This window comes from Lepidochelys olivacea (assembly GCF_965140295.1).
Source record: "Lepidochelys olivacea isolate rLepOli2 genome assembly, chromosome: 1".
NCBI classification, from domain to species: Eukaryota; Metazoa; Chordata; order Testudines; family Cheloniidae; genus Lepidochelys; species Lepidochelys olivacea.
In genome coordinates this window covers 68286457-68430635 of record NC_140411.1, presented here as the reverse complement: position 1 = coordinate 68430635, position 144179 = coordinate 68286457, and the positions used below count along the sequence as shown (strand labels likewise).

Sequence of the window (144179 nt, the reverse complement as noted above, 5' to 3'; positions counted from 1 at the left end):
AATCAGCTGTGGTTTGTTGGTTCCCTGCTATCTTTCACCCTAAAAGCATGTCAGTGATGTTCTGTGTAACTAGGACCCAATCCTTTCTCACGTGGATAACCCTTATGTATGCTGTCATGCTCTTAGTTTGTAAAGTGCTTCAAAGTGACAATCATTACATAAAAAGTAAAATATTATTAAAATACCCTCCACCCCATGGTAACCTGATATTCTGAGTGAAACCCTGGCTCGATTGAAGTCAATGGCATAACTTCTGTGTTGAGAAAGTCTGGAGATCATTTGACATCTCTAGTATCCATCTCCCAAACCTCTCTGATTTAAGCATTAATTGTGATTATATATAACTGTTCTATCCTTTATTGTTTTAGAAAATGGTTCCATAACCCCTGTTGTTGACCTTATTCAATGGCCATCCTTACTCAGGCACAGCAACTATTCAGAGTCAGGTGTTCTGCACATCAAAGAGAACACATTTCTGGGCAAATGCAATAAATAAAGGTAATGGTGCAAACCTGTGAGAAAGGTCCTAACATTAGTGTTGAGGAATGCACACAGGAAAACATACCTTTAAAAATCAATACCAGGGTCTCGGCTCTCATCAGACATCTAAGAGAGCAATGCTTTAGAGAAAAAGGACATAACTTGGAGAAGTCAAAGACAGTCCCTTGGCTCTTTCAAGTGGGGGAATAATAAAAAAAAAAACACCTTGTTTTGCAGTAAATTGTTCAAAATCCAAAAGTCTTTTCTGTTTGCAAAGCCAGGTTTACGAACTTACAGAAAATATTCACTGTATTTGGCACTCAGAAGGAGTTGCTGCTCTCTTGAAACATCCCTGGCCTCCTACCACCTTTGCTCTCTACTCAATTTTGTTTTCTTCCTTGGCTTTCTTTCAGATTTTTAAAATTGTCTTTAGGTTTTACAGTCTACCAGAGCTTTATTCCCAAAGCTATTGCACCCTAGAGTTTTGCTGGAATGTCACAGCTGCATCACACATATTCTCCTTTCTGTGGTGTTTCTTTTAAGATTTAGATTTCATGTAGTTCTTTTCAGAAATACTACACAGGTTCTAACATCCAAGCAGGGCCAGCCCTAGGTGAACCAGACAAGGAGCATCTTCAACCCCCCTCCCTCTTATTTGTTAAACTTTTGAATACCTTATTTTTTATTGCTTTTGTAGCCAAATTCACGACTTTGATGCATGATTTGCATGCATGATTTATCCCTGTCATATAAGACAGTAAAATATATAAGACAATAAAATTGTACGCAAAGGTTCATTCTATGAGGTTAGTGAAAAATGAACCCAGATATGGAGCACAGGAAACATTTTATTTCAAACATTCTATCTTCCCTTTTGTCACTAACAACAAAAACAGCACCCCAAGCCCTGCGCCCTGCAAGCGTGGCGTTCCAGGAAGTCATCTGGATCACCTGCCCCTAAATCTGGCCCTGCATCCAAGCCACTAATCACATAGGGGTTGATCCTGCAAAGTGCTCAGCAATTGTGTGAACTTGTACTGTACAGTGGGAAGTGCTAACAGGAAGAGCGCCCAGCATATTGCAGAACCCATAAACACCAAGCCCTTAACAAAATTGACAGGAAACCTGCAAATTAATGAAGATGAGAAAAAGAATGACTGTTTTCAAGTCCTTTTCTCTTCCATTTCATTGCTCCCATCCACAGCCCTGCCGTCTGTGTACCTTCCCTTTGTTTTCCAAATCTATTTCATATGTGCTTATCTTAAACCATATATGAGATCATATGGCCCCCATTCCTATACTAACTAAGTGCCTTACAATCTTTAATGTATTCACCCTTAACACTCATGTGAGATAGGACAGTGTTATTATACCCACTATACAGATGAAGAACTGAGGTGCAGATTCACTGTTACTTAGACACCATTTGGGTGCCACTGGCCTTCACAAAACCACTGTTTAGCTCCTACCTAAGACTACAAGTGTCTAAGTCCCTAAGCACCTAAATTCCTGACAAAACAGCCCGTAGGTGCCTACGTTTCCACCAGTGGGCATTCACAAAAATACTGAGGTGCTAATGCTGCCAAGGCATTCTGTGTCTTAGTTCATGGCTAAGCCCCAGGTAGTATTCTCAAATTAGGCATTTCCCCACCTATCATGCCTGTGGGGCCTGATCCAGTATGCATGCTCTAACCCACACAAAAGACAGGTAGGCTGAGCAAGCACATGTCCAGAATACTCAACAGCCCAGAGATTAGGGCACTCACCTGGGAGTCAGGTCAGAATCCCCCCTCTGCCTAACTTGAACCCTGGTTTCAACTTCCAGCTAAGTGGTCTAACCACCCGACTGTTGGGTACATTGGGTAATATTCTCTCCTGGTGGAACTGTTCTACTTTGAATAAATAAATATTCACTGAAACAGGGAGTTGAACCTTGCTCTTCCGTGTCCCTGCAGTGTCCCCTAACCACAGACTGTTGGCTATAGGAGAGTGTACCTGCCTATCTGATGTTGTTTTTTGTAAGAAGAGGTTTATGGCTGTGACTTCCAGCCAGAGACAGGTGTCTCCCTTCAGCCTGTCAGTCATGTTCCTAAGTCCCTTTATGGATCTGAGCCCTAAGCACTGCCCTTTGTCTCTGCATTTCACCCCTGGGTATTTTAGGCAGCTCCCTCCTCAGCTTGCTGGCTTCTAGAAATCTTTCTTAGGCCCTCTAACTCTCTTTAGGCAATGTGTGGGTGGTCTGGGCACCTAAATCAGATCTGTAAATACCTCTAGGTGTCAGGGTGCCTAGGAGCTAGGTATTACAATGCCTAAGCCCCCTTTTTGTATCTAGCGCTGAATGACTTGACCAAGGTTGCACAGAACTTGAACCCAGGCCATCCAAGTTCTAGGTTAGTAACCTAACTACTGGATTGCATACAGGAACTATAAAATACGACCACTTACCTTTTAAAGGCTAGCCCTACTTAAGAGTCCCAAACAGTCATAACCTCCCTCTTGGCCTCCATGTTAGTGTCCCATGCTTATGGCTGCAGATCTGTCACAGCAGGAAAAAAGTAATGGATAGTGATTTTCCCATTTGTCCATGACTTATTTTAGTGTCGATGACTTATTTTAGTGCACTCCGCAATGGCAGCTCCTGTGTCTCCAGTCCACTGCAGATGTGGTGACCAGGCATACAAGGTTTCAGCACCATGACAGTTTGGCCTAGCCACCCCACTGCCTTACCCATGCCAGAGTCACCTCACACGCACACCTCCCATCTGCTCTGGGTCAAGATTAGGTTTACGGTGCTGGGGCAAAGTGTACTGTTGTGATTGGTCAGTGCTTCCTCATTTGTCATGGCATTTTTAAATAAAAAATCACAGCACAGTCACTAAACCCATGACTCTTACTAAATTCACCATGACTGTGCTGTGATTTTTGATTAAAAAAATGCCTTGAGAAATCTGCAAGCCCTACCCCAGGCCCACTCACTTCATTTCCCTCTGGAAGAACAGATTAACCTCACAGAATGTCCTGAATCTCAAAATCTGGGCTCTGATGAACCCAGGAGAACAGCAAGTTCTGGAACTAAGCATCCTCCACTGAGAAAGTATTGTTGCTAGCTAGCCGCAAGCTGCTCATAGATTCCAAAGCTTGAAGGGACAATTCGGATAATCTAATCCAACCTCCTGTACAACAGCGGCCATAGAACTTTCCCAAAATAATTTCAAGAGTATATCTTTTTAGGAAAAAAATCCAGTCTTGATTTAAAAATTGTAGGTGATGGAGAATCTACCATGATACTTAGTAAATTATTCCAACAAATAAATCCTTTATTAATAGAGTCCTGTATCAGCCATTCCATTCTCTTGCCTGGGATTGATGTCAAAATGACAGGTTTATAATAATCTGGGTCATCCCATTTCCCCTTTTAAAAAATTGGCACATTAGCTTTCTTCCAGCCTTCTTCAACTTCCGCAGTGCTTCAAGTCAATTCGAAGTCAACATTAATGGTGCAGAGAACTCCTGGGCCATCACATTTAAAACTTTTGGATGCAGGTTATCTGGGCCCGCCGATTTAAAAATGTCTACCTTCAGTAGCTTCTATTTAACATCCTCCAGAGATACTACAGGAATGGAGAGAGTGTTATCACCATATGATGAGACTATCATCGGTTTTTCCCCAAATACAGAACATAAATATTTATTTAACACTTCCTTTTTTGCATTGTTATTAATAATTCTACCCTTTCCACCTAGTAATGGACCAATACCATTGTTAGGATTCCTTTTGTTCCTAATACATTTAAAAGACTCCTTCTTATTGTCCTTAATTCTGCTGGCCATAGAGACCACCTTGTGTCCTTCAGCTTATCAATTGCCTACAGTTTCATGAGCTATCTTGAGTCCCTTGGATACTTGTACCTGCTCTAGCCCTATATTTTTTCAAGCAGACATGACCCAATTAACACCTTTAAACTTCACCTGAAAATTGACTGAAAGTCAATGCAGATCATGTAACAGATATGTAATGTGCTGTCTACCTGAAATACTACTGAAAAGTGGACCACCTTACTTGCATCTTGTTGCCGCTGAGGAGATCCTTCCCAGCCTCCTGGCACTGTCCTTCACTTAGCTCTGAAACTTGAATTCTGGATTTCTTTCTTCATTTGCTATATCACCATTGGTTGTTGGTTCCCCTTCAACCTGCTCTTCTTCTACCCATCTCTTTGTCATTATGCTTTTCATCCTTATTCTCTTCCCTGCACTACCACCTTCCCCCTCAATTTCTCTCTTTACCTACCAAACCTTTACTTCAATAATCCCTTCTCTTTCTCCACTTCAACCCCAAATGCCCCCCCCAAACAAACTACTGCACTCAAATAAATTTGAAATAAAAGAACATGAAATGAGCACAATTTGTGCCTGCCATCACTCTGACTGCTTCATATGCATGTTGGATCACTTTCACTCACACTTCTTTGATTTGTTGACTTTTTAGATTGTACACATACATGTTTGTACAATCCTAGCACAATGGGATCTTGATCCTGCCAAAAGAACTTCAGGGGGGTTCTATGCAGTTCTCTTTGTGGGTTCATGATCTTGGACACTACTGCAATAAACAAAATAAATTATAATAAAACTAACTATCCTGGCTACCTAGCAGTTTGGGAGCCAACTAGACCACAAAGCTGAGAATTTTAAAATAAGTGGTGTACATATTTTCCCCTGTCCCACAGTTAATATTGCTAATATAATGTCCACAGTTTTGGTTTTTTCCCCCCAACCTTCTATCATTATCTCATTCTTATCTGGGTTGAGCTTCAGCCAACTAGCAAAGAAAGATTAAGTGAATTATCCTTGACAGATAAAACAGAATAAGAGAATACTCACCTCTACCATAGGGTCAATTTCTGAGGTTTTTACTCAATCTTTACTCATTGAAATTTATGAGTTTAATTTCTGAGTTATGCATAGGCAGGGATTAAGTTAAAACTGAATACTGACAGCTGGATTAAGTACATGGCGATTGGGGAAGTATATTTGACATGTCTTCTTAGTTCCAAGCAGTAACATTAGTTACATTTTAAAAGTATAATTCTTAATTGTAAAGTGGGCTAATTTCAAGGAACATGATGTGAGGTAAGGGTATAGGGGACAGCAAGTATTGGTGGAAGGCTTATGAAATAAATTAGTTTCTAAGAGGGATCTATACTTGATGAGGGAGCACTACTGTAATATCTTCTATGTCCATCCCCTTCCCTTGATATTTAAGTCTGTTATAATACAGTAATTCCTGCTTCACCAATTATGCTCTTGGAAGGTGAACATGCTCTTCTGAAAAGTTCATTGTTTTTCTTACTGCTGTTAATGCACAGCTAAATAGGCAATAGTAATGTTATCTAAATTTTATTCAGTAGCTTAATACTTGAACAGACCTTATGCCTTAATAAGGCTGCACAAAAAGGTTTCAGGAAAGCTGAATCTGTGCTAGTTCAGGGCCTGATCCTACTCCTGTTGAATTCTAAAGAAGTTTAGCCATTGACATCAATAGTAACAGGCCTTGGGCCTAAATGGGACTAACACATTCTTTTAGCCAGTACATCTTAACTGGTCCACAATAACCTGTTGGGATTGAAAAAGTTCAAGCCAAAGGCTGTTGATTTCCCTAGAGCCAATCAAAATGATAGATACACTGGTGCAAGATCACAGCTGACTGGGTTCAGTCCTTTCTTCACTAGCTACAGATGGCATGTAATTTAGGGATGCACATTTGGTGAAATTTACCAGTTTCTCTAGAGATGGCACATATGGGTTTGCATTTAAAAGACAATTGCACCACAAAAAGCATTTTAAGCAAGAGTTGTAAGCATTGCCAGTAAAACGTTGTCCAAAAAAAAAAGCAGAATATATCCACATAAGAGAAGGGTAAGAGCTTGTGTTATGCTTTACAGCACTCCATGTGGCCTTTTAACTTTACAAAAAGGACAGAAAATAACTATAAAATCAATGTATACAGCACTTGCCAAACCTCCGAAATTAGATATGAGAGTCTGTCTTCACAGTTTATGGCTTTCCGGCATTTAACGTCTTTTTTCCAACTTCATATATCACAGCCAGAATCTTAAATCTCCAAAGAGCACAGAAGTGCGGTTAGAAGAATTAGTAGCTGGATTGAATTCTTTGCTTGCTTTAGAAGATAGGTGTTGCTGGAAGAAAGCATGCAATGAGATTATTTGATTAAAATCTATCATTAATTCAGAGAGGGTTTTTTCACTAGTTATTAAAGATGGTTATAGTTATCAGCTATGCAGATTTCCAGCTGGATGCACGTGTAAAATAAAAAAGGAATTAATTGTATGAAATTGCCTTATTGGTAAAGCAGATGTCAGGGTGAAATAGCAATATTGACCTAAACTAGCAATAAACAGGCAATCACATTCTCAATGACTACACAGCACTAAAGTTTCCTGGCAAAACAAGTATCTGATTTCCATTTTTCTATTAAAGCATAGTTATGTACATTTCTTGTAGAGAAGGTGCCATCACCAATTTTTTATTCAGCAATGTAGTCTGGTAAATCTCTTTTCTTCACTATAACAGCACATATGGAAGGGAAATATAATTAAGAGGTGAGGCTTGGACATGAGGCTTTTCAGATTGATTGCATAAAGTTCCATGTTACTCACCCCTCCCCTCCTTCTGATGTAAATAGTTGGATTGCAGCTAGATGCAAATTGTGACATTAAAAAAACAAAATTTAGTTTTTCTGGCTGCTTATGAATGGCGTCAGCTGAAAAATTGCTAGGGATTGAACTGCTTTTGTTTGTGAAGTAGAAAGCTGGGCAACTGGTGCTGTTCTAGAAAGTTGTAGAATACAAAACTGGTTCTACAAAGCAAAGGACAAATTGATATTAGTACTGAAATATTTATAACACCATTATGCATCTGTAGTGAAGAACTAGGGGTAAGCCATTCCATATTCTACAGTATATGTTCAAATCAGAACCAGCAGCTGTCATACATCTTCCTCCACTGTCCTATATATATTTTTACCTAGAGCGTTTCTATTTTAAGCTATTATACTGTGAACTTGTAGCAACTTTAGAGTACTCTATTAGACAAGTTCACATGACTCCTATACTTTCCCACATAAATTTAAAGTGTAAATACAGCTTTTATGTTGTAAGAAGAGTTTATATGGGCCCAGGGGCTTCAGTAAATATTGTTTATGACTTTACCTTTTCAGTTAAGTATTGAGTCAAAGCAGGTGTTAAGGCTACATTATGTGGCTGGAAAAGATCTTGGAAAAGATATAAAACTGAGGTCAGGATCACCTCCAGTCATTAGAGATGCCATGACTAAGGTGATAGATTTAATGTTCTGAGCAACCTCCGATGTCAGTATTTCTCCTACAGTTTCACTTTTTTGGGGAAGGGAATCACTTTAAAAAAAAGTGCTGTTGAAGAAGAATGGTGTCTGTACTCCACCCCAGAGATCTCTGTCTTAGTGTAGACATAAATTAGCCCTAGATATATAGGCCATATGTTCAGCTGGTGTGAATTGGATAGCTCCATTTTCTTTAATGGAAATGAATCAATTCACACGAGCTGAAGATCTGGCCTATAGCCTCTAAAACAATTTTGGACACTTCTAGCTCAAAGGGTTTGTATGGGCCAGGTCTATCATACCCAGGAGTGGCAATCAATTACAGAAAATAGGAGCATGTTTTTTTGGGTGGCTAGGTAGTGAATAAACACTGCTGGGTCATTTCTTTAGCTCAGGTTTTCTTTCTGGGACTCAGAGGAGTCAGGCAATAAGGCCACAGGGTTTCTCATAGATGAGAGGATAATTATTTTCTGTTAGAATTCTTGTTCTTGTGAGTGAGCAGAAGGGTTATACCTGGGAAAGGGGTTCTATTTCTTTCTCCAGATACGGTAGTAGATTGAAAATCAAATTACCACAGGGCAGGTCACTAAAAACACAGGAATTTCCATATGGGACCAGATCAGTGAGCCATCTAGTCTGGATATTTCACAGGTGTCACAGAACTAGTAGAGCTCCTTCTCTGGCAGGAAACTGTTTGGAGCCCACCTCAGTAGGCCCATGTGGCCTTTAAACCTCCCAAGTCTAAACAGAGTCCAGGCATGGCCCCGGCTTGGGGTCTCTGCTCCAGATTCTCAAAGGCATTTAGGAACCTTACTCCCAGTGCTTTCAACCTTTGAGGATCTGGGCCTCCAAGCATATTCTTTGAGGTGCAGATCCTCTGTCTAGTGCCCCTTTCTGAGAGCTGCTTATCCCCCAGGACTAGTGCTGACCCCTCAGACTTTCCCATAGTTTAAGCACACCCTTTGGCAGAATTCAGAGGTACTCAGGATTTACAATTTAAATTTTCAGGGGCACGTGATAGGGAAAGCAAATGTACACAGAGATAGACTTTGCACAGGATCCTAACCATTAATCTTTATTTAGGACAAGAGACATTCAGATCTAGACAAAATAATAAGCATACTTATATGTATTTCCCTGCCTCAGGTTCCTCACCACTTGGGAGAGTCCTGAAGACTTGGGAGGAGTCCTCTGTGGTGTCCAGATCCTTCTCAAAATCATGGAGTCTTTCTGCCTCTCTAGGTATGTTATCTTTCCTTTGCTCTTGCTGGTAACACAGTTACACAGGACACCCTTGCTTCAAAAGCATGCTCCTCCCTCCTGCCCAAAGCTTCCTGTCTATCTCTTTGTGTCCCTCGAGTTTATATGTCCCACACTTGGATTCTTCGTTCTGCTCCTAGAGATTTTCCATTTCCCCCGCACTGCAGAGAACTAGCTTTTCCCATGTTCAGCTAGCCATCTATCCCAATGTGTTACCTCCTGTATAGGCGACCAGTTAAAGTCTAACAACCAGCAATTGGGTTACAGCCCTGGCTGACTCCATATCCACAGAGGCACTTCATGATACAACAATTTCATAATAACTTCATAATATCAACCAGAACTCATAAATTGAACAAATGCACAAGAAACAGTACTGTAGGCTGGGAATGTGCTGCTTTACTCAGCTCCATAATAAACAGAGTGATGGGGAACCCTCACTAAACAGGAAAATAATGGAGAGATGAAGCTTAGCACCAATCCATAATACTCTGAATAACCCAGCTAACCCCTTGATGAGCATTTTACTACGGATTCCCCAAATCATCACAACAGGATATAATAAAACCCCCCTTGATGGAAAATTATGCAGTAATATACTTTCAGGGGAAATGTTCTTACTAACCTCAGGTAAATGAGGGCTATTTTAATAAATGTCCTGAATCATAAGGGTTGATACCCTTATAAGTATTTCTTTTAGCTTTGCAACATTGGATATTCTTTTTAAGGTTTAATCCTTTTTTGTTGTACTAAGCTGTAAGCCTCAATAATATCTTGTGGCTGTGAGCTTCACAGGTTGATTATTTGTTGTGTAAGGCTGTCTTTCCATTCACTATTATTATTCTGTGTTGCCAGAAGAAAACACTTTGTGTTATGAACTAAGGGCCAGATTGTTACAATTATACAGACATTGCTTTGCTCAGCATTGCAGGATATAAGGGGCCAGATTCATAAGCGTATTTAGGTGCCTACTCTTGCAGTTAGGCACCTAGTGGCATTTTTGAAAATTCCAGTTGATATCAGTGGGAGGTAGGTGCTTTAGAAAATACTACTTGAAGCATATCGTCATTATTAGGCACCTAGATACCTTTAAAAATCTGGGCCAAAAGAAAGAAAAAAGGTAGTATTCTACTTGACTTAAAGAGTTGACAGTCGAAAAAAGACAAAGCAGACAAAGAGGCGGAGAGTGGGGGAAAGGAGAACAATGGGACTACTTGCAGAGCAGGAAACTATTTAGCATGAGTAGGGCTGCTGGTTTGTCCCGAAGGAAAAAGAGTCACAGATACCATGATGTTTCTTTTAGAGTTTCTGTTTGTCTGTGACCTTTTTTCCTGTCCATGATTTTCCCAGAGGCTGTGTCACCAGTCTGGCGTGGAGGAAGGGACAGTGACCCTGCCCTGCACTCACCCCGCAGCAGCGGCTCCTGTCCCATGGGGCTGGGCCTGAATCCCCGCTCTGGGCATTGAGTCTGATGCACTGCCACTCAGGTTTCACTCCCTTGCCTCCCTGGCATGAGGGGGGCAGCGAGGGTGGGTGTGTGATGAATTCTGATCAGCATTGCAACCCTGCACAGCAGGGCACAACACCCGGAGCAGGGTGAGCCTAGCCCAGCCTGAGGTAAAAGAGCTGCCGCCTGCAGTAAGTGCAGGGTGGGCTTGCTCTTCAACCCTCCCCCCACTCCTGCGGCTGTCCTTCCTCCCAGACAGAATTAGGGTTGTGGGATGTGGATGGAGGGTGCTGCTGGGGTGGTTGGTAGCCCTTAGTGAGGAGGAGAGCTTTTTAAATAAAAAATAAGGGAGCAGTCATGGTAAGTGCGGTAACTCATGACTTTTACTACAGTTGCTGTGATGGCTATGTGATTTTTGAGACAATCTGGTCTACGGTATTTTAGGGGAGTCTAGTCTTTCTTAGAGTACACTGCCAACACACTCAACGCTGTTCCTGTGTTGTTCCCTTTCTGTTTTGAACCACAGTCCAATCTGATTGCACTCAGGCAATCTGATTAATAAATAAAGGATTATTATACACGGTATATTATTTCACTTGCACTTATGCTACCTCTTTTCATGTCATCAGCAGGGTGAGTCTTCTTAGTTTGATTTTTTTTTTATTAAAATCAATATCCACCTCTAGGTGTTATCTGGCAATTATAGAGCCTTACATCTGTACCTGCTAAATTGATTGAAATGATCAGTGAAAACAGAATAGCAAAACATGTGAAAGATCATGCAATGGAATCTAATCACCATGGTTTCTGTGTTATATTGCAGACTGCGTTGGCACTGCAAGCTATTGCTTTAAGAGTAGGGGTGGAGAGGTTGCTGGTCCTGCTTGCAGGCTTGGGGGCTCTGTGGGAAAGTATGCAAACAGGTCCAGTTATGGAAATAGCCAACTTAAAAAAGGGGAAATGAGGTGTGGTCTCCTGCCTTAGGGAGCAGCCTGTTTTCAGATTCTTGTGTGTAATCATTCTGAATTCTACAAAATAAAGTCGTGGTACACTGCAAGAGTATTTATGTTTTTATCCAACTTCTCTGTGTGTGTGGCATGAACTTAACTTTACATCATTCACCATTGTAACGTAAACCTCTGCTCAATATGTAGTTGCAATAAAAAAAAACTAACTAACTATTTGGTTGCATAAACAATGGTGAATGACGTAAAGATTATAATACCTTTAAGTAAGTCAATGGTCTGGCCTCATCTAGAATACTGCTCACCCCCTCTCAAAAAAGATATTGCAGAACTAGAGGGGGCTGAGAGACGGGACACAAAAAAGTCTCATATGAAGCAAGGTTGAAATGATTAGGATTGTTTGCTTAGAAAGGAGATAAATAAGAGGAGACATGAAAAAGTATAGAAAATAATAAATGATCTTGGAAAGGTAGATCAGGAACTTCTGTTCTCCCTGCCTCATAATCCAGGAACAAGGAAACATTCAATGAAAATTTAAAAACAACTAAAAAAATACTGGTTTTACACAATGTGTGATTAAACTGTGGAACTCAATGCCACAGGAAGTAATTGAAGTCAAGAGTTTAAGATTAAAAAGGTTGTATGGATATTAAGAATATGCAAAGTTTTCATAATTAGTGATAACAGAAATTCTGGAAGGGATAGTAAATCTCAGGCTTCAAGGATGAAGCCAGTCTCTAACTATTAGAGATAAGATTGAGACCTAATGTGAGGATCCTACATCTGCCTACTGTGTGGTTCTTATACCTCCCTTTGAAGCAGTGGTGTTGGTCACTCTCTAAGTGAAAGGATATGTGACTACATGTACCTTGGGTCTGACCCAGTATGGCAGTGTCTATGTTTTCATGTCCTAATTTTAGGTGAAGCCTGGTGCAATTGCTATTATTAAGATTGCCCAAAATTTCCTTTTTCAGTTGCTTATAACTTTGCCACTTGGGCTGAAATTTTCCATGCCTCAGGATGACTTGTTTTGGAAAATTTCAGCCCAAATGGTTCAGCCATTTGTGAGAGTGAGGCTAGGGAAATATTCATTGTTTTGCCCATGTTAAGAATTTCTGATGATCTTTTCTTTTAGATGCTCTCATGCGACATGCATTGGAGCAGGGATTTATAATTCAGCAATGGGATGGGCTGTATGCCAGGAATGTGCCTTTTGCCATCCCTGTGAAAATCTGGCCAAATCTGGCCAATTTACAAGTCTTTGAAAAATCACAATTCAGTAGAACAGTCTTAGCTTTTAGCAGCTTATTTCCCCAAAGATTCTGTCTACACTGGGCATGCTCCAGCCCAGAGCTGAGCAGAACTTTCCTTTTGATTTCAGCTCTGGCTGCTGTAGGACATTCTGGGTCCAGGAGCCTGACTGTCTCTCTTGTGCCCTCAATGATCTCCCCCTCCATGCAGGGCCCAACCAGCATGGAGGGGAAAGCTGCCTAATTCGAATGCAAAGTGGATGCATGCCAGCCCTGCTGAGGAGGAGGGGGTAAGAGGAATACAAGAAGCCTGGGGCTAATGGGGAAAGGGAAACGTATTGGAAATTGGAGCGGGAGGGAGACAGGGGCTGGCTGGGCAAAGACACTTGTTCAAGGAGCCAGGGAGAAATCATGATATTGGACAAGGAGCCCAGGGAGGGAGATTTGGACTGGGAACCAGTGGGGATGGGGAATGTGGGTGGGGGTGGAGGGTCATCTGGAGGCCAGAGTGTGCGGGAGTGACAGATTGGATTAGGAACTGGGAGGTGTGAAACTCAGACTGTCTGGGCCAAGAGACTGGGACTGGAAGTGGGGGATGAGACTGGGAGTCCAGAGACATGAGACTAGGAGTTGCTGGGCAAGGAGACTGGGAAATCAATGGGCATGGGGCACCTAAATAGGGTTGTGGATTGGTCCTCTGTTCCCCATCTGTTTCCCTATCACCCCCTTACCTCACAGGGGTGTTCTGAAGATAAATTCTTTAATGTTTGTGAAGCACTCAGATACTGTAGTGATGAGCGTCCTGAAATACGAGGAAATTAATAGTTCTGTCTTCAGAGCAGGGTTTGAATAGTGTGCAGTAAATGAGGCCTAGGGACACCTGCTGAATGAGGAGAAAACAAAATATCAACTCCATACTGTGGACTTAGAATGATGCAAGGATCCTGTGGGAAAAAATAGTGAGGGATCATGAAAATTTAAGGCTATACCATAATGCATATACACAAGGGGGCAGAAATTCTGGTATTATCTAGTGTTTACTTTGCAACCTTCAAAATATTCTTTTAATATCATTTTGTGTGTAATATAAAGTATATACTTTTGATCCAATATCTAATATGATTTTGAATTGTATTTCCACCACAGGGGGTATAAACCAGTTTGCATTTTATGTCCTTTCCTTTCATGCTATGATGTGGCAAAAATGATGTGACATCTGAACCACAGCCATTGCCAATATCTGTCACCCAATGCATGGGGGTGCCTTTCTTCTTTTCAATGCTTATCCCTAGGTGCAGAACAAAACATCCAGCAAATACAAACCTTATGGTTGCTGTTTCTGAACTGCTTATATTTAAAGCAAGGCTTTCATATGTGTGGAATTACAATGCTAAAAACAAGTCATACCTTGTTTGCTCATCGCTTTTCCTTTTGCTTTTATGGCTAGCTTATGTGTCTGATATTCTAGACCTTGTTTATTTTGCAACTCTGTTGCATCTTTCACAGCTGTCTCCGTGGAAACCACAGTCTTAATTGCACACTTTAAGGTTAAGTCTGTTTCTGTTAAAAGCTGCATCTGTGTGGGCTCATTAGTGTGCAGGATGTGCAATGAATCAGTGCACCACCAAACTGGCAGTCTTCAACTAGTAGCCTTAACTTTGCTCTATAGGCTGCCCTGGCTTCACTTTTCTGTTGACATTAGTTGTGAAAAACAGGAACAATCAACTACAAATTTTGCAGTGGTGGAATAAAGAGAGGTTTACCTTATCTCTCAGACTGAACTGTTCAACTTATGACAGCACATAGTGATTAAATTTTTATTTACAGATCCACATTGTGTAGAAGTAAAAACTTTGAAATAATAAGATAGGACAGAAAGGGACCTCCTGGGTCACCCAGCGCCACCCTCTGCTATCACAGAGAACCCTGTCAGATAATCCTGTTCATAATCTTATCCTTTTAAAACCAGTTAGATTTCTTGCTCCCACAAATGCAGTGTCTTGGCTGGAAACATGGCTCTGTACAGGAGTTTTCTGCACACATGTACACACTGCCATGGTTAAATTATTACAAATACAATTTTTGCACACTCTAAAAGAAAAATAAATAGTGATTGAATAGAAATTCTTGCAACGTTTAGGGCCAGATCCTGCTTCCAGAGGCAGAGGTTCTGCTGAATAGGGAGCAGAAGCATGAAGTCAGAAGACAGTATATAGGCAAACATCTTTAAGAACCAGAGATCAGTATTATGGAGGCTTCATGGTTAGGTTGTGGATCCACTCCTCTGTAGATCTACTGGCCATTATCCCCAGCAGAACAGGTGCATTACAGTTTTTGAGGCCATTCCAGCTCAGATGTTGGAGAAGTGAGATTCATAGATTCCAAGGCCAGAAGGAACCATTCTGATAATCTAATGTGATCTCCTGTATAACACAGGCCATAGAACTTCCCCACAGTAATTCCTAGAGAAAAGCATCCAATCTTGATTTAATAATAGTCAGCAATGGAGAATCCACCATGACCCTTGGTAAATTGTTCCAATGGTTAATTACTCTTGCCATTAAAAATTTATGCCTTATTTCCAGTCTGAACTTGTCTGGCTTCAACTTCCATCCATTGGCTCGTGTTACACCTTTCTCTGCTACACTGAAAAGCCCATTATTAAATATTTGTTCCCCATACATTATTTATATATATCCAAGTACGGATACAGCTGTTCTGCAGCCTCGAGAGAAAGCTCCTTCCTTTCTTATTTCTGGGTGGATCCTAAACCAAGTAATTGGTTGAACCCAGTTATTTTGGGCTGTGCATGGGGTTAGTGAGTGTTCATTGTTCTCCTTTGGAACCTGCTGCATTATGCGGAGAAAACTTTAGATGAGTATTACGTGACATCTTCTTTCTCATTAAAGAAAGACATGGACAAGAGTCACCACACTACATCCCCAATGGAGTTGAGGATGTCTGAGCTTGGTCTAGTGTAATGCAGATAGCTACACATCATCAAAAAATGAGATAACCATAGTTCAGTACATTTAAAGATTGTCAGTACATCACATGAAATATGGCAGCACAAAAGCCAAGATGGCTTTATTCAAACATTCTGTATGAGCTTCGTGGGAGAGTAGGTGACTCAGCTGATTAACAACGGTATAATTAGCCTTTCCCTTGTAGAAGCTGCTACGCCAAATTTGGCTCAAATTGGGAGTGACCTAAAGTTGTTACTATCTACAGGCTACATGGTGACCCATCTAAATTTAACTGATGGTTTTAATCGGGTTCTTCTGGACCTGTGAGCATAGCATAAAAACCGTGATCACAGTTGGAACTATGGAGCAGACACAGTTCCAGCTGAGAGGCCAAGCACTGAACTGGCATGGACACTGAACTTCCTTTTCACCTCCTAAAATGGACCCTCTAGGATGGGTTTGGGGAATACTGGCTGAGCTGTGAGGGGCAAGACCTGGTGCCATGGCTCTTTAAAGATAAGACTCTGACAGCTTTACTCTGGTTGAGTAATACCATGCTCCACAAGGAATGCCACAGGATAAAGTACTACACAACACGAGTAAAATAAATAGGGTTTTTCAGTCTCAAAAGCTGTTTGTCTGGCAAGACACAGAAAAACAGTTTTTGCCTCCCATGGTAAAACTTGCAGGTCTTTACCAGTGGCTCTGTGCTAGGTACCCTGCAACTCTTTCTAATTCCCTTTCAGCACAGCTCCAAAGACACCATGTTGTCAGGACGTCTTGAAATGGAGGCTGCTCCTGGGACCCTATAAAAGAGATGGGATTTCACTGCACTGCAAGGGGCCACAGGAAGGCTGAAACAGCATGGTGTTGAACTACCTCTTCAGCAGTGTTGCTGATGGCTGTTTGGAGGAGGGGACAAGAGACAACTCTGGCCCATCTAGACTCTGTGTGGTCTGAGGCAGGGAACTAGGAGGGAATGGTCTGCAGAGGCAATGTGGGAGGGATGATATTCACAGGTAGAAGGGTCCTTCACCATGGATATGTAGGTGAACAATCTCCCCCACAGTATTAAATGGCATTAGCCCCAAATGCTTTACTCATGCCCTCACAAGCTACAATATGCTCCTGGAGAATACAACAGTAGTTTTTTTGAATGTGAACTTTTAAAAGCACTAAAATGGAGCAAATAAGCAAACCGTATGCAGGCGTTTAAATATTTTTCTTGACATCTGAGTATTTACACACACTTTGTACAACCTTAACCTGTGGAAGACAACAAGTATTCAAACAATGAAATAATGTAAAAAAATGGTCCTATAAAAAAGCACACGCAATGCAAACTAATCCCCAAGGATTAATATTTCAATACTGATGCATTTGTGTTGTATAAGAAAATATAATTAGAGAATAGTTATTAAGAGACTAAAAGAAATTCCATGTGGAACCTTTGTTAGAAACAAAATGACTTCAGGAAAAATATAATCTAGCTTCCTGAATATATTCACACAGGAACATGGGAATTTCTGGATCAGATTAGGGGTCTGTCTACATAGATACCTTGTCTCTGACATGTTTAGGATCAGATGCTTCAGCAAAAGTTGCAATAAACCCCAAAGTAGAGAATTCTGGCATAACCTGCCCATAAGGGAAGTTTCTTCCTAACTCCCATCATTTAGAAGCAGTCTGCACCCTGAGGTAGGAGAATTTCATAGATTTTAAGGACAGATGGTATGACTGTGATCTAATCTGCACTCCTGCATAGCACAGGCCTCAAAATTCCTGTCTCTCTCCCATAAATATGCTTTCCTGACTGTTAATGTGATCCTGGGGTGGATAAATGGGGAATCTTGAGTAGGAGTAGAAAGATTATTTTAGCTCTGTAGTTGGCACTGGTGTGAAGGCCTTTGGAATACTGTGTCCAGTTCAGGTTTCACAATTCAAGAAGGATGTTGATAAACTGGAGACGGTTCAGAGAAGAGTCACGAGATTGATTCAAAGATTATTAAACGTGCCTTATAATGATAGACAGTGGTGCTGGAACATTTTTAATAGTGCGGGCCCTGAAAGCCAGCCCCCTTACCTCTATTCACTCTCTTCCCCTAGAGCTGAGGCTGGGACCAAAGCATCCCTGTGCATGTGCCGGCAGCCAGTACCCCGGGCATGGTGCGGCAGCTGGGACCCCAGGCATGGTAAGAGTAATTGACCACTGGAACAATTTACCAAGGGTTGTGGTGGATTCTCCATCACAGACAATTTTTATATCAAGATTGGATGTTTTTTAAAAAGATATGCTCTAAGAATTATTTTGGGGGAGTTCTATGTTACACAGGTCAGACAAGATGATCACAATGGTCTCCTTGGAATCTATGAATCTGTGTAAAAGAAGTCTCAGATTGGGCACTCAGACATTAAGCCATCCAAATCATTAGCTATTTTTGAAAATCTTTGTGATGCCTCTGTCACAAAGCCTTACAATCTAAAGGACCAATCCTGCAATAGGATCTGCCTGGGTGGGTCTTCCCATGGGCATGGAGTGCAGTCATGAATCCAACTGGAGGATCAGAGTCAAAGAGCCTGATTCAGTTCTCATTGAAGCCTGTGATAAAATTCTATTTACTTCAATGAAAGCAGGGCTAGGCTCCCAAACCATCAGGTGAAATAATATAAAGATATATCACACACCCGCTAGCTAGCTGGAGGTTCAGATTAAAAATGGTTGTAAATTTGGTGGTTGTAACTGATTTACTGTTTTGTTTGCAGTGAATTTTTTTCTATGGTGGATTATCACAGGAAGGAAGGGTGCAATTCACCCCAATGCAGATGGGTCATATAGCTCATATGCAGTATTTAAGCTACATCTGAAGTGGTCCATCGGATCATGTATGGGTCCCTTTCAGTGGGATGAATTTCACGCTGTGTGAGGTTGTTGAGCCTTGTAGGAGGTATATTCTGTGTCCAGTCCCCAGTCTGGAGGTGGCTTAGTAAGTTGCAAGGAAGAAAAGCTTTATCCTATGGGGATGAGGAAGTGGACATTTTATTTCATGATGGTTATTCTGCTTCCTGCCACAGCCAAATCAAGAAAACCTTCCTGTTAAGAGCAAAATACAAGATTAAAAAAAATCCAGCAAAAAATCTGAAAGGCTGAGGACAAGTTGCTGAAGGTTCTTTGTGACTTATGCCTAGAGAAAAAAGAAATTAGATGCAAATGAAGCAAACAGACTGTAGTTGTTATCCTCCTAAGAACTTGAACCCATTGCTGAGGTTCTAGATGGGAGCTTAACTGTGCAACTGAATAGGACCTTCTTCATAATTAATATAAAAACATATTTGTGAAAAGGTCCTTTCTCTTTCTCTTTTTTGAAAGAAATAACTTATTCTATGGAAAAAAGTCTGTCATCCTAGAGCATTTCTTTCAATGTAGTGCTAGCGCATCTTCTTGACAGTGTATTAAAGTTTCAAACAGGACTCATGCGGATTAGTATAAATATCTTATTTTGCCCTACCACCAGATTTCTGTTGAAACAGAACAAATCACTATATTCATTCATCATCATTTGGCTGTGAGGTTGCAGGATGCCAAAAATAGTAAACACTTGTGGAATCTACAGTAATTGAGAGCAACAGTAAATTACATTTTAAGTGCTCATCAAGGTGAGAATGAGGCACTTCAATGCCTCGTCCTACATCCTTGTTAGGAATTTTGCCAAACTAGAAGAACATGCAGGTTCATAGAAGATGCCAACTCTAACCTTTCGTTGTAACCTTTGAAGTTCAGATAAGACAAAATGTTGTTTTTAACTGTGGTTTGCTAGACGTACCATCATAGTGTGATCTGCTTATTTGACAGCATCTCTTCCCCATCAGCCCTCCCTTTCTACTCCCCTGCCCCCATTCACACACAAGTCAAGGAGCTGAAAAAGTTTGTCTTGCCATTAACAAGATGCAAACAGTTCTGTATCATACAATAGTTGCATTGCAAACAATACAATCTATGTTATTACATGATTACTATATTTTATATCTGCCTTGCAAAAATTGCCATTAACATTTATCATTGTAGGTACAAAAATCTACTCGTTTTCCCTTTGACATGATAACTGATGATGAAAAAAAGCTAATAATATTTTACTCACCCATCACAACAATAGCAAAATTGCATACCTAGAATGAGCAAGGAAATAAAATTTCACAATGCTCCATATTTTATTATATTATTTCCATCACCATGGTATCTGCAAACACCTTTCATCCCAAAATATAGAGACAATTGTAAGCAGAGTCAGGATGAGCTCCACCCTGACATCAGGTGGTGAGGTGTGGCAAGTTGTGGAAAAGAACTTCAGGGGCCGATCTCATTTGCATAGGCACACCCACCCCGCCTAGAATGAGGCCATAGCTGCCCAAATGGTCACTTTGGCTACTGTGGGATCCCCAGTGACTCTGTTATTGGGGCAGGAAGAATAAATTGTTATTACCCTGATTATGGGAATCAAGGACAGGTGGAACTGCACCTGGCCTTTTGTTATGATGGAGGGACTCACCATCACCTAAATAGCACTCGCTAGGCAAGGGACATGGGTTCCAAAATTCTGTGAAGAGAGAGAGGCTGGGACAGGTATTAATACTTGGTGGTATGGGCCCCCTGGTGAGGCCCATTTCCTTCTTTCTCCACTGTGGAATATCAGAGCTAATTTTGATTCCATTAGGAATCTAGTTACAGGCTGCTGACCGGAATTCAATTGGGGCCAATGGTGTACCAGCACTGAGGCTCCCCTACTACAAGCTGAAATCACAAAAGAGCTAAACTTACTAAGAGATGAAATCACTGAGTGTTGTGTTAAGTAGTGGGGGAGCCTGAAGATATATGGTGGAGCAGTTTGTGGGACGGCTGGTAGAGCAGAGCATTGCAGTTTGCAGGATGGCGAGCAGGGCAGCTTGTGGAGCAGAGCAGTTTGTCGGATGCCTAGAGCAGCTCATGGGGTGGCTGGCAGAGTGGAGCTCCATGGAGAGGTGGGGCTATCAGCTTCGGACCACGTAAGGTTGGGAGGTAAAACTCTGCAGATAAACTTTTAAACTCTGGGGCTGCCCTGACCAGGGACAGAGACTTTTGGGTCGTTGGACTTTTGGGACTTTGGGTTGCTGGACTCAAGAACCAAAGGGAAAGGACACGCCCCAATTTGCTTGGGGTGGGGTTTTTGCTCATGGGTTGTGTTATGAATCCTGTTGGTTTTGTTTCCCCAACATAATGCCACATTGTTTCTCTCTGTTATTAAAAGGCTTTTTGCTACACTCAGACTATGTGCTTGCGAGAGGGGAAGTATTGCCTCTTGGAGGCGCCCAGCAGGGATGGTATATATTTGTCCCAGGTCACTGGGTGGGGGCTCGAGCCGGTTTTGCATTGTGTTATTGGAATGGAACCCTAGATCCTGAACCCGGCCCTTGTTGCTGCCAACTCTGACAGGCAGAAGGGTTACACAATGTTTCACCGTCCCAGTATGTATGCCACAAGATATAATACACCATACAATAGTTTCAGACAGAGGCTTTGTCTATACTAGAACATTCTGTATCTCGTTTTCCAGCGCAGCACAAGTATAAAAATGGTGACAGTACTTGGGTACATAAGGGTCAAGCATTTTCATCATTGCTTCATGACCCTGTGCTGAAAATATCTGACCCCTATCTACACTAGCACTTACACTGTTATTAGCACCAGTGCAACTGTACCATTGCTGGAAAAGAGCCTTGTTATATTTTTTTTACTGCAGATGTATGGGGAATATAGCAAAAAATAATTTAATTTTCCAAACTGAAATTTGGTAAAATAACAGAGTTAAAACCCATCATCTCACAGGAAGTGCCCTGCAGTCGTTAACGATACTATGTATTTAGTAGCTCAGTTTTACAACTCATCCAAACCCAGTACTTTTGACAACACGTTATCTCTCTTTCCCCTATCACTAGGCTGGCCTTTGGTTAACTGGCCTTTGGTTTACTTAGAAGGAAGAGTACAGTATCATCTGGTAAATAAGCAAGCTCATTTACTAGACCAATTTGTGTTTTCCTTGGAGGTCTCTCTTCCAAGAGTTCATAGAATCATGGAAAGTAAGACTGGAAGGGACCTTGAGAAGTTATCAAGACCAGGCCCCTGCACTGTGGTAGGACCAAATAAACCTAGACCATTCCTGACAGGTGTTTGTCCAACTTGTTTTTAAAAATTTTCAACGATGAGAATTCTACAACTTCCCTTGGAATTCCAGAGCTTTATTACCATTATGGTTAGAAAGCTTTTCTTAATATCTAACCTAATCTCCCTGGTTATACATTAAGCCCTTTACTTCTTTTCCTACCTCTGACAGTTACCTCTCAGTCTTCTTTTCTCAAGACTAAACATGCCCAGGTGTTTTAACCTTTCCTCATAGGACAGGTTTTTAAAACTGTTTTTTATCCTTTTTGTTGCTTTTCTCTGGAGTCTCACCTAAAATGTGGCACCCAACTTTGGACACAATAGTGGTGAATAGAGCAGGACAATTACCTCCTGTGTTTTACATATGACAGTCTCCTGGTAATTCACCCCAGAATGATATTAGCCTTTGTCACAGCTGCATCACATTGTTGACTCAGATCCTTTTCAGCAGTATGACTGTCTAATCAGTTATACCTCATTTTGTATTGGTGCAATTGATTTTCCTTCCTAAACGAAGTACTTTGCACCTGTCTTTATTGAATTGAATTTGTTGCATACAGACCAATTTTCAATTTATCAAGGTCATATTGAATTCTAATCCTGTCCTCTGAAGTGCTTGCAATCCTTCCCAGCTTGCTTGCATCTGCACATTTTATAAGCATACTCTCCATTCCATTATCCAAATCATTAATGAAAATGTTGATTAGTACCAGACCCATGACTGACCCCTGGAAGACCCCACTAGATACACCAGTGTGACAGCGAACCCTGGGTATCTACTCTTTGAGTACAGTCTTTCAACCAGTTGTGTGCCCACCTTATAGTAATTTCATCTAGACCACATTTCTCCAGTTTGCTTGACTAGGCCCACCTCTGCTTAATTTACTAGATCTGCCACAAAAACATGCTGTGGTAATACAGCTGTAGTAAAATGACCATTCTATCTAATGAAATGTGAGGACATATCAAGGGTGTCAGGACACCAAGGCCGTGCATAGTTTCTAAACGTTTGATACCGAGCATCAAAGAAGATACAGTAGCTTAAAACTTGTATTTCACATACCTTTGGAAAATGGCAGGGAAGTTATTGACAAAGGTCTAGATCCACAAAGGCACTTAGGAGTCAAGTTGTCTAGTTCAGGCATGTTTTTGCCTGGTTTGTGGATTGTGCTGGAGTTTAGGTGGGAGATAGGCATGCAGACGCCTACAGTGAGGCAGCAGCGTGCATGACGAGGGGCAGAAAGTTAGTCCCTAATGAACTCTTCCAGTGAAAATTTAGTCAGCAAGTGAGTTTTGGCACTTATAGGGTTAGGCAGTGGATGAGCAGGGATTTTGTGGATTGCGATATTGACTAAAACTGGGACTTGGGCACCTAAACATGGGCTTTGGATGCCTGCATCCCTTTGTGGACCTGGGCCAAAGTAACTTGTGATTAACTGAAATACATAATGTGAAAAATGAATTGGCACGGAGCAATGCTGGTTTAAATCAAGATTTTAGGTTTGGTTAAGATAAGCACCTATTATTTGAATGCTTATCCAGATGATAAAGGAACTTCTTGAATTTTCAAAAACTTAGCAAGACATACCATAATAAAAGTTTTTCTAATGTTATTTCAACATTTCCTTGTTTAATGGAACTAGCCAGAAACAGAAATGGCAGCAGCACGTGAAAATGAAAAAAACGTTTCAGTAGCCACCTTTGTGGTAAAATAGTATCATGCCTCAGCTTCAAACTTATACCTTTGAATCAGATTATAGTTATTCCGAATTTGTTGGCTCATCTTTAATCCACTTATTTTCCCATAATTTTTTCCCTGGTGGTTTTTAAAAAATTCATTTTAACATTCCACTAGAGAACATTCAATATAGTTTGCTAATGATAGCCCTTTTTCCTTTTGCATGGACCTTGAGAGAGAGAGAAAGGACCATATATCTCTACTATTATTTTAAAGTACTTAAAAAGAACTTGGCTAAGTCCTTCTGTCTTCTCCAAAATAATTGCACCGTCACACTCATTCATATTTCGCTATAACTGTCAGGTGCTGGTTTTGATATGTAGCACAAAGCAGAAATCAAGCATAATCAAGTGCTTATTGTAGCTTTTTCTGTACAACACAATTATAAATGATTTTGAGTATCATCTGAGGAAAGGTCAATTCATTATCTTAAATCAGGACTAGAGGTTGCGGTGATACAGAAAGCATTTATCTTAAATTCCATTAAAACAATATTCTTTCTGCCAGATGATTTGACTTTGAAAAATCCATAGTTTAAATGACTATCTGAATCACATAACAAGACTCAATTACACCAGGTGGTATTGACTGATGTATTTAATAATGCAATAAAGATGCCATCCCTGACAGAATTTGTTAGTTTGAAAATAGGGCAAAATGCCATTTTACTACAAAGTTGGCTAATGAAAAAATATTGCTTATAAAGTGATGACACCTGTCAAGCAAATTTACAGTATGCAATATTTATAAGCTCTCATATATTTCAACGGAGTCTGGTGGCATGGGCATCAGACAATACGTTTATGGTCTCTGTGCAGAATAAACAAGCTAAAAAGGTGCAATAGGTGAAGTTCAGACTGCTAAACAGTCCACAGTAATCAATGAATGAAAAACTTCAGGGTTGGAAAATAGCTCCTAGCTTCCTAAACTGAGTTTGGTATTCCTTGAGCTTATACAGGCAATGCCACAATTTTACTGCCACCTGGATGTTTCACAGGCCCCACAATTCAAACAGATTCTGCTTGTGGGGGATTAGAGGTTGTGAGTTGGATTCAGTGAATCCAAATCCCAGAAGTTTGGCAGAGGACTCTGTTGGTTCCTGGGATGCCAGCATTAATGGCTGAGGGCCAGCTTCTAATCTCAGATGCATGGCACGCGTTGGACTCCTATCTCGATTAAGCCACGTCTGCGGCTAGCACAAGTAATGCACAGCAGTAGCTTTTATGAAACACTCGGTGATACCACTGCTGTGCATCTGAGATTCAAATCTGATCCTGAAGGTATAAAGATGCATTTCTCTAAATGCAAGAGCTTTAATCATTTTGAAGGAGATGGGGGAAAAAATGTCTGCCTTTACTTCATTTTACTCTTAACCCTCCGCACGCCTTACCCCCAAATGGGAATCTGGTGATTCAAAAAATATAGCACAGTAGAGAGAAAAGAGCAAGTTAGGCTGACATGTAAAGAAATCAAATTAGTAGTACAGGCATCACAGGAAGATTATTTCCCTCACCCTCTAACTTTCTCAGATATATGTTGGCCATAAATGATTTCATAAACTCACAAGTATTTATTCTTTAAGTAATTCTGCAGTGTTGTAAAACAACATGCAAACTGCAGGCTAGAGAGAAATAAGAGTGTCAGCATAGCAAAACTCGATTAGAAAGTTTGATTTGATTATCTGTACCCTTGTTTGCATCACACTGCTGTTTTACTCAGTAGTACCTGCCTAGAATATTTTCATTGCAGCCTGAGCAGGGAAGCTGGGGCTCCTGACAGCATACTAGGCAGCAGGAAGCATGATATTTTATGCTGGAACTTTCCAGCATACTAATTGCTGCTTTGGAAATTATACTCGCTTGATCTTGTCTATCGGTTCAAATGGAAGATATCCAGAAAGATGTGGTTGATTTTTTGAGGTAAAAAAACCCAGGGGTTTGAGGAACTGAAAGGTACTGTACAAGAAGATTGATGCAATGTCTTAATGAACTGGCCTTGAACTACAGGAATTTGATGGTGAATCCAGCCAGAGTAGGGAGACTGAGAATCAATCAGTTTCTGATGGTTGTAAAAGTCACAATAAAACAGAAGATGGTTGTATATTTATTGTCAGAGACCTACACACAAGACTCTCTTCTGCAGTAATAATTAAAAAAAAGTCAACTAAAGAGGTTAGCTTGAAAAGCAAGGAACAAAAACGCCTGACCTTTTTGTTCTGAGAAGAAAGCCCATTAGTTGAATGATTGATTTTGTGCTTAACTTCTTTTTTTCTTCTCAGCATTTATTTTTCCTCTTGTTCTCTTTCTTTATGTTACATGCAATACCACAAAGCATTTAGTAGCCATTGGATACGTGTGTCCCGTCCCCCCCCTCCCCCGTGCTCCTCCCCCACAAAAAGTAGGATACTAAATTAAAAGCTCTTGTATTGGATTTCATTGTTGCTGAGCAACTTTAACCTTCAGGTCTAATGGGTTAGTCATGAGAAATCACACAGCATTTTTTTTAAGGAAAAAGAGGATCTGTGCAAATGGTGTGCCTTCTTTTTATCCTATCATTTCATTTTCTTTCACCCGCGTTCACTAAAAAGAATTAAAAGGTGCAGCAAAATTAAGCCTCCTGCTTCAAAATACATTAAAGGAGGATTCTGTTTCCATTCACTGTTGGTTTCACTTTGAGTGGACTGAGCCTACATTGTGCACACTAGGTTCATATATAATGTAGATGAGATCGGTAAGGCCAGAAATCTTAATTTATTCATTGTACTAGAATAATGCCAGCCACCTCCTGTTTTCATTATACCAGTCGAATGCCAGCCATTTCCTGTTTTCATTAGACCATTGTAATGCTAGCCTCCTACTGTTCTCATTAGTGCAGGACTGTGAAATGGCAGCCACCTCATGTTTTCATTATAACAGAACTATATGGTGCCAGCTGCTACTTGTCTTACTCTGCGGAATAGCATTTGACCACGGAATGTATTGTTTCCATGAGATGGGGCACAGACAAGTCGAGGCCTTAGAAATTCCTGTTGAGATACTGGAAACTCAGTGCAGTAGGACTAAGTTGATGCTACAATGATGAAAGGAAAAGCACCTAAAATGCATCCGATGAAGTGAGATGTAGCTCACAAAAGCTTATGCTCAAATAAATGGGTTAGTCTCTAAGGTGCCACAAGTCCTCCTTTTCTTTTTGCGAATACAGACTAACACGGCTGCTACTCTGAAACCTGAAATATATAAGCACTCGGAAAAGTGGTAAACACTCATGGAGTACAGGTAAATTCTAGTAAACGTATTAGAACTCTCTTTTTTTTGCCCCATAATCTATCTCAGCCTCTGAGGGTAAGCAGAAGTTCTGGTGTTATGGTTAAGGTATAGGACTGAGCCTCTGTAGATCTACGCCCAGCTCCATCGCAGATTTCCTGTGTGAGCAACGGGAAGCAACAGCCTCTCTGTGCCTCAATTCTCCATCTATGAAATGGAGATAGCAACACTTCCTCTCTCCCACCCTTTGTCTACATTTCTTCTGTAAGCTTGTGAAGGCGGGGACTGTCATTTACTGTGTTTGTACAGTGCCTAACACAATGGTCTTGGTTGGGTGCTACTGTAATACTACTAGTAGAACTAATAAGGGACTTACTCACACAAGTAGGCCTGTAGAAGGCAATAGGAGATGTACATTTTGTAATACTAGATGCTGCAATTATATCTAACCTCTGTAGTTACCTTCTTGTTATGGGATTTTTGTGCTAGGCACTAGAGTCAAAAAGTAGAATGTTCAAGGTAATTGAAGTGTGATGCATTAAGTGGGAAAATAAGTGGGTATTAATAAGTATTTTACCTAAGCACTTAGCCTGCTGGTGATATTAGTTAGTGGTAATAACAGATATCAAACCAAAGTATAATTACTTTTCACGTTGGACGATTTCAGTGTAATTATTATAAAATGTCATTACAATGAAACTAGTAGCGTGAGGAGAGGGTTGCAGGCTCGGGCCCTAATATAACAAGGAGCTGGGTTTGGGGCATGAGGCAGACCATGAAGCAGACCAAGACCATATATTGGTGTGTATATTCCTGGTATCTTGGCCTACTGTGAAATACTCAACAAAAGGACCTGAAAAAGTGCCATAGTGGAAACCTGCACCTGGGCAAAGTTATCAGTTCTAAACAATGACTTCGGTTTTCATTATTCATGTGGTTCTATCTTGTCATGTGTTATCTGCTGTATGTTTTAATGATTTATGGTTTTAATGTTGGTTGTGAGGCGCCAAAGAAGGCTACACAGACAGACCCCTTAAAAATAAAATTCACTTGCTATTACAAATAGTGGCACTTAGCATCATTGCTTGGGAGGAAAAGAACTCTTTCGAAGAATTTTTGTTCTGCTTTCTATGGAAAAGCACTGGTTTCATGGGGGAAAAAAACCCCACTTTTGTTATCCTCAGCTTGCTGTGTTATTAACATTACTAAATAATTGATAGATGTATACCAGTTTTATTCAATTGATTAAAAGCTCATGAAAAACTTAACCTGTTAGTGTTCCCTGGGAAACAAAGACCTACCCATCTGTTAAAGGATTCTGTAAAATCTGTAACGAGTTATCTTTAAAATGACAGCTGTCACCCCAGGGTTTGAGTCTTGAAGCAGGAGTAAAAATACAATGAAGCAAATATGCACTGTTAACCAAAACCAAAGCAACAAAAACCCTCCGAACTTTTTATTATTGTGATCACCTTACAGTGCGCTGAGGAATCCCTCGTAACGTACCCGTGATCTACAGTGTTTAGACAGGGTCCAAGTCAATAAGGAAATAGTTGCGCTGGAGTGATGTTACCGCTTGATAAAACAATGAGTATCTGCATATATCTTCACACTTGTCTGACACATTCTTCAAAATGAATAAGATTTCACAGGGCTGGTGACATGTGATAGCGTCACATGAAAATTACTTCTTCTGAATTGCAGAAGCCAAAGAAAGCTGAGAATGGGGGCATGAACACTTTCTTTTTTTTTTTTTTTTGGTACATAGGTTGTGCCTTTATTCCCCTTCTCCTCTCTCCCCCACCCCTTTTACCTCAGTTGTGGGAGCCTTTGATAAGGGCAGCCGATTTCTAACTTCCTTTCTGGTGCCATTTCATCTCCCCATTCTGGTATGTTATCTGAAGTAGGGCAGGTGGAGTCATAACATTATTTGTGAAATAAAATGCAAATTCTGCTATGCAAATGGACCATTAAGAAGTAAATTAGATTGAACAGCAGTGGTAAATCAGCAATTATATTGTTTTTTATATAGCAAGATTCCAGCACAAATAAAACCCAACAAGTTTGCAACACATGTTGTGGATGGTAATGCGAGTCACCACTGGAACAGCAACCCTAAGGCTAATGATGTGCTTTACTAAATCTGGTAAACATTTTACTGCCACTTTGATGCAGTCTTTAAAGCAGTGAATGCTGAGCAAAGTGCTTTTAGTCTGCTGGTAATACAGTGTATTAATTACTGTTTATAATAACTTCCACTTTTACATAACTGTTGCATATGTGCATGTTATGCCAACTAAAATCCTCAGTGTGGACTACTGATTATGATTAATATTTATATTGTAGTTAAATTGTGCCTGCTTTTCGCAAAAGAAGCCTGTCATGCTGGATTATTTTTTTAAACACCTCCCCAAACCCAGGCAAACAAACAAACAGGTGGCTTTTCAAATACAAGCCAATGTGAATTTTAACTGACTGCTGCATTCAGAAACTGTGTCTGCGGCACAAAACAATATGCACACGTCCAAAGGTTGGTCTTTCTTTGGTCTACCTCTGTAAGCTTAGAAATGCAGCCTAGTACTTACTGGTATTCCTTAAAAATAATTAGGATGGATTAAACAACGAAACATGAATGAGGACGGCTGTAAAACACTTCAGAAGGATCTGTGAGTTAGTTTCAAGATTTAGTTGCAGCCTCTGGTGGCTCCTTGCTGCCTAGATTTGTCATTGCCTGTAAATGCTTGGATTTCATCCAGGCAAGCGGTGATGTGAACAGCACCTTAGACTAAAAGAATCACCAGTTATCAGCAGAGCTGTCTCAGCTTTACATTCCTGATCCCACATTAAGCTTGGCAAGGCTCCAGCAAAGCTCTTCAAGCATGAGAGCCTAATTCAGATGTCCTCTAGCCTTCCTGCCTTACCTCTAACTGCAATGGTATGGCATGTCCCTGGCATTTCACTTCCTCTGCAGAGGTGTTAAGGAACTGCCACCATCAACCACTTCCAAACCACTTGCTTTATCACCACCATCACCACACATACCAATCCCAAAGATTTTTAGCCTTTTAGTGGTTTTAAAATTTACCAGTTTCGTAGATGTTGCTTTTAAGCTTAAGGGTCAAAGAATGGGTCTTTTAAGAAAGGTGTTTCAGCTGGAAACTAAAATGATATATAAAATCTTTAGCACAATATTGTAGATCTTTTGTTTGTTTTATATACAGTAAGTGAAAGCTTAAATGTTTTTCAGAAGCTTATCTTGTGGCCAAAGTTAAAGATTTATTAACACTTGTTTATCTGTCTTCTAAACACCTAATAAAACAGTTTGGTAAAAAAATAATACAAGTTATTCAAATAATTTCACATTTGGACTATTCTTGTTCTATACATTTCTATTCTTTTCTTGATGTACTACAATGAATCCTTATCAAATGATATGGGGCTTGATTCTCAACACCCTTGCAGCTTGTGCCAAGTGGGCGCTAAATGCTACCAAATCAGAATAGTAGTGGTTTACACACACTGTGAACTTGGCTGGCACAAGATATTAGGCAATAGAGAATCAGTCCTGTTGGGGAAGTCTATTTTTAAGGCCAAAAACTCAAGACACCCCTCAAAATGCAACACAAGGAAAATTAACAAGGGTTACTTTTGGGGGGTAATGATTCACAAATATAAGTGGACTTTGAGTGAAAAGGGCCTTTGAAAACCCATGGTTAAAGCAGATTAAAGGGGTATAATACACATACAGCATTATGATACTGGAATATAAAAGTGAAGAATTGCAAAATAGTAAGATTAAGAGCTTTGTTAGTTGTGCCATGATAATTTATAATAGACAATGAATGAGTTTAGACGAGGTCACTCTTAGGTCAATGCCCTTCTGGCATGATTGTGGTTTTGTCAATTCTTCTCCCTTGACATAGATTTGTTGATTTGCTTAAAATGATGTTATTGCTGACAGGACAAAGGTGATGTGCTGGAAGATTTTAGGTAAAAAGTACACAATCCTGTAATGACAAGAAGTCACAGGAGCAGGGTGACACAGGAACAGAATGACATGGAAATTGTATAAACAGCAAAAGTTGTGTAAATTGAATCTTGTGCATGAGTATTGTACGGGTCACATAAAACAAATGCATAATATACTAAACACTAATTGGAAAAAGGTTAATTAATATGTAATGTGGAAATGAATAAATACCCCCAAGTGAATAAGACCAAATCAGAGAAACCCTGGACCACAAACTGAAGGAACGGGTCTGAAGGATTAGACCAGAGATCAGAGGCAGCGATGACCATCATGACATACAGGAGAACTTCTCTGTGCCTGGGATTATGGTAACTTGTGCCCCATACTAACTTATTTGTTTATCATCTGTTATAAACATATGTTCAGGTACTGTAAGAGACAATACTTCTGTCTCAAACTGTATAAATAAAGGCAAAAATTGATTAAGCCTAAATGGGTGGACTTGTGACTCAGTTTCCCACCTTATACTCCCAACAGTCCCATGGTAAATATTTATTTACATCATTTTAGACTCAAATAGGACTTCAGAGATACTGTAATTTATCACTGTTCATTATTTAACTATGAACTATACTACATTGAGTAGTTATAAAATATATTAACTACACAAACTATACAAAACATGCACACCAAACAGTTTTGCCAACAAGCGTTTTAGGCTCCTAAAGATGGACAAGGGTTCTCTGCCCCCAAAAGCTTACTCCTGGAGTAAATTTATAATGGATATGATGATAAATCTTCTGTTTTATGCAATATAAGTATTTTATATGTATACTTTGTTTTACATTTTTAAGTACAAATTTATAATAAAAGAGAGAAACACTATGGGACTGCTAAGGAGCAGCTGGAGAGCAAATGAGTATGTGATGTAGAAGTTATCTTCTGTGAAACTGTTTCCTTATACTATATAAACATTAAATGTAAACTTACACTGAAAACCATTGTTACAAATAATAGTGGCTACTGGCAACTATGCTGAGGTGTGGTAATAGCAGGAGTGGGCAAAAGGTCTTTTTACATGAGGCCCAAAAGGTGTGACATTTTTTTTTTGGATGCAGATCTCAGCCTAGTGATCTATGTCTTTGTCACTTTCAGACTGGACTGCTGCAAAGAATTCTACATGTGACTATTTCTTAAGACCACTTAGGACTTGTCTACATGATGCATTAGTCCACAAAAAAAGGTTATAAATTCTAGTGTGTTGGCATATCATGCACTAACTTGCCCCTGTGGATCCTGCTGATGTGCAATAAAAGTTCCCTAGTGGGCTAATGTAGTTCCATTTTAAACAGGACTATGCTAAGACACATTATGGGTATGTGCCACTAGGGTCCACATAGGCCAGCGAGGACGCAACATGCTAGTGCGCCCTAGAATTTACACCCTAATGGGACCTGTAGATAAGCCTTTAGAAACCGCAGCTAGCACAGCATGTGACTGGATTTGTTAAGGAATGGTTCTTCTTGAAAGCATGTTAAAAACGTGCTTCATCCACACTGGCTTCCAGTTCGTTTCCAGGTGCAAATTGTGCTGCTGGTTTTAACCTAAAAAGCTCGAATGTCTTGGATAAGTCACAGATTCCCTCTCTCCTTGCGATACAGTGGCAGCAGAGGCACTTAGTTGATAGTCTCCTTGTTAAATAGTGCGGGTCCTTGGCTGCTCCCTTTCTCCACAGGTTAGCCAGAGCCCAAATTTGTTGACTGCCAGGCCATGCTCTAAGATCTACCTGTGGTTCCTGTCCTTATCAGGGAACACAGAAAAGTCTTTGGGGACATATTACATTTTTGTGTGAATAAAAAACCACCCCAATCATATCTGCTCAACAATACCTGTAGAAAAGATACATGCCTATCAACAGTACTTTTATTTTGAAACTAAAATAGACTCCACAGATTGATTCCAGTATCTATTAAGAAAGAAAGAAAACACTGTCTCCTAACCATTAAGGGAAATGTTTCTCTTAAACTTGAATTTAACATATTGTGAGCGGGGTCATATTAGTAATAATAAAAAATGAACAAAGGGCGATTTTGTCCTCCCTATGTATCCCTCTGACACCACAAGCATCCTGGAAAACGTGACTCAAAAGGCTTAAAGATGGCTCATTAACTTCCTGATCCATTTCTGTGTGCACTACTGATACTAAGCTGACCTTTTACAGTTCAGGCTACACATGTACTGCATAGGGCCATCTCCCCATTACTGTCAGTGAAATTCTGCCTGTAGGGACATATAACTAAGTGAAGAAATATACTTTCAGCTGCTTTCTTGTCTCAGACATATAAGGGTTGAGAACAGGATATTTGTCCCATGAGTGAACACTGTAAAGCAGCTATATGTGATTGGCCTAGTGGAGATCTAAGAATCTTTATGCAACAGACTGGCCACTTTGCAAATGAGAAATCAATGACACTGTATTCTGGGGTAAAGGGAAGCTGGGATGGTTTATTCCTGTTTGTTCTACCAATACTATGTATCCAGCCAAGCTCTGAATTATGCAGAGTTCATGACAGCAAACCAGCACGTCAAACAAGGACTTCAGGAGCATAAGGTACATTCTGGCAGGATTCTGCATAGACAGGGCTTGCTGGATTTTGGAATGCAGCCTTTGGGAAGACAAACAAGAAAACAATAGGCGTTTTCTGTGTGCAGGGTAGTCAGCTAATTAGATGCAGGATGGTTTTGTTTATGCATAATAGAGCTACAGAAGATATGGGATGAATAGCCTCTTGCCTGCAGGACTGTAAAGGTCAGCCTCTGGTAATACAGAACCGAAAAGGACAAAAGATCATGTTAGACTAACCATGAGCTAGAAGCTGGGTATTTACAAATATCTCCCTAATACCTGCAGTATCCTGAATGATCTAAATATGAATCTGTCAAAAGCAAAAACTATTCTCTTGTTGGTTGAAAATTTGTGGAAGTAACTTCCCCACAGCTCCACATAAATCAACCTATTATCATTATGCCACATGGGTAACCACAGAAGACTTCAAATTAGAGCACTTTAAAAAAGCCCTTTGGAACATCATTTGGTGAATTCATCTTGATGTAAAAACTGAACAAGTTACAGGCTAGTTAAGATTGTATATTTTGTTAACTACTCAAGCAGCCAGACTTAATACTTAGTCACATTTTTCCCCATTGTTTTGTCAAGTTGCTTACAGCAGAATAGGAATAGAGATTACTTACCTCCGATACCCAGGACATTGAGAAAGATTTAAAAAAAACAACCACCAAAAACCCTACATCGTTTGGATTATTTTTCCACTTGTACACTTGAGCAGTGATTTGATCTTTCTTCTTAGGCTGACAGCCTTTGAGAACTGAGACCCTCATTTATAATACTTCTAGTGAGTTCACTTCAGTATAGTAAAGTCCTATTACTGAAGCTCTATACTGTTGTAATAATAGCCTGTAGGGCTTCATCACATCAGCTGCTTAAAAGATAACCGTACCCAGCTTGATGAAAAGTCTTCACCACTTTCCTGTTGAGAGAAAACAGTTACACATTTCTAATAAATGAAGCAGGAACTGTCATTTTTTTGGCAAACTGTTAACTAGCTGTAACAGCCGCATTGCCACAAGTTGCTTTTCCAAAGTAATTACCATCAGGCTCCCTGTGGTATGCAGTGTTTAACACATTTCTTTTCTGTTAATGAATGCAAGAGCAGGCAACACCACTATTAGTAATTGCTTTTTATTCGTAGTCCTCATTTTCCAGATAGGTCACATTAAACACAGCCATTAAACAATAGCGGTTGAGATAATCCATACAATGTATGCTGCTTTTGTTTTTGTAGTGTTGTTCACCAATCACTTGGTGCAGCTCTTAGCCATATGGGGAGACAAGGGTTGATAAATGTGAATTGCCAACCTGTGGAACAATGGGGCCAGAGAAGTCAAGACCTTAATCAGGTTTCATTCAATTACACTTCAAATCAACAAATCTTGATAGCCAAAACTCCCATTTGAATTAATGCACTGATAAATGCTGCCTGATGTCAAAAGAATGTAATTAGACAATAATGAGTGGGCGTATAATATGCCAGACTTCAGACTACTTGTTGACCTCAGCATTTCTACTCCATTAGGCAACAAACAGCTGGAAAGCTAGTTTGAATAAAGCATTGAGCTCCATCACTAGCATCTGCATGACTTTTTAATGGTCATATTTCTAAATGGACAATCTCCTGTGTGCTCTAATGGCAAATCACATTTCAAGAGAAGTTCTCTTCTGTAGGACAGGCCTAGAAAAAAGTAAATTTTCTAACTGATTTTGAATTCAGTTGTTTATGATTTGGTTGGTCAACATTTTCTGAAATCATAGGAAATATTACTCTATTATTTGCTTTGGTTAATATACAAGTGGCATAGACATCCATTCCTCTCCACTCATATTTCACACATCTTTATTAGTTGCTTAATGGATTTCCCCTTGTAACAATAATTATTTTTACAATTGTCTGGTGGAAGTTTTCATTTAGTATTAAAAGTCACTTTTAAAATCTGCCTTATGTATGTAAAAAAGGCAAGAAATAATCCATGGGCTTTAGTTTTAATTGCTGGGTTGTTTCCAGTTGTTTGCAAGGAGGTTGAAGGATAAACAGTTATATTTTACTTCTCCCATGTGTGGTATCTCCTTCACTTAATCACACAGATGCTAACTTAACCCTCAAAACCTCCCCCCACGTAAACTTTATCAGTTGATCATGATGTCTCAACAGCAGTGACAGGTGACTCCTAAATTATGACGCAGATATCATATTCTGGGACAGCCTCATTGGAAGCAATATGCCAAAGATCTGCAACACAAGGCAGTTGTTGGACAAATTATATAAAAGCAAGATTTGCTAAACTCAGCTCTAAAGCTGTGAGTCATGAATTCCGAATTACCTCAGACTGGTAAATAAATAATAACTACTAAATACAGATAATGTGTTAAACAGCTCAAGCTAGTAAATCACTAGTGACAGAGAGCCTTAAGGTAAATTTCTTTTACACTGGCACAGCCCTTTCTCAGAATGTTGTGTTTTTATGTCTTCAGACACATACAGTGAATTGTACAATTGGTTTCTGAATGTTAAAATTGTTTATAAAATACAGAAGCCTCCATCACTTGACTGCATTTACATACTGATTTAGGTTTATCTGAATCATGGATCTCACTGGCTGAACTAAAAGCTTGGTGCTCATAAACTAAAGTGATGAGCACCATGGAAATAAGGATAAAAGACAGACAAAACAAAAAGGGATCCTCTCTGGAATTTTAGCTATCAAGCAAAATCAACTTTCAATCTCTTGGCAAAATAATACTGTAGTACACAGACAACAACATATTTTAGATACACAAATTGTCCAAAATATGGAGAGTAGCTTGATAAAACATGTACAATATCCTTTGTTTACATATGATTGTAGACTTTCTGTACAATGGAAGCTGAGAGCAAACTTTTGTAATGGCTGCTTTTCAAGAACCAAAGACAATTCATTGTAGGTCTGACTAGATGAGAACACCTTTATCACGGAATACACAACATCACAGCCAGATGTTGGTCAACTCTGTTTCTTGAACTGATGAATATTATTTAAGTACGGCCTTGTGGGATCTGAAATGGCCAACCTGAATTAAATTCACTCTTTTAAATACATTTAAAAATATGACAGTTTAAATTTAGTGTAATACAGATCAACAATTTTTTATCACTGTGTTTCATGGTGCTATGTCATAGAGAGTATTTAAAATACCTAGAGGAAAATTTTAGTCTAAACTTTTCCTCTGCTGCTTCTTGTGCTAGTTTCATTTTAAGCGAATATTTAAATGTGTATTTTTTCAGCTTTTCATCTAGAAGCAATTTTGAAGTTTGCCAAACTCTCTAAAGGGTTGACGTTAAAAGGGGGGAGGGGGAGGAGAGGGAGGGAGAGAGAAAGAGAGAGAGAGAGAGAGATTCTCTTGTAAATTATTCCAAGGCGGTAACAAAGCAACTTAAAATAATAGTTAAAAAAACAAATAAAAAATAAGCAGCCTGCACCCAGAACCTTTGTAAACCATAGCACTTTCCAAGAAACCAGAAAAAACAGCGCTTTACCACACAGGCTCTGACACATTTTTATACTCGAGGAACTTAACAGTAGCATAAAACATTAAATATTAGGATCAGTTGTGATTTCAACCAAGAATGTGTTACCTAACAGACTGTCTGCATATGTGCTTGGAAAAAAACAAGGAGGTTTCAGGTGTTGGTTCAAGTGTAATTTTTGTTATTAAACATAGGTTTGCAATAGAAGGATTTGCACATAACCATGACTGATAGTTGTATTTGTAGGCCGTTCAGTTAGCTCCATCAGCTCACTCAAACACATTCTGAACAGATTATGTACTGAAGTACTTTGTAGACCATACATTAAACAAGAGACTTTGCTCTGAGGCCCTGCTTCCCACACTCCATGGGGAAAAGGAAGCAGGAGAAAACAAAACTCATAGAGTTCGACAGCTACTGAGGCAACACTTGCCATTTACAATATAAGCCCAAATATTTTTGCAACACAACTATATATTAATTTAATAAAATACACAATATAGCTCTTATACACTCAACAATTTGGCTCATATGCACTGAATCTGCAATAAATCAATAAAAATATGTCATTTGATGTAAACACATTGAATCTTCTTACATTTGCACATTTAAATGGTCATGTGATTTGTGTAGATGCCTACGACATTTTCACTTTCCTGAGCTATTTTAGTGTCCACAAATTAATAAAAACGTGTTAATAATGTTATTTTGTTTCACGTATTACCCTTCAAAGGTAACTATTTTTGCGAACTTGTATTATACCTCAGGTTTGTTTCTAACTTAGTGCTAACTATTTATATTTTTGTTGGACACTAAAATGCTAAATAGGCATTAAAACCTTTTTTTTTTTTCCTTTTTATCAAGTGAATTAGCTTATGTGTGTGCAGGACAAAATGGACTATATCATTTTACATTTAACTTTAATATGATATGAATTGTGTTACTAATGACCAGGATATGTTTTGTTGAATAATGATGTGGAATGATTTTTGTTTTTTGTGTTTTTGTTTCATTTTTGTGGCAGATAATTTTATACAGAAATGTTTACCACAAATGAATGTTAATGTTTGGTGTAGCTTGGACTACTACAAAATCTTTTTTAGGACTTTCAGTAGAAGCCTGTGGTGACTGCTGGAAATCCACCACAGATCAGAATGATTCAACCCTGCTTTTCATGGGGTTTATAGGTAAACAGTAAAGTCAGCATCAACTATTGAGGACAGTCTTAAAATATCAGACGTAGTTCTATTCCTCCTTTCTCATACCTTCCTATCAGATTGTCAAAATGGCACTGTCTTTCCTTCTTTCTCTTGGTTCTTAATGTACTTCACACTGTCCTAATGAAAGTTTGGTCAAAATGAAACCAGTATTTTATGTGAAAAAGAAAGAGCAGTGAAAAGAACATACTTGTGGGCACTTCAGACGTTCACTAAAAGCCTTAAAGCAGCATTGGTCTTCCTTCATCCCTGTAAAACTGTTATAACCAGGGGCGATCTTTTTTTTTCCAGATAAGCAGAAGAGGCAAGTAAGTGCCAGCCTACACTTTTTTTTTCACTTCCTCACAGCTACAGGGTCACTTCCACGACAGTCCTGTAAAAGCTTGTCAATTTCTCTCACAACTTCCTCTGCATCCACTGACTCTCTCCCTAGATCCCGATTTGAACGGTCTAACTGCTCCAAAACAGAGTCCATCTCACTTGAGTCTCGGCTCACTCGGGAATGTACATCTGCAAAGACCCTAGCCATCTGATCTGATGCAATGAATGGAGTGTCTCTTGACTGTTTACTAGGTGATAGATACTGACTGTCAGTTGACAAGTACTGGCTGCTTGATTCAGCCAAGGCTCCTGATTTCACTTCACAACCATCCAGTGGTCCTTTTGTTGAGGTGCAAGGCTCAATGCATGTCTTGGTTGGGCTGCTCGATGCTGAGGGAACCTCCTGAAGAAGAGGACTCAGGGCACGTTTGGCTTTTAAATAAGGTTTAACATTGGCAATGAGAATAGTGTGCTCTCGCTTGTCTTTCCCGAATGTACAAAAAGTCTTTTTCCCGGTGGGATTCACAGTTTCGTAAGTCTCAGTCTCAACGTTAGCTTCAACTGTGGGTACAAAGAGATTTGTGCGATAATCTGCATTTTCAGCCTGATTGTTTGTAGGGAACTGTGGCATCCAACACCTGTCAGAATGACCGAGCACTCTGCATTCATCTGTGCAATTAACACACTCTTCTTGTTCTGTAAAGCAAATGAGAAAAACAACAACTCATGTTATTAGGGGTTCCTTTAAACTAATACAGAAGCTATGATCAGCTCTCAGTTGGCTTTCCTGACCTCTGATTTCTTAATTATGGAAAAAAAGGAATAATTAAAACATTTCAGGAGGACTGCATAAACTAACCGTTTGAGACAATATATTTACTTAACTCTGTTCTCTCAATATTAAAGCATTCACATAGCCCAAAGGAAATAAAAAGGGGTCGTTAGAGAATCATTCTCAGTAGAATTGAGCTTCATCTGTAAACTAATATGCTGTAGAAATCTGTTAGTCTTTGTTCTGTAGAACTCATCCTAGAAAAATAGTGAACAGTACTTAAGGAACTCAAAAGGCATTATCAGGATTAATTTTTCAAATCAAATAACTGAGCAAAGACTGGCTCTATGGAAATACAAACACTTCATAGAATTAAGCCAGCTGAGTTTTCATTTTTGTCACCTCCATTTTGTTTGTAATTGCTATGCTGGGTGACAGTCATGAAATAAAAAGATTTTCTTAAAAAGCCAACTTTTCCTGCTGAGAATAGAGAACTGGAATTTTCCATCTGTATGGTTCAGTATAAGCTTGTCAAAAATGCATACCGCTATTTTATTAGACATGAGAATGGATCATGTAATCAGTTTCCTCCTTTTTTGTTTTGGTGAAAGTATGTGAAAATGGATTTACTCAATACATACAATTTGGAAGAATGATAAGCCTTGACATACTATTTGAATTGATAATGCTTTCAGTCAGGATTTTTATATTTCTATTTTATGAAAGAGATAATGGAAAAAAGCTAAATAAAGCATTTTTGTTCACTGCATTTTTAAAGACTAAATGTGGAAATTTCTGGTCCTACAATTCAGTTCAAAGGCATACATAAGAACTTTGAGCTAGATTAACGGAGGGACTAACATGTTACCACACGTTTCAGAGTAACAGCCGTGTTAGTCTGTATTCGCAAAAAGAAAAGGAGTACTTGTGGCACTTTAGAGACTAACCAATTTATTTGAGCATAAGCTTTCGTGAGCTACAGCTCACTGCATTGGATGAAGTGAGCTGTAGCTCATGAAAGCTTATGCTCAAATAAATTGGTTAGTCTCTAAGGTGCCACAAGTACTCCTTTTCATGTTACCACACCTAACTTTTAGGCACCTTACTGCTCAGAGGAATCCACAACCCCAAGTTAGGCACCTAGGCTCCCTGTACAGTGCATAGGTAAAAGAGAAATAGGTGCTGGTTGTGGTCCCCTTATATCTTTCAGCCCACTGGTTACAGCACTTAACCAGATTGTGAGAGACCCACATTCAATTTTCCTCACTGTCTGATGCAAATAAGGAACTTGGGTCTTCCCTGTCTCAGGAGATTACCTTAACCATTGTGCTATGATGTATTCTGGGGCAGGTTTCTTTCAGTCTCTCCTGTTGAGCTGTGTATAATTGCTTAAATGCACACTGGGAGAGACAGTGAGAGAGGATGACACTACAGTCCAGTGGTTAGGGCACTCACCTAGGAGGTAGGAGACCCAGTCCCTGTTCTCCAATGCCTAGTTAATTATACAAAGCAGCACAGCTTCAACAGGACAGATCGAGAGAAGCCTACCTCAGACTACACCCTAACACAGTAATTAGGGCACTCTATTGGAAGGGGGAAGAACTACATTGAAATCCCTTCTCCACATAAGGCAGAATGAAGAACTGAATTGGATCTACTACATCCCAGCTGAGTGTTCTAACCAGTGGGCAAAAAGTTAAAAGGGCACCACCAGCAGCTGTTTTGTGTGGGTTTAGGTGTTCGCTGAGAATGCCCACTAGATTGGATTCCACAGGCAAGATAAGCAGGGGAACACCTAGTTTGAGCATCCTGCTGGGGCTTCAGCATGAGATAGGTGCCTAGAATGCGACAGCTGTGTGCATGCTCCCTGGCAGAAATGTAGGTGCCCTAGGGGACTGTAATGATGGAAATTCAGGCACCTACAGAGGTGGGCGGCAGGTGAGCGGTGGTTTTGAGTATCTCAATGGCAAGTAAATGTCAGACTTAGGCCCTAAATCAGGCCCCCAAGCTATGGCCAGCATGCAGTCCAACTGGCACACAGCTACGGCCCAACTGTGTGCTAAATGCTGCCAGGCCCGCATGGCCAGATCCGGGTTCCCTGCTGCCAGGCGCAGTGGGGTTGGGGTCCAGGCTGCCTCCGTGCTGCCCAGTACCCCGCCCAGGGCTCTGCTCCTGGCCCCACTCTGTGGAGAGGTCTACGGGTCTGTAGGGGAAGGCTCGGGGCGGGGGAGCACTGTAGTTCTCAACCTGCAGCCCAGGTAACACATTGTGGGCCGCATGAAAAATAGGTTGAGTACCACAGCCCTAAGTCCTCTGGAGAACCTATCCCTCTCTGCTTAAAAAAATGTGTTTTGGCTGGTCATCTTGAGCCAAACCAATTATTTCTGGACTGTCATTCTTCAGCCCGAATTTCACTGTGTGAATGACTCCAGCTTTATGTTAGGAGGCTAGAAAATTTCAGAAATACCCTTTGGATCCCTTATTAAGGGATTCTTGATTGTAAGGGGAACTACTCAAGTTGTAGTGGGGGAGGTTTAGGTTGGATAGTAGGAAAAACTTTTTCACTAGGAGGGTGGTGAAACACTGGAATGCGTTACCTAGGGAGGTGGTGGAATCTCCTTCCTTAGAAGATTTAAAGGTCAGGCTTGACAAAGCCCTGGCTGGGATGATTTCGTTGGGGATTGGTCCTGCTTTGAGCAGGGGGTTGGACTAGATGACCTCCTGCGGTCCCTTCCAACCCTGACAGTCTATGATTCTATGATTCTACTGCCCATATTCTCAGTACTCTCCAACCAATACTGAGAAAGTAAATCTCAGATGTCTTGAGTTCTGGGTTTTCTTAACACTGTTCCTCAGTTGCTAAAAATTTCCACCCGCTAAAGTACCAGACAGGCCTCCAAATCATTACGTTTTTTTTAAGAATTTGGTAGCCATAAAAATTTTTAGATCTGGAATTCCAGCTGAACTAAAAAGATTGAGATTCTGATATATGTATGCGCCCATACACACACACACACACAAAAGGTCTTGAGCCTGAAAAATGCTGAGCACCCGTAACGTTCACTGACTTGACGTCAAAATATAGTACAGGTGAACTGCACCTATCAGGATCAGACAATAACTATTTAATAATCTTAGAACACAACCTCTATGTATTAAATACACAAACTACACAGAGCCACACACAGATAAAAACACAGAGAGGCAGAATCAAATACTGTAAAACAGCATTAATCATTTACACTTAAAAAAAAAATCAGCCATATGACTGAAGCTTGAGCTAAGTTTAATTAATGCTGTGCTACATCACTTTATAGTGAGGTAATTTAATTCATGGTGAGAGAGTTAACCTAGATATATTATTAATAATCATTTACAGAATACTGCGAATTCATGCAGTGCTCTACACATGTTCCTGACCCCAAAGAGCTTAAAATCTAAGACTGACAAAAGAAGCAAATATGAGACAGAGTAAATTGCTATGGGGGAAGAGAGTGTGGAGAAATTCTTAAGGAATAGAATATAGCAGGAAAGATTTATGGAAGAAATTAGTAGAGGATCTCTGGAGAACAAGAAGTTGGACACTCTTCTTAGTGTATGGGAAATGGGGTAAAGTAAAGATGGTGAGAAGCAGGGAGTTTAAGAAGAAAATGAAGAGAGCGTACCAAGAAAGGGCTGGGAAGAGCTTAAAGACTGGGGTTGAAGTTTGTGATGCCTGTTTTTACTCTGTATTAATGAGATGACACTAGTGCCCGTACACACATAAAATACGTAGTGACAATTGCCTGGTGATAAAAATGCAGAGCCACACAGATAAATTACATTTCTCTTACACCTGCATTTCACCAATTAGTCTATCTCTGTCAGAACTGCTTGAAAATTCCAACCCCCAAAGCAGCTTCAAAAGAACCAAATGAAAAATAAATGGCTGACCAAAAAAAGTGAAAAAATCTCAAAACAAACCAAACAAAAAAACCTCAAACCAAACAAAATAAAACTTCCATCAACCTGCTAGAGCACTGTTTCTCAAACTGGGGTCCCTGGACCCCTGGGGGTCAGCGAGAGTTCTCCAGGTGGTCCACTGGCCCCACTGATCAACTCCTTCCCCTCAAATCCTCCCCCTCCCTCTCAGCACCTCCTGCACGCTGGGGAACAACTGTTCCCCGGCATGCAGGAGGCACTGGGAGGGAGGGGAAGGAGTTGATCAGTGGGGGCAGTGGCTCCAGACAGGATTCCGCCCCCTCCCCTGACTTCACTCCATCCCCGCTCTTCCCTCTCTTTCCCAGCACCTTCTGCACACCGCTGAACAGCTGTTCCTAGGCGTACAGGAGACACTGGGAGGGAGGAGATGAAATCAGAGAGGGAGGAGGAGGAGTTGATCCGTGGGGCTGGCGGCCCCGGACATAATTTCACCCCCTCCCGCAGCGTGCCCCATCTCTGTTCCTTCCCAGCACCTCCTGCATGCCGCTGAACAGCTATTCAGCGGCACGCAGGAGGTGCTGCGAGGGAGCGGGAGGAATTGAGGGAGAGAGGGGGAGGAGAAGCAGGGACGGGATGCGCTCAGGGGTGGGGAAGAAGTGGGGCAGGGGTGGAGTGAGGGCGGGAAGAGGTGAAGCGGGTGTGAGGCATTGGGGGAAGGGGTGGAATGGGGAGCAGGGCCTGGGGCTGAGCGGGGGTCATGGGGTCCGCAAAAAAAATTAAATCAAAATGGGGGCCTCGGGTTGCTAAAGTCTGAGAATCGCTGTGCTAAAGAATATTCTTTTATTTTTCATCCCAAACAATGGCATATGTCTCTCCAAATGATGCCAGTCAGGTTTAGGACAAACAATTTTCCATCTTGGACCAGTAACAGATAGAGTGATATGTGTGAATAATCAATTTTTTTGGTTTTCTGGCCAAATTGGAAAAAAAAACGTGTTTCGAGTTGAAACAAAAGCTATTTGGTATTCCAGGTGAAACAAAAAACTGAAAACAAAATAAAAAAATCATTTTGGGTTGAATTAAATGTTTTGTTCAAAGTCAAAGAAAAATCTGGGATGTGGGAAACCTGCTTCAAATCCTTACTCTGTCCAATCTGGGTAGGGATTTGAAGTTGTTAGACTCTCCCTTCACCAATTACAGGTGAGTGCTCCAAACACCAGGCTATTGGATATTCTAGAGTTGGGCTCTCTCATTCTCGTCTATTAACACTGTTTTATTTTGTTTAAAAAAATAAATATTCATTAGAGGAGGAAGTGAAACCCAAGCATCCGACACCCCCATCACAGCTGAGTCCCCTAACCACAAGGCTAGAGTCATTCTAACTCTCTTTCTGGCTTTATAGGCACAGCACTATGAAAAGTAGAATAGCTCTCTTTTTAAAATCTATCTAAAACATTTCTAAACTTTTCTTTTTAAATATGTGGAATACACAGAGGCATGACAGTGTTGTATAAAGGTTTTTATGGCCAACTTAAGGGATTTCCTGCATAAGTCATTCATTTTCTGACTTCTCAGAGTTTCACACTGCAATCTTAATATTCTTTTAATGTAGTTTCTCATCTTAAAACAGCCTGGCAAATTCCATATAAAAATTGCCATCGTATGCAATATTTGCTAGGCAGCTAGGGCAGAATGCTCTATACCACACAATCAAAGTTGCAGGATTTCTCTCCACTTTCCTATGTACCTTCAATCATTCTATCAAAGCAGGTAGGCCCTATGTCCCTTCTTACACACTTTCACAGCTCTCTCTCTGAACTTTCTTAACTTTTCACGGACAGTAAACAAAAATTCAGGGCCCGTGACCTGTCCACGACTTGTACTATATACCCTTGACTAAATCTTGGTGGGGGTGGCAGCCCAGGGGCACCGTAGGTGGTGATGTGGGGGCGGCCTGGGATCCCCGCTGGTGCTGGGGGGAGTGGCCTGGGACCCCCGCTGATGTGGGGGGTGGACGGTGGCACGCAGCCTGGGACCCCTACTGGTGCCGGGGGGGTGCAGTTGGCAGGGCTGGCAGGCTCTTTACCTGGCTCCGTGCCTCCCCGGAAGCAGCGACATCCCCCTCCCTCAGCTCCTAGGTGGAGATGTGGCCAGGCACTTCTATGCGCTGCCTTCACCCAGAGTGCCGGCTCCACATCTCCCATAGGCTGGGAACCATGGCCAATGTGAGCTGTGGGGGCAGTACCTGCAGGTGGAGGTAGTGTGCAGAGCCCCTTGGCCACGCCTCCACTTAGGAGCTGAGGCAGGGGGATGTTGCCGCTCCCTGGGAGCCCCTCCAGGTAAGCACCTCCCAGAGCCCTCACCCCATACCGCACCCCAAATCCCAGCCCTGAGCCCCTTCCCACACTCAAACTCCTGCTGCTGCTGGGAGGCGTGGTGGCCCAAGATTGCCCCAGCAGCGGTTGGTGAGGCTGGCCCTGGGGCTGCCCCAGCTGCTTGGGCAGCCCTGGGGTCAGCTGCACCAGGCACTGGAGAAGTCACAGAGGTCACAGAAAGTCATGGAATCCATGACTTCCGTGATCTCCATGACAACCTCACAGCCTTACCTATACTTAACATTCCATATGTGTTCCAATCTAAACAATATTTTCAGTCTTATATTTTTTTTGGTCTTTTAACTCTTGGGCTGAAATCTGGCTGTTTTGTTCTGTCTAATGATTACTTTTTTAAAAAAAGTAATAACGTTTCAGCCATTTTTGAGAATGGAAATGGAAATTTTCATATATGAAAGTTGTATTTTTTTCTCTTTGCCTCCCATTCTCAAAAATGGCTGAACCAGTTTTACTTATTTTTTTAAAAACAGTAGTCCTTGGACTGAGAACAAACCATTCAAAGATAAAAAACCAAATATATAATAAGACTGAAAATAAAATGAAGCACTTATGCAATGTTAACTATAGGTCTCACTATACACTCTGTCTGTAACTAAAACCCTGCAAATTCGCAGATATCCACTTTATATCTGCAGATATTCGCATCTGCAGATGTGAACCATTTTTGCTGATTGGTGATGGATGGATGCGGATCCAAATTTTATAGCTAAGGCCCTACAAATTTTGTATCCATACAGGGCTCTATCTGTAACGTATAGAAAAAAAACCTATGGTTGAGATTTTCAAAGCCAACTAGTGGACTTTACAAAACTCCCGTTAACTTCAATATGACTTATGTGGCTAAGTTCCCTAGTCAGCTTTGAAATTGTCAACCTTTATGAAATATATGTATGTGCATACATATAAGTGTTTACATACATATGTGTGTAACTATTACACACTATTTGTCCCTCATCAGTAAGTACACAAAGAAAAATCTATGATCCATTAGACTTGGCAATCCCTTTAAATAAAATGAATACTTATCTTTATATATCATATTTATCTTTTCCCTCTAGTTTCCTGAATTGGCTAAAGCTGTTTTTATACTTGCATTCATATTTGCAGTATTGACTAGCCTTCCATTTCTGTTCCCTGGACATCCTAGCACTGACTGAATTAAATATGAAGCAAAAAAAGGAGAGAACAGTTTTGTGAGGAAAAAAATACAAGTTGACCTTGAAGGGAAAACCACCAGCAGTACATGAGCTTTTGCCTTGCTGAAAATCTGTACCTTTTTACTTCACTCTTTTATGTCGCATCATAGGAAGCAGATTTGGACTATTGATTATCATACATTATAAGCTGCTCACCCTCACCATTAGCCTGTAATTTTGACTGCTGCTGCTAGAAGACAGTGAAGAAAATCGAACAGCCACTTTTGTACCAGCAGCAGAAACTATAAACACAAAGTGAACTATCACCACCAAGGGCCAAATTAGTATTTATGAGAAAACAGAATCAATTTAAAGGTAAAAATAAATATATAAAATAGGTTATATGCAGCATTGTACAGCAAGATGCACTGGAAGGGTGATATGCACTGTTGGTCTTTATCTCTACTTGTCTACCTCTTGTTGAAAATAAACCCTTAACAGTCCAAGTGTGTACAATAAACAGCAGCAGCCTGGAGACTTTCCTCAGTCTCTGGAGCTTTAAGGGTAAACAATCAGAAGTGCTTTATGCACTTCAGGGAGAACAAATCCTAAAATAGACCTGCTAAATTATCAACCATAGAAAGAAAAGGAAACAAGCTACCTGGCAAATGATAGTAACCTAGATTGGAAATCTGTAGCAGAAAGAGCTAAGATAGCCCAGGATGAAGTCATGCTGGCAAAATGTAGACTGTACAATGCAAGATATATATTTGATCAAAATATGCTACATCTACAACAAAAAATAATGCAAAAAATGGTCATTTGAGCTAATCTTAAAATGAAAGATGCATTTCTGTGGTTCTTGCTCTAATTCCTTACTCTTTCCTCACAGTCCTCATAAAACAGAATAAAATAAAAATGGTGCCACATTTCTTTTTACAGCACAAATACACTGCATTACCATGATAACTAATTAGTGGGTTCATATTGCTGACTTCTTTCATATGGCTAAAAAAATGGGAAATCATAATTTGACTCATTAACTCTTAAGTGTCTTCTTAATTATCACAAGGTTAATTTAATAGAATTAAAGTTTTTTGCTTCTAACAATGTATAGCTAACCTAACTTCACAAATACTACTTCACTTTAATTGGCTCTTAGATGTTTATTTTAAATTACTTTAAAAATAAAAGACCAAACATAAAAAACAACTGCCAAGAAGCATCTTATATGATATGTTTATAATTTCCAGGTCACTGCAGTTTGTGTCAAATTACTGTACATAATGTAATAGTATATGTTCATGTTTCTGTGTTTATGTGTGTAAGCTGACTTCACTTATATATAAGAAATTATATAAAATCAAACAAAACCAAACCACAATTCCCTAAACTCACACCTGAGTGAGGCAAACGTGATTTGGCCCATTATGCCTTATATTGGCTGACTTGGTAAATGATAGCTCATGTGCATTCTTTGCATAAAATTTCATTCTCGTGGCATTTAGCATGTGTAGCTACCCATCACCATATAGGCATGTAACAGGACTATAAAAAAACACAGAAAAATAGATCTGTAACACTACAGATTACATTTACATATTGGATAAGTAAAGAAAGAACACTTACTTTGTAACATTTGTGGGCAGTGAATTAAAATGTCAATAATTTTGTTATGCATATGTTGTTACAGTCTTGATGGATACTAGCATATGCTCATCAGTTTTACATATTTATATGCTTTATTCTTTTTCCTCTTCTTTCAAATAACAGCTGATCTCCTGGACACCTGGAGGGAAAACTTGGCACCACCAAAATCAATGAAAGTTTTGCCATTGACTTTCATAGAGCCAAGATTTCACCCCTGTTTCCTATCCTTTCTGGATACTGCCACATTCTAATCTACCTGTTTTACCTTGTTCACCTTTATAAATGCTAAAGGTAAAAAAAAAGATCCAATCCTACAAATCCTTAGTGGTATGCACAGTCCAGCTGAAGTCAATGATACTGCTCTTGTGAGCAGGGCTATTCAAATGAGAAAGGGTTTACAGGACTGGGCCCAAAGTTTATATCTACCTGTTCTTCAAGCATGTGGCTTTAGATAATGCTATTACAGTCCACCTCTTGCTTGTGAAATGTTCTCTTTTCTACTTCATTACACAGTAAACAATGTGTTTTCTGAGCTTTATTACCTATTAAGGGGGGAAAGATTTGCCTTTGGGTGCATGCACAAAGTTCACATGGACTTTCCTAGAAGCTGAACACTCTTGTTGCATACAAAATTATGCAAAGTGAAAAATCAGCATTTACTTTAGACCAATGGAATGCACTAACTTTTATACACTATTTTAACATTTTGACATACATATTAAATATTGAATGCCTATATTTATGTACACATATGTATAAATAGCTGAACACTTAACTGTACATATTTTCCCAAAAGAGATATCAATAACTCTCTCTTAACAACAATAGCTAGTAATTCCTGTAATTGGATTAGAAAACCTTCTAGAATTAATATGAAATTGTGTCTCACTTTTGATTTGAGGGAGACAATTACCTTTACTCAAAAATGTTGTAACCTGAAAGAACTATTTATCAGTAGGCATTTATTAGTGACAAAAATAATGGTTTCTCTGACATGCCCTAACACTAGGATTATATGACACTTCTGATGAGAACCATCAACTAAAGTACTACTTCTGAGGTTGGATTCCTGTTTAATTACAATTGCTTTTGACATAAATAAGCAGAGGTAAACAAACAGTTCTCTGCACATGCTTGCATTTATTAAACAGAGCTGTTTGCAATCTGCATATTTATATTGGCTTGTCTGTTTAAAGGCTTCCTTCAGTTAGGCAAAGCAATTTGCTTAGATTAGAAAGATGACTGACAGTAGAACCAAAATGGATTCCCATCTTTTTAAACCTCTTAACTCTTGTGGGCTTTTCTTCTGATATTACAACTATCAACACCTGAGGATTGTTACCTTTATACAGAGTTTCCCTCTGGTTTTCCTGGAAACAAGGTAAGGATATTTCTAACATTGATACTGCATAAAATGTTAGAAAGGCAATTAAAAGGTGGTGGGCCAGTAGATTTAGTCCTAGTTCATCACTGCTGTGTTAGTCCATAAACATTTCAAAAATATTGCAGGGCTGAGAGGATGATTACATACAGTACATTAAAGTATGCTTTGAAATCTGTGAAAGAGTTAGTGTCAGTCTTACATATTTTTAGAGGCAGTGCAAATATAAGAAAATGTACTTGTTACCTGAAAATTTTCCTTCCTCACAGCGGGCTGGTCCACAGATCCCAACAATGGGTCTTTGGCCTCTGCCTAGCTGTTCTGGAGGCAAACCAGATCTGTGAGTCACAGACAGAGATAGGCTCCACTTCCCCAAAGCCCACAAATGTGAACACTTCCTCAGCAGAAAAAATACTGTCTAAACCAGAGGGGGGTAAAACATGTGGTCCTGGCACCACTAGTGGCCCTTGAGAATCTAAACTGTGTTCCCTGATGGTGACGGCGTTAATAAGAATATTTATACTTGACTGAATTGATAATGTGTTCCCGGAGACATATCCTGTAATTTGTCAGTTGAAGAGCTTAAATCAGGCCTCCCACTCTGCAGTGAGGGGCAAGGGGATCAGTTTCTCATTTAGCTCCAGGAACAGCTCTGATAGCTCACCACCTGCTGCATCAGAGGGAAGGGAAGAGAGAGTCTTTCTGGATGCTCCATGGTACCTGCTTCCCTACCAGGGTTTGGGAGCCCCAAGTGAGCAGGATAGGAGGTCAAGTGGTTCTGACTGAGCCTAGGGAAGTGTTTAGAAAAGGACATATCCCCTTCTTCACACAGGACAGCTCAAGAAAAGGGAAAAAAGAAATAGAAAACGAGCAACCAGTTTTGGCTCCCTAGTTCTCTGCCTCTGAACCAACCCTGAGAGGGGCTGGAGTCTGCTTTAATTTGCTCACCAATGGACCAAATGCCAGCTGTGGATAGACAGCACAGCATACTCTGGCTCTCCCCGATCCCACCACCAAAATACTCCCTTGAGCCAGGGCTGCAGGAAGGAAAATGTAAGAGCCAGCTATTCCAGCTCTATGCTTGCTGAGGAAATCTCCAGCAAGAGACTAGCTGGTGGTTTGCATTGCCCAAACAGTTGGCCTAAACTGATAAACTATTAGCGTTTAAACTGTGACTATAGTGACTCCTTGTTGTAGAGCCCAAGAGCTGTTTCCTGGAAAAGAAGAGAAATATGACTGCAGTAATTAATAGGACGGATCTGTGGATCTGTTAGAAAGGACATTTTCAGACTAACACATTTTTCTATTCTTTGTCAAAGGCAGGTCCGTAGATCATACAATGCGATTTTATCAACATTATTTCAATGAGATGGGATTGCTCTAGTTCAGAAATTTTACTGAATTTGTATAATTATTTACCAATAATTGATAAAATTCAAATTCTCTTTTGTGTTATGTTCATATCTATCTTTAGAAGCCCAGTCAAGATCAAGGCCCCATTGTGCTGGACACCATACAAACAAATAGTAATAGCCAGTCCCTGCTCCAAAGAATTTACAATTTAGTTAGAGAGAAGAGGCAACAAGTGACTATGAGAAATAAAAGCAAAGAATGAGGGAGGATAAACAAAGGTAATGAAAACATGATCAGACTCTTGATCCTTTCTGAACATACCAATTTTTTTTAAATAAATAAACGTTGCTATCCCTTACAAACACATAACCAAGCACCAGTGGTTAGCTTTATATTACCACATGAACTATTGTTCATAAACTATCAATTAGCTTAACATACAGTCTTTACATCTATAGCTAGAAGAGGAGACTTTTGCTTTTTAAGCTGAGATACACCATCTTAAAAGTTTGGGGATGGCAGATATTTTTAAAGGCCATGTCTGACTGCTATGTGGCACTGGTGACATGGTGGCTTTCTGAAGGATTCTCTCTTGTTTATATACCCATTTTAATAGCCCTGCTGTCATTCAGAGTACATCATCACTTCTCTTTGGTTGTGATAGACTGAAGTCAGTAGGGTTCTGTGAGAATGGGTTTGCCTATTGCAGGATCAATACCTTAAAGTTTGTCAGTAGATACTCAATCCTTTATACATGGTAGACTATGATGAGGAGGCGTGGCATCCCTCAGAGATTGACAAGGAGGGATTACAACCCACCCCTTGGGTTGCAGAGCCAGGAGGGTCATGCCTGCCCTGCCGGAAGCTAAGGGGTAGGACAAGAAGCGGAAGTATAAAAGGCAGGTCCTGCAGCTTAGTTGGGCTGGAGCCACTGAGGGAGATAGATATCTGCATTCTGCTTCCTACTGGAGCCCGAAGAGGACTCCATACCAAGGACTTTCCAGAGCTGCCGGTCGACCAAGATGCCGAGGAGCTGCTGGGGATGCTGCTGACCACCTACTGCAGGGAGATGGAGGACACCCATGGAATGAGGTACCCATCAAGGGGAAAGTAGGAAGTAGTCCATCAGAACTAGATGACAGTCTGGTTGGGCTTTGACCTGATACTAGGTCCGCGTGTTGCGGGAAGAGACCCGCTGACCTAGTTGTGGACCATTTCACCACTGTTAGGGCCCTGGGCTGAGACCCCGTCCCCTCATCCCCTGCCACTGGGGCAGCAGCCTCCACACTGTAGACCACGTGGGCTGCATTTGTCTGCAGTCTGCCAAAGTCAGGATGCTTGACTGTTGCTGCTCTGTCCTGACTATAGGTCAGAGCCTCCTACTTGTTTGTTGACCCATCCTGCCAGAGGGCCTGCACTTATAAACTTCATTGCACTTGCCCTGACTGCTGTCCAGAGCCCCTCACTTGGTGGTGCCCCACACTGCCTAAGGGCCTGGGCACCTACACTTGGTGCTGCTTGGCCCAGGTCAGGTGGCCTCAGCTTTAAAGACAGCTAATTCCCCTCTGAGTGAGTGCTGTAACAAGGATGTGACTGTGAGGAGGCATGGCCTCCCTCAGAGATTGATAAAGAGGGTTGGCCATGCACCCTTACATAGACACAAATACAATCTGAATCCAGGACATATATCCTAACTTTGGCCACTTTTGGACCACCATGTTACCAAATGTGAAAAAAATTACCATTTCTCTCACATTTTTGCCATCAAGCACTAATGTTACATTTAAAAACTCTTTGCCTGCCAGGGAAAGATCATGTCTGTTCTCTACTGATAGGGGAAACCAACTGAATATCACTTTCTGTTTCAAAAGGTTAATATTATGCTGTCGTCATACACCTTAATCCTCGTGGGAGGCTGAATGTTTTTCCATTCCTCCTGAAGGCCATCATTGCTACTTCTGCTTGCCAAGATTCAGCTATCAGATCATCACAAACCTCTCCCTCGCTACATAGTAGGCTGAGATCTCCGAGGAAACCTAACTTTGGATATGGATTTAGAGATGTTTTTGTAGGAAGGTGTAGGAAATGCCTCATGTGGGATTTGCCCTAGGTCGGATAACCAGCAGGGGACATTACTGTTTGAGTAATGGCACCATGGACTATGATTTTGCCAATTGCTGACTTTATGTTTTAGTGTATTATTAGTACCTTCAAGTCAGAGATTTCCTGGATGGAGTTCTCACTTATCCCAATTTATGAGGAATCCACATTCTTCTATGATTTTGAGTGTCACAAAAATATCATCCTTGGCTTTCTGCCTGAGTGATGCTCCATTACAAGATAATTCAAGAGAGAATAAATAAAGATGCCCCTTTGTCTGAAAGCTGCCTCTATGACTATGAGAACTTTGGCATAGACTACTGGGAACACAGAGAGATGCAGTTAGATTTTTTCCAGGTTCACAGTCAATAATAATTTTAAAAAATCACTAAGAGATTCTGTTTGAAGATGACTTTTAGAGTCTTCATGTTGAACTTTAATTTCTCCAGATGCCTGATCAAGAGCCTCAAGTTCCAGATTGTGCTGTTGTTTTTTAATACTTTGAGGATCATAATTAAAATAGAATATAGACCTTAAAAATTCTCTGTTGGAGGAACTTTCTCGGTTCCTCTGATTTGCATGTGTTGAAATAAGCAGCTGAGTCACCTTGGTACGCATCACCTTTGAACTTGTATCTTCATCTGTTACAGAGATCTGCTTGAGTACTATGCCATAACAAAATGGCATTCTGTTTTACAGCAAGACTTGTAGTCTCTCTGGGTTTTTTCCCCAAAGATTTTGCCATTACTCGTCCACAGGTTTCCCAAATAACCTCCCTGGATTTGGTTAGAAGCTACTTTGCCTGGCCATTAGCTTCCTACAATCTGAATCATATTCCTTTGAGAAACTGCATTACATACTACAGAACTGGTCAAGAAGCCAAAGGGCATCCACAGGCACAACCAAAATGGAAGTGCAATCGTTCTGAGAGATGTTGTCTACTACTTTATCCTCATGCTTTATTAAGGAGGAGCTACAGTAAGACATTCCACAGTCTAAAAAAACAGCTCAGGCAAAGCAGGTAGATGCTACTTCTGCCCTTAAGACTACTGAGGAAGCCTCATCATTTCTCTTAAAGATAAATCACACAATATGTCTGTCCATGAATTCCTTGGGACAAAATCTCCACTCCATAAATGATAGAGCCTTTCATTTAGGCAGACATGGGTGCAGACATTTAGAAAGATGACCAATCTAGTTGTAGACGTAAACATTATGAACTATCTTGGGCTATTCAGAGAGCCATTTTGGTTTCCTGAAGCCTTTTGCTTTAATTAATACAGAACTTCATATATGATTTCTACTAAACCTTAATTTGCTTTTGTTTTATATTAGACCTCTGCTCTTAGTCTTTCTGTGTGCATGGAAAGAAAAGGTGTGGGGTTTTTTGGCTCAGCTGTCTAAATCGTTTGGATCTTAGAATAAAATATAACAGGGATCCGAAACAACTGATCCCCAAAGGTTGTCTGATGGTTCTAAAAGTGACCAATGGACTTCTGAATAAGACATTGATTTGCTTTATTTTTCTTGTAATGAAAAATGTTGCTTTGACTATTAAGGGGCCAAAATGGATAAGTAGCACCACATGTAACTATACTTGTTGTCCTTCAGTAGGAAAAACCGCATAAGGAGTTAAGGAAGTAAAAAATTGTTCTTAAGAGAAAGAGAACTCTAATTTTTTTTTTCTTTGTGCTACCTGCTACTGTACAGGTACATCACACACCATGCTTCATAGGTTTCAGGCATGTAATTTAGCTAAAATGATACAATGGCAGAGCTTTAAACTTATTTGTTAAGTTCTCAAGTGACTCTGTGCAGATCCAGCTGAAGATGCATACAAAGCAGTTAATTTGCTACCACCAAGGAAAAAAACGTTATAACATGAAAAACATTCCCTCCCTTAGCTCAAAATTATCTAGTGCCTAGGGAGCCCAAGTATTTGTAAAGCTGGTATCATGCATATGCTTCCAGCGTAACTGCTACTCATATACACATGGCATCCATCTCTATGTAAAAATAGACTTAATTGTCCCTAGTATGATTATGTGAAAATCTCTGCTCTGGACATTTAATACAAAATAAATAAGTAAAAGGACAAACGTTATGTTGGAGAATTACTGTTACATTACTGGCAGGGTTTGCAGACAGAATTTGCTCTGCATCATGGCTGTCAACAAAATAGTTTATTTCTACCTTCTAAATAGAAACAGTGGTCTTTTTGTAGTATGATATTTGGTACTTCTCATAGCTGCTTAATCAAATTCAGTGCTGTTTCCATCAGGAAATGCTTGAACTGGAATTTCATTTCCCATTTGTTCTCATTTTTCTTTTTCGATTGCCATTCCTCCCTTCTTCACCCATATCAGCCGTCCTAGAACCTAATTGACTGGCAAGGCAGGAGAGGAGTCATTTTTGAAGCTACGCTCATTAATGGTTTTGGGTGAGCTGCAGCGGTACTCTACAGCTTAGTGTAATATTCAGCTTGCTACTGGCAAAAGAGTGCAATACCTAGGCAAAGCACCTGATCTCAGATTTTTCAGCATTTTGAAAAATTCCAAGCCTATGGCATGTCCAGACCTCTGGTCTGGTAGTTCATGCAGAATAGTGGTCCATTAAAATACTGATGCAATTGCACAAAACTAAAGCAAACACACAAACAAGAGGAATGCCTAATCTGAAATTATCTGAATCTCCGTGCTAATGTTTGCATCAGAGGAAATGGCGACATTAGCAATGATCTTAATTCCAGATGAAAAATGTGTGTATAACTTTAATAAAAATGAATTCTTCTTGCAAAGGAGCACAAAAATCTGTAACATGCTAGAAATTTGACATCCCTCATGAATTATAACAACGAACACTATAACTGCTCAAGGTCTTTATTTTTGTAATGCTTATGATTATCCATTTTCCTCCACAAGTCTACAGGCTCTTAAGTGTTCCTTCTGGTAGAAAAAAAGTCACTCTGTAAAATGACACCTTGCTGGTACATATACCTATTCACAATATGACTTCTATGTCATATTTACTTAGCATACTAGTCAAAACAAGATTTAAGCTATTCTTCCACATAGTTATTTCCATACAAAAATAAAGGTGCATTCCTCCTCCTTGTCTATCTACCTACAGAACTGTGGTAGACACTATCAGAAGTATACAATTTAACTTTTGTTTTCTAAAGAGTAAGTCTTAACCCATGTTTATTTACAGGTTTTTCCATGACCGTCTGCCTCTCTTGGTATTGTATAACCACTAGCTTTGGATCTTGAACTTTGACTTTAAGTAAGCTGGGCTCACCACCAGTAATAGCTGGGCAGGAGGAAGATCTGTTATATGCAGCTTTTCTCTTTTCTAACAGAAAAACAGAGAAGAAAGTTTACTTTACTAGAACAATGTACCTGTAATATTCATTGTGATATATCACTGTTCCCCTGTTGGGTTTGCTAGCAATGCACTCTGAGCCAGAAATTCCTATTTCAAAGCCTCAAGAGGCCTGACCTCTTTCTTTCCATTAGGTCTTTGGCTTCTGAACACTTATTCAAATATCATTTATGTAAATAAATTAGCAGTTTAACTATTTGATTCAATAAGAGTACTTCTTAGGGAGCCAGAGTTGGGGATAAAGAAAGGTTTCAATAAACCTCACTGTAACCTATAAGCCTCTGCCCTTCTGATAAGTTGACATCACATATTTAGCAGCTAATTTCTTAAAACACAATCAAGTGTAAACAGTGACAGCAATCCTGTAGAGTGCACCTGCATTACAAAATGCTCCTATGATATATTACTATGGATACTTTCAGACACTAGAACCTACTGGTCTACATCATGTTCAAGTGAATTCAGTGGCAGCTGGATCTTCCGATCTGCCTCCAACATTTGCAGCCACAGTTCAATGCATCTGCACACCTTCAGGGAGTGTTTCAGAGGCTTACTGACCCTCTGGACAGAGTACTGAAACTAACATCTACAGTATCTTCGGGGCTATGTATTGGCAGCCTGTAGAATGAGAAATTGGAACGAAAATTAAAAAAAGATAAGCACTGAAGTAAAAAGACATAAGAAAAGAAATATGAAAATGGCCAATACACATGAATAAAGAAAAGGTAACTCTTTAACCAATTAACTGTTCTCCAGTAGAAAAAGTGACATTAGGTATTCTGAACTTCAAAATGGAAAACAGAGAAGGGAGAGGAAATTATATATGAAACATAAAATGTCTTCTCTAATATTTAATAGAAATAGGCAATCAAAACTCATTTCGTATAGACTGTTCATATTCAGTCTCTTTTTTTCCAAGAAAATCTGAGCTGTAGCATTTAATAAGTGAAAGTTTTACAAAATCATTTTTTATTTTATTTTTCTTATGGGTAGCATATCTTTTATAAAACAATCAGCAAATGTCATCTTTGAGTATAGTGGACTCTTCAATCCCAAACTACAAATCTAATGAGGACAAAAGTGGAGAATAAAGTATTTCAGACACAGAGGATTATTAACTACAGTATGTGCATTTCTGTTGCTTTGTATTTTCTGATTTTGAAGGGGAAAGCACAGAGTTTTCTAAATGCTTTCAGTGTCACTGCTAGCCAACTCTAGCTCTGATGATAACATGCATCTTTGATGACATGGATGAACACATCTAAAATTCAAGTCTTCCTTCTAGCAAAGCTGTAATCCTGTACAGGAGGTCAAGGAAAATACGCCTATTAAACCCAACCAGTTAGAAGCTGTAAGCAACATTTTCCTATTAGGATTTCTCTCTCTGCTTTGCTATCTGATTTCTACAGGGATATGCACCTGTTTACCATGCTAAATCCTGTTGTTCATATTTTGCTTCTAACACATTTCCTTTGTTCATTTCCTAGTGGTAGACAAACAGAATTGGTGTTACTGGTAGCATTCTCCAAAGACACAGTCAATACAGATGCAGCTAATCCCCTACTGCTTATTATTCAGCAATCAGTGCCTGCCAGTAGGATTTGGGAGTCCCAAAAGACTGTGTTAAAAGGAAAGGGTTAAATTCAGCTTGCTTCTCTGCTCTTGAGACTATTCATCATATTCATGGAACCAATTCCATGGAGGGAGCTAAGGTTGCCAGTTAAGTTAAACTAAGCTAGATGGATAGGAGTCCAAGAGAAGGAGATAACCGTAAGGATCTAAAGAAGCGTTCTTTTAAGGGTGGAAAGCAATTTGAGCAAAGATGTTTCTTTTAATCAGATTTATAGTTTCAGATATGCCTTGTAAAAAGTTCCATTTGGTAGATATCACCTGTAGAGCTACACTACCTAAAAAAATATCATATTAAAAGTAACTTTCTGGGTTACGTAAGTCAAAACATTAAAGTTAACTTATTCACTTTCTCTATTCCTCCCTCCATAACACCCACAAATTAAAATTAAAAAAACAACTATTAACTGACAATTTTTCAGAGATAAATTGAATCACAAAGGCCTACAGAGGGGAACCTGAGATCTTTGAGGATAGATTTAAATAGAGAGTTAAAATCTTTCTAAAATGCCACATGAAGATCTTCAAACACAGTAATGGGCTAGGCGCTGAAATGCCTGACTTGCCAACCTAGCATTTAGAATTTTTTTGGTCTGCCCAATACTTAGGCCCATCCACCAAAATCATGGAAAGAATCAAGTGTTTGGGACAGAGCAAAGAAAGACAATAAACATCTTGGCCGTTTATTGTGTATGCTTTCATGCTCACAAGCCATGCTGGGAGCTCTCTGAGCCAGTCCCTTTGACTTTGTTGTACAGCTACACATGAAGCTTACTTTTGTCTTTCCTCATTTACAGTCTTTAAAAAAGGAAGCAAATTTCTATCTTGACTTCATTGAGAATACTTATATGCTTAAAAGTAAGCATGTGCTTAAGTACTTTACTGAATTGGGGCCTATGCTAATGACGTTTTTATACACAGAAAAGCTGTTGCTGGTGCAGAGCTGAATTTTGCCTATCACAGTTTGGGCAAAGGTGGAATTTTGGGAAGGAGGAAATTTCTGTTTGACAGGTAGACTTAAAATAATGATGGCTGTTAGAAAGGCTGGCAGGGATGGATAGTTTGAATAAGTCCCCGGGAAAGGGACTAGTTTCAGGGGGCAGGTTAGTCAGGTAAAGGTAAAAGATAAAGTCAATTTATCACATCTCTCTGCAATTTATCATATTGAGATCAGCTTCACATATGTATATGTTAAATTCATAAGGATATTAGGGATATATATTATGGGGACAAAGCTGTCATCCTACAAATGGATGAAAAAGATTTAATTATGCTGTTACTATACTGTAATTCTAAAAGCACAAAGCAGCCATATCAAAATTGGGAGTATGGGAATAAAGCTCACAAGACTTGCATGACAGAACATAAGATACAAGGCTTGCTTTGACCCTGTACACCTCCCACGCTGCAATCAAGTGAACTGACAACAAGCCAGAGGTGTTCACTGCTTGAGCAGGTGAAAAAGGTGATTGTAAGAAGTGTGAATATAATTCTGTATCCATAACACATTCATCCCAATGTGCAAGGGCATCTGTTAAAATGCTTTCTCTTAACAAGCAGCTTTAGAGATCCCTATGACAGCAGCTGAAGAATCATAGACAGAGGATAAATTAACAAGGAGCTATGACGTGGCACAATGAAAGTGGAGAACATCTATTGTGAGGAACACAGATCATGAATAAAAGTGGTGATAATTTAGTAGCAAATAAATACTTTGAGGACCAGCTGTTACTCTCTGTTACATGGAGCAAAATCTGCTTTAAGAGTTTCCAAACCTCTGATAGAATTTGCTGTGTTTTTCTTCTGCTTTAAGGGAGGCCTCTTAGTGGAATGTGGGAGCCATGGCTCTGTGGCGTGCAGGTAGGAGCAGAGAAGGTAATGAGCAGAAGAGGGTAATGAGTATGCAGCCCTTTCTCTCTAGCATGCTCCTCTCAAGTGCAAATCTACCTGGGAGTCACCCACCAAAATCACAGAAAGGGTCAAGAGTTCGGGATAGAAAAAATAAAGTTCCCCCGCCCCATTTATTATACATATACTCTTTCAGTGCTCACAAACCAAATTTTGCATTCAGACCCTCATATTCAGCAGGTACTAGTGGTCTTGCTTGCAATTTGATTTGATCACATCACTCCTCCCTTCAAATCTTGACCACGCCTTTGTCAGCTTCTTGCACAAATGCCTCTGCCTTCTTCCTTGCCCCCCTCCCATGACCTCCTTGAACTCATCTGAAAGACCACTACTCTCACATTTAATTCTCTTTTGAAGACCTACATCTAATATACTGTCTACAATTCTTAGTTGACTATATGTATCAATATATATCCCTCTTGCATATATAAATACAAGTAAATAAAGGGTTATTATACATATATAATATACAGGGATATCTATCTATCTATCTATCTGTCCATCCTTGTATTTATTTTCCCAGGCATTCAGGAATGGAAAGTTCTTGCCCAAGCAGCTCACAGTCTCAGGACAGATAGATAGATAGGACTTGCCATAATATATCTCCCTCTTTATTCTTCTTCTTTCCCTAACCTCTGTCAACCTATCTATCTGTCCTGAGACTGTGAGCTGCTTGGGCAAGAACTTTCCATTCTGGAATGCCTGGGAAAGTGCCCAGCACATCATGAGCGTTACCATAAACTAACTAATCAAAATTGGCTAAAATGTTCAAATATGGGTTTCTGAGGTTGGTCAACTAAGTGTGTATTCAAGCACCTAATGAGGATTGAGGTGCCTAAATATAGATATAGATTTGAACCTTTAGATGCAAACATTTGAAGATTTTGGACTTAGATCCTAAATAGTGACTTCCTAGCTCTTCTCATGGCAAGGTGGGAAAATATCCTTTGCAGACAATTCTGCTATCAAATATAAGCAAAACTGCAGAGCCAAACATCCAAATGGATTGTTTTTGTTTCTGTGGCAAATAGAACTCAGCCTATTTTCATAATGAAATCTTATATAAAAGCGTTTTTATTTGTGATATCTGCTACTTCTCACACTCATGTTTTCAGGAACATGGTTTTTAAATTTCTTGGATGACATGCTATAACTTGTCATGCCCAGTTGGGCTGAATCACTCGGCAAGAAATTTGCACATGGTTAATGAAACACCTTGCATCCACCAAGTAGACAGGAAAGAAGAGCTAATTTAAAGAAACTTGCTTATAATCCTATCCCCTCCATGAAGGTAGAGAGTATCACTGATGCTAGAGACTGGCCTATGGGGCCCCTAATGGCATTGTCCAGACATGGAGAACAGCAAACAATCTCCTATCCATACTGGTACAGGGCAAGAAAGCAGCAAGAGCTGACAGAGAATCTAAGACAGTGCTGGCCATAAGAGTCTGAGGTACTTACATCTACTCAGAACATAACTCTATTAAAAAACAGATACCCAACATACTATGGGTCTTATGCAAACAAACCAGAGTATACACATAAGGCCCAATCCTACAATCTTGATTCGAGCAACAGTACCATTGACAATAATGGGAGCTTTGTCTGAATCTGGACTGCAAATTCTGACTCATCATTCTCTAGAATGCAAGACCCACAATCTCTAGACAAGGGGTCGGCAACCTTTCAGAAGTGGTGTACCGAGTCTTCATTTATTCACTTTAATTTAAGGTTTCGCGTGCCAGTAATATATTTTAACGTTTTTTTAGAAGGTCTCTCTATAAGTCTATATATTATATAACTAAACTATTGTCATATGTAAAGTAAACAAAGTTTTCAAAACGTTTAAGAAGCTTCATTTAAAATTAAATTAAAATGCTGATCTTATGCCACCGGCCCGTTCAGCCTGCTGCCAGCCTGGGGTTCTGTTCGCCTACGCTGGCAGCAGGCTGAGCAGGGCCTGGGGCCGGGAGCCGGCTGGCAAGGGGCTGGAAGCAAGAACCCCAGACCGGCAGTGGTCTGAGCAGGGCTGGCGGCCGGGACCCCAGACGGGCAGTGGGCTGAGCGGCTCAGCCTGCTGCCGGTCTGGGGTTCAGTCCGCCGGTTCCTGCCAGCCAGGGTCCCGGCTGCCGGCCCTGCTCAGCCCGCTGCCAGTCTGGGATCCTGCCCCTGCCCACATAGAGTGGGTACCTACCTTCTCCCTGGTTCTAGCTCATTCTCTTCCTCTCTCTCTCTGCATTGAGCTGAGGGTGGGAGTGCACTGAGCACAGGGCTGGGGGTGAAGAAGCAGGCTGGGGGTTGGGGTGTATGGTCTGGCCAGGAGCTAGAATGAGGGAGGGGACTCAGGGTTGGGGTTTAGGTGTGGAGTGCTTACTTGGGCAGCTCCTATTTGGTGCGAGAGGTGCAGATGGGAATGTGGGGAGTGGGGGGGGCGTGCAGGAGCTCCCGTTTGGTGCTCAGGGTGGGGGTGCGAATGTGAGGGGTGCAAGAATCAGGACATAGGGTGTGAGGGGGCTGGGTATGTGTGGGGGGTACTAGAGTCAGGGTTGGGATCATGGGGGGGTGCAGAGATCAGGGCAGGAGGCTAGGGTGTGTGGGAGGTGCAGGGGTCAGGGCAGAGGGCTGGGTGTGTGGGGGGTGCAGGGATCAGGGCAGAGGGCTGGGGGTGTGTAAGGGGGGTGCAGGGGTCAGGGCAGAGGGCTGGGGGTGTGGGCTGGGGTTGTGGGGGTGCTCCCAGCCCCCTGCCCAGAGCGGTTCACAGCAGGGGGCTGGAGGGCATATGCCCTGATTCCACCCCCCGTCCCCACCTCGTCTCCGCCTCCTCCCTAGAGCAGCAAGCGCACTGCAGCTCCGCTTCTCCCCCTCCCTCGCAAGGGTCATCAGCTGATGGGCGGCAGGGAGGGACAGGAGGGGCAGGAACGCAGCACTCTGGGGGAAGAGGAAGGGGAGCTCGCCTGCCCTGCAGCAACAGCCGGCGTGGGGGCGGAGAAGAGCAGGTCGGGGCGGGCAGGATTTTTAATGGCTCGCTGCTGCCTGCTGGAGTCCCGGCCTGGGTTCAGCAGGGGGCTGAGTGGGGCCGGTGACTCAGCAGACAGCAGCATGCCATTAAACATCGGCTTGCGTGCCATCTTTGGCACGCGTGCCAGAGGTTGCAGACCCCTGCTCTAGACCCACTGGTTCATAAACCTTGGCTCTCCAGTAATTTAGGTGCTATTTTTAAAGTATAATTTTAAGTGGCAAAAAGGATTTGTTTTAAAAGGAAAGCACCCTCATGAATGGAGCCCTTTAGGTAAGAATTTCAATGTCGGACAAATGTCAAGGTAAGGCAAACTTTATACTTAACAACCTTAATTATGCCTTTTTTTTACATACACAGAAAAACACCATTCACTAAAAAAGTTATTTATTCAGAGGTCATTCTGAAAAAATAAAGGCAAAAACCCTAACAAAAAAAACATTTACACATGCACACACATTATCCACAGACTAAAACACAGAGGCAGTAAATAGGATGTCTGACATATACCTGCCTTACTTAAGGGCAAAATTAAAAAAAACTAAAAACAACTCCGCCCAAACATTTAGTGGTTACAGAAAACACCCAATCCACCTTTTGAGTAAGTTGCTGCCTTTCCCACTGTTCAATCACAAATCCCTGCAAGATCAGCTTATTGCTTTGATAAAGGGCTGTGGTTAAGCACAGGTGGATTTTTTAATTCTGACATCAAGCAAAAATAAAAGAAAATCCTATGCAATGCAAAGGCTAACAAAGGATGTTTCATTTCCAATAAAAGCTAAACAACAATGCATTTCAGCACAACTTTCCCCCATTTAGCTTTATCAAAAATACCCAGCAAATATTTTTCACCATTTAGCTTTATCAGTAATAAATAATTAAAGCAAACACTTCATGTTAAATTCTGTCATATAAGTAAATATGGGAGTACATCTACCTTGAGAAAATGAATGGGCTGAATTTTCAGAGATACTGAGCAACTACAATTCTCTTAGACCCCCCTCAAAGTTGTAGTTGCACTGCACCTCTCAAGAACTGGCTCAATGGCAGTTTTGCAAGGGTAAAGAGAGCAGGATTTGGCTTCTATTGTCCAGGGCATGTGCACTCCTAGAAAAAATTATACATGAGGAACATGGAAAACAACTACAAAAAAGAAGGCAGTTTCTACTAGGTATAAGCTGCTGATGATGACAAATGCTGTTATTTGTTAAAAATCATTTACTTAGTTGGGGATTGGTCCTGCTTTGAGCAGGGGGCTGGACTAGATGACTTCCTGAGGTCCCTTCCAACCATGATATTCTATGATACTTTGTTTTCTTTTTCATTCCACTGTTTCACAGGCTATTTTCTAACTCAGAAAAAAATGATGTGATATGCTTTTGTTAGATGACATAGGTATAATAACAAAATGATATACTGATTTCTATAGAGGTCACCCTTTTCATTAATTACTAGAAACCCACAATATTCATCAAACATGGCAAAACCTGAACAGTTATTTCTTTAGTTATGTTACTCTGTATGTGATCATCACTTCCACTCTTTTCTTCTTTAATTACAGATTTAATAAATCAAAATTATTTCTAACCACCATCATGTGACATCGTGTGACAGTTAGTTGGTATATATATGTCAATCTGTTTCTCGATCTCTCTCTCACTTTCACGCAAAATGGAAGAATAATGTTTCAAGCCCAATAAGTTTTGGTCAGATGCAGAAATCTCCACAGACAGACAGTGATTTGAGTGAATATCTTTCTTCTCTGAGCTGCTGGAGAATCCTCTCCCGCTGATTTCTACGTCTTGCAGTAAAGCAGATAATGACTAGATAAAGTATTTCATGTACTTTAGCAAAAACTGCCTTTTCAATAAATTTACACTAGGCAGTAACGAGCTATATTGTGTGGCAGTTAATCTGCTCTAAAAAAAGTAGGAAGAAATTCTTCTGCCTGGTTCTCAGGTATTAAGTCCGAACATCTTTTATGTTGACAGTTTAGCTCCAGGCTATAAAACAGAAGAACCTGTTCTACATCTACTGTTTAAAACAAGTGCAGAAAACCTAAACCCCCATCAATCTGCTGCCTTAGTTTTACGACTTATCTGTGGCAAAAATGAATCATAAGAAAGATTTGTCCTGATTCCACAGACAGATCCATCAACATGCTGGTGCTTGTGAACCATACAATTCCTACAGAGATTGGTGGTAGTAGCAGACTTGCAGTATTAAATGTGTTCAAGTGTTGAACTATGGATATTCATGTCTGATACATTTCAGTGAAAGTCTGCAGTAAGAGCATGTCCAGAAAACGTACATGCACACACACAGATACATTTTCATTTCTTTCATACCTCTACCCTCTCTGCATTGCATCCCATCTTTTATAAAGTTCTGTCAGGACTAATGCAAATATAGTAAGGCAGAGTGATTTAACTTTGAATATTATTCAGATGAAATTTTGGTTCAACTCTTCTGGAATATAAAATGCATACAAATCTGCAGTCTCTTTCTTCATCATGTTACTTGTAAGCCCTTTAAGAAATAATACAGTCTTATCAAGTTCTGCGCCATAGCCTTAAAAAATAAACCTAGGAAGATTCATAATCTTACATGTAAAATTCTGATCACAAGAGAAGACAGCTAGCAGATGAAGTATTTGCTCACCTGGCAGAAGCAGATCAACAGACTGAAGTCTACTTGTGATGGTGTGTAGGGTGAGGATAGCAAAGGAAAGCAAAGTCGGGAATGCTTGAAAAATAAAATATTTTTAGTTAACAAGTAGAAAAATAAAATGTTGGGAAAAGGGTCCATTTCAATTCTGAATCCCGCTCCCCAAATGGTCTCTGCTTTTGTATAAAACAACCTTTTTGAATGACCATCTCTAAGAGTAGGGCAGCAGTGTCACAGAAATGCATGAGGCCTCCAGTCAAGGACTAATCCTGTGAAGGATCTACTCAGGAAAAACTCCCATTGAAGTCAATGGGTAAATTATTCTATGTGCAAATGATAATGGGAGTGTCATAGTGGTGATTCAAATAGTTTCAGATAATAGTGTGTTGTCTCTGTATGTATCTTTCAGCACTTCATTTTGGCTATACCGTGGCTCACTATTGACAGTAACTTCAAGGTAACAATGTACTAAAAGTCAAAACCAGAAATTATCTGCTAATGAGAGGAAAAAATGGGACCCACTCTCTTTCAAGTAAAAGTTTTGCCTTTGCTCTAATGTCTGAGGTGTGTCAGGGGATGTCTGAAAGGTGACATTAAAAAATAAATAAAAAGTTTTAGTATAGTTTAATGGCATTTATCCCACAAAGATTGGGAACAACTGTCCAATCTATTGATTATTTAAATATTTGTACAGAAAGTAAAAACAATTAATTATATAAGATAATAGGGGAAAAAACACCTACTCATCCAAAGTACTTGCAGTTTTTTTGACCTGATATCAAATTAATTTAATCTACTTTATGAAATTGCTTGAGGAAACATTCAGCTGTTTTCTGAAAGATTGACTTGGGGATTACTGAAGCTGTATAATTGTTCAAATGATCAGACTCAAAAAGAAACACTTTGTTTTACATTAATCTTACTGAAATGGGCAATGAATTTGAGAAATAGATTGCTGTCTAAAAGTCTTGCCAAAAAAATGTCTAGCTGAGAGCAACTGTAGCTCCTTTTCAATTTTTTTTATTTTGAACAATCTCATTTTCTTACTTTCAATCTTTATTCAACATCTGTTGTTTCCCCCTCCTCTGTAACATAATTATGCAGAATTCCAGTGTAAAACAGGTTGAGTAGGCAGCTTAAACATTTTTTCACACTGTTGCCCTGCAGATCTCTTTCTTTCTTTCTTTCTTTCTTTCTTTCTTTCTTTCTTTCTTTCTTTCTTTCTTTCTTTCTTTCTTTCTTTCTTTCTTCTTGTTTAATTTGTGTATGTTTCTATCCTGCTCTTAAAGTGTGCTCTCACAACATATGGAAGCACCTGAAAGTAATTCTGGGATATGCACATGTTTATAAGGCTACTATTATGGTATTCAGCACATCAAAGAGCAGAGTGAAAGGCATGTTATTTGTTTTGTTGAAGCAAAAGCAATTAATCTATGAGTCATCTTGTTACCACAGTCAAATTGATACTCCAGTGAGTTTTCCAGAGCTTTTAAAGAGATTCTTTATATAGGTTCACAGTCTTTCAGTATTCATAAATGTTCTCTTTTCTCCAACAGGCTTATTTTTGCCTTCCTAAATTTGACATAAAACATGTATATCTTATCACATATATCTTAAAAGTAGTCATGCTTCTCTGATAAATACTTCTCATTTTGTAATACTTCATTTCAGTAAGGAGCACTTGAAATTCAACCTAAAAAAAAGTGGAAAATGTTACACTGACAAGTGTTTGCTCTGTCCAAAAGGTCCTCTGAAACACACAGCTCCTCCATGCAAACAGAGAGTGGTATAACATGCTCCGTTTTCCACGAATTTTCAGAGATCATTTATTAGGATGAATAAGGGGTCCTAATTCCAATGTACAAGTGAAAAATATGTTGTAACAAGTAGGAGCTAACCAAGAAAAACAACAAAATGGTCTAATTAATCTTCACTTTATCCATATTAGAATAAAAGGGTAAAAACAATGCAGAAGCGATTGAAGTCATATTCAAAAGAGGATACTAGATGGAAATTGTTAGGCGGGATCTCATCTTATATATGATGGATCACAAGTGCATAAAACACAGCAGATTCTGGAAAAATGTGTGCTAGAGCAATTCGATACTCCTATCTTCAGGTCTTAGTAAATATCTCACCTCAGATTATCCAGTGAATACTAAATTATTGTAAACAAGATGGATCCAAATAATTCTTAATAATTTAAAATAGAATATTTTATCCACAAGATTATGAATTAATAGTTCATCACGTTTGTGCTCTGAGGACTGAGAAAGGCTTTTTATGTTGGAATATGGTTTATGTTTTAATATTATCACAGTTTGTTATACAGTATTTGTGGACACCTTTGTGTATTCTCTCCATATTTCTTGGCAGGCTGTTATGAAAATGTTGATTTTAATCTTTTTCCGGTTTGCTCTGCAGCGTGCAATTTTTATTCTATGTTGGGTTCCACTGACAGTTTATGTTACAGTGGGAAGAGATACTATCCCCTAGAACAGAATATCATTTGCAAGCCCCTTTCTGTTTTCTCACAAAAGATTACCTTATACTTTTTACTTTTAGTTTTTTAGTGCTGGAGACAAAACTTAATTTCCTAGTATTCCTAGTTAGCTTCTGCTCTTTAAAGAAGGTCATAAAATAGTGTGCAGCTCCTAAGCTTCAGGCTTTTCAGTAAAAGAGAAATCATGATATTCCACTAGGAGAGTCAGATGTAGATGAATAAAAGAATGCTTTTGAACTAAATATGAACAGAAAATATTTCAGAAAGCTTAATATCTTTTCTTTGGGCAAAATTACATTTAGGAGACAGAGTTACAGATTATCAGATTATTCCACTTTTTTTTTTGTTCTCTTGAAAGACGTGTTTTTTTCCCCCAAGCAGAAGGTTAAAAATCATTTTGAAATGAAACACCTCAGATTTTAAATCTCTTTCTGTGATAAGGTAATGAGATGCATGTGATTTTTTTTAAATGGCATCTAGTTCTAGAAGCTGCTCTAATAATGAAAGATGACGTGTATAGTTTTTGTCAATTTGGCTGTAAAGTTAGCCATAAATATGTGCATATTTAACATGGAAATTTCTTTTGTAATGTAAAATTTTACTTTGGAAAAAAATACTATTTCTGTGCAGAGGTTCTTCTGCATATGCTTGAGACAAATCTCTTTACAGTTTTGGTTTTAATTTACTGGAGTTACAAAAAACCCGTTTATTCCAAACCATCCTCGCCTGCTCTCAACAAAGGAATCAAAGCAGAAGAGGCAGTTTAGAAACGGAGAGAAAATGCCACAAAACATTGAAAGAAGCTAAAAGACAACACCCCACATCTGGCACATCCTGCAACTACCTGAGAAGACTGTGAGGAAGATTAGTTTGTACTAACTGCCACATATCAGTGTATTGTTAGTTATTGTGCACTCATGTGTGCACAGAAAATTGGGAATCTTGGAACTGATCCAGCCAGGTTGTAAGTTGCAGCAAGACTTTTGAACCTAACTGTGTGTAAAAAATCACAACAACATTTTCAATACAAATACAAGAAACTATTTTATATGAGATTGCTGCAACTGTGATATTGTTTATAGGAAAGTCTTTCTGCCACATTATTACAGTTTGCTTGGATGAAAATGAAATGCATACTATATTGTAGCACTGCAAATTACACCCTGCTCACTTAGCTTCAAACAACTTTTTTCACCAAACAATACAAATATCTTAGGTTTCAGTGTTTCCTGATGGGAATTCTACAGAACTAAACAGATTTCTATAGGGAATTATGTTGTGATTTAATTTAATTTTTCATGACATTTAGCCCATAACCCACTATGTTGATCTGAAAAAAGATGCAGAATTATATTTTAAATTATTATTATTATTATCAGAATCATGATCAAAGAAAAGAAGAATGATATACAATAGCATTACGGACATATTATCTGTTGCACATTCAAGTACTCTGCAGAGCAGATTATGTCATTTCTTTAAAAAAAAGAAAAGAAAAGACATAATAAGCCATATATATACAATCATTATCTTTGAATATGGCTACAAAAAAAGGAGGGAAATAATTTAAACCTTTTCCTTTCAGTGTTAAAATAAAATGGCACACTCACAGTACACACTGGATTGTGATTAATTACCCTGTCTTCTCAGATTTTATATATGAATTCAGAGGACAGTTATTTCTGAGTTAAAGAAGAAAATTTTACATATAAATTTAATCCAAATATTTGTGGGGTTTTTTCTTTCACTAAAAAATACAGACCTTGTAAGTGCTATTCATGTCTACACATTTTGGCCACATGCACTACAGTGCAACATCACCTTCTGAGTTCTACCAAGATAGGATAGCTGTCAGATGAAAGTACCACACATTCTTTTGCAGGGAAAGAATTTGCTGTTTTTTTTTTTTTAAATGACATCACCGAGTCAATAAGCCTGAAATCAGACCTACCAGCATTTGTGAGTATGCATGCACATTGACATCCTGCTGATCTGTTCCATTCTTGTGAGAAGTTTAAGAAAATCTAAGACAGTGGTTTCCATCCTTTTTTGCTGAAGCCTCTATTTGTTGTGGATTAGCAGATGGCCACTGAACATGCCCCTCACACTATGTCCTCCTGCCACAGATACCACTAACTTTCTTTTCTCTCTCTCCTCTCTCTTTTCCTTTTCTGTCTTCTCTTTCGCTGCTTCCTTCCACCATCTTCCTTTCTTAGGGCTTGTCTACACTTACTGGGGGTTCAACGCAAAGTGATAGATGAACTGGCAGTCTATTTAGTGGGTCTAGTGAAGACCCGCTAATCGACCGCTGATCACTCTTCCGTCGACTCCTGTACTCCACCCGAACAAGAAGCTCAAGGGGAGTTGACGGGAGAGCTCCAGTGGAACTAACGTAGTGTGGACCCCATGGTAAGCAGATCTCAGTACGTCGACTTCAGCTACGTTATTCACATAGCTGAAGTTGCATAACTTAGATCGATCTCCCCCTGTAGTGTAGACAAGGCCTTAGTCTTTACAATATTTCTACATGTTCTGTCTGATTCACACCCTCCCCCCATTCCTAATCTCCTGCTGTCTGGGAAGTCTGAGCCCTCTCCCAATTCCTTCACTCATACAGAGACTTTATGCTGCTGGGCGAGCAGTATTTATTTGTGCAACAGGGGCAAAAAAAAAAAGTTTGACTTGTGGGATGCTGCCTGAGCCTGCAATCTTGTATACACGCGATTGCAATCAGCTATTGCAATCAACTACATTAAGGGTCACAAGGAACAAGCATAGAGAAGGAGGATTCTGGCTTTCAGAGAGCAACCTGCTTCTTTTCCCACAAACACAGCAGCATGTTTGCAATGTGTGCATGTGAATTTGCAAACTATGGCTTTTCCGATCCAAAGTGATTACATTTATCTACTCCTTTATCTTCGGCCCACATAACCAGTCTGGTTCCCAAAAGACGGACAAGCCCCTCACCCCCAAGTAGTAAACACTGCTGTAAAACTGGGGTGCTTGTAGGTTTCAATATCTTGCCTGCCTAAGTAAACAAAAAGAGAGCACCATGCAAAAGGATGGGGTAACATCCGCATATGATTAAAATTATCAAAAAACTGAGCTTGTTTTGTTTTATCGTAGTAGATCAGATACCACGAGCATGAGTGCAGTATAAAGACTAATATATAACAGAGAGATTGAGAGAAAGATCACATTGTCGAGAAGCTGGTATTTGTTTCCATATCAGCATAGGCAGCGGGTATAATAGGCCAAGGCAGTCTAAGCTTCCCCTGGTACAGTGGCTGCCAACCCGCCACCAGATGCCTGGGCCGTTGGGGGCCCATCTGCACTCTGCCTCTTCCTGTCCCTGCTGCACCCCTTCCCTGAGGCACCCACCCAACTCTGCTTGGCTGAGTCCCTCCTCTCCTCCACTCCACGCCCCCTCTCCGGAGGTGCCCGCCGCTCGCCACATCCCTCCTCTCCTCCACCCCCCCATGAGGTCCCTCCTGCCCACTGAATCCCTCCTCTGCTCCATAGCCGCTCTTCCCCCGCAGAGACGTAGTGAGTGGTCGGCAGAGGCCTCGAGGGGGAGGGGGATGGAGAAGAGGAGGGATGTGGTTAGCGTGAGCGACGGGGGTCTTGGGGGAAGGGGTGTGTGGAGAAGAGGAGGGCCAGAGGGAGTGGTGGGCGGTGGGGGCCTTGTGAGAGAGGGGGTGGAGGAGAGGAGGGAAGTGGGGAGTGACGGCGGAGGGGGCTGAGCGGGATAGAGAGCTGTAGGTGAGGAGGGATGTGGTGAGCGGGGTGGGGGGGTGCAAGGATGGACCACGGGTGGGGTCTGGGGCAGAGTGGGGGTGGAGTATAAGTGGAGCCACGGGAGAAAGAGGCAGGACAGGGAGCTAGCCTCCCCCAGGAGAAGCTTCACCCATGACCCATGCATATCAGACTGTTTTTTTGAAAAGTACATTTCAAAAAATCAGAAAATTTTGTAGACTAGGCACAATTTTGGGCCTTGACAGAGTGCTCCCTTTCCTCTAAGCAAATTGTGAACCAGTAAGCCACCAGTGATCACCTGGGGTTGAGAAGAAAATATGAAATGTGTTTCACTTATGAACTAATCCCCATCTTTTTGTTAAATGCATCCACTTCGTCACTGACATATGCTCTTTTCCAATGGACATTAAGAGTAAATGCAATCTCTCAAATGTGAAAACTCCATATTAAAGTTTTTCTCAGTTATTTTTTCCAGTAATTGTAAAATGTGCCCAAGATGATCAGGTTAACTTCTTTTGAAAACAGTGACCTAATCTATTAATATTGCCTGGAAGTTGCCATTTGAGTTAAGTCTTTTAAGAGAAAGACTACATAGGATATCAAAGCTATAAACAAAGGCAAAATAGTGTATACAATTCATGCTAAAAACAGAAAATAAGATTAGAGGTATTGTTTCTGATCAGAGACAGACAAAGGAACAGAACAAGGTTAGCTAAAAGAAAGAGAAACTGGGGACCCAGGATGTGGGGAAAAGTGGGGGAAAGATTGAAAAGACAGATTTTATGTACAATGGGCAGGAAGTGATCAAAAGGTAAAAAGTCAATGATAAAATCAGAGTAAGAAGCAATGTATCATAATTAATGGGTATTAAGAGGCAATCAGAAAAAGAATGAAATGAGAAAGTCCAAAACAGCATGTGATTAGCAGGGATAAAGAACTAAACAAGAAACAAAAGAAGGGTAGTAGTGCAAGAAAAAATATGGAAGAACACTGAGAAAGCTTGAGAGAGAGAGCATTAAAAGTAAAAATGCCAGAGCCTGAGGAGAAATGTAATGTAATGATTGGATCAAAGGTGTGTGGTGGAATCACATGAGTGTTACTAAAAATGATTAAGAGTAGTAATAATGATGAAGAAGATGACGGAGCCTTTAAAAGAAAAAATCAGGAGCCTGAGAACCTTTTCATTCTTTTAATATGGAAACTAAAGCAGTTCACATAAAAGAGCAATTTGAACCACTTGAAAACGCCACTGACATCAGTGCAATCTGACTAAATGTATACTTCCTAATGCATATTTTAGTGCCTATCAACAGTACATAAGGTATTACACAGAAATGCATGCATAATAATAATACAAGCATAAACCATTCAGCTGTATCACAAATAATAATTATCTGGGACACTAAAAGATCATGGCAAAAGCTAATCTAATAAGTCTTCCATTATCCTTTAATACTTTAAATCTGTGCCGTGAGCCAAACAGTTGTCAAAATTGAGTTCTGTTTACAGCGAGCTGAATAACAGTGAAATAAACAGAGATCACTGCTGAGCTCTAATTACAAAAACAAACTGTTCTCTCTGTAATCGAGCTGAAAAGGTTAGCTCCTCTCCCTCTCACCCCACCCCCACCTTACTTTATGCGTGCAATAGGTATAAAGACAGATGAAAGTTGTGCAGACAGGAATTGTAAGAGATGATGTATAATAGAAAGACTCAACAGATATCCCCTATTAGCAGCTGGTTTGCAGGGATGAGGTCACAGAAAACACAGTGGCTATTTTATACCAGATATAGTATTTCAGTATAACTCAGTTAGTGGCATACTCTTCTATCTCCAGAGCAGGGTGGCTGAAGTGATGCCTACCAGCTGTCTTGATCATGAATAGAGACTACATATGCAAACATGCAGTGCAGCCTTCCGCACAGCTCACGATGGAACACTGTAAACTACACTCTCTAGTCTCCATGATCCATACATCCTTGTTCAAAATGATGGCTGCATCTTCTCCATTTAATGCAAATTAGGTGCAGCCTATAGGCCACTTGAAAGTTGACAATGTAGTCCTTGAGGAGGTAAAGTTTGGGTAATCAGGATTTGTACCCTATGCTGTAAGTGTCCAATATTAGAGGGTTCTGCTGGATAGTTGGACAGTTCCTTGTATTCAATATTATCTTATGTTCTGATTTTTTTTTTATTTATGGTTCATGATGAAAGATCACATGGCATTTATTGACCACAATAAAGACAATCAAGTCTAGACACTGAGAAGAGAACTTTGCCATCCCAACCATCCCAACCTTGCCAACATTCTCTGTTATATCACAACCACAGATTAATTCACATCTGGCACCAATCCAAATGTTCACATCTGAAGACAAAATGTCATTGAGTGCATAATAACAGCCATGGCTGCATGCAAACAATTACTACTCTACAGGTATATAATTCATTTCTTCAGAGAAATGTTACTATAATGTAACTAAATTTAACAGTTCCTCAGCAGGTATCACTGGGGTTGAGAATAGCCCACCACAGTCAGACTGTAAAAAACTGTTTTACACAAACCAGTCTCTACTTGTTCACTACCAGAGGCAATTCATTTTGTATCATCACTTAAACTATTCTGCTTATGTGGCATCATAGTTACAATCTATATTTCTCAGCTCTGCACCCCAGGGACCAAAACTATTGAAGTAAAAGTAAAGCAAGTAGTCTGAAAAAAGAGTAGTTCCAATTCATTGTGTGAAGACAACTACAGTCACCTTAGACTTCCAACACTCTTATATTCTTATCTAAGAAGGCCTCTAAATTACTATTCTAAAACACTACCAAACTACGTACACATTTTTTTATTTTATGAATAACTGATACAACACGCATATTCTCATTGTAGAACCAGTGTAAAGGTACTATCTTTGTATAAATAGTACACAGTTATTCATTTAAAGAAAACAAATGTATGCTGCTCAAATCAGGGGGAAAGGACCATTGGAAATCCACACTAAGTGCTACTATGGCCTAGAGTATTGTTTCCGTGAATGGTGAATAAAAATACTCAACATGCAATTAAACTTACTTAATTTCCAGTTCTTACAAATCTACATCAGAAATCCTAAAAATTTAAGGCTCATTTAAAACACACCAAGTGGGCAATTAACAGCTTGTTGAGTATGTCAATCAACTGGAGATGTAGAAGGAATTTAAGCAGATACAAGTACTGCCAGTCCTCATGTTTGAAGCCTTTATTTTTCTTCGACTAAATGAGAAAAACTTCAGTCAGTTTACTTCCCTAACAGAACTAAAAGCTTTCTTAGACCATAGCATTTCTATTTATAATTCTTTGGCATGGCATCGTTTTTAACACCAGGGATGTGAAAAAGTCTTACACTTTGGAAACGGAATGACTACCTTCTTTATCCAGGATAATTGATAAAACATAGATTTAAACTTCACTACTTACTGCCATAAAATTTCTAATATATTTATCTAGATACAGTGTATCTGCACTTACACGAGGTTTGCCAAGTCCGATTTCTGTAAATGTTAGGATCTTAACAACTTGTTCAACAATACTTTAAATCCTTTTCAGTTACTTTTCCACAGTATGCATCCGATGAAGTGAGCTGTAGCTCACGAAAGCTTATGCTCAAATAAATTGGTTAGTCTCTAAGGTGCCACAAGTACTCCTTTTATTTTTGCGAATACAGACTAACACGGCTGTTACTCTGAAACCTTTCAGTTACTTTGTTTGTCTACAGTACAACTCTTGAGCTTTTTACTAGGAAAGGAATCACTTCACAGCACCCATTCATGATTTGAAAAGAGAGCTATTATCCCTGGATATCCTTTTCTATAATTTTCCTCTTTAAGATGGAAGGACATAAAGTCATTTTTCTAAACAGAAATAATAGCTGAAAAGAAGACTACACCTATTCTCCTCAGTTTGCATTAAGAAAGTTTACATTTGTTTGCACAAAAGAAAAGGAGTACTTGTGGCACCTTAGAGACTAACCAATTTATTTGAGCATAAGCTTTTGTGAGCTCACTTCATCAGATGCATAAAAGTGGAAAATGCAGTGAGGATGTTTTTATACACACAGATCATGAAAAAATGGGTGTTTACCACTTCAAAAGGTTTTCTCTCCCCCTACCCCACTCTCCTGCTGGTAATAGCTTATCTAAAGTGATCACTCTCCTTACAATGTGTATGATAATCAAGGTGGGCCATTTCCAGCACAAATCCAGGGTTTAACAAGAACTTCTGGGGGGGGAGGGGTAGGAAAAAACAAGGGGAAATAGGTTACCTTGCATAATAACTTAGCCACTCCCAGTCTCTATTCAAGCCTAAGTTAATTGTATCCAATTTGCTACTCTGAAACCTGTCATTTGTTTGCACAGTTCCTTGTACAACGGGCAATTCATCTGATTAAGACTGCAACACAAACATAAAGTAATTAATAAATAATAGCAACACATTTTCCAAGGTCTTACCTGTAAAAAGTACTTTAAAATTTAAGATATAATCCTACTTCACTGCATACAGACATATTAGTTCAAGATCTGATGTCTCATATCACACACAGGAACAATTTTGATCCTCCTTTAATTCTGGTTTAACAATCAGGAAAATGTGTCTACTGCTTAAACATTAAGGGCCAATTTTTCAGTAGAACAAAACAAAAGCCACTGTTAAAATGTGTCTGCACTCACTGAACACAAACCGAGTAGCTCAGGTAACGGAACAATTTTGCAGGCATACTTATTATGCCCAGCTTAGAAACTATGGCCCTAAATTCAACCATTCGTAGTGGAAACTTGCCACCTCTATACAGGTTGTGAAAAAACAAACGTATTTTCTTCTGCTCCAGCAGTGGTGAAATCACAGTTTATAGAACTGTTCAGTGCAGACAACTGCCTAATCACCCCAGACAGTATATCCCAAACATCTGATCAAAGCACTGATCACTGCAAAATTTGTCAAAAATTAAATTTTAACAAAAAATGTAAACAAAATTTTTGCCATTTTCCCCCATTTCCCAGCCAGTTTACTAAACAGATCTTTATCCCTCCAGGCTAGTGAACAACAGCAAAGAGCAATAAGGCCTACAACTGAAAGCAATTATCAATGCCTCCTTCACCAAAGATAGTTTACCAGCCATTTTGAAGATTGTGATAGCCCACTTTCTCCTTAAGAAACCAACATTTGATATGGACAGTCTTTCCTACTACTACCCTGTCCTCCACCATCTCTTCAAATTTTGCCAGCATGTGGCATATTCCAACATCCCAAATCCCACACACATTCAAGCTTCCCACACAGACCAAGGCTGGACATAGAGATGACTCTGTTCCACTGATGGATGACTTCCCAAAGGGAAAATGACTGATATCAAACCTCAGTGCTTGTAGTATTCAATCTATTTTAAGCAACAGCCATAGTGAGTCTCAAGCTGTTGCTGACCTACCTATGAGACCTAGCCAGAGAGGATGGTGCAGCACTATGATGACTCAATTATTTCTTTCAAATAGTATCCTGAACATGTAATGTGCAGCTGTTCTAACATGAAGTTCCGCAAGTATCAGTACTGTTCCCCCTCCTCTTCAATTTCTGTTGGTGATTCCTTTGAAGGGATAAGACATAAAGGGGCCCCACTGTTGATGGAACCCTGTTTTATATCACCTTCTAAACAGATGCCATCACCAAGCTGTTGTATTACCGACATTAGTACCTGGACGAAAAGCAGCTGGCTTCAACTGAACCAAAGTAAAACTGAAGTGATGATGGTGGAAAAAGAATAGTTTGAGAAGATAATCAGGACAGTAACTTTTCTCACCACCTGAGACATATGCACTATGTTTATTAAGGAAATACAAAGTCTCAGGATCTTACTATATTCATCACCAATCCTGAATAACAGGTAGAAACAATAGTGAGAAATGCCTTCTTTAACTTCCATCTTTAGAACATAACAACATAAGAATGGCCATACTGGGTCAGAACAAACGTCTATCTAGCCCAGTATCCTGTCTTCCGACAGTGCCCAATGCCAGGTATCCCAGAGGGGATGAACAGAACAGGTAATCATCAAGTGATCCATCCCCTGTTGCCCATCTTTCCAGAAAATTATAACCATTTCTTTTGGTCCTGGTTCTGGCCACAGTAATCAATGATTTAGTCACTTCTAGACAGGGACTGATAACTGTGGCCAGATGCAGGAGCAAAAGAAATTTCTCACTATTACTACTGCTATTGTTGGCATTGGAAGTAAATGGGGAGCCAATGGAGAATGTGGACAATGTTGCTTCCACCCTCAATGCCACATAAACACTCCAACTTGTATAGAATGCTGACGCTTGGTTCTTCAGAAGGAAAAACTATCAATAATATATCACATCAGTTTCTGCATTCTCCACTGGCTCCAATTTTACTTACAATGCCAATGCAAGACCCTGGTCATAATATTTAAAGCTTTTAATAGATACAATATATCTGAGACCACTTCTCCATTCATTGGACACTGCGACAGCAGTGTTTTCTATGCCAATATATGTAACAGTATTCCATGTGAAGCTCTCAAGAACAGAGATAAAATGCTCTTAGTTGATAGCTGCCATCTGTGGAAAAACCTACCAAAGACATAAGAAGGGATCAAGACAGAACTTTTCAAAGCACATTGCAATCTTAATAGAACACAATAATCAAAGACCAAAAATTACAAAAACATAAAACAAACCAGAGAAAGCAAAATCAGCCAAACCCGTGAAAGGTGAAGAGCAGACTCAATAATGTGTATCTGAATTGCTATATTTAGAAACACCATAGTATAGATAGACAGACCTGCAGCATATGAACTTTCAAAGCTCATATATACAAGTAAGGCTAATGCAAGGAAAGTTAATGACACATGGGAAAAGGAGATTGTAAAAGATTTATCTGACTTTAATTTGTTTTTAGAAGGCAACAATGAACTTTTATTTTTGTTTCTCCTCATATTCCATCACTGTCCATTTTTATATTATTTTCTCCACAATACCGAAAAATCACTATTTTTGCATTCTAACTCTACACACGAAGTGGAGAGAGCAACTTTGGAACTGATATCAGTTCTGCTGCATAGAACAAATGGCAGGATATCATCTAAGAATTACATGGTTGGCAGTCACTGCAGAGAATAAGTCACGTTAGTTCTCAGCATGCATCAGTGTAGAACTCCAGCTTAGTTACATAGAGTTTCAGGTATCCTTGTCCCCTTTTGAGCTGATCAGTCTGACACTGTAGTGTACCATGGCTTTGAATTCAAACCTGCATTGTTCTTTTCAGATCTGGAAACCCCTGAATATGGGATTGATGGCACTGCTTGATTGAATCAACCAATCTAGTAGAGGGACACTGTCAGGTCAAATATGACACAAATTTTAGGCTTTGTAAAAACTTATTTTAGCTATAGTTATAGGAATAGAAATATTTCAATTTTAAGGTTCTAATAGAATATTTTAAAATAAATATAAATTGCAACCCAAACATTACATTAGTGAATGAGAACCTATAAGTGAAACAGATTAGAAACTGGCCACTCCCTCAGAAAGAAACGGCCATAAAACAACCACCCTAAGATGCCTCTATTGTGCCTTGAGAGACAGACAAATTTGGTCCGGTGGGACAAATTCTGGAGCTGATACTGGATTATTCAATGCCAGCTTAGTCGACTGGGCCTCATGAGCCACCTCTATCAGGAGGTGTGTCTCAGGCTGCCCTATAGAGCGCAGGCAGTACAGGATCTCATTTTTTCTTTCTAAAGAAAAATGTGAGTAACTGAAAAACTATAAACAAAAATTTGCTTCAAAAAAGGCATACGAAGAGAGAGAGAAAAGAAAAAAACCAACAAGGAAAGTATCAAGGACACTATGCAATCCAAGATAAGAAATAGATAAGAAATGAGGGGTGATTGGGGCCACTCCCTGTTTTATACCCTCAGAACCATTCAAGAGGGGGGATGAGTGGTGTGTGGCCCTAATGGATACTGCTTTCCAGAAGGTTGAAGAAGCTCATGGTTCAGGTGCCTTGATTCCACAAATGGGAATATGCAGATGTTACTCAAAGAAAAAACGGTCATTGCCTCACAGAGCAACTACCACATTCCTACCCCCCTCTGACATGCTGAGTAGCGAGGCACTGTGAAGCAGATCTCAAGATGGAGACTTAGATTCTTCCTCTGTGGCCTCTCCATAGCATTGTCCTCCTATGGAGTAGGGGCATGGTGATTTCACTACTTTTGAGCTCTGAGCACCTGTAGGTGTCATGACCCACCCCTGATCTGAACCCTTTACATGCTCTGTCTTTTCCTTCTACTGAGTCCTGCCACCTTCCTTAAGCTAGGAAACAGCAGGCAGTGTGAAACAACATCAGTTTGTGATAGGTGGCAGAGTAACTGGCATGGAGCCCCAAATGGCTCCATACAAGAACCTGTAACAGCAGTGGATGTAAAGTGGGCTGGTAGCTTAAGGTGTTGTGCTCATAAAATGTTATTTTAACACAATGCAGTATGTGAAATCTAGAATGTAAAATATTGAGATTTTATACATTTGGTTATAAAACACTATGTGAAAGAAAAAAATCCAAGTATTTTAAAACAAAATAATGAGATTACAAAACATTATTTACTTCATTTAACAAAAAATGACAAAGGAAACTTTCTTTGAAAAATAAAGGAAGAAGATACTTCAAAAAGATATTTCATAAGTATTTGACTTAGCTCAAATTACAAAGGATGAATATATACAAATAACACAAGTATGTAGGGACAAAATTAGAAAGGCCAAGGCACAAAACAAGATCAAACTAGCTAGAGACATAAAGGGTAACAAGAAAACATTCTACAAATACATGAGAAGCAAGAGGAAGACCAAAGACAGGGTAGGCCTGTTACTCAATGAGGGGGTGAAAGCAATAACAGAAAATGTGGAGATGGCAGAGATGCTTAATGACTTCTTTGTTTCCGTTTTCACCAACAAGGTTGGTGGTGATTGGAAGTCTAACTGAGTGAATGCCAGCAAAAATGAGGTAGGATCAGAGGCTAAAATAGGGAATGAACAAGTTAAAAATTACTTAGATATCTTCAAGTCACCAGGGCCAGATGAAACAGATCCTAGAATACACAAGGAGCTGACTGAAGAGAAATCTGAGCCATTAGCGATTATCTTTGAAAAGTCATGGAAGACGGGATTCCAGAAGACTGGAAAAGGGCAAATATAGTGCCAATCTATAAAAAAGAAAATAAGGACAGCTCAGGGAATTACAGACCAGTCAGCTTAACTTCTGCACCCAGAAAGATACTGGAGCAAATAATTAAGCAATCAATTTGCAAACATCTAGAATATAATGAAGTGATAGGTAACAGTCAGCATGGATTTGTCAAGAACAAATGAGAAAGTTACTCACCTTGCAGTAACTGAAGTTGTTCGAGATGTGTGTCCCTGTGGGTGTTCCACTCCAGGTGACGGTGCATCCCGGCGCCGTTGATCAGAGATCTTCGGTAGCAGTGCCTAGTCGGGACACATGTGCTCAGCTGCTGTCTCGTGGTCTCGTTAGAGTCTGCCCGAGCATGCGTGTCCCATGCCCCCCTCAGTTCCTTCTATACCTTGGAGAAGTCAGAATATTACTCCAAAGTAGAGGGGAAGAGGGCAGGGAGTGGAGTACCCACAGGGACACACATCTCGAAGAACCTCAGTTACTGCAAGGTGAGTAACTTTCTCTTCTTCTTCGAGTGCTGTCCCTGTGGGTGCTCCACTCCAGGTGAATGTGGAGCAGTACCCACTATGGTTGGTGGGATTTTGGAGTTATGGAAGTGAGTACTGTAGACAGTACTATATGGCCCACTATGGTGTCTGCTGTGGTGTCCTTCGTAATAGCATAGTGTTTGGCAAATGTGTGTTCAGATGACCACGTGGCCGCCTTACAGATATCAGGAATGGATACGTTATGGAGGAAGGCAACGGATGTTGACATAGCTTGAGTAGAATGAGTTCTAATGCCTTCAGGCGGTTGAGCATTCTGAATGTGGTAACAGGATCTGATGCAGTCAGAGATACACTTTGAAAGGTGTTGCTTAGAGATAGCCACACCCTTCAATCTCTCAGTAGTAGAGACAAATAGTCATGAGGACTTAGAAAATGATTTAGTCCTATCTAAATAGAAGGCAATTGCTCATCTGATGTCAAGAGTATGCAGAGTCACCTCATGCGGTGTCTCATGAGGTTTGGGATAGAATGTAGGTAAGTATATTGGTTGGTTAAGGTGGAAGGTGGACACCACCTTGGGAGAAATTTAGGATGTGGTCTTATCTTTAGAAAAGGTTGTGTAGGGAGCATAGGCCATGAGGGCGCTTATTTCCCCTACTCTCCTTGCTGATGTTATCGCAACAAAGAAAGCTACCTTCATGGACATGTGAAGAAGAGATGAGGTAGTCAAGGGCTCGAATGGAGGTTTCATAAGACCGCAAAGAATGAGATTGAGATTCCATGCAACTGCTGATGGATAAATCTCAGGGCAGAGATTTTTGTAGGCACATGAGAAAGTGTCTTATGGTGCAGTGGGCAAAGACTGAATAGCCATCGAACGAATCATGGAAGGTGGTGAGCGCCATGAAGTGTACTCTGATGGAGCTGAGAGTCTGTCCTGTTTTAGTTTCAAAAGTTAGTGTAGGATGTTAGGAAGGGTTGCAATATGGGGTGTTAAGTGTTTAGTTGAGCACCACAGGGAGAAGCGCTTCCACTTCTGCAGGTAAGTTTTATGAGTGGAGTCTTTTCTACTATGCAGGAGGACATATCGGACTTGCTTGGAATAGGTTAGTTCATGGGTCTGGAACCATGAAGGAACCACACTGTCGGGTGAAATTTTGGGAACTGAGGGTGGAGAATCCGTTCGTTGTCCTGAGAAAGCAGATCTGGTCTGTTGGGGAGAGTCCGTGGAGGACGGGAGGACATGTGGAACAGGAAAGGATACCATGTCTGTCTTGGCCAAGCTGGGGCAGTGAATATGACCCGGGCCTTGTCATCTCTGATCTTGTGCAGGACCCTGTGTATCGAGGGATCAGTGGAAAGGCACACATAAGAGAGTTGTTCCACAGGATGAGGAACGCGTCTCCTAGGGATGCAGTCCCGAATCCTGCTCTGGAGCAAAACAGGTGGCATTTGTGATTCTGGGCTGAGGCAAAGAGGTCTATTGACGGGGTGCCACAGTGGGAGAAGAGCTGTTGTAGTATCATGGGGTGCAATTCCCATTTGAGTTCTGTGAATAAGTGTCTGCTGAGTGCATCGGCAGTAGTGTTGTGACATCCGGGTAGGTATGAAGCAATAATTTGTATGTGGTATTGTATGCACCAATTCCACAACAGGATGGCCTCCATGCATAGGGAGTGCGATCGTACTCCCCCCTGTCTGTTGATGTAAACCATCCATGCTATATTGTCCATTAGGACCCAGATAGATTTGTTCTTTATGAGGGGAAGAAAGTGAAGCCAGGCTTGTCTCACTGCTCTGAGCCCTAGAAGATTTATGTGTAGACGTGTCTCTGGCGCGGACCAGCAGCCCTGTGCCGTGTGTCCTCCCCAGATGTGCTCCCCAACCGATCAGAGAAGCGTCTGTGGTGAGCATGAGCATGGGGGATTGTTGTTGGAAGGAAATGCCCATGCAGAGGTTCTCTGGTCTCGTCCACCATTGTAGGGAAGCTAGTACATTTGCTGGAGGAGTTAGCAGCTTGCAGAGGCTGTGCCTGCTGGGTTTATAGTTGGGAGTTGAGCCAGCCCTGAAGACATTTCATGTGCAGCCTGGCGTACTTGACTACGAAAGTGGTGGCTGCCATGTGGTCAAGGAGCTGTAGGCAAGTTCTTGCCTGTATTCTGAGACGAACAGAGAGCATGTGTATGAGATGTATGATAGCGAGGAATCTGTTGTGTAGCAGTGAGGCTCTTGTTCGAATTGAGTCTTGGTGAGCCCCAATGAATTTGATCTGCTATGTAGGTGTCAGGGTGGATTTTTGGACATTTATTTGCAGGCCTAAGCTGTGAAGGAGGGAGATGGTGAAATGGGTAGCTTGTAGCATCTCGTCATATGAGTTGCCCTTGATGAGGCAATGTCTAGGTAGGGGAAAAGTATGATCCAATGTCTGCAGAGGTGCGCCACGACTACGCCTAGGGTCTTGGAGAATACTCTCAGTGCTGTGGAGAGTCTAAAAGGTAGTACCCTGTATTGGAAATGGTCGTGTCCGATTGTGAATCGTAGGAATCTTCTGTGGGCTGGATGAATGGATATATGAAAATAGGCATCCTGTAGGTCAAGGGCTGTGAACCAGTCCCCTTGTTCCAACACAGGTATTATTGTGCCCAGTGTGACCATCTTGGATTTCTGTACCCTTACGAATTTGTTCAGTTCGCGTAGGTCTAGAATAGGCCTCCATTCCTTAGTCTTTTTCTGGGTCAGAAAGTAGTGGGAGTAGAACCCTTTTCCTTGATGTTGTGTCGGTACAGGTTCCACTGCACTATCTGTAGAAGATGAGCCAATTCTACGTGAAGCAGGTGCTCATGAGAGGGGTCCCTGAAGAGGGAGGGGGACAGGTAGGAGGGTAGGATATAAAAGGGATAGAGTAACCGGACTGAACTATTTCCAGGACCCAGGGGTCCTGTGTAATCTCCTGCCAGGCATGGTGGAAAACCTGGAGGCGGTGGCCAAATGGGCAAGTAGGCAGTGGAGTCAAGGAGTGGTCATGCAGACCCTTGACCAACACTTTAAAATTGTTGTTTATTTCCTGAAGGTTGGGAGGTAGCTGTTTGCGCTTGGTTTTGTCTGCACCTAGGAGGTCTAGGCCGATTCCTGGGTATATCATATGGTCTGGGCTGACGCCAATGATACTGTTGTGTGTGTGGTAAGGTTGATACCGTTGTCTCCTGGGAAGGGATGGGTAGATGCCCAGGGTCTCTCTAGAGTCTTTCATGGTGTGAAGGACTTTGTCGGTTTTCTTGGAAAAGAATTTGTCTTTATCAAAGGGGAGGTCCTCCACTTTGATCTGCAGGTCTTTGGGGATACCGGATGAAGAGAGCCAGGAAGATCTGCGCATAACCCCTGCAGTTGCAGTAGTGTGGACAGCTATGTCTGCCATGTCTAGAGATGCTTGTAGGGTTGTTCTGGAGACCAATTGGCCCTCGATGAAGACTGACTTAAAGTCTGCTCTCCTGTCCTCTGGGATATGGGAGGTAAATTCAAAGAGTTTATTGTAGTTATCGAAGTCGTAGCTTGCAAGTAGGGCAGAATAGCTGGCAATTCTGAATTGCAGAATGGAGGAGATATAAACCTTGTGGCTCAAGATGTCAAGGCAACTGAGGTCTTCATCTTGTGGGGTGGGTCGGTAGTGCAACTGTTTCATCCTGTGTGTCGCTGCATCCACTACAAGACAATTTGGTTGTGGATGAGAGACTAAGAAGTCTACATCCTTAGCAGGAACATAATATTTACATTCAGCCTTTTTGCAGGTTGGTAAGATAGAGGCTGGGATCTGCCAGAGAGTGTCAGCTGATTCTAGGAGTGCTTCATTTATGGGAAGCACAATCTTTGAGGGTGCAGAGGGCTGAAGGATTTTGAGGAGTCTGTGATCTGTCTCCTGGACCTCCTCTAAAGGGATATCTTGGCTGAGGGCCACCCTCTTGAAAAGTTCCTGGAATTGTTTGAAATCGTCCACATTCTGTGGAGGCAGAGGCATGATGGCATCTGGAGCTGATGGAGAGTTAGGAGTCAGTGAATCAGGGTATGGTCCATAGCCTACCTCTTCAGAGGGGAGTTCAGGCGCTCTAGAAGTAGACGGAGCTGGAAATAGAGGAGCAGAAAGAGCTTGTGGTCTGGTGGAAGAAGCATGAGGGTGAGTGGTAGTAGGAGCTGGCCAAGCGTACCAGTGAGGCCAAGGCATTGAATAAGAAAAGTTAGGTGTCGCCCACAGGGGTGCGAAATAGGGAAACTGCGGCTGGTGGTTGTGAGCCATGACCTGATGTGCAAAAGGTTCCGGTGGTGGAGGAGAGGTAGGTGGGGAGAACTCTGCATGCTGCTGCATATCAGGCTTGCTGTCAGGTCAGGCGGGGAGAGTGGCTGGTCAAAGAGTGAGCACTGCGTGTCCAGGAACGGAGAGTTAGGCTCAGGTGCCACTGAGAGGTTGTCCTGACTTAGGAACTGTTGTTGCTGCTCCCCGGACTCTGATTCCGCAGTGTGCGATCTGTGCTCAGAGGCATGCACAGACTTTTGTCTGGATTTTCCCGGTGCCTCGGGTAGCTTGTAGGCGCCCTGCGGGAGGTCCGCTGCTGCTATCTGAGCGGCAGGCAGGCTCAGTGCCAATGTTCTTTTTGGCACCAGGGCAGAGTGCGCTGTTAGCACCAGGTCTATTTTGGGTGCCGAGGGGACTGGTACCGAGGAGACCGTCCCGGCATGGGAAGTCGGGTCCCTGCCTCTGTGCTCCGCGGGAGCCGTGGCTGAGGTGCTGGGATGGTCAGAGGCTCCTGCCTTCGGCGCTGTCAGCACTGAGGGTAAGGATCTCGCAGGAGACCCTTTACTCTTGTGAAAGTCTCTGAACGGAGACAGTGGGCTTCTTGCCTCTTCACCTGAGAGGGTGAAGCCATGCTCCCAATTGGTTCTGACCTGACCGGGGAGTGTGAGGGAGAGGGTTTGCCATTGCCTGTCTTTAGAGGCGGCTGCAGGGATTTCTGCCTGGGAAGCATTTTTAGCCGCAGGTCCCTGTCATGACGAGCCCTGGTTTTGAGGCTCGTGCAATGGACACACTTGGCAGGAAGCACATTTCTTGAATCCTGAAGCCCCTGGCTCTAGGAATGCTCAGGGAGCGTGTCTCAGCGGGAGACAAACTTGAAGAAGAAAAAAAATGGGGTTTTTTGGTTTTGTTTTCTTTTTAAAAAAACTAAGTAACTAATCTGGAAGAAGGGAAACAACTGGGATGTTACTAACTATTTCTATGTTCTTTGTAATTGTTTCCTCCAGAAACCAGGGAAGAGGATCAGCACTGCCCCGAGTCCTGTCTTCAGCAGAGGATGGAAGGAACTGAGGGGAGTGCAGGGGGCGCGCGCTCAGGCAGACTCTAACGAGACCGCGAGACAGCAGCTGAGCGCATGCATCCTGACCAGGCACTTCTACCGAAGATCTCCAATCAATGGCACTGGGATGCACCATCACCTGGAGTGGAGCACAGGGACAGCACTCGAAGAAGAACCTGTCAAACCAATCTGATAGCTTTCTTTGACAGGATAACAAGCCTTGTGGATGGGGGGGAGAAGTGATAGACGTGATATATCTTGACTTTAGTAAAGCTTTTGATACTATCTTGCATGATCTTCTCATAAACAAACTAGGGACATGCAACCTAGATGGAGTTACTATAAGATGGGTGCATAACTGGTTGGAAAAACGTTCCTAGAGAGTAGTTATCAGTGGTTTAAAGTCATGGTGGAAGGGCATAACGAGTGGGGTCCTGCTGGGATCAGTTCTGGGTCCGGTTCTGTTCAATATCTTCATCAGTGATTTAAATAATGGCATACAGAGTAAACTTACAAAGTTTGCAGATGATACCATGCTGGGAGGTGTTGCAAATGCTTTGGAGGATAGGATTATAATTCAAAATCATCTGGACAAACTGGAGAAATGATCTGAAGTAAATAGGATGTAATTCAATGAGGACAAATGAAAAGTACTCCACTTAGGAAGGAACAATCAGTTGCACACATACAAAATGGGGAATGACTGCCTAGGAAGGAGTACTATGGAAAGGGATCTGGGAGTCATAGTAGACCACAAGCTAAGTATGTGTCGACAGTGTAATATTTTCACAAAAAAAGCAAACATAATTCTGGGGTGTATTAGCAGGAATGTTGTAAGCAAGACATGAGAAGTAATTCTTCCACTCTACTCCGTGCTGATTAGGCCTCAACTGGAGTATTGTGTCCAGTTCTGGGCGCCACATTTCAGGAAAGATGTGGACAAACTGGAGAAAGTCCAGAGAAGAGCAACAAAAATGAGTAAAAGTTTAGAAAACACGATCTATGAGGAAAGATTGAAAAAATTAGGTTTGTTTAGTCTGGAAAAGAGTAGATTGAGAGGAGACATAACAACACTTTTCAAGTATGTAAAAGTTTGTTACAAGGAGGAGGGAGAAAAAAAATTCTTCTTAACCGCTGAGGATAGGACAAGAAGCAATGAGCCTAAATTGCATCAAGGGAGGTTTAGGTTGGACATCAACAGAATCTTCCTAACTGTCAGGATGACTAAGCTCTGGAATAAATTGCCTAGGGAGATTGTGGAATCTCCATCATGGGAAATTTTTAAGAGCAGGTTAGACAAAGATCTGTCAGGGATGGTCTAGATAATACTTAGTCCTGTCATGAATGCAGGGGACTGGACTAGATGACCTCTCAAGATCCCTTCCAGTCCTATGATTCTATTAAATTATATAGGAAACAAGGTGCACATTTTGTGGCAATCTGAATTTCAGTCCAAGTTGGAACTGTAGATGATGTATTTGGAAGTGTATGTGCTGTATCCATCATGGGAAATGCAGCTGTATGTGTGCCAAAGTCACAGAGAGGTGTCTTAGTTTGAGAAAAAATATTAACTGCTGAAAGTTATACTCCAGAGTGGAGATTTGTATAGATAACCCCTGAAATAACTCTGAAATAACCAAGCAGGCCAATGGTGATGTAGTAGGGAAAAAGATGGCACAGCACAAAGAACAGAACTAATTTTTGTATTTAGAACATTTTATAATAAAGGAACTAATAATAATCTTACTCAAAAGTACTTTCACTGAGATGTACCTTTGTCTATACACTAATCAAAAGCAGATATAATCACTAAACATACATATGATAATTTTCCACTCCTGAAGGCAAAGCTCCCAAGAAGGATAAACACAAGCAGGGAATTGGTAGCTTTTATTTAGTACTAACACTGTCAGGATATTCCAGAGAGAACAAAACTAAATATCGGACCTTTCATGAGGCAGAATAGAGACAGACACATCTGCCTGACCCTTTAGGAACAGACATGACAATGGGAGATCCTTTTCATAAAGAAGCGCTGATAAAGTCAGTTGGGTCACAAGGAAGGCTAAAATTGGGAAAATGACACAGTGAATATTATCCAACTCATTTTGGAAAATAGTTTTGCTGCTTTCCTCTTCTGTCCTAATCAGGATTTGAAGATGACATCACACTTCAGATTTCCTCACAGCTTCAACCACCATTGACTGATTTTAGACACACTTTCTAGAATGCCTCTGTGTACATACACTTTTTAATTCACACAGATGTAGACCTTACATGCTAAAATTTTTGAACTAGTGTTGTAGTAGCTGAATCAGTGCTTACACTGCACCTTAATGCCCATTTTTACTATACTTGCTTTCATACCATTATTCTGAATATCAGTGAGCTATTTTAAGTACCAGCTTAGTTCTGCTTAAAGCAGGTTTTAAAATATCTGCATCAGAAAAAAATTAAAGCAGTTTAGCTTAGTTTATTTTGGTGAAACCAGATGCTTACCCACCTGATTGCTTATGAACATACAACAAAAAATGTCTGAAAGATATCGATACAATATGTCTCTTTAAGAAAAACACTGAACAGCCTGCTTTACTACAGTGCCACACAAAAAATGGGCAGGCCCTGGATGATGAGGAATCATATTAGAAACAGGGTTAAAAATCCCATAAATCCAGAGAAAATAAGATTCTAGATATCCTTTCAATAGCTTCACATGACAGTTATTATTATATATCACTTGATATAATTATTTTAACCTGAAACTCCTTTTCTCTTTATTAATTTGATTGATAGTGCTACTTCCTACCCTTGCTGATAATGACAATACTTAGCTCTTATGTTTATTAAAACATAATTTTACAATGTATTTTCTATAAAAATGAACAAATAATTTAATGAATTTTCAAAATACAAGAGATCTGAGGGCAAGTTCAGAAGGGACTGATAAGTTAGTCTCCCTAACAACCACTGATGTAGAAGAGAGTGTAAGAGAGCATAGAGCCCAGAAAAGCCAGGCGAAGCTGTAGAATGTGGTAAATTTAAATAGGATGGAGACTGCTTTAACTTACATCTGCTTCTGAATCCTCTGGGTGTAAGTTATACACATGTGGAATCTTTTATTCATCAGCAGAGTAAATCGAAGTGCATGTAAGGGAGCCTAAGTTAGTGTCATGGGATCTAAATTACACATTACCTCTGAGTACAAACTTTGGCCTTTTTACTTTTTCAGATAAACATGTTTATTTTAGGCCTATGAGAATCTTGTGGAAATTCACATTTTGCACACCCAGTTTTCCTGAAATGTAAACCCATATTTTCCCCAAAGAACAAGTCACTTAAATATATGTGAAACAAAAAAGAAGCCCGCAGTGTGGATATTAAGGATTAGACAAATAAAATAAAAAGCAGGCCAGTACAAGAAGGTGGCCATATTTCATAAAGTAACCAAACTGCCCTTCCAGTAAGAAATCCTCATGACCTGATGGCTGTGCAAGTTGGCCACCACTTGAGAAAACTTAAAAAAAACCCAAATCTACTGTTAACATTTCCAGGTCACGAGGTTTTGACTGGTGTACAACACAGCCAGATTTGTTCTGCAGGAAGTTTTTTGATGTACACCCAGAGGGCTAAACATTTGATAATGAGGTAACTTTGAAGATGGGAATTTATGCAGCATGTTTTTCTTGGGAGTCCTGTTCTATTTGCCAAATGTGCAGCCCCCTAGTGTATTCTTACATATGTGGGCCTTTTTAGAAGGCAGAATGTTCACTGTTAATAATGTTGATGCTGAGCAGTATTTTGTGATTTTAGTGCAAATAATGATAGATGCTGAGCTATGATGAATATAATAGGGCAGGATAGGGCTCAAAGTGTCTTAAATACATATTTATTTAGATTTAATAAGACTGTTTCTGTATGTTTATGAAATGCTGACTGATTCTTAAACACATGTGCCAAGGATTATCAGCTGTTTAAGAATTTAATGAACATACAGAAACTGTCTTAGATTTAATAAGGTTAGATTTAATATTATCGTGAATTATTTCAAACCTACAAATGATACATTAATTACTAAAGATTAACACTATGCAAAATATAGATATCATATACTGAAGTTAATCCCTAAATTAATGTTTGTAATAATTCATTGGTATTTAATTAACATAACTTTTAACAGCTCAAGTGGTCAGATAAACATGATAATTATTTTGACTTTTAGTCTGAGTCCCATATACTCTTTGGCTACTAGTGAACATTTTCTGTCAAATCACTTGAGCAGAGTATTTCACTGCAATCTGGCTTTTTACAGCAAAGCTACAGGTTGACCTCAGATTCTAATTTTAAATATTAAATGCACTATTTTTATAGCTTTTGGCACCAGAGATACAAGCCCAGATGGATTCCAGAGCTAAACAGATGAATATTTAACTATAGCATCAAGAATTAAGGGCCCTATGCTGGTCTCCACTTTTGCAAGTGAAGAATAGCAGAACCTAACTGTGGGAGCATGGAAGTCGGGGATCAGGCTCTGCAATAGGATGCCTCTTCTCCATAACCGTGTAAGGCCCTTCCATGGGTAGGTACGCCACAGGTATCACATTTCTGATGTGGAACAAACAATCACTGTGTCTCCCACCTAATTTAGAAAAGATCTGAGGAATAAATTAATGCTTCCACTTCCAACAACAACTTCTGCCAGACCCCTAAACACACTCCCATGGGAGAGAGGTCAATGGCCAATGTGCAAGTCCATGGTAGCATGACTCTTGAAGAAACTTTGCCTCTATATTTAGGGAACTGGAAGGCAGAGGACCTCCAGGGACACTGGCAAATGCTGGGCAAATCTGCAAATTTTGGAGGCTGAACGTGCTTTCCACTTCTTTAGAAGGGCCAAACCAAGGAAACTCTCTGAGTCTTAACTCTTTCAATTTCCATGTCTCTACAGAGGAATAATCCACCTAGGGGAGAATCTGGGCCTAAGTTTTCAATAGCTTCGTTAGTGGAAAAGTTTAACTTTATTCAACTAAACATTCTTTTAAAGTTGCTCTCTTTCTTAGGTAACTTAAATTTCCTGGATTTCATTAACAATGTGATGGATATTTTTCTCTCCCTTTAAAAATTAATAATAAATTTTGATTAAGATCTGGACAGACTGACAAATAATTTATTTTACTTTCTTGTCCAATTTTTCAGCATGTTTACTTCTCAACTGCTTCCGATAATTTCTACTAAATGTAAATATTAAACAGTTGCATAATCCCCACACAAAAAAATTGTTGCTATGCCTCTTTTACTAATCTGTTTCCCATTTAACAAACAAAATCTCACACAAACAGAGGAGATATCTGGCAGTGAGCAGAGAAAATTTAAAGTTAAATTATGCTAAATCTATTTACAGCAGTACGTAAGGATTATATTGTATTGATCCAAAACAGGAAAAGGTGGGTCTACTCTGCTTACCCTGATTAGTCTCTGCAGCACACAACAAAGTGTACTTACACTATGGTAAGCCTTACTACAACTTAAGTTTAACTGCTCCCAATCTTCAGGATGACGAAATAAATTTCTGCTTTCTTCTTAGTTCTTAACAGAGAAGTAAAAAATACAGCATTCACCAGAAGGCCACACTATGCTGCTTTGTGGGTAGGACAGCCTCTGGTTATTCTTAAGGAATCTAAACGTGTCATGGTTATTTGCCTTTTTCTCTTTGGTATTACATGCTGTATTCCTACTCTAATGCTTCAAAACTAATTTTCTCTTTTCTCTCCTCTCCCTCTCTCTTCTCTGTCTTTACATACATCTGGAAAGCCAAAAAATATCCTAATTTGCATTCGAAGGGATGCAGCTATATAGTAAGTGCTGGTTAGAGTCACAAATTGGACTTAGGTGGTGTTATGTTGAGGATAGCAACACCTAATTCGCAGGCACTCTGACGCCTAGTGCAATTCGCAATCCTGAGTTAGAAACCCAATACATCTGTATTGGTTTAAGTGCCTAAAGTGGCAGTTAGGTGCCTAAATCCCTTTGTGAATGTAGCCCTACATCTTTACTTTGCTAGCAGAAAGATTAGGTGAGAATCTATTATTATAACCCATGGGCCAAATTCTTCAGTTATGTATACTGGTGGAAATCTGGAGTAATTCCAATTACTTTAAAATGGGAAAGTAGCATTTGGCTCCTTATCTTTTCCATTGATGTTAAAGCCATTTCTGGGCTTACATTGGAACTTACATTGTCTTATTTAAAACAGGTTAAATGTCTGTTTTGTACAATTTAAAATAGTAGATATTTAGTGAAGAATCTTGGAGGAGATTTTCAAAGACACAAAGGGCAGCTAGGTGCCTAAATTCCACTGACAGTCAAATTTGTCTTTTTAAATCTTTCCCCTTGTACACACATGTACACAGAAAGAACACATAAGCCAACGTTTTAGTAATCATCGGCAGTTCAGTATAGATAAAATATACCTTCTCAGACAAAAACAAGGTTAAGGTGGAGTTAAGGTTGAGAATATATATCAGTCATTTAGGGCTAAATATATTACAGGGCATTTGTAATTATTTCAGAGATAGACATTATAAACTCAGGAAGTTTTGAGTTAAGGTTAAATTTAAAAGAAATCCAAATATGTTGAGATATGTAAATACACAGTTAAGGCATCCAAACAATATTAATCCTAGCTTATAGTGATATCATGCAATAATCATAGTGCTTCTGGTCTAAGATTAGACACTTCTCATTTTTAAAGACACATAGGAATCCCCACCCCCCATCTTGGTGTCACAATAGGGCAGTACTAAGTCTGTTTGGGAGCATTAACAGTGCATTTCCATATATTAACATTTTTGGATTTCTTTAAAGTTTAACCTTAACTATCACTCTGCTGGGTATAAATTATAATGCCTGTTTTAGCGATAACCGCAACATCCCTGTAATTTATTTTATCCTAAATTACTAATATATACCCTGAACATTAATTTCACCTGAAAATAGGTTTTGTATGGGAATTTTCTTGTTTTTTTTTAATTGAAAATGTTGTACATGAACACTTAATAAAAAGTGTTCTCTTGCTATCATGTGATATTTCTAATAGTTTGAAGATATCTTTTTTATTTTAATTTTTAGGGCCAGATTCATCAATATGCTCTGGATACTTTATTGCACTCTGGAGAACCACAAACCAGTCAGAGCATACTGACTAGTCAACTGAGTTTAGAGAGACTTTGCATCATCACAGCAGTGCAAAATATGGTGTATACCCCAGTTTCCTCCTCCAAAATCTCATTCATTCCTTTATATACCCATGCACCACCACCCTGAATTTTCCCCTCCTTTCTTAACCACCTACATTCCTCTGAATACACAAACACCCATCTTCCCCAAGCCCACCATCCCTTCTACACCCCTACATTCCTCCGAACACATATTCCCTAGTTTGCACCCATACACCTCATCGCCTATCCTCCTTGTTGAGTAGGCCTGATAGTTTTTAAAAAAGAAATATTTATGAGTATGTACAATAGAAGAAACACTATCTTTCATTACTGAAAATGCATCCGTCAATGGAAGCTGAAGAATAAAATCTCTTTCAGAGAACCCAAAAAGAACTGGCTTTTTTCAAAATGGCCACCATCTTCTACTGTTCTCAATGAGGCTATGGCCAGAGGCCTGCCCTCAGTGAGGATGTCCTCTTATAAAATAGCCATTGTCTCTCAAAAGGAAATAAAGCCAACATGCCTTCAGAGAAGATGGTAACCCTCTATGTCTGTCAGGAGGTGACAGGAGACAGTGTTCGTCTTTGCTAAGGGCATCCTCTGGCCTCTATCGCATTGAGAACAATGGGAGATGGTAGCCAACTGAACCCAGTTTTTCCTGGAATTCTCTGAAATAGAACATTATTCTTCGGCCTCTGCTGAAGAAGAAACATTCAGGTATGAAGAATAACACCAAAACATGACAATTATTCCTAAATAAACAATTTTCAAATTAGACTGCACTATTCCAATATTCAGGATTTTAGATCAAGTATTCAAAAGCTAAGACATTCTAAAAGTTAAGGTTGCAACATTAACTCTGCCATGTTGCTTATATAATCTGGTACAATTTTCATTAATAATAAATACAGTAGAACCTCAGAGTTACGAACACCAGAGTTATGAACTGATCAGTCACCCACACACCTCATTTGGAACCTGAAGTACACAATCAGGCAGCAGCAGAGACAAAAAAATAAAATAAGAAAGCAAATACAGTACAGTACTGTATTAAATGTAAATTACTAAAACATTAAGGGAAAGTTTAAAAAAAGATTTGCAAAGGTAAGGAAACTGCTTCTGTGCTTGTTTAATTTAAATTAAGATGGTTAAAAGCATCATTTTTCTTCTTCATAGCAAAGTTTCAAGGCTGTATTAAGTCAATGTTCTGTTGTAAACTTTTGAAAGAACAACCATAATATTTTGTTCAGAGTTACAGACATTTCACAGTTATGAAAAACCTCCATTCCCAAGGTGTTCAGAACTCTGAAGTTCTATTGTAGTAACGTTCTGCACTGAAAAACTGAGAGAGCAAAAAAAAAAAAAAGCAATGTTGCCAATTGATGGTGCCCAAAGCAATTTTAACTTAATGTGGGCTTTGCTCACGTCAACAAAAAAAGTCACAGGGCTAACAGTCAGAATCCTCAACACCAACAGGCCACAGACCCTAGGAATGGAGCAGCAGAAACAACACATGCTTTTACTAGATGTGGGGTTTAGGAACGGTGGATTTGTATAGTGGCCACTTTTTGTGACCACTGACACTGCAGAGACTATCGCAGAGATTTTTCTTCACAGTATGAAAGGTGATGCAGTCCTTCTCCTGCACCTGGCCTGCACAGTTTTAAGATTCTTTTGAACCTTATTTGGGCAGGTGAGGCATCCAAGGATTTGGCCCAATGAGACTGCCAAACTTCAGTTTTTACATAAAAACTGGTTTGAGTTATGCAAGTTCACAATAACCCACAAGGAGGAGGGCTGAAGTTGAATATTCTGTTAAAACACGCAAGTCTTCCTATATTCGGTTTTTCTAAGGTGCCTATTAATGATCTATTTAAAAAACACGACAATTTTAAATCTTTCAACTTATAAAACACTCTCTCTCTTTAGTAGGGTAGAGATACTGTACACTAAGTTTTAGCTAGCAGCAGTTTTTACCCTAGAATTATTAAACTTCACAAACACAGAGGTTAACGGACTGCCCTGGCATAAGAACACACTTGCAAACTGCATTTACTTTTACAATCTGGGAACAGGTATAAGAAATGTACAAATCTGAATTTTTCATACTGCTCCCATAATTCAAAATAAAATGGGATATTTTAAATAATCAACTTTCAGAAACTGTTGATTAATAACATACTATTAAAGAAAAAGTTAACATCTGAAATATTAGGAGTTGTGGGTTATATGTTGCTTGATTGCCTTGATTTCAATGGGACTATTCATGTAAGTAAGGCTAGCAGAATTTGGTCCTAAATTTGTACAACACATTTACAGATTTAAATAAAGATTTTCTGATGTCACAAAAAGAAAAGGAGTACTTGTGGCACCTTAGAGACTAACCAATTTATTTGAGCATAAGCTTTCGTGAGCTACAGCTCACTTCATCGGATGCATCAAAAGCTTATGCTCAAATAAATTGGTTAGTCTCTAAGGTGCCACAAGTACTCCTTTTCTTTTTGCGAATACAAACTAACATGGCTGCTACTCTGAAATCTGATGTCACAGCATAACTTTGTTACATTGGGCATTGTTAGGATACAGATATTCAGGCCTGTCTGTAAAGGCCCATACTTTAAGAATTTAGGTGTATTCTTATCACTTGGCTAGTTAGGGGTATAAAAGAAAGAATCAAAATCACTGTCTGCCGGTGTAAGAGCCTTCTCGTACTGTGACATTCTGAGGCCCTGTGCTTACGCTAAGATCTTTGGCTAAGCAGCAGAGGCAGCCTTAAGCTGGGAAGCGAATGGTCACATCCTCACATTCCAAACTAGTCACATTGAAATAAGGTGCTATTGGGCTGTTAGGAACACAGTCCTGTCCTGATAGTGCCTATCACCTCCAGAGAAAGGGAAGTGCCTAGAAAATGTAAAAGGAAACTTAGTTTGATAGCATCCTGTCTGGCAAGAACTCACGTATCAATAGCTGGGATGTGAAATCCTCACTTCTGTATTGTTTTGTCATGATAGTTCCCACTTTGCTATTGTTTGTCTGTATAATCTCTGTCTAGTTCTGTGATTGTTTCTGTCTGCTGTATAATTAATTTTTCTGGGTGTAAACTAATTAAGGTGGTGGGATATAATTGGTTACATAATCATGTTACAATATGTTAGGATTGGTTAGTTAAATTTCAGGAAAATGGTTACGGTATAGCTAAGCAGAACTCAAATTTTACTATATAATCTGCAGTCAATCAAAAAGTGAGTGGGGTGTCGGGGGGAAATTGGAATCATGTTTTGCTAAAGGGAGAAATGTGAACAGGGATTGGGGATGGGGAAATTGGGATCATGTTTGGCTAAGGGCAGGAATGGGAACAGGGACACAGGTGTAAGGCTCTGTGGTCAGAGCTGGGAAGGGGGATACTAAGGAAGGAAACTGGAATCATGCTTGCTGGAAGTTCCCCACAATAAACATCAAATTGTTTGCACCTTTGGACTTCGGGTATTGTTGCTCTCTGTTCATGCGAGAAGGACCAGGGAAGTAAGTGGGTGAAGGAATAAGCCCCCTAACAGGCATATGCTCCCCTCCATTCTGTGTAGCACAGGGTAGCAGACGGAATTAAATATAGCTTAGCATGCTGCACAGGGGCCGCTATGCAGCTTCTTCTCCTAGTAACACATAGCCACTATCAGCTCCTTTGGAAAACACACACAGCAGAGCTGCAACTTAAGAAAAAAGGGCATGTCACCTTCAGGAAAGGGTAGTAGTCAGGGAACATCTGTTATACATGGAGTGTTCTCAGTATAAAGAACTGTAACATGATGAAATATGCATCAGAAGTTCCTGCTGCTCTCAGGAGCAATAAGTCTCTTTCACAACATATGAAGCCCACTTGGGGCAGGGAAGTTATATAAGTATAGCTGCTGGGATGAAGGGGAAGCGGTAGCAGGACATGGAAGCCAGCTCAGCTGCCATTTTGGATTTGGGGGTATCTGATAAGTGTATGGTGGCAGAGTACATTGAGTACATGTACATACACATTGAGTATATATACATCAGCATCCCTGGGGTTTAGACCCAACTTGTAATTAGTATTAATCAGTTAATGTTGTTACAGCACTGTGTCTAAGCAAAGCCCTCTATAAATGCTAAGTAGTATTATTATATTACATGGATTCTTGCCTCAGAGCACTCAGCAGTCAAGACCTCCTGCCAGTTCTGCACCACAGCCAGCCAAGCCTCATAGCAGAGAGGATGCTCACTGACAAAAAAGCCTTGGGATTATTCAATGCAAATTTTCCCTTTCTGTGCATTTTAATGTAGGAAGGCAGGATATGGCCCATCATCACATTTTATTATGTACATACTCTAATTATGTAATTTAAATAACTGGATACACACACAAACATAGACACATACTTTTAAATAAAATTGAATTCCATACAAGAAACTATAATAAAGGAAGGGAAAGTTATAATATAAGTCCACCAAACCGAGAACTTTCTCAGAAAAAGGGTACAATCCTGTCCCAAGAGTATAGGTTTTATGAAGTCATCATGAATTCATATGTGTACGCCTAAAACTTCTATTAACAAAAGTAAGCACAACAGAATAGCTGTTTACTACAAAGAAAAATGTATAAAACCTAAAACAATAAGAACTATCTCCTTTTTGGTTGCCTTGTTCCAAAGTTGTTGATCTCTCAATGCCCCCACTTTTCTTTCCATTTACAGAAAGAATCTGAAAGAACATTGTTAGCTCAAGATAAAAATTTTGACACAGAAGTGCTTCATCTTACTGAGCACTGTGAGCCTTTTCTCTGCTTTTCTTGCAGTAAAAAAACACAAAGCTCTACTATGTGAAATACTTATGAATTCCAAGACTTCCAAGAACAAATCACCGCACTATGACTTTGTCCCTGACTACAGCTAAGGTGGTTTCAAAATAGGGATTGCAGGAAAAGGTAGAGAGGCTTAAACTAGGGGTGAGGGTGTGAAGGAGTGGCTGGGGGGGGGACATCTGCATTTTTAGCTTTCAGAAATACATGTAGAAATAAGTATTTACAGTAGAGCTCCCAAACCTTACCCTTTACACCCTGAGTTCAAACACAAGACCTGTTGTTAAACAGTGGTGAGCTTGAGGAATATCCTAGGTACTGATGTGCAAACAAGCACACCAAGCAAACAGCATTTGAAATGGAGTAGTAGTTTATCCAGATCAGGTTTCAATCTCTTCCCCTTTAAGAATTCATCAGCATCAGATAGCAAATTAATCTGGTGCTGAAACTTTGTCTACAAAATAAAAATAAAGATATAGAAGGAAAAATATGGAAATCTTTTCACAACTGACCCTTCAAATAGCAGGTCTGGGAGCCAGTCCCACAGGACAAGTCTTCTTTCCCACAGGCAATGGGGAGAAGGTCCCTGGAGGAGAAGAGCAGACTGGCAGGCTTGGAGTAGAATGGGGAAAGTACAGCTGTCTAGCCTGGCCAACCTCCAGTTAAAAAGGAAGGTGAATTGTTGGGAGAAAAAACAAAGTAGCCTGTAAAATGTTGTCTGACAAAGTGGCATAACACAGCAAATGGTGCATATACAGTGCCCTGCTGTCTGATTATCCCCCCTTTATATTGCAAAGACACATTTCTATTTCCATATAGATACATAAGTACTTTTCGGTATGTTTTGAAAGTCAGTCAGAGAGAGTTTCCCCCTAATTTTTTGCCTAAATAGCTTCATTTAGTCTCTCCCATATACTTAAGTACACTGCCAAAACACCAAGATATCCTAGTGGTGAGCCCAGACAAAATGAAACATGTCCTTGGTTGAAAACCTGGTCTGGATGAACCCAACTCCAGTTGAAACGCAGCTTGTGGTAAGAGTAGATAGAGGTATTCTCATGCAAAGTGTGCTGCTCACTGACTCTTCAACTACTGTAACATCTGCCTACATTTATCTGTTTTATATATAATATAAAGGTAGTAAATAGATAGAGACATTAACCTGACCTCTTCTCCCATCAGAGGGTCAACACTTCATATAATTTTTCTGCCCATTTTTAGCATAGTATCCTCTTCCTCATCCCGCTCCCCCTTTTATCCTACTGCTAGAACTCCCAAAAGCTTCAAAGACTTGAGGGGAGCACATTGGTGGAGGGAGGTAGCTTGCGGGAATTCTCTTGTCTTTATGGCAGAAACCCAGCATAAAGGCTTGGACCCAGCTTCTCAGCAGCAGCTGTTATTGTCTCCTGGCCTGACATCACAAAATGCCATCCGAGAACCTACTCTCAATACGGAATTGAGACTGAAAATGCAGAAATTCAATCTAAAAATTAACTGGTAGACTCAAGTTTAAAAACACAACATGCAAACAAAAAGGGGATTTATTATTAAAGGACTTTTAAAGGGATGGGACAAAAAAACAAAAACAAACAAACCCTTCTTCTCGCAATATAATAAACACACTGTACATCCTCCAATATCAGTAAATAAGAGCTGGATGTCAGACGGGCTCAGGCTTAGTTTTGTTCAAAATATAATTTGGGGGTAAGTTCTCCTATCATATAACATACAGAAATAGATACTTCTCAGAATCATACATTTTAGATGTTACGATAATTTGGACTGGCCTCCTGCATAACAAAGGCCACAGAATTTCATCCAATAATTCTTGCATCTAGCCCAACAACTTGTGGCTGAACTTTGCTAAAATATATCTTTTATGCTTATTGGCCTTACAGGAGAGGCTGCTATGAAATATTAGAGGGGCAGCACATTTGCAGAGACGAGTTCAGATCTATATTTTTGGTCAGAAAGTCTTGGTTTTGGCTTGTCCTACCTTTAAAATCCTTGAACAAGTATTTAGTGCTATAAGCATTCAAAATGGACAGCTTAAAAGATTCAACAGGAAAACTTTTTAAGCAAAAGTGGACTTCAGCAAAGCCATTTGAGTGTTATTATTACCAAAAATGCTAGATGATTGTGTCAAAAGCAGTAATACACCAATGGAAAGTTACAATGTTCAGTCTGTTCAGCGCACCTAGTACTTTCATGAGGAGGACGCGGCCAGTGGTACAGCTGATCAGACTCTCAAGCTTAGAAGTGCTGTTTTCTTGACCAATCTACTGATAGGAACATAAGAACGGCCATACTGGGTCAGACCAATGATCTATCTAGCCCAATATCCTGACAGTGGCCAACGACAGATATTTCAGAGGGAATGAACAGAATAGGTAATCATCAAATTATCTATCCCCTGTCTCCCATTCTCAGCTTCTGGCAAACAGAGGCTAGGAACACTTCAGAGCATGGTTTTGCATCCACGCCCATCCTGGCTAGTAGCCATTGCTGAACCTATCCTCCATGAACCTATCTAGTTCTTTTTTGAACCCTGTTATATTCTTGGCCTTCACAACAGACTCTGGTAAAGAGCTCTACAGGTAGACTATAAGTTGTGTGAATAAATACTTCCTTTTGTTTGTTTTAAACCTGCTGCCTATTAATTTAATTTGGTAACCCCTAATTCTTCTGTTATGAGGAGTAAATAACACTTACTTATTTATTTTCTCCACACCAGTCATGATTTTATAGACCTTGATCATATTCCTCCTAAGTCATCTCTTTTCCAAGCTGAAAATTCCCCGTCTTATCTCTCCTCATATGGAAGCTGTTCCATACCCCTAAGCATTTTTGTTGACCTTTTATGTACCTTTTTCAATTCCAATATATCTTTTTTGAGATGGGGCGACCACATCTGCATGCAGTATTCAAGATGTAGACATACCATGGATTTATACACAGGCAATATGGTATTTCCTGTCTTATTATCTAACATGTTGTTAGCTTTTTTAACTGCCGCTGCACATTGAGTGGATGTTGTCAGAGAACTATCCACAATGACTCCAAGATCTCTTTCTTGAGTGGTAACAGCTAATTAAGACACCATCATTTTATATGTATCGTTGGGATTATGTTTTCCAATGTGCATTACTCTGTATTTATCAACACTGAATTTCATCTGCCATTCTGTTGCCCAGTCACCCAGTTTTGTGAGATCCCTTTGTAACCCTTCACAGTCTGCTATGGACTTAACTATCTGGGGTAGTTTTGTATCATCTGCAAATGTTGCCACCTTACTTTTTACCCCTTTTTCCAGATCATTTATGAATATGTTGGACAATACTGGTCCTAGTACTGAGCCTTGGGGGACATCACTATTTGCCGCTCTCCATTCTGAAAACTGTCCCATTCTCCTATCCCTGGTTTCCTATCTTTTAACCAGTTACTGATCCATGAGAGGACCTTCCCTCTTATCCCATAACAGCTTACTTTGCTTAAGAGCCTTTGGTGAGGGACCTTGTCAAAGGCTCTATGAAAATCTAAGTACACTATATCCACTGGATCACCCTTGTCCACATGCTTGTTGACCCCCTAAAAAATTACAGTAGCTTGGTGAGTCATGATTTCTCTTTACAAAACCATGTTGACTTTCCCAATAAATCATGTTCATCGATGTGGCTGATAATTCTGTTCTTTACTATAGTTTCAACCAATTTGCCTCGTACTGAAGTTAGGCTTACCAGCCTGTATTTGCCAGGATTGCCTCTGAAGACTTTTTTCAAAATTGGCATCACATTAGCTATCCTCCAGTCATCTGGTACAGAAGCTGATTTAAACAATAGGTTATCTACTACAGTTAGTAGTGCTGAAATTTCACATTTGAGTTCCTTCAGAATCCTTGGGTGAATACCATCTTGACCTGGTGATTTATTACTGTTTAATTTATCAATTTTTTCCAAAACCCTCCTCTAATGGCACATCAATCCATGACAGTTCCTCAGATTTGTCATCTAAAAAGAATGGCTCAGGTTTGGAAATCTCCCTCACATCCTCAGCTGTGAAGACCTTATCTTCCTTGAGTGATCCTTTAGCATCTCGATCATACTGGGGCCGCAATGGTTGGTTAGCCGTCTTCCCGCTTCTGATGTATTTAATTTTTTTTTTTTGCTGTTATTTTTTGAGTCTTTGTCTAGCTTTTCTTCCAAATTCTTTTTTGGCCTTCCTAATTATATTTTTACACTTCACTTGCCAGCATTTACACTTCTTTCTAATTTCCTCAATGGGATTTAACTTCTACTTTTTAAAGGATGCTTTTTGCCTCTATCTGCTTTTTTTACTTTGTTGTTTAGCCATGTTTGCATTTTTTTGGTCCTCTTAAACTATGTTTTTTAATTTGGGGTATATATTTAAATTGAGCTTCTATTATGGTATCTTTAAAAAGTTTCCATGCAGCTTGCAGGGATTTCAGTTTTGACATTGTACCTTTTAATTTCTGTTTAACTAGCTTCCTCATTTTTGTGTAGCTCCCCCTTCTGAAATTAAATGGTACCGGGGTGGGCTGCTTTGGTGTTTCTCCCTCCCCCTCACAGGGATGTAAAATTTTATTATGCTATGGTCACTATTACCAAGCGGTTCAGCTATATTCACCTCTTGGACAAGATCCTGTGTTCCACTTAAGACAAAATCAAGAATTGCCTCTCCCCTTGTGGGTTCCAAAAAGCAGTCATTTAAAGTGTCAAGAAACTTTATCTCTGTATCCTGCCCTGATGTGACATGTATCCAGTCAATATGGGGATAACTGAAATCCCCCATTATTATTGAGTTTTTTAAATGTTTACAACCTTTCTAATCTCCCTGAGCACTTCACAGTCACTATCACCATCCTGGTCAGGTGGTCGGTAATATATCCCTACTGCTATAGTCTTATTATTCAAGCATGGACTTACTATCCATAGAGATTCTATGGTACAGTTTGGTTCATTTAAGATTTTTACTTCATTTGACTCTATGCCTGCTTTCATATATAGCACCACTCTCCCAACAGTACGACCTATTCTGTCCTTCTAATATATTTTGTACCCTGGTATTACCATGTTACATTGGTTATGCTCATTCCACCAAGTTTCTATTATACCAATACCCTCATTTAGTATGAGGCACACAAGTTCACCCATCTTAATACTTAGACTTCTAGCATTTGTACATAAGCACTTTAAAATATTTTCACTTTTTAGCTGTGTGCCATTATGTGATGTAATTGAATGGGACTCTTTTTCATTTGACTGTTTCTCATCAGATCCTACGCACTGCAGAAAATTAAGAAACCTTTGGAGCTGAGCATAAAAGCCATACATAAATAATAAAAGCCACAGTGGGTTCTGAGTCTTAAACTAAAATCCCTATTGTTAAAATGATACTGCATTACCCAAATATCTCACGGGGTGTTGGTAACTGATTTGGTCAGAGACAGCTGGCTAGATAGGTCGTTTCCTTGATAAAGCAGCTTTGTTGCTAGCATTTCCCATGGCAACTGCTTACATAAAACTACAGATGCACTTGCTTAAATCACAGAAGTCAGAAAAGGAGTGGGAATACCAGGGAATGTATGGTAAGGAACAAATCTGATAGGGATAAAACCTCATTTATTTTGGGCACTACCAAATAGTTTCTATACTCTATAATTCTAGAAACTGATACCTCTAAATCAGAATGAGAAAAGTCCCTGAGACATCAAAAGGTAAGAGACTCTATGTATAAACAAGCTGGCATTGCTCTGGGTCTGGATCACACTGAATCAGATGAAAGTGAAGAATGGGTATTGCGTGCAAGTCCTGACATACAACAGCAAGGTAGTTTCTTACCTGACCATGTTAGGGGTAACCAAGTTGGAGTGGATGATACTCTTGGACATAAAGATTCTTAGGTGGCGTCAGAACAAGTAGTGCAGTCTGACAGCTATTCACATTCTGGGCACAGAGAGAATGTGATAGAAGATGTTCTGTCCGGGGGGGGAAACCTATGGGAGGAAGCAATGTTGAACAAAATATTTCACAGGTTGTGTCAGTTTTGGGGGGACTCCCAACCTGAATCAGTTTCTCAGCAGAGGCAATCACCAAACTGTGAGAAGGAATTTCTCCACAATCTTCTTGTTTGGATATCTCATTAAACTAGTGCACTTGTTTAACAACCCATCATTCCAAATGGCACGAAAAGCATTGGTGATGGCGTCAGAGAGCAGAAAAGAATTGTGCCTGATCTTTCCTCACTGACCATCAAGGGCTGAATTTCAGCCAATTAAATAGATCCCAATGGCTTTTAATTATCCTGGGGACCTCAGGAATTGTGACAAGGCTGTCAATGGGGAGATCAGAAAAATTCTTGGTCAAAAATTCTGATAATCTCATGCTTACTATTGGGGAATCAATGCAGAGTACTGGATTTTAAGAACAAATTATCACACTCTTGCTCAAAGAGTGGAAAAAATCAACAAACAAGCTACAACAGACTTTAAGGGACTTTGTTCTGTGGACAAACTCAAGAGTTCAGAATATTCTTTGAGATGTTAAAACACTGATAATGTTTTTGTTATAAGATTGCTGCAGGTAGCGCTACTACAGTTAAGATGCATATGTATTTCTGTTGTAAGAAGAAAGAAGTATTATATTTCGGGGCTGATGCTTTAGTATCTCTTATTTTTCTTGCGGGTTCATTTTGCCCCTTTTATACTGGGTAGCCGTGTTGTGTAAATTAGGGCAAAACTGTACCCTCTAGCGGAGAAACCTGGTAAACAGATTATAGGGTTTAAGGGAGTCTCTGACATGAATCTTGAAGAATTTCCTTCTAATCTTCCTCTCAGGAGGCTCCTCTGTCCTTTCTTCTCTCTCAAGAATAAAGTTATTGTTAACTAGGCAACAGCATTTATGCAAACTCCTCCTGTGAGATGTGGATGAAAAGCAAACTTTGATATCATATATTTGAAATTATGATACCACACCTTGTGTTACAACAAATACTGAACAAGGCTATTAGATTCAGAGAGACTTGATCTCAAAAGTAATTTTGACAATAAAATAATAAAATAATTTTATGTAGGAAAAAGTAGAAAAACCGCTACCAAAATAGAAATGAAAATAAACCAAAACAGAAATGAAATAGAAATCCTGCAGCATTCTAACCAGGAAAAGGATTTAAGAGTTATTAGAAAAATATCCAACTTTGTGGATAGCTGCAAGAAATGGAAAATAGATTTCTAGGATGCACTAACAGAAGGATGGAATACAAATTATTTTGCTATCGTACTAGCCATTTTCTAGATACCATTTAGAATATGATTTTCAGTTCTGGTCATCTTTTCCAGGAAAAGATATTATTGCCCTTATGCTTAAACCATTGGCATCAAAAAGAATGATTCCAGTATTTAAAAAATACTATTGGAAAAAAAATACTATGAGCTATTTCAGTTGGAGCAGTGAAGAGTTTCAAGGTAACTTAATAGGAACTATTTAAAGCTGTTAAAAGTGTTTAACAAAGGGAATGAGTTCAAACTGTTCTGTCTGGTGAAAGGGTTAAAATAACTCAGGGACACAGCCTAAAAATGAGGCATAAACAAAAAATTCTGGCAAAACCATAAGCATATTGAATAAGTTGCTTAGTAAGAATAGTGACTCAGATAGCATAAATAAGATTAAAAGACAGCTAGACATTTTTATAGAAAGAGAGGACTGAAGTATATAGCAGGATGGCTTCACTGAAATAACTGAATGGAGACATGATTGTTTAGTACACGAGACTTATTGTTCCAGTGACTTTTTTTAAAGCGTGTGGGTTATTTTTTTCCCATTAGAGGCCAATGTCTAGTTTTGATAAAAATTCTCTCATTTGCAGTTTCTCCCATATTTAATAGTACTGAGACCAGCGCAAAACGAAAAGTGCCACCTGTAGACTTCCCCTTCAAAATCAAACTTTCTCAACAGCAGATGTATTTGGGCTTTGCTCTCCACTGTCTCTTTCCTTTGGTGGAAGCCGAAATGTGAGCTGGGTTGCGCAGATCCCCATATCCAGCCAGAAGCTATTTCTATCCTAGACATTTTTTTTCATAAAATTTCCTATTTTGCTAGCACTGTGTGGCTGTACAGGTGGTAGCATCAGTGTAGATCAACCACTGACATTTAACCACCATGTCGTCTAGACCTGCTCTGAGCCAGATTAGATGACACAGTTGTTAACGTAACAGTAACCAGTTCACACGAGTGTTCCTGCTGCTGCTACCATGGCTGGGTCTGGAGCTACACTTCTGATAGGAATGCTTGGAAATTATATACAAAAGTTTGCAGATACAAACTCAGGCCAAGAGTTTCAAAACCCTAACATTAGGTTCCTGAGTCCATTTAAGCATGGTCTAATATTAAAAAGTGCTGAACACGTAATAATTCTAATTGACCTCAGATCAACAAAAGCAACAGCATTTTAAATATACTTAAACAAATACCACCTGTCTTAAATTTTTGTTACAAATTGATGGTTTTCCATCCTTGAGTGCAACCTAGAATGATGACAGAGCCAGCACTTCTGCTACCACTTTGAGCTCTGGTCTAGACAACTGGTTTTTGGCCACTCTTCCATCTCTTTTACCCTGGAAGACAATTTTTCTTTATGGAAAACAAGATCATTTTCTTTCATTATCTTACTTGTCATATGTCTCCTCCCACAAACTGGCCTTTTCATTCAAAAAACAAAACCCATTTTCTGAAGAGAAAGACTATACCGGTGCAGGTAGAATTATTGAGCCCAACACTGCTCGCATTAAAATCAACAGAAAAACAATCATTGATTCAGTAGAACAGAATTGGGCTTTTGGGCTTCTTTCCTGCAATGATCTCTGCATGAATTGAACCTCTGTGTCCATATGAAGTTCAGTGAAGGTTTGAAACCCTAGTCTACATAACTCCACCATCCATTTTGTTCCTGAAGAACTCACAGGAAACAACAAATATCATTACCCTTTTTAATTACATTTGAAACATAGCTCCCTTTGCCGTCTCTATGTTTACATTTAATTTGTTGTGCAAAACCCCCCAAAACAGATTTGCCTAAATGCCTCCTGCTGACATTCAGCAACAGATTGCACTTAATATTCATAGTTCAATTTCTGTATAAAAAGAAACTGAGGAATTAATATGAGCCAATTGCATGAGTAGTTTTTTGATTAATAGGACCCCTCATCCAGATATGATGACAAATGCAAACTTCCGAATAGCTCTTTGCATGATTACAAAAATAAGCAATACGAATGGTTGACTAAATTTGCTTACTAGTCTTCTTGTATTCTGACCTGTATCTGGCTCATGTGTATAACATGTTGCTGCACAAAATGCAATAATACAAACTCTGTCTTTTAACGCTTTCCTAAAAATGCACCTATTTTGTTTAGATTATTAGAACATAACTTTCCTAATTCCACTTTTTTTTTGTCTTTTGGAATTCCATTGTACTTTCAGGTTACCTGTTATGTTGAAGCCTGGAGACCCTGTCCTCTGTTTTCTATACAAAAACTGAGAAACTTAGATCCATGTTCAAACAGTTTCTTTTTTTAAAAAAAAAAAAAAGTCCAGCACTGCATCTTTATACAGATCAATGTCCAATTATAAGCAGAGTCACTGTGGTAAAAGGTCAGGAAAAAAAATAATCTTTCTGGCATTTATTACTTGGAAAACAAGGCCTTGTATGAGGTCAACCCTCCAATACACACAGAATAAATTATACTGCAGCATTATAAATATTGTACACAACAAAAATTATATTGCAATCTCAACATGATCAGAAAAATGAAGTAGAGTGTGTATTTGCTGATGAATGTGCTACAGATCAGACTGTGCTAGAGGCAAAAATCTAGTTCCAATTAATCATCAATTAATAAAAAGCTTATAATGTATTTCTGCTTAATTATAAATATAGCTTCTCATTAAGAATGATTTAATTAATCAATTTTTAAATATCCTTAACATTGTGAATCACTTTCCACACAACAGACTAAAATGACTAACAGATATGTGACAGTAAATTCAAAAGAATTCAGTTGTTCATTTCCTCATTGCTTTTGAGACTACAAACAAAAAACACAAACATACATGATGCTGGAGCATTCAGTTTGGCTGACATTGTTAGGAAATGTCATATTTATTTTGAAATAGAAGATATCATAATTAGTGAAAAGGCATAAAAAAAAAAGAATTGGACACAGACTTGGAGGCAATAAACATGCTTATTTATCAGAATGTATGCTTATAGAGCATTGCCGCTGTCCTAGTATAAATCATTGTAGCAGCTTAACAGACACTTATCTGCGTCTTTCTTAGGGTGTGAATGAAATGATTATACTGAAAATCGTATGATGCCATTATTTGACACTTTGCTTCTTATATTGCGATGAATAGTGAAGTCAACGTTACAAATAGGAAAATATAGCCTTGAACTGAAAATTTCTTCTGATCCAGTTTTTTTTCCCCCCTGATATCCAAGATCTTTTCTTAAACCTCACTCCAAACTATGTAAAGAATGGAAATGACTAGATGTTATTTTGTCTGTTGTTGTAATCATATCTAATTTCAATTTTCAAGGCATGCCTAGGCAGAAAGACTGTACACTATACATTTATGGAAATGTCCATGAAAACAAAATATATGCTAATAGTTTGGAAAAATACTAATTTTTAATGATTTTTAAAATTTTCTTTGGAATAAAAAAAGAAAGGCTATTGTAGTTTCATGTTTATACTTAAAGATATTGAACATTCTTTGCTCTGGGCCAAGATTTACTGTTTTATCTGATAGTAGTATCAATTCCACCATGATAAACTCCAACTGTAGCACTAATAGGTTTATAATGATTGCTTAAGCTTTACACTTTGTAGGTATTGGAAGCTTCACTCACCTTGCTCAAGTGGCTGGCTTTTAGTTGAAGTAGTTTTCATCTTCAGTGCCTCCCTAACAGACATGTCACAGCAGGAGCCTTTGTTAGTGTCTTGGTCACTGTCAGCCTGATCACTGTCCCCATGCCCGCTGTCCCTCAAGCTGGCTCTTTCTGGGTCCTTGAACGTGGAGCTACTGAAATACATATTTAAAAAAAAAAAGAGAGAGTTGTATTTACTTGTTCCAATTTGAATTGTACTCTCTGGCAAAGCAATTTTGACAAGAATGCAAATGGGGAAGCCGAGAAAGTTATTTAATAGGCCTTACCTTTGAACAAACTGCTGCCTGCTGCCCATGTAATTGGGCTCTGCGGGAAAATTGTCTGTCTGTGAAAGAGAAGGAAAAAAATACGTATAGTTGTACACTGGACAAATCTCCTGCAGAGCAACAAGATTTCCTAGAGGAGAAATAATTAATAATTCAAAAAAATCCCTTAATCTTCAGATTTGTACATTTTAATTAAATTGGAAAATGCTGGCATGTAATTATGTACTCAGAACAATTAAATGATTCCGGTCCACAAATTACCTGCTAAAGTAAACAATGAGGCTATAATAAGTGGTATTCTCTGTCAGTAACCTGACAGATGACACTGTTTATGTTTTTTCATTAGTTAGATATTAAGACTGATGGTTATTAAAGAGGAAAGAAAAAATTACCCAATTTTTGCATATTACAAAAGTGAATTATTCAATAATGCTCACTTTTAACATAGTTACATCATCTTCTGGGATTCTGATGCCCTTATTGCTGAATACAATTTCATTTAAACTAGTACATTACTTCTGAATTGCAAAAAATATAATTTAAGAATCTTTCTGTTAGTGGTTTATGGGTCTTTTCTTTTAAATATTACTGGAACCAAATGCAAGCAGTATGCATATGTTTGATTTTGTCTCTCTAGTTAATTCTCATCAGTATTAATAGCTGTTTCTGAAAAATAGGGGTTGCATGCACACAATAACATTAAATGATTGTTGTTGCCAAACATTCTTTTAAAAGAAGATATTTTATAAAGTCTATGACTAGTGTATTTTTAGCAGTATGAGCTAAGTAACTGTAGAACAGGAGTATTTAGAGCATCCAGACTGACATGGAGTTCTGCCAAAGGGAACTGAATTCCCCTTGTATCATCAACTAGAGTTCTTTGGGAGAAAGAGACTGTATCTTTCATAAAACACCATATACTATACATTCATACACATCACTTCTTCTTGCAGCTGACTTAGCGACAAAGCTTCTACTGTTTTCTGAAACACTTCATATCACGCCATTATGCTCTGCAGCAATGAGTTCAGGAACAGCATCTAGCGCATAAGTATCAGTAACACAGGGAGCACTCAATTAACGAAGCAGAAGGCCCAAGGTAAGGTTTAATGTTGCAGGACAAGTGTTTACATAAATGACTAGTCGCTTAAATATTTGTTTTCCCTATTCGCTCCCAACTTAATTTCTTAGGTTTGTTTGTTGTTATGTGCAACTGATGAAGATCCACTGTAATAAGAATGATTTGCTGCTGTTTGTAGGTTGTATGGGAAGTTTGGGAGAATGTGACCCTACATCTTAAATCTACTATTCTATGTTGGTTGCTGCGACCAACTATCAAACATCTATCATTCTCCCAGTATATGCAAAATAAACTTAGCTATATAACTTGTGGTGTGTTTTTTTAAACTACAGATTATTTGGGGGAAAAACTACATGCTCTCACCCACTAGTTAACGCAGAGTATTTATACTCTGGGTTTTTTCCCCCTTACTGCTTATTAACTCTTTGGCACAGACAGTTGGTACAGTATTACCAGGCATTTTGTATTAACATTTGAAGCAGTTTCAAATTTCAGATTTGGAATGCACCATACTGTGTATGTTGATTTTAAAATAATCTGATTTTGCACATGTGAGAGTTTACTTTTAAGATGTGTAGCAATGCAAATCATATGTCTGACAATAGAATCAGACTTTTACTCCTCTTTTTTCAAAATAAAATGTTTTAGATTCATGGCTCCAATTTATGGTTCTAGCCTCAAATCTTCACAGTGCTTTTCAAATATAGGGGTTTATATATGCATATAGCAACTGATTTTATTCAGATGTTAGAAGGTAAAATGGATTTCTGCTGTGGGAAATATCATATTCTTAGGTATAACTTAAGAAAACGTAGTCTAGAGAAGAGGAACTTTGGAGTTATGGGTTCTAATCCCAGCTCTTTCATTAGCTTTTTGTGTGACCTTAAGCAAGCCTCTTAGGAGCAGATTTTCAGAAGTGCTCAGTTCTCACTATTGAGGTTAGATTTTGAAAAGTGCTCACAGTAGGAGCTGTAGGGAGCTAAGCACTTTTGAAAACCCAGCCACTTAATTTAGATGCATAAACAGAAGCCGTTTGGTGCTTGGCCCTTTTGAAAACATGATCCTTAATATCTACTATCAAAAAAAGCCTCTGTTAGCTTTTTATTTATATTAAGCTTGCTAGTTAACATGTAGGCTGTAATGTACATATAGCAATAAATATTACAGTTTTTAAAATAGGCATTTAAAGGAATTAAAATAACAATTCTGAAATGGGAGAAGGAAGATAAACTGTTAGAATATTTAAATACCTCATAACATATCCCCAAAACAACCTCTGCTCCCATATGCCTGTTCAATCTCAGCCTATAGACCAGAAATGCTCTTATACTCATGCACCCTACACTATATACATTCTGAAAACAGCCTACCACTGCTCACAAATCACCGCTCATCCCACCCAGCATACTGTTTATAGCCAATAGAACCAACCACAGACTATTTTCTAGATCCCATTCGTCTCAACTATTATTAGCCAGAGACGCTAACCTCTTGTTCTTATCTATACTAATTAGACATTTGCCTTTTCCTAATCTCAACTATCTATTATGTTCAAGAGACCACCCAGAATCAACACTGTTCCCGTCTATCGTTCCACTATGAGGCAAAAAGCTAGTTACCTCATCCAGTATATTTATAGCTCAATATAATTTCCCTTTTTATCTTCCTAAAGTCAAAGATGCTATCTTACAGATACAGTCCACATATTAAATTTAGCTCAATCCACCTTACATCTATTGTCCATGCCTCATAATACTCTGTTCAAACTTTCTATCTAGATTCTTGGAACGGCACCAATCATCACACCATCTTATCACAGACCATACATATCCTCCCAAGGAATAATAACCAAATCACAACAGGCGATTTCTGCAAACTTCTCACCCTCCTTCTTCCGAGGCACTCAGGGTTATGATATTTTAAAAAAAACCCACAATTAATTTCCTTTCCTTCACCAAGGCTTGCACAATACTTACTTATATAAAGGAAGAGAGATAGAGTAGGTCTAGAATATATTACACTTTCATTTGTAATCCATGGGCCAGTGCCAATGGTATACCTGGGGAAAGGGTGTAGATGGCTTTTCTCCATCTTTCCCTTCCAATCCTGGGATCATCTGAAGGTATTTGATCACTGGTGCAAGACAAAACAAGCCATGTTACACTGTTTTGTACTTGCCCCATAGCAGTATTGCCAGTATTCTTGGAGCAATGTGCGTTCTGGCCACACACTCTTCAGTCTCCAATCCCAAGGGGATAGGAACATGGTGCATACAGTAGAATATACCAGATTTGTATGACCTAGTGATTTGCCTACTCCAGGGGAAACCCAGTTGACTGAGTGAGCTAGCTGTCTGCTTTCTGCTGCCAGAGAAGCACAGAGGAGCTGGGAGGGAAGAGTGGCGAAAGGATCTATAACTAACAGTTATAAAACGTCTAATGTTGTAGGTGTTATCGTGTAAAGCACAACCCTGCTAGATGCATGACAGTTTGGTATTTGGCAGCAGAGTTAAAGTTGTTTTTTGAATATTAGATGTGATGTTTTATAAATGAACATCTATTCAAGAAGCTGTATGGAGTGAGTACTTGATTATTTACTTTCCATTTCCATTATTTTAATTTTTTGTATAAATTAACATTCTTTGGAATACATACATTTGAATTTAAATGTTAAAGTGAATTTTAGCTGAAAATACTTTTTCTATGCCACGTTACAAGGGATAAGAAAAACAGGGTTCATAATGGAACCCTAACTGCAATCTTAACTATGGAGCTGCTACCATCAAAGTAAAGGTTAATGACCTGTAACTCAATAATAATTTGACTAATTTTCTTCATATTATACTTAGCAGAAAAACAAACAGTTGGGTGCCATCCTACAATAAGTCCATTGTTACAAAAGAACACACACAATTACTAGATAATCTATGTATAGTTGCAGAACTAAGTATAAAATCCTACTCCTTCAACTCCAGAAACATAGACTTTTACCACTTCTTGGAAACTCCCTACCAATGATGAGCTACAGCAGGGCACGCTTAGCTAGAGGGCAAAATCCTTACATACACTATCCTTACATACACTGTAACCATTATAATAAATACTAAACATTAAGCTTTGAGGCTGAGATTTTCAAAGGCACTTAAGGGAGTCAGGTTCCCAACTCACATTGATTTAAATGATTTGGGTGCCTAACTCACATCGGTTGCATTGACAATCCCAGCCTAAATGAGCAGACATTAAAAAAATTAAAAAATGTAACACTGATGAAAGCTGATATGAAAGATTTTCACCAAACTTCATCTTAAATATTTTCAGCAGACTTATTAGTCATACCACTTTATACCACACCGCTGCAGTTCTAAGCAATGTATGGCTTTTGAAAAACCTACCACCAGCAAAAAGCATTTTGTTGCACTCTGACTGTCCAAAACCTTTCTATGTTATTAGCTGCAGATCTTATTAGTGGCATACTGTATGCCCATATTCCTTGCTAACTTTTGAACTCATTTACATGGAACACACTCATTTATACAGTATAGGATAAGACCTCAAGTGCCACTGGTATCACACAACCAGAGTAACACAGTCAAACTTTAAGAATCAGTGACATTACAACAGCAGAGAATTCAATCTTTTGTGTTTGGAGGAGAAGGAAGATAAAAGGGCAGGCAAACTACACCCCTATTAAACACTATTTATGATTTTAGGTATTGCAATCTAAGCAGTTGCCTTGATCATTTTAATTCTTAGGAAATAATTTATGGGTCAGTTTTTGTCTGAACTAGATGTTGAAAGGATGTTCAAGAATCAGAACTGAACTGCCATTTATAATTATTAGAACTGTCCACAGAACCATTGCATAGTAGGGCCTAGTTGGGGCAGCCATGCTGGCTGCTAGGGAGGTATTTTCTACACCAGATTCAAATATATTTGGGCAGAAAGGTGACTGCATTTTACATGTATTCTGTGATCAGGAATCCCCATATAAGGGGTGCTGGGCAACAGCTACTAATCTGAAGCCTGGAGCAGCCCATCCAAGGGGCTACACTAATGCACCCTGATCTGCTCCCCCAATTGAACAGGCAGATAGCATTACCCACCTTCGCACCAAACCCCCACATCAGCTTTTTAGCATCAGATTTTGGAGATTTTATTTGGAATTCAAGATGTTCACTGAGTAAAATTAACTAACACAGTGCATTAGACAGGGATCAAGCACGGTGATGATAAAGTACTGAAGAAGAACACACATACAAATTCTGCTATTAGTCATAAGAAATGCTGGCCGCATGGAATTTTAAATTGCATGCTGTGGTACACACCTACCTATCCACATTCTGTGATACCAGCTTGGATCTGTGTACTCAGAAGAAATACATTTCAGTACACCAACATTGCATTTGCCTATTACTTACATATGGGGAACTCAGAATTCTCAATTTCCAAATTCACAACCATGTGACCCAGAAATTTGCATGTCCACTAGTTAGGTTCTACTATTTAACTTTACAATGGCTACTACTTACAAAAAGATTAATTTAAGAGAAAGGAAAGGAGGAAATTGAGATAATAAGAGGCTGAATATTAGGAACAACTTCCTAATGAGATCCACTAGAGAGGGATAGTCTCCTACAGAAAGATATGGAAGCCCCACCATTTGAAACATTTTAAACAAGACTGGATACAGCCCTAGATGATGTTGTATTACAGTGAACATTCCTCTAGTGGCAGGGGAGGATAGTCTTGCTGAGCTAAAAGGTCTCTCCCATTTTTAATTTTTGTTAATCCATGCAAGAGAAGAATGTGGGTACTGAAATCTACATTATTTGAAATGAAATGTTTTTAATGTTTTGTAGACGAAGAAGATTTCCACGATGGTTCTAGAGGTTTTGTTCTTTTGGGAAGATTCGCAGGAGAGAGGTACACCCTCTGGGATCCACTAAGTTTGCACGCATCCCACTATTCCGCAGCGGGACAACATAGGGCAACTTCATGATACCTGTGGAAATTTTCCCCTCCAGAGTCATTTCCCTTGGGTATTATGACAGAAGAGTATGATCTGGGTCCACGTTGGAAACATCAGTATGTCCCTTACATAAATATTTAATTTCCAAAGGGGCCTGAACCTTGCCTCTTAATATTTGTGTGCACAAAATCCCACATCTCTGCATCCAAAAGTTTTTACTGGTGCAGATTTGGGTGTTTGTGCATGTGTAGAGCTTCCAATATCACAGATGCAAATTTAAAAGCTGTTTTACAAAATCAGGCCCACTATTACACTGCAATTCTCCAGTCTGAAATCCACTATTGGTACATTTCTCATTAGCTTGCACAAAATGATTAGAAAATAAGACAGAAAATTCAAGCTTGCAACTTAACAGCTCCCTCCCTTGCAAAAATAAACGTCTGAAAACAACACAATTCCAGAAATGTTTAGAGAAACATGGTATTCAAGTATTCTTGACAAATTGTGCCCAGAAACAACTGTCATATTTAGAAGAAGATATATTCTAATATCTAAAAAAGAAGACAAACATTAATCAGATTTATGAATATTAGGCAACTAGAATATTCATAATCTTTCTCAGATTATGTCTCAGAATTACAAGAAGAAGCATGACAGCTGCAAAATGTGTGATTCAATGCAAGTCTATTTTATGTAGGTGTTCATACCTGAAACTACAATAAAACAAAATGTCTTTGCTGACTCTAACATCTTTTTAATTAAACATTAGCAGAAAATGAAATGGAACATCACTCCCCTTTATCAGACTGCCACTTAATATCTAATTCAAACATCTTTCAATTCTTTTTCTGAAAACCTTAATTCCAAGTATTTTCCACCCAGTGAAACAGAGCTCTTACATACTGGCAATCACTTTGCAAGACAAAAGAACTGTTTTCTGCCAAATCTAGTTTTGAAAGAACAGACAATTGTCTTGATTTTGTTAGAAACTGTTTATGTTCTACATGGTACAATTTTCCACAAAGAGAAAGAAAAGGTTTCTTGGTAAATCTGCTGCTGAGTGTGTTTACTTGGCCTGAAGACTTAGTTTTTTATTTCGGTATAAAAACCTTAAACCTCAGACCTTTACCATTAACAAAAGGTATTGGCCCAACAGCGAACAAAGAGTTGTACATAAATCAGTAATGAAGAATTTTACCTATTTGGAGGATAGAATTAAAAAGTGACACCATTCTAGACAAATCTAGGAACAATTGTCCTCTTATGTGCTGTGCTCTCATTTCCTTCTGGAATTGCACCACTGTGGTATATTTTATATTACATATATACATGGCTGGGAAGCTTCACACTTCTAAAATGTGGGTTTCCATATTAGAAAACGTGCAGTGTGCTTATATGATTTTTCCAATAACATATGACATTGTCCAAAAGCATATTTTCATTAAGAAAACACATGATAAACAAGGGCACATGTGAAGATTGTACCACCAGCCTCTGCTGTAGGGATACTGACTGCAGGTTCCTGGTATCATGCATTTCTTTTGCTTTTCTTTTGCCCAAAGGAAGAAGGATTCTTTTCGGGAAGCCATGGATTGCACATTCAAACCCATATACACGGAAAGCAGAGAACAAAAGAATGAGCGATATCCACCGCTCTCTACATCTGATATAATAAACTAGAGCATCACAGATTATCCTGGCCAAATCAGTCCCCAATCCATGTATTATTATTTATTTGCCAAGTTCTTCCAATGGTGTACTTGGCAATTCACCAGACAAAAAAGACGCAAGAATACTTGCCAGGTTTCCCCCTAGCCCTTGTAAAAAGGAAAAGTGAAAGATAGATGGGAAAGGGGATGGACGGATCCTGGCCAGATTAGCATCTGAAATAAAAGACACAAGAGAGAATGCAACCTCTCCATGATCAATTCTTCCCTCCTCAGAGGGAAAGCTCTTTCAGACTAACACATCCCTTTTTCTCCCCATCACTGCAAGAGGAGATACAAGAGACATCTAGCAGCCAAATCTCTCTCCACGAAAAAGAGAAGAACTGGGGAAAGGGTGACAACCTCACTTAGTCCATGACTCCTCTCCTACTAAAATGGCAATCAGAGGGAAGACTTTGAAGGTCCAGCTCTTGCTTCCCTTTGTGCATAATGGAGATTTTTTTTTCACTAGGAGGTCTTTCAGCCTCATTCACATGAGATGTGAACATCTGATGAGAACATAAACAAAGTGAAGGAAAAGCAGTAAGAAAATATTTATTTAATTGTAGTATGACTTCTTAAAATAAACTATTTTTTGGAGAAGGCACAAGAAATGCATATAGAAAGATGTGCCAAATACCACACTGTATAAAGAGCTCTGGCTGAAAATACAATAGCTCTGCCTCTGCTATTGCAGAGCAGAATCAATAAATAAACATAATGAAATTCATGACACATTATTACATTACTCTGTATTGCCTCTATTCATTTAAAAAAAAAAGATGAGCACATTTAAAATAATTCACAACATGTCAAATGCCTGTGAGCATTGCAGCTGAGACTGATGCTTTAAGAAGTATTTGTGAAGTTCTTATGAGGGGACTTGATATGACTTATATCAAAGTTAAGATGGCAGTATGGGAAACCAGAACAATAACTACTTCACTCTAGCCTGCTAGTATAGTTGTATCCAATATATTTTCACTTTTGACCAACGATATGTACTTACTAGAGCCACACTGTCAATAAAAACCACATTAAGAACCTTTGAAAGAGCTTCCATGTCAATTAGGCTGCAGATGCATCCTATTGTTCTAGTTTTCCTGTCAATTTAATATACTGGATCATATTAACAGCACTGACTTGTCAATAATGTAGATCTGAATCCTATTAATAGAGTTATGCTGCCAATATAATCGGCTTTCTATTTATTGAGCTCCCCAGTATTTGGAAAAGCTGTGAAATGGGATTATAAGGTTATGTTGTGTACATCTGTCTCTACACTATGTAAAATATTTCAGGAATTTGATCCCACCAGCTGAAGAAACACCTGTCTAATCATTTTTTCCCATCACATGAACTTCAGACAACAGAACAGCATACCATCACTGAGAGGATATTAAATCACGCTCACTTATCACAACACGTTTCCTGCTTGTTCTAAGTAACCCTGTAATTTTACAAGACACTCTACCTGTGTGCTACACATGCAGGAGAAGTGCTACGGGATGTGTGTGTGCTATCCCCCCTGCATGAGACAGCATCTGTGCTAGGAAAAATACAAGGAAGGCTTTGAAACTAAGCATGCTTTAGGAATGAATATCTGAAGCGCTATGTCATTTCAGTGCTTATTTAGCCTCTGTGTCATGCTGTATAATCTTGGTGTGATTGGAAGTTGTAAGTATAATTTTAGTGTAACATGGACCCCTGGAAATAATTAATAAGAGGTAGTAGTTCGTGCATAAAATAACAGTGAAAAGTTCAGCAAGCCTCCTATTTAACAGAAGCCTTAATGAAGTTGAACATTAGTTGCTTTTAACCACATTCATATTAAATAACTACTTTGACTGGATTAGCAGAATATACAACAGACCATTAAAACCTGATTATAATTTTTTTTGTTAAAACTGCACAAAAATAATTGCATTAAAATGTACTGGACATTGCTCTTATCAAATTAACTCTGACTTGAAAATATGGATTTAAAAATTATAGTCCAAAATGACAGTTAAAGGTCAATGAATCAAGTTTCCAATTACATTTTCTGGTAGCAGATGGGTGCAATGAAACCTAATGATTGAATCTGAAATGCTTTAACGGATCTTTTATCTATGGCTCTCACTATGTTGAATCTACCTTAGCATTCCAAACAAGATGTTATGTTTACTACAACTAACTGACTCAGCTACAATTAAATGACTAGATGATATCTGCACCACCTTATCACTGTATCAGCTTGCTCCAGGACTAGTGAATCACAAGCAAGAAGAGATAATACATCTTTGATATCAAATTTGATACCAACGCCATCCTGATTTACTTATTAAATGTTAACACTGAAAGTTAAACCAATTAAAATTATATACAAGCTGACAAAAGCAAGGATATTAAAAGTTAAGTAGACAGTCCAAGTATTTTTGCATAATTAAAAAAATATTCTTCTTCCTCTCCCCCTGTTTGCAACCCTCCCTTGGAACTATGAAAACCATCTCTTTATCTTTTGACATTTTTCTTTCTACCATGCACACTGGTTTTACAATGCTCATGAATGCTGAGCTGGGGGCATTTTATTTTTAATTTTGAGTGAAATTCCAACGTTCTTACTCAAACTTCCACTTGAGCAAGCAAATACTTCAGGAATTGTCCTATTCTTACTGTTATTGTTTTCCTTTTTTTACAAGCACTGAACACGTTTTCTAGGGGGAAAAAATCTATAAAAGCAACAGTATATGGTGGGGGGGGTAGATCAAAATGTGTCCTTTTATTGGTATACTATCCTGAACTCACAGTATACTGATGGGGGGGAAACAGAGACATTCTGTTTTGAACGTCTTAGCTTTATTCAGTTTGTTTCAACACCTTAATTTGCTGTTTATATAGTCTGGGGATGCTCCCTTTCCATCTAAAGATAATGGCAAAATTCACATCAAGCCTTATCCAAAGCCCACTAAAATAAACTGATGTTTTTTTCCACTGTCTTCAGTGTGCTTTGGATTAGCCCTTTACTTCAGCTGAAGCAAAATTGAGTACTTACATCGGGATTATATTCCCACATACATATAAACTGAATGCTGCAGAAAGTTGCAAAGGCGCAGGAAAAAGATTACAATGGGCTCTTACGTGAAATGATGGGTGAAGGAACTCCTGTACAGTATGTTCCACCTCCCCATATACACTTGCAGATGCCCTTCTACACAGACACATGGTTGGGGTTCAGTGGGTTTTTGCGGGTGATGATAGGGAATGGTGAATGACCAAGAGAGCAGACCCTGTATATGACATGTTCTACTCCAAACCCAGCAGATTTCCAAATGTAAATCTGCACAGGTGTTAGTACTCTGACTCCATGCTTTGTGTCCAGGGGAAGTCTATGATATAGTATAATTTTAGAGCCATACTGCTAGGGGCAGAGGACACAAGTGAGCAGGGCATTGGACCTGCCTGTCGGTGCGATACTTATGAAATATACAGAGGCAGATCTGCATTTTCCCACAGTTCTTTCAGTTGCCTTCTTCTTTAAATTGGTGCCCTTCACCTGCTTCTGGTACTTTAGGAGTTGCTAAAGAGCTTTCAGAATATTTTCCTCTTTTGAAGATTTTCTTCGAGCCAGTCAGAAATTAAACCTTTAATTTTATTTAATTCTTCACTGAAGGCCATGAACTCTACATTTACTTCTGTCTGGGTTACTATTTATTTAGGTTCATGTAACTATTTATTTCAACATTTTAAAGTTGTTATTCATGTACGTTGGTTCATGGATATGATGGTCTATTCTCACGTAGATATAATTACCACGAACTAGCACTAGTTAGAGTCACATCCTCTGTATATGGAAACAGCTGCAGAACTGAAAACTGAAACTACAATGAAGGAACACCAAATTATCGAATCTGATGACATCATATGCCTGTGTGACGTACATCTGCAGTTGTAAAATTTTGTGATGTTGCTTTATTATCTATGACATAAGATAAATAATTTAGGCCTGCACAAATTTAACAAGAGGTTATGTCCTTAAATAAATGTTTGAATCATTACAGTAATGTATCTTCACATAAGCACTGCCTCTCTCCCTGTAATACATTGCCACAGTTGTGGAGGCTTTGAAGCTAGAGCTGCTTGGTAAAGTAGAGAGAGGACAGCTGAAAAGGTATTCTCTGTAAGGAGCCTGGGATTCTGGAATGCCCTCCTGCCCCATTCCAAAATAGCATGGATTTTTGTCAACTTTCAGGGCAGAGCTGCTGGGCCCATTTTTTTCACCTGGGGATGGGAGACTGATGTACAGGCCAATATATGTGATTGTTAATATCTGATTATAAGCAGCTGCTTGATACGAGGGTGAGTTGACTGAACTGGTGGTTTGATTTTATAATTTATTTAAGTGGCAAGGCACTCAGAGCCATCATATGGATGCTTTAATCAAGAATAAATAAATCAATTGATATTGTGGTGTGATGTATAAACCTATTTTTTCCCCATGGATTTTCAATTAATGGGCTGTAAAGGCTCTAAGGAAGCCACTCCAACCTGCTGTGTTTGTGACAATGCCCAAGTCAAAAAAATGCCCATACAATCAGTTGAGAGTAATGAAACAAACAATTCTTTTGTCAAAAAAATCCCAAATCACAACAGCAACAATGAAAAATAAAATCAAACACACACAACACGTGAATGTAAAGAAAATGGACACATTAAGGGTTCCTTAAATTGCTCTCTTTGAACACTAATAAGGCACTAATCCATAACACAGGCTAATGCTGCTCCCTGCAGGTGGACTCATGAGCCCATGTGCAGCCACACTGACTTCAACAAGGGCTCGATTTGGAGGCAAGAGTTCATCTGTGCAGAGCTGTGTACAGGCTATGAGCCTAACCACCCAATCTTGAAAATACCTATGCACACAAGTAACTTTACTCAGGTAAGTAAAGTTCATTAGGACTTGAATAAGACTACTCACATGAGTAACTCCGGTGGATGTTTCAGGATCTGGTCCTGGTGGCCCACAGACATTCCACTCTAAAGAAACATGGAAGTTTGTCTACCATTGTGGACAAAACAAAAAATCCTATTTGAAACCATCAATATTTTCTGCAATCCTAAAGGCAATATGTGGCCCTTCAGTTCACACACTATTACATCAATTTTACTATATGACTCTGAGAATGATCCAGCTATTGTACTAAAACTAAACTTGTTTGTTAAAATCTGGTCAGGGATAAAATAATAACATATATCCCAGTCCTGTTTCTACTGAAGTAAACTTTACTGGCAAAACTCCTATCAGTTTCCCATGCAAGCAGAATTGGGTTCTCACTCCTTGCCTGAGACCTTATATGTCAAGTTTCAATTTGGAGAGAATTTTTTATGGCAGTGCTATAGAGCCCTATTTCTAGAGATTTATAATGGAAGTGCTGACTTAACCTTAACCACAACATTACGAACAGTAATAAGCAGACTATACTAAACTACTAGCAACCTTAAAAATTCACAAGGAACTGACAGACCCTGGCAAGAATTAATCTGCCATTTTCACATATCTGCCCAAGGGAGGTATTGTAATTGCAAAAATTTACTCTTAGACTGCTGAGACGCATAGTAATTATGTTTCTTTTTTTAATAGAAATAGCGACAGGTGGTAACAAATTGGGTTTTAAGATAGGGAACTGGGCACGTATTCTAACCCAAATTACTATGTAATTGTCTTGATTATAAAATACTGTCGAAAACCTATTGCTCAAAATTTAAATCAGAACAAACAGTCTCCTTTAAATGTATTCTCTCCTCCCCTTGCTACTCAGCATGGGTACCCATTTCTTCATTTATTGGAATCAGCAAGACAAACACAACTGCAAGCAATCCATAATAGATCTTTGCCAATACGAGCCAAAATTCCTGCAGCTTGCATTTGTTTAACCGTAGCAGTTTTAACTTCTTGTTTTAATTTCATTCAAGGATAAACAGTAGCCTTACAGATCAGGTCAAGATTTGGAAAGCTAGCCACTAATTATTAGGATTGTTCTGCCAAAAATCAAAGTGCAGGGGATGCGGGGAAGATGCTAGTGTATAATTTTTAAATGAGCTGAACTTAAAAGTTCTATTCAAGATTCTGGAAGCAGAAACACACATTTAAAATTGCTTACTTTACTTCTGAAGAAATCTTTATTTCATGACAGTCACATTATTGTGTTAATGAGATGTATACTGTTGAAGAGACTTCATATATAATGGGTGGTCAATGAATAAATAATAAAGCAAATCCATCCTGTTAGTTTTAGCACTATTCAATATTCTATTCTGCCAGGCCTGCAAAGAAGTTACAGGTGACTTAAACAGATAGAATACATTTATGGACTTACATAAAGAGAGGACTATACTTCAAAAGAAACATAAAACATTTTTCCCCCTTTTCTACACACTGCCTACATAGTTGACTGATTTGTTCCTTACCTTGAAGCTATGGCGATGCAAATTACCGTGTGTTTTTTAATACCTAATGCTGTTAATAGAACCGATTGAGTGCTGATTACTTCACATTCCACATGATTTATACCTCCTCCTCATCATTATTCTCAATACTGAAGGTTGATAGTTGAATACACAGTTTTAAGCAGGATGTTTAACTGCAACTATGCAGTAGAAAGGGAGGCCCTTCCTTCATTACACTTTTGCCCCAGGAAAACATGACAACAGAATCTGCCTCTAAACCTGTTGCTTTCTCCTTTGTTGCAAGAGGGTAAAGACTGACAACATCTTCTCCAGGACTGCTTAACAGTTCTTTACAGGTCATGTAATACATACAAAAAGCCATTAAAAGTGCATTAACTAACATTCTTTTCCATTCAAGCTGCAGATATCTCTTTTTGAAACACATTCCATCCTCTTCTCTACCACACACACACACACACACGCACACTTATTTTGTTTGAAGTGTGGCCTAGATACTGAACCAGTTTCTGAGGTTTTTGTGATTGCCATTTTTAAAGCTTTTAAATCCACTATTTCCCAAGCACTCCAAATTCCACTATATTCTTATTGTAATCTGATCCAGTGAAATGATGAAGAGATCAGTAAAGAACACACTGGGTACTTTACAGCTGTGGCTGGATAATCTTGCTCATGATCATCAAAGCAGGATTGTTTTATGATCTTCAAATCTGCATATCAAATTACACAAGTGTATGCAAAACAGCAAAAACTATCAAATATTCAGTCATCAGGATTATCTCAATAGAGCACTACAGAGTGCAGTTTGAGGGAAAGTGAAATGAACAGCTTTTGCAGCTTGGATTCAATTTTGGAAGATGCCACAGGGAGGGATGCTGATAATAAAGAATCACAAATTCTGGGCCCAATTCTACATATATTGACACACGAGCAACTTCACACACAAGTGATCCCATTTAATTCGATGGATCTATTCCACTGGTGGGCAACCTGCGGCCCGCATGCGGCCTGTCATGGTAATCCGCTGCTGGGCCACCAGTTTGTTTACATTTGCATGGCCGCCTGCAGCTCCCAGTGGCTGGGAACGGCGAACCACGGCCACTGGGAGCTACGGGTGGCCATGCAAATGTAAACAAACTGTCTGGCAGCCCAGCAGAAGATTACCCTGATGAGCCGTGTGCGGCCAATGGGCCGCAGGTTGCCCACCACTGATCTATTCTCATGAGTTAAAACACTTTGCTGAATAAGTATTTTCAGAATCAGGCCTTTTGACCTCTAATACCAGTGCAGTTGTTCTATTTAAGAAGTTGTCATATCTAAGGAGGTTAGTTTTCACAGGTCTTGGAGTTAATCATAAACAGATTAAGGGCATGATCCTGATCCACTAAATTAATGAAAAAACTCTCATAACTTTCAGAGTAGCAGCTGTGTTAGTCTGTATCCGCAAAAAGAAAAGGAGGACTTGTGGCACTTTAGAGACTAACAAATTTATTTGAGCATAAGCTTTGTGCAAGTTGGATCCAAGTGTTTAATTTGGGGTGCAGTAAAAAAGCTATAAAAGACCATTTAAGTTAACAATCTTTGTGTTTTAGAGTTTTATGGCAACTCTCTTCTAAATTAAATGACCTTTGCAGTTTTATACAATTAAACTTCTGGCAGTTATGACAGCTCCTAATGCAATTCTGTGTACTCTTGCTCAGTTTTTATTGAATTGTAGCCACAACAATTCTATCCATAAGTGGTTGCTTAGCAATCAGTAGTGATCCAGGCAGAAATATAATAAGTAAAGATATTGACTGACATACTCTGTGTTTGAGTCACGATGTTCATTGAAAAACAAAAAACACCAAGAATGAAAGTTGAAAACAAAATGTATAAATAAAAGACTAAGTATTATTGCTTTTAGGAACAAATTATTCATTTAAAAACTACAAACTGTGATTCAAGTCAGTTAAATATAAAGATCCTTAGCTATTATTAAAAATACATTAAAATCCTTCAAAATGTTGATGAAGCCATTATTTACCTTTTGTTTTTAATTCAATTGTCAAGTGTGTTCTGAATGGTTTTAAAAACAGTATATATCTACAACGCAAGGAAGAGTTTATAGCTTTGAAGACTTGAAATTGATTTTTAATGCAGCAGCTTTCAAACACTACAAAGGCTGCTCTTCACTGATAAAGACAGTAAACAAGAAATAGTCCTTTAAATGTTCCCTTTAATGTTTTTCTTTAATTAAAAATCAATCAAAAACATTGCAAGTTTTTAAAAATGCTTCAGGTTTTTGACACACAATGTGTTCAAAATAAAATGGAAACTTATGATTTGTTACTTTTGTTTACTTGTGCTATTTTATATTTTCTTTGCTTTGTAAACATTGGTAATCAAGAAATAAAAAACACATAAAAGTAGTTTATCACTGATCACAGCTATTTTTATTGAATCGAAACATAACAAAAATAAGATAAAACTAGATGTTATAAAGCTAGTGAAGCAAAATGCTTTTAATACCTTTAAATTATTTTAATGTATTCCTTTCCTTTAATCAGACCAAAGCCTATTTATGTAGATTAGTTACATCTAGAGTCTCATTTATCCAACCTGTATTTATCCTTTGATCACAAAGCTTGTTAACTTAAATGGTCTTTTATTGTTATGATTCGTTTTCCCATAATTATGCAGTTTAACTGCCTGATTTTTTTTGAATAAATATATGCAAACGCGCCAATCATATTCAGCAGTGTTATGCTAGATGCTCAATGAACTGTAAGAGTCATTTCAATACAATAAAACTGTCTGGAAGTGTTCCAGGGCAAGGATTGCAAATACCAGTAATCATAGTGTCACTGGGACTAGAACAAGCAAATCTAAGTGTGTCATACATATATCAATACATTGTCTGAAACACTGTCTGAAACTAATTTCACATGTCTATCACTGAAAGAATTTACAATTAATCGATAAGATGTGCCATCCACATAGCTGAAATTCTGCATTTATATTTTCTAACAATTCTCTCTTTTTACACTTAAAAGTCTGCTGTCCCATGCATTGAAGACTGTAGCACACAGTCACAGAGCACACTGATGTCATTAAAGCCTTTTGTATTAAAGATAATTTATTTTAAGTAATCAGAGGACATCTCCTTTACTACAATAAATTGACAGTACATCAGCATAGGACTGATTAACTTTAGAGCTGAAAAAAGAGACATCCTCTAACTGAAAGTAAGTGACAGATGAACTGATCTTTATACTGACTGTCCTTTTGCACAGGTAGCAACACTAACTGGTTGAAGCAATTCACCAATAGAAATAGATGCTTCTGTTGTGACCTTAATAAAGCATGAACTGTATGCTGCAGCCTCTGGGATTTATATATAAAATATATTTGTGTTTGGGAAGGTTATATAAATCACTGCCTAATATCCTAATTAACAGGTGTATATGTATAAATTTGCTTACTCTTCAGTGTAAATACTTAACAGTGGAAATTTTATACAAAATGCTTAATGCTGGCAGAATGCGTGCAATACTGAGTCCCATCACTTCAGAACTACGAGAAAGCCAGATCTACTAGTTTCTCCCTTTTCCTAACTAAAAAAACAAAATGGTCCTTACTCTCAAAAATGATATTTACTCCCAAAAAGATGTTGCCAGGCTCTCCCTGGAGCATTTTCCTGTCCACGTAAGAAACTGCATTCTCATGAGAGGCAGATTTCACTCATTCCTTATCTTTTGGTACCCTCTCATCACGAATTTTACCACCTCTGTTTGTACAATGTAAGCACTGATATGACTGAAAATATAAAGTCCTCAAGCTACTTTCTGGGGGAAAAAAATATGTCCAAAGTATTCTCTTCCGACCTCCTGACATCAAAATACTGCTTCTGTACTAGTAGAGATAAAAAAGGAACTGTGTTTCTGCTCTGGTCAACAAATCATTGTTTAAAGATCCTTTCATGGAAATTCTTAACTGTTGCACAATATTTTTTCCTTTCATCTAACACAGACAGATACTCCTCAGACCTGAAGAGTTTGTTACCTCCAAAAAGCAACACAGCTATGGGTGTTCTTTTGTTTATTTTCAAGGCTTCTGACAAGTGAAATAGACTGACATGGATTTGTGTAATACTGCCTGAAGGGTTTGGTACAACATTTTTACTTTTGCAACAGAATTAAGGGAAAGAGATGGTTAAGTGTGGCTTTTTTAAAATATAAAGGTGAAAAATTACAAAGTGTCTAAAATTCACTCAGGGGGAGAAAGTGGCTATAAAGAGAAACTGGAGCTTCTTCATATTTTTAAAAAAAAACCTCAAGAACTGATTTAGGGTCCACTTTTGTGATCCTTAATCAAGTAAAACTCCATTCATTTTCATTAATGTTTTGCCTGAGTAGCAACGGCAAGATTTGGTCTATACTTGATTATTTGCAGGTGAGAGCTGCAAATACTTTAAATTTACATAGTGAAAATTTTTCACAGAGCTATATTTACCACATTTTAAAAATAATAGAATATTGTATATATGGTTTAAAACAAATACAAATATTTGTTTATATAATATAATAGCAAAAAGTGTTCTTTATGAATAGTTCAAAGGGAGTCTTAGATATCTCTGACCTTTATATCACTATAATTATTAATTCATTATTACTATATTATTTTCAACTCCAAGCCATAAATTTGGACATTTAAATTATTTTTAAAAAGTTAGATTGAAATCTCCCCAATTCTTCATTAGAAAAGGATTCTGCACCATCGTGCACAGGCTGGTCCCATTATATCTATCTATCTATATATATTATGTATATATGAGCAACTTTCCACATCTGCTATGACAGACGATTTTTATGACTGAGTTCTAAATATAAAGGACCAGAGTCCGCCACCCTTACTCACATTCCATAGAAACCTTAGTAGGAGGCTTGATTTTGCATCATTGAAGTCAATGAAAGTTATACTGTTGTCTAAAATGGAAACTAGATTCCTTGGTGTGAAGTTTGACTGGATTCAATAGGATTATGTGTCGAGTAAAACAGTACTTAATGTAAGGGTGGCAGAATCTGGGCCAAAGTTATTGGTAAACCAAAAGTTAACTCTTCAAGGGATCAGTTGTACAAACTTTATTCATGCTGGTAATCACTTATTCACCTGAGTACTTCCATTGAAATCAATGAGACTACTCATGTTAAGTGACAGGTTTCAGAGTAACAGCCGTGTTAGTCTGTATTCGCAAAAAGAAAAGGAGTACTTGTGGCACCTTAGAGACTAACCAATTTATTAGAGCATAAGCTTTCGTGAGCTACAGCTCACTTCATCAGATGCATATCATGGAAACTGCAGCAGACTTTATATATACACAGAGAATATGAACCAATACCTCCTCCCACCCCACTGTCCTGCTGGTAATAGCTTATCTAAAGTGATCATCAGGTGGGCCATTTCCAGCACAAATCCAGGTTTTCTCACCCTCCACCCCCCCCACACAAATTCACTCTCCTGCTGGTGATAGCCCATCCAAAGTGACAACTCTTTACACAATGTGCATGACAATCAAGTTGGGCTATTTCCTGCACAAATCCAGGTTTTCTCACATCCCCCCCACCCCCATACACACACAAACTCACTCTCCTGCTGGTAATAGCTCATCCAAACTGACCACTCTTCAAGTTTAAATCCAAGTTAAACCAGAACACCTGGGGGGGGGGGGTAGGAAAAAACAAGAGGAAACAGGCTACCTTGCATAATGACTTAGCCACTCCAAGTCTCTATTTAAGCCTAAATTAATAGTATCCAATTTGCAAATGAATTCCAATTCAGCAGTTTCTCGCTGGAGTCTGGATTTGAAGTTTTTTTGTTTTAAGATAGCGACCTTCATGTCTGTGATTGCGTGACCAGAGAGATTGAAGTGTTCTCCGACTGGTTTATGAATGTTATAATTCTTGACATCTGATTTGTGTCCATTTATTCTGTTACGTAGAGACTGTCCAGTTTGACCAATGTACATGGCAGAGGGGCATTGCTGGCACATGATGGCATATATCACATTGGTGGATGTGCAGGTGAACGAGCCTCTGATAGTGTGGCTGATGTTATTAGGCCCTGTGATGGTGTCCCCTGAATAGATATGTGGGCACAATTGGCAACGGGCTTTGTTGCAAGGATAAGTTCCTGGGTTAGTGGTTCTGTTGTGTGGTATGTGGTTGTTGGTGAGTATTTGCTTCAGGTTGCGGGGCTGTCTGTAGGCAAGGACTGGCCTGTCTCCCAAGATTTGTGAGAGTGTTGGGTCATCCTTTAGGATAGGTTGTAGATCCTTAATAATGCGTTGGAGGGGTTTTAGTTGGGGGCTACAATACCCACCTGCAGAAGTAAAGAAACAGATTGATAGAGCCAGAAGAGTTCCCAGAAGTTACCTACTACAGGACAGGCCTAACAAAGAAAATAACAGAACGCCACTAGCCATCACCTTCAGCCCCCAACTAAAACCCCTCCAACGCATTATTAAGGATCTACAACCTATCCTAAAGGATGACCCAACACTCTCACAAATCTTGGGAGACAGGCCAGTCCTTGCCTACAGACAGCCCCGCAACCTGAAGCAAATACCAACAACCACATACCACACAACAGAACCACTAACCCAGGAACTTATCCTTGCAACAAAGCCCGTTGCCAATTGTGCCCACATATCTATTCAGGGGACACCATCACAGGGCCTAATAACATCAGCCACACTATCAGAGGCTCGTTCACCTGCACATCCACCAATGTGATATATGCCATCATGTGCCAGCAATGCCCCTCTGCCATGTACATTGGTCAAACTGGACAGTCTCTACGTAACAGAATAAATGGACACAAATCAGATGTCAAGAATTATAACATTCATAAACCAGTCGGAGAACACTTCAATCTCTCTGGTCACGCAATCACAGACATGAAGGTCGCTATCTTAAAACAAAAAAACTTCAAATCCAGACTCCAGCGAGAAACTGCTGAATTGGAATTCATTTGCAAATTGGATACTATTAATTTAGGCTTAAATAGAGACTTGGAGTGGCTAAGTCATTATGCAAGGTAGCCTGTTTCCTCTTGTTTTTCCTACCTCCCCCCCAGGTGTTCTGGTTTAACTTGGATTTAAACTTGAAGAGTGGTCAGTTTGGATGAGCTATTACCAGCAGGAGAGTGAGTTTGTGTGTGTATGGGGGTGGGGGGATGTGAGAAAACCTGGATTTGTGCAGGAAATAGCCCAACTTGATTGTCATGCACATTGTGTAAAGAGTTGTCACTTTGGATGGGCTATCACCAGCAGGAGAGTGAATTTGTGTGGGGGGGTGGAGGGTGAGAAAACCTGGATTTGTGCTGGAAATGGCCCACCTGATGATCACTTTAGATAAGCTATTACCAGCAGGACAGTGGGGTGGGAGGAGGTATTGGTTCATATTCTCTGTGTATATATAAAGTCTGCTGCAGTTTCCATGATATGCATCTGATGAAGTGAGCTGTAGCTCACGAAAGCTTATGCTCTAATAAATTGGTTAGTCTCTAAGGTGCCACAAGTACTCCTTTTCTTCCTGTTAAGTGGTCACCAACATGAGCAAAGCTTCAACAACTATGCAGCACATAACAGTCAATGGGAGTTTTACCCAAATAAGGACTGAAGGATCTCGCCCTTAGTCACTTATTTTAACTGCACTAACTTTTTTCAGCTTGTATATGTCTCTGTTAACAGAAAACAAGTCATACAGAGCCCTTGATCTTCTTAACCAACTAGCTAATGAGGATTTTTATTTTGGAGGCATTGTTGTTGTTCCCTACTCCCAGTATCTGCATTTTCTCCTCCTGACTCGTAATTTGTCTCTCCCTTTGGTATTTTGTATTGTTTAACTCTGTAATGTTTAAACCCACAAATCATTTTGGAGTATAGGGCCTTAGATTGATCTCACTTATACCTGCATGGATCAGGCTTAACTACAGTGAAGTCAACGGAGTAACACTAGTGTAAAATGTAGGAGAAAGGAAGATCAGAATCAGGCCCACAGGGTCTATGACAGACATGGTACAAAAGAGGGGGAGCCTGATCCTGCAGCCATAACCCACATTAGTAATCCCAGTGGATACTATGTGGGATATGGTTGCAAGATCAGGCCATAAAGTACATGTATTTTATGTAATGGTGTTATATTCAAATAGAGTATCTGTTGGGCAGAAAGGAAATATTTATTGTTGTGCAAATATAAAGAAAATGTCCAATCCTGCAGTTCTTACGCTGGCAATACTTGCATTGAAATTAATACACTATGAAAAATAGGCCTAGAAGCTTTAGAAATGTGTATACTGTAATTATACTCAGTGCAATATATATTTACAAATCTCAAACATTTAATAGGGCTAATTTACATTATACCTAATTTAAACATACACATTATAAAAACTATTGTAATACCTCTCAGCCAGATAGCTCTGACATGAGATCAGATGTTAGTCTGGTAGTTTTTTATTTGAGTTTAGAAAATACAGTTGGTAAATCCAAATGCCTGGGAAATATAATGTCCAAACTGCAAGCCTGCAATTGTACAGAACTTCCACTGACTTCTCCTACATTCTCCTCTCAATACATGTCCTAAACTTCCACTAGCTCTATTAGAAAAATTAGCTTCTGCATCAGACGAAGAATATTCCCCCTTTGCAAAGGATATAAAAACCAAACATAATGTGAGTCTTTTGAGATTGGAGTTCTGAATTCTGGGAATGAATGCAATTTGTTTTTTAATTATTTCAGTTCTCCTGATATTACAGTGTCAGCATGTTTCATTCTGCAACACTGCACACTGAAGTTTCTTAAAGCAAACAATAGAACAATAGTATATTTGAAGACATAACAGCATGAATACAGCTTACAGAGTTTTTTTTCCCCTTGAAGTCTATTTCTTCTCAGATACTACTAGACACCTGGTGATGAGGTTGCAGTGGGATTTAACAGTAATCTGTTGACACATCGGAAACATCAGGTGCCTGGAAGTATTAAGAATGATCTGCACTTTATCTTAAAATGTTACAGGACTGCCTACTGCAGCTACTGTGGTGACTCCCAGCTTGATAGTTCCTTGTAAAATGGTATCTTTCTTTTCTTCGTCTTCTTCTTCTTTTTTTTTCTATTCAATAAAATCTGTGACCACAGTTTTCACATTCTGTCTCACTTGATATATGTACAAATCTCTCCACACTGCATCCCAAGTATAATAATAAATATTCTCTATGATCATCAACACTCCTTGCATATGTAGATAGTTTTCTACACTACTGTCATGTCACTTTAAAGAATCTATTTCTGCTGGTTTCCCTTTATCCATCCACTCTTTCATCTACTGGAAACTTGAAGAAAAAGAAATTGTGGCTTGTTTGCCAGCAGAACTATTTGCCTGTTTCCTGTTAGCATGAATTGCTTACACACTTAACTACAGAACTTTTTGATAGGGCTGAATATGAACGCATGTACTTGTAGAATACAGCGCAAAGTCCCATTTGTTACAAGATTAAGGGCTTGGATGGAAGTTTGATTTAATCTGACCATGAAATTTACACTTTTTTTCCTCTATGTGAATCATTTAAAATTTTGGTTTGTAAATACATTTTGTCTGTGTATATAAACACACACCGGTACATTTATGTCTAAACATATTTATGCTAAATTATTCTTTAAAACTACTATTCTTTATTAGAGGATGTATACACTGTGCTGGTTGAATTGTTAAGTAACAATAAGATGTGTTTGTGCACAGTAGGTGTCTTAACTATGTATGACTAGTAAAGTAATAGTCTTTATATGTTATCCTGTCAACTGATTAATCTATTGAATAAACATGGCCTGATTTTCAGAGTTGCTGAACACCTGCAATTCTCTTAGAAATCAATGGGTGCTGAATTCTCAGTGCTGCTGAATATTGATCCAAAATTTTTCATATACATAATACAGGAAATCTGAAGATTTTCATAATTATGGTACAAAACCCCACTAATTCACATTAGTTACTTATAAACCCATTGCAAATACTGAAATTTACTCACAAATTAGTGAGTAAAAGGACAGTTAAAACATAAAAGATAATGAATTGCAAAATGTACTTAAATTGGGAGAAAATTATGCTACCTCATTCATACTGAGCAGTACTTTGCATGGCAAGTATTCTCATTGGGCCAGATTCTAAGTAGTACCTTTTTCCAGGTATCCATCAACTCTGATGGGATTATAGGTGAGATATGATGCTATGCACATGGATAAGGATATCACAATCTGACCTATTGACTTTAGTCTGGGAATAACTTCAGAGTACAAAGGTAAGAAAGGGAAAATCTGGCCCTTATTGATTAGACAACTGTAGTCTCTACTTAATTATTTATACATTTTTGGTAGTGTATGTGATGTAATATAATGTAGTATATTTTGTAAACATACAAAATCTTATTAGAACCTCACGAGAGAACTCTATTAAATCCTTGCTGAGAAACAGGAAGAGAAAGAGAGCTGTTCTGTTGTGTAAATTAGAAAGTAGGAGATTAATGTGGTTCCACCATACATATGTATTAAAAAAACTAAACTGAATATTCACTAGAGAAAATACTTATAAAATAGCTTAGCTTTCACCTACTTGAAGCAATGAGCAAATTGTGCATTTTTCACTAGTTAATGAAGGTGGACAATAACCCTGATAAAAGAAAAGGAGTACTTGTGGCACCTTAGAGACTAACCAATTTATTTGAGCATAAGCTTTCGTGAGCTACAGCTCACTTCATCGGATGCATAAAGTGGAAAATGCAGTGAGGATGTTTTATACACACAGACCATGAAAAAATGGGTGTTTATCACTTCAAAAGGTTTTCTCTCCCCCCACCCCACTCTCCTGCTGGTAATAGCTTATCTAAAGTGATCACTCTCCTTACAATGTGTATGATAATCAAGGTGGGCCATTTCCAGCACAAATCCAGGGTTTAACAAGAACGTCTGAGAAACCCTGATGTTTAGAAACTAGTTCTTCCTTTTACTGGCTACCTCTTTTGCTTCCTCACAGCATAGGTTATTTTCCTAGAAGTAGATATTCTACTAGGGAGAGAGCCTGATCCTCCACTCTTTGCTCATGGAAAACTCCCACTGACTCCAATGAGAGCTTCACTGAAGTGCAGAATCAGACCCAAAGTAGCATGTGCTTCCTGATTTTAAATGCAGAGTTTATATATAATACTTAATTTGGGGATGGGGAGAGAAAGAAGGCAAGAAAATATAAAATTTCATTTCTGTGGCATGTAAAATCTGTAGCCTTTGGTGAAGACATGCAATTTTTTCCACAGAGTTCTCTTAATACAAACTCCTGATACTATAAACTTGGGCCTATCCTGAACAAGGCCCAACAACTACGTCAAACTGCGTATTTGTTTTATGATTATATTGTGACTATTAAATTCAGGTCCACTTGTGACCTAAACTAAATTTGATCCAGCTTTCCATAAACGAAAGATGAGTGTTTCTTAGCTCACTAGCTGCATCACCTTGCTCCAAAATACTGTGTGCCGATACTCAGGAAAACAGAAAGTTAAATATTAGGTATACAGGTTCATGCTATCAGGAATTACGGTTAAGATTTTCCACAGTCATCACAGCAAAACTTTCACAGAAACCACAACACACCTTTTTTTACGAGAGGAAATTCCTCTTTCAGTTTTATATAAATCTAAAAAAAAATCATGACTGATATGATACAGTGAACACTTTAAAAAAGGAATAATATTTACGACTGAGATCTTACACTACAGTTGAATCTTTACTATTGGGTAGCATCAATACATGTATTAATTGCTTTATATAAACATTACATGGTTGCAAGAGAATATAATTTTCTATGTTTTAGAAAGTATTACACTTGTCACTTGGAAAAAAAAGAATTTTTGTATTTTAACAACTTCATTTTATAGTAAAAAAAAATTACATGACTTAAACAAGAGTCATTGAAAGTTATTTGTCTTTTAAAGCATGAATTATATTCAAATTATTTTCAGTATTGCCCTAACCTAATATTGCTCCTGAAGTGTCACTTTTTGTTAAAATTAATTTCTGATTTTGAATATTACTCAACCACCTAATTGATAGCAACACAAATTCATGATAAGCATAAAATGAAATTGTTTCTGTGACACAACTCAACAGTGGGTTGAGGAAATAGTTTGCAGTGACCTTGTACACATGGCATTTTTTCTGCAGTTATTAAAATATAGAGCTATAGTAGATCAATTATTGGCTACCTCCCTTGAGAATATTAGATGCCACTGGAAACTAGTAAATTTGGTGTTCACAAAACTGCATCATATGAAGCCTCAAATGCATTACGAATTTCTTTTTGATATATTAAGTGTCTACAGTGCAACTTTTTCTCATTAGCTGGCAACATAAAATGAGTCTGTGTCACTTTTGATACACTCAGCTCATTCCCCTATGACTCAGAACAGCATATTAGGAGAACCACAGGACAAAACAGATATGACACTTCAGATATATTTAATAGTCATTACCCAGAGCCTGCATTCAATGAAAACTCTAAAAATTTCTTTGGAGCATACCTGTAACATTTGAACATTAAGCCACACTAATCAAGGAATACTTTAAATTAGATCAATTAGGGCCAGATTCTGCCCTCAATTTCATGGTATAAGCCCACTGCTCCAGAAACATCTTCTGTGTTTGAACTTCAAACTGCACACTATGTATTAAGTTGTTCTGTTAATTAAACATTAAACTCAATCCAATGGCCCAAATTCTGCCACCACTGACATACATGAAAGTCAATGGGTGATGAGTGTTACTGAAGGCAGAATGTGGCCCACTACTGCATTTTTCAAAAATGAGCTTTGATAAAAAAACAACAGAGCATGCAAGTCTTTCACTATAAAGCAATAGTCAATACTGATTCAGGCTACTGGAAATCTGACTAGTCATTCTGTTGATTTACAATAGGATTTGAGGTTTGTTAACATTGGGGAGGGAAGAAGGAACTATCACTTACATTTTAATCTAGTTAACTAAGCGAACTTTCCAAGACTGAAAGTTTTATTGTTTTCAGAGAAGAAAAAGAAGTAATGGGGCCCCAAATTATACTGTTCTGTGTCAAAGATAAAAAATATATGTATATATGGTCAAAAAAGGAAAATAAAAAAATTAAAAGCATACATTTTGGAAATAGTCCATATTACATACAGGATTGGAAGGCTATATTCACTGTTGCAATAGATTTCCTCGGGAAAAAAAAGTGTGTCCTTAGTGTGTACAGTTTCTGCAATGTCCTGTTGGTTACAGCAGCAGACATAACTTCTTCAAATATCCCACCCCATCTCCGCCCCAAACAAAAGTTCAGTGAAACCTGTGGAAGAGACAACCTTTAATAGTTGTTTGCAGTGTTGTTGTAGCCATGTTGGTCCCAGGTTATGAGAGAGACAAGGTGGGTGAGTTTGCCTTTCCCAGACTTGAAGAAGAGCTCTGTGTAGCTTGAAAGATTGTCTTCTTCACCCACAGAAGCTGGTCCAATATAAGATATTACCTCACCTACCTGGTCTCTCTCACCTTTATTAGGCAGTTCCCGTTTTAGGAGACTACCCCCAAAGTATACCAAACATATTAAGCTTGACTGTGTTCTCACATAGACCAGCTTTAGACTGGTGTAACTCCATTTATGTCAGTGGAATAACTTTTGATTTACACTGGTGACACCAGCATGAGAACAGAATCAGATCCCTCAAGTATGATCTGCACACCTTTATTTTAATAAGTCCACCTCCCTGAAGTGACTGATTTTTGTTGGTGCCTTACAACAGGTTTCACTGCAGACAAACTGTAAAGTTTAAACCAGAGTCTAAAGTGAGGTCCAGGTTATTCTAAAAGTCTCCTACCTGAATTATGGACATCCGGCTCGGGGGAGCCTCGCTGGCGTTAGTTCCTTGCCCTGTGAAGCTGGTATGGCAGCCCACATGTCCCTGGGGCACAGTCAGGTTGTTGGAGGCGGGTTTCAGATACATCACCTCGGACCTGGGTGAGCTGAGGGGCAGACGGGTCTGGTAGTCAAAGTACATGGGTGAGGTGGCCAAGGATGGGCTGCTCACTACGTTCATGACATTGAGGGGGCCCCTGCTGTCCTCCCCCTCACTGGGCACCAGCATGATGTCATTCTTACTGATCTTCTTCTTCTTGCCCTTACCCCCGCCACCGCTGCCTCCTCCTCCTCCCCCGCTGCTGCCGCCCCCTCCTCCCAGCTGGGGATGGCTGTACTCGGCGATGCGGCAATTGTAGGTGCGGATCTCCTTGTTCTCCCGCTTGCACTTCACAGCAATGGTGATCATGGCAGCTAGTAGGATGATGGAGACGGTACTCAAGGTCACAATCAAGGGCAGCGACAGGTCCCAGTGTGGTCGCCGATGCTGCTCACCATTCACCTGTGGCTCACCAGCTTCGGGCAGTGGTCCAGCCAAGGCCCTGACAATCAGCTTAGCCACGGCTGAGAGGCTGGGCTTGCCATGGTCACTGACCTTGACCACCAATTCAGCCACGGGACTGAGTTCTTCCCAGTATGGATGCAAAGTGCGTATCTCACCACTGGTGGGGTCCATCTCAAAGAGGTGCTCCTCATTGCCTTCGACAATCTCGTACGTGAGGCGTCCGCTCTCCCCAAAGTCACTGTCCAGGGCATGCACGGTGCCCACGGGGTAGCCCACGCCAGCGTTGCGTGGCACCTGGAGCTCCGCAGTGTCATTGATGAGGGCAGGCAGAACAATGAGGGGCGCGTTGTCGTTGACGTCGAGCACCGTGACACGCACTGTGGCGTTGCTCTCACGATGGGGCGAGCCTGAGTCCTTGGCCAGCACGCGGAACTCAAAGTGCTTGGTTTGCTCGTAGTTGAAGCTCCGCAGGGCATAGATGGCGCCATTGGTGGGGTTGACGGAGACGTAGGTGTAGATGGAGACGTCGCCCACGTGCCCGGGCAGGATGGAGTAGGACACAGTCCCATTCTGGCCCAGGTCTGGGTCCTGGGCCAGCACGGAGCCCAGGTACTCGCCAGGGATGTTGTTCTCAGGCACCTGCAGCACGTAGAGGCTCTTGCTGAAGCGGGGCGGGTTGTCGTTCTCGTCCAGGATCCGCACCGAGAAGGACTTGGTAGAGTTGAGCGGGGGGCTGCCCCCGTCCCGGGCCAGGATGGTCACGTTGTACTCGTCCTGCGCCTCGCGGTCCAGCGGCCGGTCGGTCACCACCGTGTAGAAGTTGTCGTAGTTCTCCTCCAGGGCGAAGGGCACAGCGCCCGCCCCGCCGCCGCCCAGCACCCGGCACTGCAGCTGCCCGTTCTTGCCGGAGTCGCGGTCGGTGACCCGCACCAGGGCGATGACGGTGCCCGGCGGGGCGGCCTCGCTGAGCGCCCCCTGGCGGACGGAGACGAAGCCGATGGCGGGCGCGTTGTCGTTGCGGTCGATGAGGCGCACGGTGACCTTGCAGTGGGCGGGGATGGGGTTGGGCCCCAGGTCGCGGGCCTGCACGTCGATCTCGATGAGGCCGCTCTCCTCGTAGTCCAGGTTGCTCTTGACGCGGATGAGGCCGCTCTGCGGGTCGATGCTGAAGAGGTCGCGGACGCGCTCGGGCGCGTAGCCGCTGAAGGAGTACAGCACCTCGCCGTTGGTGCCCTCGTCCGCGTCGGTGGCGTTGAGGTCGATGACGGCGGTGCCCAGCGGCGCGTTCTCCGGCAGCTCCACCACGTACGAGGCCGCCTCGAAGACGGGGCTGTTGTCGTTGGAGTCGATGAGGCGCACGTTGAGCTGCACCGTGCCCGAGCGGGGCGGGTCGCCGCCGTCCAGCGCCGTCAGCACCAGCGTGTGGTGGCTCTGCTCCTCGCGGTCCAGCGGCTTCTGGATCACCAGCTCCGGGAACTTGGTGCCGTCGCCCCGCGACTTGACGTCCAGCGAGAAGAGGCCGTAGTCGTCGCGGGTGAGCAGGTACGTGCGCAGCCCGTTGTCGCCGGCGTCCGGGTCGTGGGCGCTGGTGAGGGGGAAGCGGGTGCCCGGCGCCGCGTTCTCCGAGATGTCCATGTCCACCTGGTCGGAGGGGAAGGCGGGCGCGTTGTCGTTCAGGTCCTGGATCTCCACCTTGATCATGCAGATCTCCTGGTCGTTGGCGAAGACCTCCAGCGAGAGCTGGCACTTGGCGCTGCGGCGGCACAGCGCCTCGCGGTCGATGCGCTGCTTGGTGTAGAGCAGCCCGCTCTCGCCGTCCACGTCCAGCAGGTGCGGCGCCGAGTTCTCCAGCACGCGGAACGTCGACTTGGCTCCCCGGCCGCCTCCCCGCTCCGCCGGCGGCGGCGGCGCCGGCGCCGGCCCGCCCGCCCCCGCTTGCAGCCGGGCATCCCTGCCGATGTTCCCGATCACCGTGCCCGCCCCCTGCTCCTCCGGCACCGAATAATTCAGGTTCTTCAGAGTCAGGGCAGGAGCCCAGCAGAAGAAGAAGCAACAAATGGAAAGGTACATCCCCGAGCCAGGGGGTGGTGGCAGCTGCGGCAGCACCGGGGTGGCCCCTGCCCCCTCTTCCTCCGCCGCCTTCTTCCCGCTCCCTTCTTCTGTTCCCGCTCCCCACCCCTGTGTTTTAAGTTGCTGAACCTGTTGCTCTAAAACATCTGCAGAGACACAGGATGCGGGGCAGCAAATGGAGCATGTAGCTCGCAGGGAGGGGCGAGAGAGCGAGAGAAAAGCAGCCTCAAATCAAGCGCTTCTGCGGCCACACAATCCCCGCACAGTTACTTAGGCTGCCCAACTTCAGCTGGAGGAGGAGAATAAAAATATACCTTTTTCTTTAGACGGATCCGAATGGTTGTTTGATTTTTTTCCCCTTTAATATCCGCCGATTTACAAAGAGTATAAAAAATGATCGGTGGCAGTGGTGGTTTTCCAGATCAGTCCAAGAAATTAAAAAAAATATATATAGAAAAAGGAGTTGGCTGTTGGGAAGCAGGACCGTAAACAGAAAACGCTTATTTGCTACTCATTGCTTGTGATGCGACTGATGGAGTGGAGGGTGGGTAGGAGGGGGAGATAGCGGGGGAGGGGGGTAAAAAGAGTCTCTCGCCTGTGTAGAAGCCCGCTCCGTGTGCAGTGAGAGGCAGTGAAATGTCTGATTGCACCGCGGGGTTGTTGGTTTTCAGGGAGTGTTTTGCTGCATTTAGAGATCTAATCTTGCATTGCTTGCGGCGGAGAACTGCATCTCGCTGCCATCGGTATTTCCCCCTCGCCGGCTCCTCCACGCTCACTCTTTCCTTGCCGAACAACAAAAAGAGGGGAGGGAAATTGCAGTGTGAAAACTAGTGTCCGGATTTGTAGTTTCCTTTCTCTACCCGCGCCACTAGCCTCCCTCTCTTCTTTTCTTTTCTTTTTTTTTTTTTTTGGGGGGGGGGGATTAAGAAACCCACCAGCTGCTCGTCACCACTAGCGATAGATGTGGTTTTTTTTTGGTTTTGTTTTGTTTTAAATCACAGGCTGTGCTCAATCAAATGCACACTTGGGTTTCTTTAAGACAGGCCAGTAGCCGCCGCCACCACCACATCCTCTCTCTCTCACTCACACTGCGTGTGTGTCTGTGGAGCCGCACTTTTCGATGCAGTTTAATTCCACTTTGCTTTTCTCTCTACTCGAGAGGAAATCAACAGGCAACCCATGGCTGGATGCACTGATTTAAAAAAAGAGGGCGAGGAGGAACAAAAAAATAAAAGCAACCCACCACACACACACTCTCTTAGTCTCTCGCTAAAAGGGAAACAGTCTCTGCATTCACAAGGCTGAGCTGTGAAGTGCCTCTCTTTTCTTTCTATTCAGCATCTCCTTCCAATGACACTGCCTCCTAGTCCTCTTCATTTAGGGGAGGGGGAATCTTGGCGATGAATAAAAGAGGCAAATATTTTGATCGACAATTCTTTTGGAATAAAACAAATACAATTCAGTGTTTGGTGTGATGCATTTTGCAGTCTTTTCAAGCTGTAATAGTCTTTCTGTGCATCTTGGTGTATGGGGAAAGAGCGGCTGCAATGCCAGATGCGTTCACCAGGGATGATTTACCTCCCCAGTGATATTATGTATAGGTATATATGGGGGGAGTGTTAAATTTTATTTCAGGTTCTTTTAACAGCCGAAAAGAAATGATTGACACATCCAGAAATGCAGGTGTTTCAATCTGCTGGATGAGTCAGATCCAGCAGAACAAATCACATTCACTATCGCCTCATGTTCCTCCCTTCACAGACATTAGTTGCAGCTTCTTCCTAACGCTTTTCTGACTCACGCTATAGACAGAGAAATCAGATTCATGTTTTGAAGGAAAAAAGAGAGAGGGGAAGAAAGAGGAGGGTGTCGGATCCAGCTGCACTTTTACTATACCTCTTTCTCCGGGAGACTGGGGATCAGGAAAACAAGGCTGTTATCCACTCACGGGCACAGAGGCGCGTCTGTCTCCTGCTTTGCTGAGTGTTTTTAGCCACCTTTCCTCAGTGTTATGTGTGAAACACCCAGAGATCTTGCACATTAACGGGGGGGAAAGCACAGGTTCCCATTGAAATGCCCACAGCTCTAGTTCCAAGTCTCAGTTCTGTGCTGTTTTTTTCTCCTTTATTTGAGTCCGGAGCCACTGTACATAGTTAATTCTGCAGTCTGTTGTAGAGGGATTTTTAAAAATTCTTCTCTCGGTCTCATTGAAGGGTGGCACCTTTCAGTAAGGCATTAGCCAACGTTAACCAGACCGTATGCAAAAGAGATGTCGATTTCAGAGAAAACAGATCCACAGTACAAGCCGTCCGTAGGTAAGTGGAGATTTGCGAAAATTCAACAGTTGGAACACTGTCTCTTATAGCTCCCCCCCCCCTCCCTTACTGCAGCATTTGCTGGGTTCTCAGCCCCATCGCTCTCTCCCAGTGCCTCTTGCCGACTGACTCTATTCACCTCACGCCGCTGCTTAAACATTGATACTGATTCCCTGCCAGCCAATCCGTGCTGAGGAAAAGAACCTGCCTCCGAACCTGGCCGCCAATGAGAATCAGTGGAAAGGCTTGGGGAGGCGGTGCTTGAATCCCCAGTGCTTTGGTGTCATTGATTAGATCGGTTAGATTGGAGACTAACAATGTGAGAAGGGCTTGTTGCTTGTAAATTGCAGTCTCTCATTTCTACACACTGCAGTGTTTCTCTGGCATTTTTAAAATTTTTTGTAGAAATATTAAGGAGTCTTCGGTGATCGCTGGAAATAGAGAAAAATTAGGACCAATACTTCCCATATGTCAGACATTAAACAAACTGTAGTAGCGGCATATGACGGGATGAAATTTGCATAGATGACATAGATCCCAGATTCCCAACAGGTTCTCCACGTAAATCCCTGAGTACGGTTAGAATGCTTCACTGTGGGAATGGGAGAATGTGCCGTGTGATCCA

At 39.9% G+C, this 144179-nt stretch overlaps 1 protein-coding gene across 8 annotated transcripts; it reads right to left on the bottom strand.

The window, feature by feature from the left end:
* Positions 1-34650: 34650 nt before the first annotated feature.
* On the bottom strand, positions 34651-141372 carry PCDH17 (protocadherin 17). Of its 8 annotated transcripts, none has more exons than XM_084617348.1 (6): positions 138627-141372; positions 110496-110554; positions 110191-110363; positions 65886-65969; positions 50084-50158; positions 34651-39280 (listed from the first exon to the last, which is right to left on the bottom strand). In XM_084617348.1, the coding sequence occupies exons 1-6, from the start codon at positions 141237-141239 to the stop codon at positions 38598-38600; spliced, it is 3687 nt and encodes a 1228-aa protein (XP_084473474.1). In that variant the 5' UTR covers positions 141240-141372; the 3' UTR covers positions 34651-38597. The 8 variants fall into 8 exon arrangements, with proteins under 8 accessions (XP_084473474.1, XP_084473475.1, XP_084473476.1 ...); XM_084617349.1 differs by having other exon boundaries at positions 110191-110360; XM_084617350.1 differs by lacking the exon at positions 50084-50158.
* Positions 141373-144179: the final 2807 nt, after the last annotated feature.

Bases quoted from the DNA above. Each gene is read 5' to 3' on its own strand.
- PCDH17 (XM_084617348.1), bottom strand. From the start codon at position 141,239: ATGTACCTTTCCATTTGTTGCTTCTTCTTCTGCTGGGCTCCTGCCCTG. The intron at 50,159-65,885 runs GTGAGCAAATAC...GTTTGCCTCCAG, and splicing joins TGTTGATCTGCTTCTGCCAG to AACAGCTAGGCAGAGGCCAA. The intron at 39,281-50,083 runs GTAACAAGTACA...TTTGCTTTACAG, and splicing joins TGAGGAAGGAAAATTTTCAG to AACAAGAAGAGTGTGTTAAT.